General features: G+C 38.6%; 1 protein-coding gene and 2 long non-coding RNA genes across 9 annotated transcripts; 1 reads left to right on the top strand and 2 right to left on the bottom strand.

The window, feature by feature from the left end:
* Positions 1-15,725: 15,725 nt before the first annotated feature.
* On the bottom strand, positions 15,726-27,308 carry LOC137478139 (uncharacterized). The gene is made up of 3 exons (XR_011001422.1): positions 26,936-27,308; positions 19,505-19,529; positions 15,726-17,258 (listed from the first exon to the last, which is right to left on the bottom strand). It is a non-coding gene; the product is annotated as an uncharacterized lncRNA (long non-coding RNA).
* Positions 19,446-114,170, top strand: BLNK (B cell linker). Of its 6 annotated transcripts, none has more exons than XM_068197734.1 (25): positions 19,446-19,555; positions 26,941-27,003; positions 50,477-50,523; positions 84,584-84,649; positions 89,433-89,489; positions 91,497-91,546; positions 92,459-92,499; positions 93,312-93,468; positions 94,608-94,777; positions 95,220-95,301; positions 96,059-96,139; positions 97,576-97,601; positions 98,131-98,159; positions 98,498-98,593; positions 99,356-99,398; positions 102,301-102,328; positions 102,619-102,697; positions 103,271-103,301; positions 104,273-104,315; positions 105,275-105,353; positions 105,774-105,805; positions 108,729-108,808; positions 110,969-111,052; positions 112,048-112,203; positions 113,431-114,170. In XM_068197734.1, the coding sequence occupies exons 2-25, from the start codon at positions 26,947-26,949 to the stop codon at positions 113,548-113,550; spliced, it is 1,734 nt and encodes a 577-aa protein (XP_068053835.1). In that variant the 5' UTR covers positions 19,446-19,555; positions 26,941-26,946; the 3' UTR covers positions 113,551-114,170. The 6 variants fall into 6 exon arrangements, 5 of the variants coding, with proteins under 5 accessions (XP_068053835.1, XP_068053833.1, XP_068053834.1 ...); XR_011001418.1 differs by lacking the exon at positions 19,446-19,555 and adding an exon at positions 22,200-22,358 and having other exon boundaries at positions 110,943-111,052; XM_068197732.1 differs by lacking the exon at positions 19,446-19,555 and adding an exon at positions 22,201-22,358.
* Positions 51,401-66,961, bottom strand: LOC137478138 (uncharacterized). Of its 2 annotated transcripts, none has more exons than XR_011001421.1 (5): positions 66,099-66,961; positions 65,558-65,669; positions 58,983-59,033; positions 57,758-57,882; positions 51,401-54,468 (listed from the first exon to the last, which is right to left on the bottom strand). It is a non-coding gene; the product is annotated as an uncharacterized lncRNA (long non-coding RNA). The 2 variants fall into 2 exon arrangements; XR_011001420.1 differs by lacking the exon at positions 51,401-54,468 and adding an exon at positions 56,452-57,510.
* Positions 114,171-118,650: the final 4,480 nt, after the last annotated feature.

Here is a 118,650-nt window from a genome sequence, read left to right as displayed (position 1 = left end):
TGATCAACTTCAAAGGGAGGCTCTTTGAGAGGAAAAGTGCTGCAAAGTACAGCCCCTCTGAATTTCAGTATTCACATGTTATCACTGCACGTTCTTGATTATTGCTAGTCTTTCAGTACCCTGATGTCATGTGAGCTGCATTGTAAATATTTTATAAAGTAATACTTGTCCATTCATGTAGCTTTCATGAGGAGAATTGTGAAATTTGCCTTTAATACACAGCTACAATCTGCTAACCTTCAGAGAAAGCATCTCTCAAATACCAACAATAAAAATCAGAGAAGTGATTGGATGTTTTGATAATTCACATAGGCTTAACATCATCTCACAGTATTGTTTCATAGTGATTAATTTTCCCTAGCTTTTTCATTTAGAAATTTTTCTTCAGTAATTCAGTATTTTCCAATGAACCAATTCATGGAATTTTTTTAATGCTTCTCACTTTTTTTTTGTCTAGATATTCCATTACTACTCTTCTGCTTGAATTCTGGCTTTCTTGGCTGCAAAGCATTTCCTTTGTCATTTATACCTGTTATACCAATCTTTCAGTGTCTAAGAATCATACAGCAGGTGTTTTTCCTGGTTTAAAAATGAATTCCCCCAAACCCTTCTTACAGTCTCAAGCTGCAGCTGGGGAGATTCAGGTTAGACATTAGAAGGAATTTCTTCACAGAAAGGGTGATTAGTCATAGGAATGAGTGCACAGGGAGCTGGTGGAGTCACCGTCCGTGGGGGTGTTCAAGGAAAGACTGAGTGTGGCACTTGGTGTCATGTCTGGTTGACAAAGTGGTGTTCAGTCAAAGGTGGGACTCAATGTTAGCGGTATTTTCCAGCCTTATTGATTCTGTGATATTTTTATTCTTTGAATGACTAGAATATTTTTAGGGGGCAGTTCTGACAGTTCTGAGCTATAGGTGCTTGAATTATTCCCATCAAAGGTGATAAACTCCATAAGGAGCTATATGACCAAGAATTTTAAAAAACTTAAATAAATTATGGTATGATTTGAATGTGCTCGCTTGGCTGTATGATGCTATTTGGCATATAAAGTAAAGTTTACTTAGAGAGGACACAAAATTCTGCAGCTGTTGTCATCAAATGAACAATATTTCTGATATATATGGTCAAAAGTGCAGGTTATATATATTTTTTTTGGGGGGGTACCTAATTAAAAATGAAAATCTGAATAAAAAGAATTTATTTGGCAACATCTCTAAAATCATACCAAGAACTAACAGCTTGTTTAATTTACTGCATACACAGGTATTCTAAAAAGGTTAGGTTTTTTTCCTGAGCCCTTTCTGAAGAAACTAGGGAAGAGCAATATCATAGTTCTGAATAATTAATAGAGCAATAGGGTTCTCCCTTACAGAATAGGGGAAAAGTAATTGGTGACAAATCCTGGCAGGAGCTGTTTCCTACTCACATCAATATGCCTATATTCCCTGGAAACTATTATTTTCACTCATCCTTCAGTCTCTCTGTTCAGTAACAAGGTTTACAATTGTTCTCTTTAGTTACTCTGCCTATGGTAGCTGCTTCTCCTTGTTGTGATTGTTATTGGACTATTCTTTGATTTTTGTGCTGGTATATCAATGGTTTTCTTTATACTTTAGTCTCATGAGAGCCTTGTGAACCTTTAGCAACAAGCAGAGACATATCTGCATAATTCCATCACTATTCATGGCCAGGCAGCTCCTTTGACAGTTACACATCTCTTCCAAGAATAGTTTACAATGGTAAATCTGCCTAGATTTTGAGCAGCATTTACTTATCTGGTCCCATTTATCTCACTGCTAGTATTAAAGACATTTCCATTAACTAAGAAATAGCAAGCAACCTTCCAGAGATGAGGAACTACACAAACCGGGCTGCACAGTCTAAATTTAGGCAGCTGTGAATGTTACTTATCTCAGCAACGACTCAATATTGTTTCTGTGGACATTTCAGAAACTTCTTATATAACTGTATAAGACTAGAAATAAACACTGTTAAATTATAATAAAATTAAACCACTGTTATAATAAAAACTCCTATCATTCTTTATCTATAAAGAATATTTATGTCCTCTTCTGCTCCTCTAGTAGGACACGGCATATAAAACATCTAAATTGTCCATTTATCTTCTTTTATTTAGTTGCTGTAATAGTTACTAGGTGGTAGAATTGATTCACTTTGCAGTGACGCTGCAGCATTTCCAGACCTACTTACATTACAGAACATACAAACAACATGTGTGAGATTTATGCCTTCTACATTTACAGGTAGTAAAGCATGATGTATTTAATAAAGATAAATAGACCTAAACCAAAAATAATCACCTAAACTAAAAATAATGAAAACTGGGAAAAGGCTATTGCCATGATTCACAGTAATCTTTCAACTATACATTCAATTTTTAGTAGTAAAGCTCCCACACCATCAAGCTGAGGAGATAATCTGACCAATTAATATAAAAGAAAGTAAGAATGAGTACCATAGATAATGTTGCTGCAAAGGGAAGAAAAACTTATCAATATTATACAAAATTCCCCCTTCTTAAGAGCCTATGCAAGTCAAACCAAGATAAATTTTATCAGTTTTGGATGAGGAAAAGTAACAGGTAATACCTAACAGCACAGTGAGTCCTGACAGAGCTCCTTCTGCACACTCCACTGAAATAAGCTGCAGGAAAAAGTCAGAGCCAGCATCAGAAAAGCTGAAGGAATTGCTGATGAGGATTAGACACACCTTTGTGTTATCTACAGAGAGAAAACAAAACAGATGTTCATCCAAGTAATGTGTTGTGAATTTTGCAGGTGAAGGAAAAATCAATTAGAAGCCTTTTTTTTAATCCTAGAAATTTGAACTGAAGGAAGCTGAAAAGCAGAGTGGAATGGAGCAGAATTCTCACCTTTTTAATTTATTTAGGTGCAGTGTTCCACTAATGCAGAACTAATTACAGCAGAAGTAACCTAGCTGGGTAATTAATTCATAGCAGAAAATTTTAGAATCAGGCAGCAGGAATTTTTCAACACAAAACAGCTTTTGACACAGTTTCCACAAAAAGCACACTTTCCTTTTCTTACTGACTTCACCTAATAATTTGGCAGCTGCCTCGAGTATCACAAAATACTTATAGAGCTTTTATTTTGCTGTGTGGATTTGATGGCTCTACCTTTAATTACAAAGAAGGCTAATTTATTTCCAACTGCATAAAAAATATTTCTCCAAGCTATGAGCCATTCTACTTCCAGACTATCTCAAGGTTTGCTTCCATTGTTTCATCTTGCAGAAAACTCAATATTACTAAATCAATTCAAAGTTGCATTAAACCCTAGAAACTGTGCCCCAGTGTAGCACTGCATGTTTACTTAGCAGTGAACATGTGTTGGTCGATCTTTATTTAAAAAAAAAAAAAAACAACACACTGTCCATAGAACATTTTTGAAAATGCAGCCCTTAGAGTCATCTGACTCTTTAGATGATAGGTACAAGCCTCATGCCATTATTTTATCTTGCACACCTGCTTATTAGAAAATTCCATCACAAGCTTTGACACATTTCTTATACTTTTCAAAGACACACAGTACAGTTGCACCTAACTGAGGTAGTTAGGTTATGAGCTTTACCCCTCTTTCCTGTGTTTTCTGCTGCAGAGAGGATTCAGTTTTAAGAAACAGATTTTCTTCTACGTAAAAAGTCAGACTCAATACACTATTGCATAACTATTAATCAAGCTGGCAATTCAATTTTTAAGTTACAAATCAAAAGAACAAAACATCATAAGAATTTCACCAGAAAACTTCAATGTCTTTCTTCCTATAAGGTTTCCTATATCCTTCTGCTTTTTCTGCTCCTGCGCTAAACTAATTGTTATTATGCATTATGAAGCATGACAATAGGAAGGATATAAAGCAAGTAAACATATTTGAAAATGCTGCTCTGTTGCAATTTACTCAAATTTTACTAAAAACATGCTATTTTTAGTCACTTTGCACTTTGTGATGTTATTAAGGACACAATCCAATATCATAGCTTTCTTTTGCTGTTGGCAGATCATTATGATGCTTGCAGTGCACTAGAATTCAAAATGTCATCCATAAAAACGTGAAAAACAAAATAGGGGCTAAATTTGTCTGTGCAACTGTGTTATTTTACAAAGATGTAAATCAGGACTAGTTAGAGGAAAGAAAGGCCTAAATCCCAAGACTGTGCTGTGGTTATAGACAGCAGGTACCAGTAGAACCCAAAATTATTATATAGCCAAGAAATTATATTTTGACAAATTAAGTACATACACGCTTTCAAAAACCAGCCAGCTGATTTCCTGATACTCTGGGCTTGCTCTTCTGCAAGCTTGAGTCAAATACCAGAGAAGTCACACCAACCTACCACTCAAGCGTTCACTCTCCAAAGCAAATGAGTAAAAGAAGAGAATTTGGAGATAATTTCCTGTATATATTTAGGCCAAACCACCAAGTTACTTACATGAGGCACCAAGGAAAATAGTGCTTTTTCTCTCTTATGGCCTTACCCAACAGTCTGTGATCTACAGACTCATCACACAGAACACCTGAATGTCTCAACATAACATGCACAGCTACTGTACAATGACCTTCAAAGAACAAGGAAGCCATAACAATGTACCCAGACTACAGCTTTGACAGCTGTGAGTGAATGTATACCAAAATCATATCAAGAAGTCTGTGGAGGAAGATACTCAATTCTACTGAACTACTAAAATAATGATATAAGATGTAGTCATGCTTTTTAATGTATGGGAAAGTAATCTAAGATGTCTCTTCAGAGTAATGACATTTTATATAAACAAAATGGGACATGATATAGAAACTACACACAAGTTTAATTAAAGAACTGTAAGGGGGGTTATGTATGTAAGTATCATAATCACTGAACCATGCAGATAACACTGATAAAATTTTATTTTGCTAAAAGTATGGGTTTTTATCTACAGAAAATCTGACATTTCATTATCCTGTGTAGGCATCTAATAAAGTACAAAATGTGCCATACTGCACAACCTGCAGAGGGAAAAATCCATGCATATTTTCATACTTCAGTAAATCCAGAAAGTTGTCACAAGTAATTATATGTATGCTATACCTTTCCTTTTATACAGACTCCTGGCTCCTTATTTCACTTGTATACAGGTTGTGTAGTTAAAATGTCTTCTTGATCCTACACATTGTACAAGTGCTAAAAACAAGGAGAGATGGTCGAATGGGGGACAACCAGGTGGCTGGGGACAGAGAAGGCACACAATTGTGGGTAATTATGCTCAGCTTAGATGGCTGGATAAAAAAAAAGGTTCAGATCAACTTTTCAAGAGCCGTTACTGTTCAGTTGTAAACAGCATGGTGAAAGGAACCAAGCATAAATATTTTTTGATTAGTAATGGCAAAGAGAGGTTAAAGAAACTACCTAAATAAGACTGTAAGCGTGGATGTTTCTGAGAGGGGAAAAAACTCACATTTCATGGAGAAAGTATTAGAGGAAGTAATATTCTTCACTTTTAGCTACCATGTAGACATTCTCATCACTGCTTATTGGTCAAAATCATGAGACAACAAAACACAAACCCAGCAGCCTTTGTGGCATGATAGGAAGCCATCACACATGCTCCCTCTGCTTCACAGCAAACCACAACAGGATCACCTCATGTCACCTCCACAGCTGCACTACCCACATGGAGGTTACAGCACAAATACCAATGTAAACAAGCAGCAGCACAACACAAAAGGGTAAAAGTGAGGGGCAGAAATTAGGGAAAACTCTTTCAAAGGACTAAGCAGTAGACAATTGGCAATACTTCTTCAAACCAGTTCTACTTTATGTATTTGCATTCAGAATGTGTTCTCAAAGCAATGTTAAACAGCTTGGCACAGGAATATAGCATATTCATTAGGTAAAGTCATTAGGAAAATAATGAAAAAGCAAGTTGTAAAATGAAACTTCTAAATACACAGTACACAACAGGTGGAGTTACAATTTATTACTACCTTGTCAGTCACAGTACTGTAAATTTGACATCAAAACTTACAACTTAAAATGTCTTAGCCAAAGAAGTTGACTGCTGCACCCGACTCCATAAGCCATCCAGGAAAATTTGAAAAACCTTGCCCTTGCAAAGCCTGAGCAAACTGAGGATAGAAGATATATCTGAGAAGGCATTTCATATATAGTAGAGCAAATCACTTTATTAATCACTTTTAAAAAAGGCTGTAGAGCCTCCTCAATTATCTCCAGAGCAAGAAAGATTTTAGCAATGCATCAAAACAATGACCACTCATATTATTTTCTTGTCAAGTTTGAGACTATTTTTTCCTTGCAGTGATGACTGAAGATCTGTCCTGTTGCTGTATTTCCCAAGAAGCCATATTTAATTGACATCTATTTAAACAGATACATTAAAAACACACAACCTTGTTAAGATTGCTTCAGTACCTCAAATAAACCAGACACACCTGAACATCTATATGTCATTTTGCACCCCAATTCATGCTGAATATGCCTGAAAAGTAGTAAATACTCCCTCCTCACATTTCAAAATAGGCATATGTGTCAGCTTAAGCAGTGCACTTGGCGCTCTTCAGGCTTTTTATTTTCATAAGTGACTAGAAGCTCCAAACTTCTCCACCTTCCATTTAGATCACTGCTTTTCAATCTTCTTCTACTGTGTGACACAAGATACCCATATTAACAATTAGGTCAGGATAATCATTAGGTTCAAAGGAAACAAAGCTCACTTGCCTTCTTTGAGACTAAGCCTAGGAATGAGAAAATTGATTGAGTACAGATGTGAGCAAGGGTCTGAAACTGTGCTACGATTTTGGCTAAAAGGAATCATTTTTGAACATTAATGAACAAGATAAATCTTTAGAGCTCTGAGTTCACTAGTGCTAAGCATTGAATTCAATAGGATCCCATAGACCTAAAAGTACTACAGGGTCAGCAATTTCAGGCAAATGGACAATGTCAGCGTAGCAGGGGTCAGGATTGCTGGGATTGTAAACCCACTTTACGCAGTGTGTTTATGATCAATAAATTCCTGTGCAAGTAAAGAAACTTCCCTGCTCATAGAAGGGTGTTAGGTGTGGGGAGGCAACAGCTGTGTTTGGGCTGACAGTGTTCAACAGACTGGAGTCAGATCTGATTCAGAAGAAGCCACCTGGCTTGGTTTTGTGGTCATACAAGAAATAATTTCCCTCTGCAGAACTCTAAGCCCAGCTTTTGCATCTTTTTTTTTCTATTTAATCTCCTCTCTTCTCTTTATCCTGTAAAGTGATCATACAAGGACCCTAAGTGAATATAGTTCTTGGGCAAATGAGTGAATTCATGTGGGCAAGTGAGTGAATTCATGTGGGCGAGTGAGTGAATTCATGTGCTTTATACTGAATTCAGAGAAGCACATGGAGTAGGAGTGTGAGCAGGTAAACAAAGTGGGCTTGGTTCATTTGCTGAACAATTGTTGAAAGGAATACTTGTTTGATTGGAAAAGGCAGGAGACTGACCATAAAATGAAACCAAAATGTTTCTCTATGATTAAAAGTGTTCATTCAACCAAAAAGGAAACTCCTTGTATCAATTATCCAAAAATAACTCATATTCAGCTTAGGTTGAATAATGTGTTTTACTTGATGTGAAGCCAGGAAACATAAAGCAATTTCAAAATACTTATTGTTCTAATTCCTTATTTTATTTTAAGATTTAGGGCTATTTTTATTTTAAAATATCATTTTTAATGAGAAGTAAAAAGACAAAAAAAGACACCTTATTGCACTGGTGACATTTACTGGCTTATCTAAGTTCTGTAAACACTGAGTCCTATATGAGCAAAGGCAAAATGAATCCCAGAGCAATCAGTTTAATATCTTATATGTTGGATCTCTGGCTTTTGTTAGATTTTGGTAACAGAACTGAACAGTGTTTGGGGTGGGGATTGACTATGGTTTGGTTTTTTTTTTTAATATATGCTCTTGTTTAAATAAGTTGCAGGCATTCCTTTAACTATGATCTTGGTTTTTAATAGTCATATTTTGACACATCAGGACAAGTCCTAATGAGATATACTCAGAGTTAGATATATTTAGACTGATGTGATGCAATATGCAGCTATCTTGATGTATTCAAGCTCTCACCAGAAACACATGGCAAATGTGATTCATTCACCTTCATCAATTTCTATGCAGTTGACAGCAAATTTTTGAACACCAGAAACTCTTTATCAAAACTGAGTATTTTTATGAAGCATATTCTTTAGTTCAATCACAGTCACAGGATGTAAAACAGGCAGGTTTTCTTACATAAATCAATTTATGTTAAGCAAAAGGTCACACTCCATAATGACAGCTAGTCATTTCCAACCTTAACCCCTATGAATTTACAAATCTATTTGAAGACTTCATGAAAAAGAGGACCAAGAAGACTGCTGTGATTTCTACACTGAGTAGAAATAATTTCATTTTCATTCCCAGCTTAAGGCAAGCTTCTGGATTATTTCTGCTTCAGCTAGTATGACTGAAACCTGAATGGATGGTAAGGAAATACTTGTGTTTCAATAAGACACTCTTCTAAGGTTTTCAGAAGCCTAAATAAGTAAACAAGTGTTCAGTAGGATCTAGGGAAGAGTGGTGCCCTTTACAACTGGTGCAGAAGAAATGTGCTTTTAACTTGCATACTGGTGCATTCACACATATACACTTTTCACTTCTATGAATGTTAAAAACATTTTGTCTGTGTTGGGTAGGTCAAATGCTCAAAGTTGAAAACATTTATCATTCAGTTGGTATGACTTTATTGGAGACAGCAGTCATATATCAACAAAGATTCAGGACAGTGACTTTTCCTCAGGGATTCAGGGAGTGAGGGAGTACACTAACCAGAGGCACATTTTCTTGCTATTCAACTGCTTATTACTGTACCATCCAGGAGAGCACATTACACCATAATATTTTGCTTAATGGCTGAATTTGATACATGCCTTTTTAAGATACGACAAGTCAAGCCTTACTGCACATATGACCCTTATGACCCCTCACATAAACTTTAGTTCTATCCATCGAGGTTTAATTTCTTTCTTCATGTGACTTGTTCTAAATATAAATTCTTCTAACCTAATCTCATAAATTTAATTGAAACTTGTAAGCGGATAATACTGCCCATAAAATGGAAATTAATCATTTTTAAAGCCAGATTCCGATGTTACATCTAGCAATATTTTATCCAGAAATACTTGAACAGTAAACTGAAATGGAGAAATGATGCCTTAAGTTTTAGCTTTCATATTTTCCAGATTCTGTACTGCTATAGTATATAACTCTGAACTTCATATAAAGGGTTAGTGAGTTCTCTTCACAGTTTAGTCAGACACAACAATCCTTTTACAGCCAGAGAACCAAGGACACCATTGCAGCTTCAGGTCCAAAAAGTGTAAACAACAGGGAATTGAGGACAGCAGTCTGGGAGGATGGGAATTCATAAGCTGAAGCTGTAATTGGACAATTAACCCCAATATGTAAGTGTACCAAAACTTATGAAAGTGTGAAAACTCGTGACTCACAGTCCATCTTGGGTAAAGCCATGGCCAGGCTCTTGCACTGCCCAAGGCGTATCCTTTGAAGGCCTTTCTAATAAAAACCCACTTTATTCCTTTAACACTGTCTAGCCTCTGCTCTAGGTAGCCTCAGAAGGCATCAGAAAGAATTGTTCAGTGAACAATTTAGATTAATAACTTCAAAACAAAGGGATGATATTGCTACATGAGGACAATTCTATGCTAAGAACAGCTCAGCTAAAATTATTTTTTCTGTGGTCACTGTTTTTGCTGGGGAAGGGAAGGACCATCAAATACTCAAATAGTTCATCCGAGAAAGAAGTGGCAACTACTGTTCCAGACTGAGAACGCATTCCTTGTTTCCTCTAGACACAAACTTATTTCAGGTAAAACTAATCCTTTCAAAAAATGAAGCTATTATCTCTGGCTTATTAAGACAAATGTCATTATTTTTGTCCATTTTCAGAGATGGTGTGATAAAGATAAAGGTATTATTTCCAATTACTGTTGACATACTTCTTGAACTAGGCTTACTAAAGCATAAAACCATACATGAAATGTCTGTGTTCAATATCACTTATTTCCAAATGTCTAACTCAGAAATCACTGTTTAATCAATCCAAAAGTAGAGACAAAATCCATTAGGCTTACAATCAATGACTGTAGATCATCTTCAAATAAAGTCTTCACTAAAGAGCTCACTTCAAACTGAGCAAACATTAAGTCCTGAAGTTATATAATCAGCAAAGATCTATTCACCAGAAAGTGATCAGCCAGAACTTGGCATATCATAACACAGCCTTTATTTATAAGGTGATGTATGCTCATGGGGAATATCAGCCCTGGCAGACAAAAAAGAAGGTGAAACTTTAACACTTATCTCCCTTTCATATGCTAGTCACAATAAAAATGAATTTGAAAATGTTTTCTAGAGTTAGAACAATATTTTGCTTATGAAGGTTCAGTGAGAGGCTGCTGCAAACAGTACAGCGCAAAATTCTATTTGTTGTATTTTGTATTTGTTGTATTTTCACTGCTGACAAATAGGGAAACATTAAGAATTCTGTCTAACGTTGGTAATTATGACTTGCTTAGATTGTGTAAATTTAACAAGAACATGGAGATTCCCAAATAGAAGGCAAAGTATAGCATTTTCTTTCCAAAGCATGGCTTTGCTCTATTGCCTTGCACACAAAATTTTCCAGGATAAACTAATAGTCAACTGTCATGTTAAGCCCTCTTGATACCAAGTGTCAGTTATCAAAAAAAAAAAAAAAATCCTATATCTTGTCATTAATCTGCACTGGGTTTTATCCACAAATCTCAAAACAAGCCAATGAGCTGCCAACCCTGTCAGCTGCAAATGTCTCCTGCATGAACGAGTACTGTGGGCTAGATTCCTATCTCAGTTACAGCAGTAACAATAAAAGGTCTTTTTGTAAGCAACATCAACGTGAAAGAAGTACATCAATTATCTATGGTAAAATTACAGGTAGAATTTGCATGAATATGGGAAAGAAAATTAAACAGTAATTTTGTATGTGTAAATATTATAAATTTAACTCTTCATAAATTAACCATCCAGTCAAATAAATGAGGAAAATATTCCAAGGAACAAAAAAAAACCCACCCCTCCATTTCTGAAAATTAATTATACTGGTTCTGCATCAGTAAGACATCTGCTACTTGATTTTATGCTTACATGGGGTGAAAACTATTTTGAGTCTAAAGAGCTGCCAAACTCTTTTAAGATATTACTTTTCACTGTCAAGAGATCAACCACCTTGCATTAGATCTTCTTTCTCTGTTCCTGAACTGCAAGGATTCAATGCAGTTGAATACTCCCCCTTAAGGGCTGCTACAACGTGACATTATAGCACTCTGTATTTCTCTTAATTAAATGCTACCACCTCCTACATGCACTGTATGTATAGCAACAGAGTTAAGATAGGTCTAGAGTATTACAACCCATACAAACTCTTTCATTTCACTAAGTCTGTGACAGCAGATTTTTGCAACTGTGAATTGTCATTCTTTGTTTTGCTCATCATTACTAAATTTTAGAATAAATATATAGGAAAAAAATGATTCAGTCAGGAGCTTCTGTCTAGTGTTTTGTTCTTATTGGAATTTACCCTGGACAATAAATAAATCTAAGCATTTTTGTTAGGAGATTTGCCACTGCAATGACTTATTTGAAATCGTATTTGTTAATCCTGTAAGAACCAAATGTAGAACAGTGAAATAAAATCTAATTAAAATGGTATTCACTATATTTTCCTGAAGAAGTAGAAAAAACTGTACAGTATCTGTATGTGGCCCACTAGCACCTATTCTCTGCATATATTTGGTGAGAATAACTTTCACCTCCAAGTTCACTACTCGTTCTTCAAATCAAGCAGTCTATTTCAAAATGGATTTTCAACTTCATTGTGCTAATCTTTTAGAAGAAATCTTTACTAGTTAGACCTTATATAAGATCAGCTGCCCTAGATTATCAATCATTCAACTTAAAATGCCTTAAAACTCAGAAAGTCTTTCCTGGTTTCTGTTTTCACCCTATTACTGACTGAAAACACACAGGGTCTCTCACCTGCTATAACTGACTGTAACAGCTTATTCCTCAGGGCAGTTTGTGTTAGTGCACGTTCCCTCTTCTACCATGTCCTCATATGCTTGAGGAGGGGAAAGTGTGTTGATATTTTTAATCTGAAATATTATTCAAGCAGTAAAATGCATTGATCTTCTTCACTTCTTTTTAACACAAATTCATCCTCTCAAAATGTGCTGAAAAACATTAATTAACAGTGATATAATTTTACCTCCTTTGTGCTGTGTCTGTCCAGCAAAGTGCTCTGTTCTCTTGCAAAATCTTCAGAATTCAGCTGGTAACTTCAAAGAACAGCAAGCACTAACTTCCCCCAGCAGATCCTGTAACACTAAGCAAAGTACATTAAGGATTAAGATCCTCTCTGGAAATAAGCAGAACTTCATTTGATTCAAGTTCTTCTCCCTGAACTTTTACTGAGTGGTTCTGGGGTCATTCTAATAAAACAGTTCACTAAAAGGCACCCTTCCTGAAACTGCTTTTATCTGTGCTCATTCCGTTCATAAAAATGAATGGGTTTATCTGCAATGGATTTGCAATTTTGATATCTAAACAAAATAATCAGATCAACAGTTTTCTGCAGCATATTCTGTGGAAGTTAATGTAAAAAAATTTGTTTAGAACATTTATTGGAACACTCAAAGTGTGCAAACAATATAAAGGATAAAATCAACAATGGAACTTGGCAAAAACCTCCTAAAATCCCTTCAAAAAAATTAAGCTTCAATACTGAAACTCCATATAACATTTGACAAATAGTTCTCAGTACTATTTTCATCTCCTCTGTGAACAACAGGGGTGGTGTCATCTCCATTCAAGATTTGCTTTTTGATTTTGCTTTTCAAGTTTCCAAATAATGTTAAATTCAAAAACCAAAATTCCTCTATTAGGCAAAAATTTTACAATTAAGTCTTAAAGAAGGTGATACCTTCTGAAACAGGGAAGGTTATTCAACATTTCTCCTAAATTCTACTATTATGAAGCTATCAAATAGCACTGAGATTTTATATTAAATGCTAAATTTCAACTTTGCTCTTTCTGAGACTAGTTGTATTTGAATAGATGTTTGTAAGATTGTGTTTGTAAAGCAGTTGTTCTAGGACTCTTCTATATGCAGGTGCACGATTTAGTTTTGAGGTTTTAAAACTGGAGTTCACAGCTGGAACTAATTGTAAATGTATTTTCTTACTAGTTAGAGGCAGTACAGGTAAGGATATTTTTCTTAGAGAATTAAACACCATAAATTTGAAAGCTCTGTTTGAAAAACTTTCTAATCTGATTTGAAAACTTCTAATCTGCTATAAGCTATGGGCCATTCCAATTCATTCTGCTGATACAGGTGTATCAGGGCCAGTGTATGTTCCCATGGCTTTTGCACTCATATGTGACAATCACACACACAGCACAGCGTATGAAGCATCATGTATGCTGTATGTGCACACAGCACAGCTGACCAAGAGAGAGTTGCCAGGGAATTCAATTGTCTGCTGTAGTCTGCCAGCAATGGAGAGATGCAAAATTGCAAGCAGAAATAATAGATCATGTGCTGGACAGTGGAAAAGAGGTGACAAATGAGGCATGGGATGTTATGCAGAACATGTACATTCCAGAGGATGAAAGTCATCACTGCATCATCTGATTTCTAACTTCTGGCCTCAGTGGATAAGCATATCATAGTCAAATCTCATTGCTTTGAAGGTCACTGCTGGGGTTTTTATCAACCTAACATTTGTTGTCAACTTTTTTTTTTTAAGTTCTCATTTCATTTTAATAATAAAGGAATGAGGACATGAAGGTTATGCATAAAAAACTCCCACTGATTTTTCATAAAATACTTGAATCTAAACAGACTTCAATTTATCAGGAATGTAGGTAACATTACCAAGTCTTTATTCACATCATGCCTCCAATCAGCTTTTGAAAACAGGCATGGAATTCTAAGGTAGGACTGCTTTTGAGGTGCTCAAAATCCTAAAATAAGCATAAGAAAAAAACTACACTAGAGTGCAAATTTTTGAGTTAATTTATTCTCTTTCTCACTTCCTATGGTTTATGGTTCACTTCTCTAGAAATGAAGCCAATATTCACCAGTTCTAGAGAAAATAGTATTTCTAGAGAAGTGAAGCATTCATCACTGAGGGAAAACAGGAAGCTTCTATTTCTACTACTGTTCAGTTTATTGTCTTGCAAATGCAGGTATGCCCAATGCAGTGCAAGGGAAAACAAAAGTAAGGGGAAACCTGTTTAAAACCATAATTAAAACAGTTACTATCCACCCAAATAATAGCTTATCCTCCTTTATACTATTTGATAAAATAGCAGTGTTAAATACATCGAGATTAGGTAAATAATTTATACTGTACACTGAAGTGGGAATTTTACAATAAAAATTCTTCTTGCAAATGCAGTTTAGCCAGTGTGTTTATTCCCCACATTGCTTCAAAGTATATTCATCATTTGAGATATATCATTCCCATGACAAGGGGATCACAAGGAATCATGGTATAACAATGCTAGACCAAACAGACAGAATGTCAGCAGTGCCAAACCGGCAAATATATCATTTAACCAAAGATCAAAAGAGAAAATCTGAAGGTCAGAAAAGCAATATTTATAATGCTGTCAGCAGATGGATGCATACCAAACACCTCATATCCAGACCCCTAAAAAGCTTATCAGAAGAATGTTTACAACACACAAGAGAAGTGCTACTGGAGTATCCTCCGTTAGTTTCCAATGTGAATGAATACTTAGGCAAACATTTCCTAGTACGTTCCCCAGGAACGGCAAAAAGTCTTGAGATACACTTTCATGGTACCAACATAAGCAGCAGTCAACTACTACCCTCATTCCCACTAATTCCACCTGGTACAACAAAATCCCCCCCAGCATTTTTCCAATAAGTAACACATTTCCTTGGAAAGAAACCAACATGATTAGGATGGCTGCTGGCTTTAGAAAAGAGGACAGAACAAACAGAAACAACTTTGTATTGTCACTGCTTCATACAAGGCACTTTGGCACTGTGCAAAGAAAATACCTGCGAGAAAATTCATGGTTTTTCTTAAGTATCTCTGTGACAATGGAACTGGAGATGCTAAAGGTATGGGAGGAAGATTGACAAAAGCAAGTTCACAAGAAAAATGAAAAGAGAATTGACATAAGCACACCAAACTCTGGCTTTATTCAGCATATAACAATAGAAGATTGCTCCACATTTGGTGTGGGAAACAATCCATCACTGAGTGTTTTTTCCTTTCATACCTCTCCTGTAATCACAAGAGCATTTTACCTACATGTAATTTCACTTAATACCATGGTGATAGATGTTCGACAACATTACCATTACCTAAATGATAAACAAAACCAAGCTAATAAAAAGGATTTGAACAAAAGGTTATGAAATTACAGAGTTTAAGTTTTGTGAGTCAAATGAGAAAAATTCAAAAGCAGTTTGTCATTTTCTTCTTGATAGTTTTTTCATTTACAATTTATTAACGTAAACACAGTATCTCTTGAAATATCTTTTTGATATCTCCCCAAATACAGTCAGAATTTAAAAAAAATTGGATCTCTCAGTTTTCATGGTCCCTCTTATTGAGATTTTATCATATTCTCTGTTGACTGTCAAATAAACTCTGCTCATTAAATTTTATCTATGTCAGCAGGCTAAGGATATAAGAAATGTAAAAGCCCTATTTACGAATCCAAAAACCTTGAGAAACATTCTCTCTTTATACAGCTTGTTTCCTCTCTCCATTTCTTTACTTTTTGTACCCTTCCATTTCTAAATCTCTTCAATCTCTTCAATTCCTCTATCTTCTATTTCTCAATCTATCTTCAAGCTCCCCTCTTCTTTGGAATTCCTCCTTTTGTCTGCTTTTATATAACAGGCTTAGAACTTCATTTTCCCATCTTCATTTTCAGGGATCTGCTGACTGGAAGTGGAGGGGAGGTTTGCTTATTTTTGGTCCAAACAATATCTGGATGCTGGCCAGCTGACACGGACGCTCCACCCCCTCCCTCTTGAATAGTGAATAGCTTGCTTCCCTGAACCCTTTGGTCCACCCAAAACAATCACTTCTTACTCCTTTCCTTCCTTCCTTCCACATGCTCTCATTGTGACAATAAGCAATAAATACCTTGCCCAAACAACTTCATATTGCAGATTCTGTTCTCAGACTCTCCCTCCTCTCCATAATATTTAGCCAGTTTCCCTCAGAGCTCCTTCTGTCCTACAGAAAGGTCCTAGATTTTGCAGTGCCCTGTTCCCCCAGTCCTGTTATTTATCCTTTCCAGTTGTATCTCAGTTGTTCTAAATAAGCAGGAGAACTGAAGATCTGACCTTTGAGAATTCACCTGGTACAAGTTTTTGAAGGAAGCCTGCATGTCATAATCACAGACACATGATAATGCAGTACCATAACATACCATGGTACTGTACTATACAATATATATGCACCAACAGGGTCAACTTTGCTGAGATCTTCTGCTGTAAAATACCATGCAGTGATGCCCACTGAGAGCTGAGGTATTACTTTGCATGTTTCCATTTATTTCATAGCAAGAGTCATGGGCATGGTAAAATACTTTCTACATATATCAATGCTCAAGCCTCAAAAAGATCAATAGTGGTTGAACAAGAATTCATTATACTAAAAAATCCATCAGAAAATATTAAAAAAATTTAAAACAAGCATCAGCCACAGCATTTCAAATTTAACTTGCCTAGGAATTTTATTTAAATAAGGCAAGACACTAAAATAATACTGAATTTCTGTTTTTAAATTTACTCACTAGATTTTAGTGCATAAAAACGTTACCAGATGGAAAGCTGTTCATACACATTTTTCTATACTTTATCAAAGAGTTATCAAATCACAGATGAATTTCAAAAGAGACGTTTTATAAAGAAACTATATAAAGTCTAAGAGCAAACTATACAAGGCAGCACATGAATCTAGAGGAACAGACAGCAAGTTTTACCAATGTGTTCAAAAGAATAATAATCAAAAAATGTCTCAGTTAAACAGCAAAGAATACTGAGTACTCACAAAGGATATCACAACCAAGCACTACAGCATCAATTCCAGCCTTCAAAAAAATCAAAGAGAATTTCTAATGAACAATGTCACTTTTGTAGCAGGTTGTGGTTTTATTACTGTTATATTTTATGATACTAGTTAAAAACATGAATTTTGGAAAATATAAAGAAAACTGGGTGCAAAATCCAGGCTACAAACAAATGCCAATGAGAATAAGTATATTTTTAATGCATGGTTCGTTGTGGCAAAGCTCTCTAGACTAACAGCTGAATCTATTGCTAGATCCAAAGAGAAGGTCAAACTAACAACGAAAAGCCATATCAAAAGATTTCACAAGGCTGAGTGATAACACAAAGAACAACTGTCCTTGATACAATGGGGTTATGTCATGTATCCAGCCTCTCTGACAAAACATGCAAACAAAATCCCCCAGCATTCAGCAATAATTAAAATTCAGTTGAAACTACACGCCTCAGAAACTGATTAAAGAATTACTGAAATAAAGAAAGAGGGCATATTTATGCAGCAAATTGTATGTAGTGGAAGTGATTTAAAGGTGACAGGTTTCAAATCAGTGTATAGCCTTGGTGTAGCAATAGTACTAACCATTCTCAGCAAGTTTTTGGGGATCTGAGGTTTGTTTTCATATTTTTTCCATTTGAGGCTTCTTTGGCTCTCAGTCTTTTGTGATCCCAAGAAAGGCCACACACCAAAACTAGAACAACAGACATGGAAAAAACCCAGATGCCTATTTCATAACATGAAGATTTTCATAAGTTTTGCACAAACATGGATATATTATGTCCTCTGATTCTCCCTGCTACAGCACTGAATGCTCTCACAGAAACAAGGATGGAGGAAAACACTGTGACAGCAAACAAGGAGATTGGCAAAGATCCATGAAGTTCTTAGGCAGGTGTAGCTCTCTTGGGCCTCTGAAAAACTCCTTAACTGGCTTATCAAAATCATAAAAAACAATCTACTTCAGTCAAAAAGGAAACTCAAGACTCTGGAACTGGATTTTCATACCTCATATATCTACAGGGCAAAAATCCCCCCTTGAACATCATGGGGGAAGGAGGAGAGCAAACTAGAGAACAGTCAGCCCAACTTCAAATCTCACAAATATACAATGCAAGTGTTGGGTCTCAATATACCTATAAATTGTTTCTGCAGTAAAAACTGACTTTTCAGGAACAAACTGTGTCAAACCAGTCTCATTTCCTTCCTCATTATGACAGCTGCCCAGATAAGGGGCACAAAGTCCATATTATCACTGATGCTTTCATTAAGGTCCCACATAAAAATCATCACATACAAACTAGAGAAAAAGTGATTAAAGCACTGTTTTTTGTAAGGTTATCTGACTCTCATTGAGAACATATTCTGTGAATCAAAGCCAAACTCAAAGAGTATTTCAAGTAGAGTTCCACAGGGGCTTGCCCTGCTCTTAACTGTATTCAGGATTTTGTTAATAACATGGGTGCTGCATAGCAAGCATTCCTAAAGTCTATCAGGATATTACTGAGCCAGAAGTGGTTTCTGTGAGCTAAACAGTATACTGGGACCAGTTTAGCCACCTCATTTTTCAGAAAGATACAGCCAAATTGAAGAGTGTGCTGAAAGGGAAAAGACTTAAGAGTTTCCCAAACTACTACTTATGAACAAATGCTCCTGAAAATGGGATGGCTCCTTCAGAAACAGCAGGATGTCCTAGTCAAGCCCATCTGGTGCTTAGACAGGAATCATCCTTACAAACAGATATTTCCTTTTTCTCCCTCCAGCAGCAGAGCACAAAATTTATTCTAGATCTCCTTCTTGCTGTTCCATGTAAGGATGTGGTGAATCTGATGCATCCCCAACAACTCAGTTTAAAAAATGGGTTACTGAACTGTTTTCCAAGACTGATCCAATTTCCTCTAGTTGTGTTGATCCTGCCTCTCTGCTGAAGCCCTGCCAAGATCTCTCCAGGTCCCTTTCAGAGTCTGTGATTTCTGCTGATTATGTTCCTTTTTTTATTTCCTGTTAAATGAAAAAAAAATAAAAAAGACAAAACCAATTAGCAAGACTTTTATCAAACTTCTAGACAGATAGCTGCAAGCAAGACATCATTTTCCAATGTTCTTTTTATAGACTTATTTAGACAATGAGTATATTCCAGCTTTTTATTTTAAGAATGTTTTTCTCCCACCCACCATGAATGCCAAGCCTGTCAATCACACTAACAACAACAAGATACATATGGGACAGTTTAAGGAGGAAGACCAGACATGAGAAACTGCTCCTTTAACTTACTTGGAATCAACTCCAACATGTGTGCCTGGGAGAAAAAAAAATGAGTATGTGGTAAGTCATGTTACTTTCATTATTTTTGTATAAAATGGGAAAAAATGAACAGGGACAACAGTTCATATTTTCTGTACTGTAATACTTCATTGACCTATTTTGCTTAAGTATATTTTCCTGGGACAGTATTCCAATGTTACATCCAGTAAAACAAGTTGCTTGCTGTTGCTACGGGGTTTTGCAAAGCCAGACTTGACTGTGAAAGTTTTGAGATAAGTTTAACACATTTAGTGCTTATGTTCATGAAAATATACAGTATTTAGTAAGAAATGCCAGTGGTATGATCTAGGACACAGTTTTTATACTGCTTTTTAATTATGAAATCACAAATTGAGAACTTGATTTACAAAAAGCCAAGGAACAGTAGCCTGCAAAAACTTGTTATGTTGCTTGCACATTTCAGACTCTAGGAAATGAATTTTAGCCAATATATAGTGTAAAGATGTGTTAACTCTGCTTGATATACAGGTTCTGTATGGGAATGAATTTCTCTTTAGAGGACAAAATACCTGGTGTATAAAATGCACATATTTAGATTTCTCTGAAATTTGGTAGTTCTCAAGTACTAGATGTCCTTTTTCATTAGGGCTCAAAAATGAAATTTCTTAATATACAGAATCAGATTTCTACCTTTTTTTGGAGGAGTGAAATTGTAAAACAGTGCAGAATAAAATTGTTAATGTCTCCAGTAAGACACACATTTTTAAAATAGCAGATTACTATCTGCACACATACCAAATACATTTTTAAGCCTGCCAGAGTTCACAGCAGATCAGGAGGCTCCAGGGAATTTTCAAGAAGCAAGTGAGCCTGATCTGCCCTAGGCTAGTGCTGTTTCACATTCAAGTATCTAAATTCTGCTTCAAAATTTTATGTAAGCACCTGAAAGTTTGAAAAGAAACCATTTCTGTGGCCTGTCTTTATCTGGAGAACTCTGGAAGCCTCAGTATTCTGCTCAAGAACTCCTCCCACTACAGCCCTCACAGCCAACATGTGTCCAAGTGCACATATTTATTTGGGTTTATCACACTGTGGGAGGTGATTCATTACACAGAGGAACTAGAAGTATGAGGGTACTAAGTAGAATCAGTAATCAAATTTGGGGTTCCCCAGCCAACAATTCTTGAAATAATCCCCTTGAGGGTAATGGAAAGCAAGTGGAAGTGCATGACAATATTCTCCATTTCTGTCACACACACTTAAGGACAGAAAACTACAGCACTGATCAAGCCAAAGGCAACATCAGCATCAAGAGATGAGATGTAGGATCCCAGATGAGCCTCCCCAAGTCCCTGGTCTTTTTTCCCCCCACTTGTCATTATGTTTAATCTGACTACAACACTAATGGAAAAAAATATTGTGCAAGTCTTACAAGTCTCTTCAGTTGAACCACCTATGCTACAGCCCCTTTGGGAGCACAAAACTGAGCACGACCTTCCCAAACAGATCTGCCTCATTCAGTGGACAGAGGCAGACTGCATAAACACTGGCCTTTTAAGAGACTGTCCTAAGAGCCTAGAACACAAATTAAGGCAATGTCAACACAGAAGAACTAGCCACAAACTAGTGTTGAGGGAGAGCAGAGAGAAAGCGGGTAGCAGAAGGAGGATGCCTGGGCACAGCAAGGTGGGGCAGCTGGCAGGGCAGAGCTGCAGCTCACCCTGCAGCCCAGCAGTTAGTGCAGGAAGGTGACAGCAGCTGGCAGCCAGGAACAGTTCTCACACCTCAGTACTTCAAAAAATGCTCCTGGCCTGATGAGGAGGAGGAGGAGGAACAGGTACGGCTGGCAGAATGCACTGAACTGCAAAATTCTTAATGCACTATTTTTAATTTGCCTTTGAGATGTTCTGAACTAAGACTGCTAACACCTACTCAGTAAGCAAACAGCCTGTACCACATAAATATCTGCACTTCACATTATTCATGTTCCACACCTGATGCCATCTGTTATTTGGTAGTTTCCTGTAAGCAGCCATTAAACCTGTAACTCACACATCTCCTACCCAGCTGCTTCCCACCTTCACAATTCATGACAACTCTACAACAGACAAAATCACCCCCTGCACTCAAACTAGAAAAGCAAAACTTCTTGCAAGGAATATATGCATCTCTCTTCTGGTTCTGTACACAATGGAAAGAGTATTGCTGACTCCTGTCATCCAGGAAGATGGTGCCCTCCTTGGAAAAACTCACAGCCAACATTCTGAAACATTGAACAATACGAAGCACTAAGAAATTCAACATCATTTTATCATAATATGCCAGCCAAGCACTTGAAGGTTTTTCTGAGCAGGCCAAATTTAAGAAGCAAGACCTTCAATCTTATTTCTGAAACTCTAGGAGTGGAGTTTTGATAGACTCAGTATTCTGCCAAGTCAGAAAATAGCCAAAAGGTATTCACTGGCAACAACTGACCTGTCAGTCACTCTTACAGTAAAAATATGTGCAGGAAAATTTTGAGGATAGCAGATGAGACACTTCACCTTTTTCAGTAATGACAGGTATGTGCATATGTTGATATAACAACCAGTTTCCATATACTGGAGTCACTCACAAAAGAACATTGGTACTTCCTAAATTGCCCTTTATAAGCGTTCACTTTAAGTGACCAAACAGGAAAAAAGTTGCAAAAACTACTTCCTCCTCAGATTTCTACATCAATAAAAAGCAGTAAAGCAAGAGTTCAGTATTACTCATGCAGATCAAGTCTTTCTCCCTGGATAGAAGCATGACCACAAAACTACCATCTCAAGAGGAGTTTGAGAACTGGACAGCTTTTCAAGTTGCAGATCTCTTAAAACAGGTACTGAATCTGTATGTAAGGCTTTAGAGAGTTAAGTCTAAATTCAGCTAGCAGAAACACTTACTGGATTTATCCTTGAAAACCAGGTATCTTATCCCACATCTAGTACAAATATTTAAAAGTGATAAAAATAGTTTAGTCACCACTTATTAATATAACATGAGTTTTTTGGTACTCTTCTGTTTTCTATAGAAATCTAATTCATGGTAGAAGCTAAGATCTCCAACATTACAAACCATTAAAAAAATGTTTCTTCACAGGAATATTGCTTATAAGAGAAAAGGTATTTCATGCCCAAATTTATTTCCTGCTGGGAAAAAATAATAATTTCAGAGAAAGTATGTCTAGTTTTATATTTGAATATAGCTTTAAAATTTACAGCATGTCAATAAGAATCTACTGTTCATGTTTTCTTCTCAATGCATATACACACACAGTAGTTGCTAAATGTTGTTTGTTTAATGTACTTGAACTTTTGGGGGGGCTTTGAGTCATTCCTTTGTTGGCTTGTATATTTATTTGCTATACAAGGTCCTTACCAGTATATCTAAAATAACCTGAATTGCACAAAATATTCCAAGCTCATTTTAAGACATCTTTCACTATCTTACTAATCTCCTCTCAGATATATAAAATATATCCTCCATTATACAGCCTTTTTTAATCATGTTTTTCCTTTTAACTTACTGAATACTATGACTCAGGTTTTAGAGTTCTACCTGTAACTTCTAAAGTCCATTCCTGCAATTGGATATAAAATCTCATTTTATATCTCTTTTGTTTGTTTTTATGCAAGTTTCTCTATGTAATTTTGTATATAAGACTTTTTTTCCTTGTGTTTATTCTAATTCTAATTGTAAGAGCACCAATCTTTTCCAGTACCTCCTTTACACCAACAGTGAGAATTCGTGGTCATTAAGGTTTCTCATCGTTTTCAGCTAAAGGAGCATACAATTTTTTTCAAGACAAATAATAATGCTATAAAATCTTCCCACAGGAGTTCCTCTTTGTAGCCACATAAAAAGTAGGCCACGGTTTAAAATTGTCATTTTGTATTATTTTTTTCATTTTGCCTGTACGTAAATAGATATGCTTATTAATGTACAATAAAATGTGCATGCTCATTTGTACAATTCATTCAAAATAAATAAAAAGACAATAAAACTGCAAATAGGTTCACAGTGAAGATGTAGCACAGGTGGACCCCTGCTCCCACACTGAGAAAGCAAACCTCTTCCATGGAATTAATTCATGCCATAAAGGTAACAGATCTGCTAAGCTGTGAACTCAGTACTGTGAACAGCTACTCAGAGGATTCATTAGCTCAAAGCCTTTCAGCTTAAAGGAAAACAAGCTAATTTATAGAAGTTGGAATGGTTTTTAAGTACACTGCAATTCTATGCAGAATACAAGACAGAAAATTAATAACAGTTGTTCAACAGCTCAGAGGCTTTGAGGGACATTTCGGGTACACCATAACTACTGGCTCCATACTTTTTAACAGTGAGTCTTCCAACTTTATAAAAAGCTCTTAATGCCTATGCTTACACTCACAACACTGATTAAAGCAGCTAAATAAACCAATTACTATAATATATCCACATTAAGTGCTTGGCCATTCTGTGTATCAAAGACTGGCCCAGCCATTTGCCTGTGGCCACTGTGGACAGAGCTGTCAGCTCCCACTGCCAGCACTCCAGAGAGCCTCAGCACAGCTACTCCATCATTTCCATTGTAAGACTACATGCTGGGGGCTGTGCTGGATCTCCCCACCCTAACACTGGCCATACATGTGCATGAACCCTAAAAAAAGCTTTTAAGGAAACAGAAACAAGTACCAAAATGTGCTAGAACTAGGATTGCCTCCATAGCCTGAATTTCCCATTTTCACATATACATCGTGATAGCCTGTAACTGCTTCTTCATATGCTACCTTTTCTGTTCACAAAACCTGCCAATGCAGAGAAACCAGCAGGTTTCTGCATTATTCTACACCACTACAGAAATTGTTAGGTGCACAAGGCCAGGGCTGGCTGAAAACCAGAGAGCAAATACATAGTACTGTTGATTTAATTCTGCCTTGAAATATCCGATCCTGTTACTGCCCCAGCACAACACTTTTACCTGAAGATATGCAAGTCACCCAGAAAAACATGACATTTCCCAAATGTTTGACTTGCAGCAGTGGGAGGCAAGAACTACAACCACAGTGGCAGGCAGCTCTGCTCAGAAGGTAAAAATGGCAAAATATTTACTATGCAGATATACATTTATATCTCTTAAATCTAAAGACTTGTAGTACCCACTGGATACTATGTGAGTTTTATTTCTCATGCACCTCAACTCCCCTTACAAATGAAGTTTTCATGTCAGAGAGTGGTCTCAGAAAAAACAATTAGCAATTTTGAAGCACTTGGACAATACAGAGTGCTGTAGAACAGTTCAGATTTTTAAAAAATCATTCAGATTTTTTCAGGGTTCAGAGAAGATTTTGAGTACTGTGCAGGACAGGTACACAAGATCAACAAGCAGCGAGCACTGAACAGACAACAATACATCGACCTTCAGGAAAGTAATATCAGTTTCCATGTTCTGTGACTGAGGCTGGGTTTTCTAGAAGAGGTATACTCATGTTGATGCCACAATATATACATTAAATGGGTATGTACATATGTACCATGCAATTTTAGTATTTTCTGAAATTTAAAATCCTTAATGATACAGAATTTTTTCTGTGTCAAAAATACAGAAGTTCTTAACTAGCCATTCTGCAAAGTGTTTCCAGCCTCATGAAAGGCATTTTGTATAAATCAATACCTTAACTACTAAATAATAATTAACCACACAGATTTTGCATTTTTCCTCATAAATAAGTGAAGATAGTAATGGAGACTTGTTACCCATGTGGATGTACCTCACTGTCATCTTGCATCTATGCTGTAATGGCAACAACACTGAAATATGTCATGTTGTGTTCAGAGATTATCTACTTGGACTCTATTTGCCAAGTAGTCTGGTCCCTCTCCTAGCACTGATCTTAACATACTTGTAAGAAAAGTTAATGCACTCTCAAGAAAATTAAAGTTTCTATGGTCCTCACTAAACACCAGCAGCAAAACTCCCACTTGCCTGATGCATTAAACATGTAAAATGAACAAATTTTCCCTTACACAAAAGCTTGATTAATTGCATAAGGCAAAACTCAAAAAGCAGCTCATCAAGCCAATAAGCGGAGATATAGGTAGAAACTAGAAATAGATGGGCAACAGCCAAGAGAAGCAGAGAGTCCATAGCCTTGATTATTTGCCTCTCCACCAACACCAGCACAACCAACCGATGGCAAATTAATACAATCCAAAAACGACCACTGGTCCAACAACCACAGCAACCCTCTCCTTTGAATTGGGATCTATTCTGTATTGCAAGCAAACAAGACTCTCCCAATCATAGTAGAAAAAAAAATATATAAACACAGGCATATCAGCTAACACGCCAAAAAAAGACTATATATCTGAACAGGACATTTTCATATCAAAAAGTAGACAAAATGCACATTGAATATAGCATGATCAGTTTTACGTAGTCTAGAAAAACATAATTCTCTTAGGAAAGCCACATAACTATGTCTAGGAGAAGAACATATTGCATTAATATTTCTCTGTTAGCATCTGATTTGATCAGTACTGATACCAACATTTACATCTAAGCATTACAAAATCTAAAACTCATTTTGAGAGTGGTACATTCTTAAAGAAAAGATTCCTAAATTTTTTTCACCACTTTCTATGCATAATAGTTAATTTCCTTTAAAAGCCACACTAAGCCATCTAACACACCATGAGATTTTTAAGGACATCTTCAGCCTTGATCCATTCTTTTCCACTTTTTAATAGAAAATCCAATATGTCCGTTCTTTCCCAAATTACTATTCAGTAGTTAATTCTATTTCAAGATGTAATATTTCTGGGCATTCTGGTTTAATTTTAATTTATAATCAACATCAACTTTGTTAAAAAACACGATTACCACAACCAAGTTACAGAAAAAAATCCTGTTTCTGAACCTGAATTCTTTCCAGCAATGCCCATCATCATGGTTAAGTGCAAGACACAGCCCAAATATCTGGTGCTGAAGTCAAGCAGAGCAAAGAGAGGCTGGTAAACAGCCATGTGGGATGATGACATGGCTATTGCTGAACTTTTGCCTCAGGTTACCTTTTAACTTGTTTCTAATTCTGGCTTCTTATCCCACAGCAATCCATAGTATTTCTGTTGGGCTCCTTGCTCCACTTATATGACATTTGCTGCTTCAAAATTTCTTCATGTCTACTCCATTCACAATTTCATTAGCCTTTATCCCCTGTAATCTTTCTTCCTAAGAGGTAATACTGTGTCTTATCTCTTATGTGAAACTCATTGCCTAAGCATTACAGTTACCCAATATTCTTTTTCTAATTATCCTTGTCAAGTAGTACAACAATTCCCACAACCCTCGGTATTTGAGCATGGAAATATTAATTAGTTTGTTTACAAATGTCAAGTTCCACACTATTGTAATAATCTTGTCTTTTTTCTCACCTCAGTTTGGAATGCCTGAAGCTGCTGTGGTTGTAGAAAAACTGTGCATGAATGGATCTCATTTCTTGGTAAGCAAATATTCCATAAGAGCTCTCACTCAGGTGTATTTCAGCTTGAGGATTGTACTCCTTGCAGTGCCAGGAAATAATGTGAAATGTTTCCTTCTTTATACACACTTCATCAATTGCTTTGATTTTGCATTTTAGTGGGTTGATTTCCACCTCTGACTCCAGGAATCCCCCTACACAAAAGAAATCCCAGCCAGCCTTCCCCATCTCCAGAGAAAGGGCAGATATAATCAGCCATCAACACACAGGTGTGGCAGGGGACAGCTCATGAAATATGAGGAGGATGTGGGTTTTTTAACAATATAGATATTTTAAACCCATAATTTATGTAAAAGTTTTTCATAAAATTTGCATGATTAAGAACATTTCCCAGCACAGAACTGTACATAAATTTTATAGTAAAAGTTTAGAGAAACAATGCCTAAAAAATCTGATAATGTCCTTTCCTGACCTCTGTAGAATTTTTTGTATGAGTGTGTCTAATTGATGGCAACTAATTAGGAGAGAAGACTAAAGTAACTCCTTGAACTGCAGGAATTCCTCTACCAATAATACTATTTGTGTAGCTACTGAAGTAAAAGTTCCTTAAAATCTATTTTAAAGGTTAAATTATTGTTATGGCATATTTATGCACTGCAGAGATAATATGTTTGCTTGGCAATTCATTGCTCAACAGAACTGTTTCCTGGGTGCATCAGGAGTTAGACCTGCTGTTTATGCTAACAAGAGCTTCAGTGCTGCCAACATGATTCATGAGACTGCAGGCGCACCATGGCCACAGAGTCAAACTGGGTCTTACCAACAGTTCACACCAGTGTGTAGGGCTAACAAAGCTGTCAAGGACACACTGACTCCTGTCCCATTCATCCAGTACAAACTGGATCACTAAAGGTGCTGCAGTCTCCATCACTAGATGAGAGGCAGCGAAGTTAAAGCTAAAGGTGGATGTGGCAGCTTCCTGTGGTTCTGCAAATAAAAGCTGTAGAGCAGCAGTGGACTAAGAAGTAACTTCAGATGTTAGTGGTAACCTATTCAAAACACAAGTGAAAAAAGCAAGGAGAACAATGGATGACCTTTGGTAACAGTCTACAATAGAAAAATAGTATGATTAAAAATGAAAGCATTTGCTAGTATGTTCTCCAAAGTATGTAGTATCTTCAAAACACCTTTAAAGATTATTTTGCACTGCAGAAAACATGGCATTACACACAATAAGCAACATACATTTTTTATGTCATTATAGAAAAATCAGTGTGTGTGTCTCACACACTGATAGAAAGTTTCCTACAAATTTTATATATTAATAGAATTGCTTAGTAGCCTTGTCAACATGATAAATTTGCATGCTTGAAAAGGAATTTATTATGACAATACTAAAAAAAAAATCAAATACCTATATTTTGCTATCATTAATAGTCTTATTTGAGTAATTGTAAGATGCTGTTCTCCTGTGTACAACCTAACACATATATCAACTTAAAAGTAATTAAATCAACAGCCAAGTTTTTTATTCCAAGCTCCTAGCCCAATATACAAGAAATCTATACTATGCCAGAAATTAAATATTCTTTAACTGCTATAAGGTGTGTTTTACAAAGCACAGCTTTAGTAGAGCTACCTTAGCAGTATGCAGTGGAATAACCATATGTTGGACACTTCCACTCAGAAAATCTGAGTTTCTTTCTACATGGCATATGGCATGATTCCGTAACTGCATCTACTGCTGTGTGTAGAGACGTTCAGAATTCAAAAATCCCAAAAATCCTGAAGCTGTTATGTGCCTGTTAACTGTCTTTTGCAAGAACCTGAGGGTTTGCACTTCAGTTTATCCTCGAGTTATAAGATGAATATGATTTCCTTCTGCTCCTGTCTGCAAAGTCTAAACAGAAGCTCAATACCACCTTTAGATGTTAAGCTTAGAATCACTAGAGAAAAGCTAGCCATCTATCACTACACAGCAATGAACAAAAAAAAAAAACCTAAGCCCAAAACCCTTAAAACACTTGAACCAGCCTGATGACACCTACTAAATAGAAGTGACAGGTTTACATTTTTATAATAATTTTTAAAAAGCAAATACAAGTTTGCTGCTGTGTGTGCATAGAGACCCTGTGCACACATGTAGATCTCACAATACATGTGCAGTGTTTCTGTGTGTCTAGCAAAAGTTACATGAATATTTAGATATAGATATGGTTTTGCTATGAGATCTGTTAGGAATCACTTGAAAAGTAAAAATTCCTTCTAGCCTGGCAGGTAAAGAAGAAAGCAACACTGTGGTATCTGACATGAGAACACAGTGAGCTTTCCCCACTGCACATTCAGAGAGTCCCAAGTTGCTGTTTTACCTTTGCATCAGCTGAAAAATTGTCTTCCATCCCAGCTGCAGAAGGCACATCCGAGTGCCTGTGAAGGCAGGGAGGGCACCCCATCACCTACCCATCCCAGCCTTCATAATTCCCAAACAAGCCCTTCTTCTCACAGTGTGACTCCTCCAGCCTGCCCCAAACCCCTGCTATGGCACTGACCCTTAAGCACATGCAGTACAGGTGTTTTGTGCCACTGAGATATGCCAAAATCCAGAGGTAGTGAGAGCCCACTTCTAGGCAGCACTGGAGGGAAGCTTTCCTGGAAAGAAAGATCTGCAGCCAGCACACTGTACTTTTATCAAATACATAAACACCAACCCACCAGAGGTGTGCCTTTATTTCCTGGTTTTCCAGTGAGGACACTCATCTTTTTAATTTTTAATTGTTCCAAAGAGAAATGTTGGGAAAATGCTGCAGAAGGTAATTATCCTAAAGCCTGCCACTGAACTAACACAAAACTACTTAGGGAGCCATTCTGCACAAAATCCTTAATGTCAAATGCAATCTGCATTTTATTTGAAAGTGAATCAAACATTTATCAATAGTAAGGTCTTTTTGAAGTTTAAAGTATTCAGAGTCATGCAGGCATTATAGCCACAAAATCTGTAATAAGTTGGCCACAACACCTTAAATCAATTTGACTGCCTTCAGAATAGAAATAATCAACATTTATATGGTCATTTCTTTGAATATTTCTTGCCTTTGAGTGGCTAAAAAACAATCATTTTTATGGTAATATCATATTCTGTTTCATAAACACACTGAGCATCCAACTGAACTTTTATAGGAAACTAAATTACATGCATTTCATAAAAATTTAGAAGTAATAGCTCTTCTTTTACACTTCTGTAGAATCTAAAAACACAAAAGGTTAGTATATTACATCTGAAGTGTACCATGCAGTTTCATTTTTCATCAATAGTACCATACTTGTGATAGTTACTCAATATGCAGGTCACATCTGAGTGATGCTAATCTAGTCTTAATGTGCAAATCAGCATTAAGCCACAGCTGCATTGCACAGAGCATATTACATTCTCTCTTGCTTTTTAATGTCTGAACTTGCTGCACTGTGCTCCTGGCTTTTCAGTTCCCTCTAAGTGTAGGTTGTTTGTTTGATGTTTTTTTTAAAATCCTGTTTTGAATTCCCAGTGACAGATTTAAAAAATATATAAAAACAGTGAAGTTTTACTTGAACTTCAGAACTAAAAATAGGAGACTTTCTTATTAGATTTGTATATAGAAATTTACTAAAAGAAATCTAAACACAGCAAAAATGGTCAGGCATTGATTCTAAACCACTTTCATGTATTTCTGCTCTTTCTTGCTCTTTCAAAATGTGTTTTGAATTGCATGGCTGGAATAGGAATGCCCTGGAGAAAACCAGAGCCATGTTATTCACAAATACTCTACTGGGGATTTTTGAATAATATTTAAAAAATTGAACTGGTGTCTTCCTGTGGGAGATTCCTGACTCCCTGCCAGTGCAAAACACTGCCAGAGCTTGTCAGGTTCAACTCACCAAGCCTGTCCTTTGACATCCACTTCTGTCAGCATTGCTACTGAGAAAAAGCAGCTCTTGTGCAGAAAAAGCAAACCTTGTCTCACTTGGGTGCTCCCTCCCACCCCTGCAATGCAGAAGCAGCAGACAGGAAAGGACAGGAACCACATCTGCCTTCAATAGTGACCACAGCAACCAAACACACCACACCTAGAGCTCCTCTGTTTCTATTTGAAATAGCAACACCTTCCCCAGTTTCAGCTAAAAGGGTATTTCCCAAAGATGGGAGTGATATCTTCACATCATGAGATATAGGAATAGGTGGAAAGACATTAAAATTGATTTAGGTGGCTTGGCTAGCTGCTTGGAAAAAAGATAACCAGCATCAGGTTCTGTTCAGATTGATCTGACATCCACCCCTGTCTACTTAGTTTTACAAATAGAATTCAGGCCATGAATGCCTTGATTTTCCAGAGAGGGGAAAAAATTCTTTTCTAGGTCCTATATAAACAAAAGAAATTAAAGACTTAATAATACATTCTTCTAAGCTAATTCTTCTGGGAAAGAGCCAAAAGAGACTTGCAGAGTTTTCCCTGGGTGTCAAGCAAGCACAAAAAGCTTAGGTAAGGTCAGAGAAGCATGGTCCCAGTTGCAGGTACTGTTGAGTCCCACCTGTGGGCTCGCTGTTGACACCTCAATGCCCCAAGTGCATATCCAGGGTTTAATAATATACTGCATATCTCAGAAAGCCATAAAATCAGCTTTTTGCAATGACACAAAATTTTAATATTAATGTTTTGGCATACCCAATTGTTTTGGAAGTAGAAGTCATGGAGGCATTGTTTATCCTGCCTTTGGCAAGCTCACAAGGTTACCATGGCAAAAAAGGGATTGCTCACCACAAAAAATTGATGCTACAAAAATACACATCTTCAGCTACAAAACTAAATTAGGCTGTGTAACTGCATTAATTTAGTTGCATTTTTACACAATTTTTATTCTTCTGACGCTGCTTTCTCCTATTTATCATCTGCCACCTTCCCCCTTTGCATTTCACAGTGACTGCGCCCCTCTTCACCCACTCCCCTCTAAACCTCCTTGCCTTCAATGCCTTCCAACACCTAGTGCTTTGTTTCTGCTCCTCTTTTAGCCAGGCCCTCCTTCCCTTTGCTCCTTAATTAGTTTCTATTGGTCATGGATTGAGCTCTCTCCTACTGACATTCCTCATGACACTCCTTCAGGCTTGCTTCATTTCCATTCTTCACAGATGTACAGGTTTCCTCTCAGAGGCAGCAGGAGTGGCTTAGATATCAAAAGTATTTTTTTCAGAAAGACCTTAATTTCCAGGTACTTCTACAGGCTGTGCTCACTTTCTCAGTGAAGAGGGGATAGTAGTAGGAGCTGGGCACCTTCAGAGGTGGGTCTCTTTTGTGCAAAGAGAAGTGATCTTAGCACCTAGCCCTTTAGCAAGTACTTCACAGACTTTGAAAACACAGTTAAAATAAAGCTGTGTAAAATGAAAGTTTTCAGAGCAGGAAGAAACTGAAAATAGTTCCTTCTCCAGGGAGATAGATGCAAAGCATTAAAAGAGAAGGCAGAAAACGTAACAAAGAGTAGAGCACTGCAAGCTTTGCCCCCGAGCAGTTCTTGCAGGGATGCAGTGGGGTGCTGAGCAGAGGGCCAGGTAAGAACAGCTCCCTGGGTCCCCTGAACATCAGCAGCTGCCAAGTCCAGAAGGATTTAGTTCTGTTTCTTGCTGTTTCTAACCAAATAGGAAACTGTTTCTGAAAGCAGAATCAGTTACTCAGAGTCATTTCAAGAAGAAGAAAATGGTAAGAACATGTCTTAGAAAGGAGACAAATGTTGATTAACTTATCATGTAACTAGAAGCAAAGAGCCACCTTAAAGAGGCATGGGCTAAAAGAAAGATATTTTACAGCTAAGCACCTCTTCAATCAGGTCATAAGGTACAAGGCTACTACACATTCATGCATCATCAAAGCATAAGGCAATTATAAAGTAAAAGCAAAATTTGCATGTTTATCCTTATTCTCAAAAAAAAGGAAAGGAAATACAAAGCTGGATTACTGAATGTAGATATAATTTCTGAAATCTAGGGTACTGTGAAGATACACATCATTCTTGGCACACAAGAACACAAGTGATTTTAGCTATCAAGTTATTAGTTAAACATACATGAATATTAGCAAATAAAACACTCAAAATAAATTATTAGACTGGATACAAAGTCAAACATCATTATCACTGGATTACCATGATAGTTAGCTTAGAAACTGAATTTTATCCGATCATTTTGAATTATTTACCTGCCAAGTATTTTCAAATATCTCAAAAGCAACTTAATAAAACTGTCTAATGTCATAACCCAGCAATGGAATCCTGCAGTAAAAAAATCCTGAGCCCATGCAAAAGTATTTATTGCAGGAGTGGCCCCTTTTTTTTTTTTTTCTGTGACAGAAGAGTATTTCTATTCTTAGTCCAAATGCTGCTGCCAGAAATTATTTGAACTTTTTTTTTTGTTTGTTTTATGTACCAGTTGCAAAGGATGCAAAGTGTTTGTCTGCTTTCCAGTCTTTAAGCTCTAGCACACAACAATTCAATTGAATTCTAAATGTCATGATAGTCATAATTACATTAAATATGGATTAAAGGAATATCTTTGACACAGAATTCTTTGTTCTCAAAGTTTGGTGATAATTTTAAATGTTAAGTTTTGTGTACCTTTCAAGTTCAGGGAACATGAAAAAATGTGAGAAGTTGTGGAAATTAAGCCACTGTGTCATAGTTTCTAACGTGGACTTTGTAAGGCCTTCACTGATAAATAGGAAACCTCCACAGAGCCTTGGGCTTTGTAATTTTTAGTTTCCTCCTGTTTCTGTTTTGTTCAAGTATCCTAGTTATAAAAGTACACCCCTTCTTTTGAGAATTTGTGATTAGAAGGATCTTCATTTTGGTTGCTTTTGTACTTGTTCCTTCCTGAAAGATCAGGAAATTTTACAATGTATGTAAGTTGCTTCACAATACCAATGTCCAAAATCATTAGTAACATTTAAAAATCAAGCCATAAACTATAATCACTCCCCCATTGTTAAATACCAGATGCTAACCATTTCAGAAATCTTCTAGCATGCCTAATCAGAATTTAGTCCTTCTGCTTTCCCATTATCTGTTTCCAATACAAAGCTAAAAAATTCCTCATTCTCCATTCTTTACTTCACCCTTAAAGGGGTGGGTGAAGAGGAAAACCGTGGTGCTCTTAGCCTGAGAGATTATTTCCAAAGGCTTCTGGTAAAACACACTTTTCTGCAGTAAAGACTAAAGCCATCTGAATATTAGCAATTCTCGTGAGAAAGCATGAACAAAGTTAAAAATTGATGCTGTAGAGTAGTTTTTCTGAGAAAGGGCCGACTCTTAGGGCTCTGTTGGTTTTGAAAGGTGAACACATGTACAATTCCATGGAAAACAAGAAAGCCCTGTGAGAACCAGACAATACAGCAGGGAGAAGGGACTCCTTGGGAATAGGCTGAAGAGAGTCTGAAGTTTTAATTTGTCTGTTTCTACCAAGTTCAGAAAGGGAGAAATTCATCAGCCTTCTAAGTAAAAACAGGATTGTATTAAGTACAGCTGACTTTAGTCTAAGTTTCTATTGCAAACAGAGGGAACCTGGAAATGTCTTGAATATCAACATTTTATTTGAGGCAGTGGGTGATGTTAGTGCCAAAATGAGATATATTTCCAAGGAGATACATTTCAAGCTGCTATTCTTAATCAAAGAACTAACTGGAGTCCTAAGTGCAGAAATGAAAGATGGCTAGAAATTATTGAAAAAGAAATTAAAGGAACTTCCATTAAAAAAAAAAAAAAAGGCAGAGAAAGGAATACCCTTTTTTTTAAACCTGTCTGGATACTGCAACTACAAAGATACTGACTGTAAAGTGACATGAATGAAAGCAAAGAAAGTGCATTGTTACCCCCACAGGATATCCACAGGGGTGTTTTGTGAGGATGATTATGCCAGGACAGTTCTGCTGGTAGATTTTCACTTAGACACCCTTGTAGCCTAAGATTTAGATATAACCCACAATAACCTGAGCACTTTTTGCTAATCTTGACTGAGCTATTATGGCTGTATTAAAGCGCTTAGGGCACCTAAAATGAAAGCTCATGAAGTCTGCAATGCAAAGTTATAGAAACTAGAAGCATTGAGGAAGTTACCAAGAGTCAGGGAGTTTCCCTTAGTAAAATGAAGCCATCCTGGGTTTTTTGCAGGATGACATCTGCTCTGAATAAGCATGATGCTAAGGGGAAGGGGGAAAAAAAAGCCAACACAACAGGAACACCAAGCCTATAGATTGTTACTAATGTAGTGACTTCTGAATTTCAATGTAATATTGTCTATAATTTAAAATGATCAGCAGGTCTCGCACAACCTGTCAGTTTTCAGCATACTGCTAAGAGCAAAAGCTTCCAGCCATTCCTAGAATGGCTCAAAAGTCACTATTAAGTATTTATCAATCTTTCCATATCTAAAAACTCATGGAATTTGCCCACATTAAAAAATAAAAACAAAACACACACAAATGCAATTGCAGAGATCTTTCATAAGTTTTCCCAGTGCCAATTTTGTGCATAAGCTCAGACCTTACCATTAGGGAATCTGGCTTGGAGTTTGGGTTGGACTGCTGGGAAACCACATCACACACTAGTGCTCAGGAAGAGGCATGTTGGAAAGAATTTAGAATTCCCAGAGGTCCTACAAAACCCGTGCTTAGAAGAATAAGAATTTCAATCATTTCATGTATTTTAGGACCCTAGAATACTGAAGAGTAAATTCTATTCAAAATTCACATTAGTATGTCAAATGAAGAAACACAGATTCTATTTGTAAGGTATTTGATTTTCTCTAGGCAATCTTACCTGCAGTATTTGACTTCACATTAATAAGCAGATAGGCAGAAGATTCCTACAAAATATATTTTAAATTGTTTATTAATATTCTTTCAACCTGCTAGAGATTTTTATTTTGTTTCTTTGCTTTTCTATTTATTTCTTCCAATGTTCCTATGTAGCTGGGCTGTTTCCCTTAACAGTTAAACTATTTTGTCCCCTGCTATCTGAATGCAATTTACACTTTTAAAAGGTGTTATTATCTGCATCCATTGCAACAGAGCCCTTGAAAAGCATTAGACAGAAAATTATTAAAACCTTACAAATGCCATGGGGTTGATTTCTCACGGTGCAACCCTGACAGAGTAAAAAACTTTATTTTCTATCAAACTTACTTAAATGTCCCATTAGACATCTAGAACATCTAATCAGCATAATATGAGTAGGCAGAGTACTTAACCATCTGAATGTAGGATGAGGTACAAATAAAGTGAACAAGCCATACAGTTTTTTGGTTAAAAAAAAATACAGGCATTAGACTCAAACATATGTTATCTATTTAGAGCTGATGACCTATTTTACTCACTCAGAAATACTCAAGGCAAATGCTGACATTTGCCCTTAACCCCTAGTTTCCTGTGAAGGGGAAAATGCAACACTTCATTTGTGTTTTAGATTGTCTGGGCCCTGTAGTATATAAAAAGCAGATTAGAGAAATGTCTCTATGCACTAGTATTACACAGTAAGTGAAAGAGACTCTTCACTGGAACAAACAAACCAACCTCAAACCTCACTCTTTTACCTGAATGTTTTTGATTCAGGTGGTATCAGAGTATCTGAAATGCATCTGTACAAACACAGCACCAAATTTTGAAGAGGCAGTAGGAAAACAGGGAAAATAAATTCTGTAATAGTATCATCCCCAAAGCCTGGGGTTTATTTGGTCATATATACACTTTCCAAACAGAAAGCCCCCTACTGACAAAATTTCAGTGTTTTTTAGAACTGTACCATGCATTATTTATGGTGTTATAGTTTCTTTCTTTTCCCTGTCCAATTAAGTATTCTTGAACTTTACAGTGTAGAGCTACATTTTCTGTTGGGTCTTGAAGGACTTTTGTGACTGTGCTCATGAATAAATTCAAAAATATATAAAACTGACGAACTCAACAATTAGGTCATAGGAGGTTTTTTATGTTTTTCTGTTTTTCATCACAACACAAACCACCACATTCATTCCAAGTGTGATAAATATCCATTTGGTCAGCACAGATAAAACTGGTATCATTTCATCTTGGCAGACAATAGCTGAACTTCCACAACATAACATGAAGTATGGTTGCAACATCAAGTGCTTCTTGGATATGATTTTGCATTTGTTGAGCTTCAGCTTGAAGTAACTTCAACTCATGAATTTTAATCAGCTAAAGCCAAATAGAGCCACTTTTGTCATGTTAAACAGTACCCAGATTCACTGACACTCCACAAAAGCCTGGTTATCAGTCAGGTCAACAACTCTTCCAACCTCCAGCTCCTGATCGTGTGCACTCACACACTTCTGAATGAGCTGCAGATTCCCTCACACATGGATAATAGTGGGAAGCCGTAGTGTAGTCATTTTACAAACACATCAGAGTGGGAAATTCCAGGGTCTCTTACTTGCCAGTTAATGCAAAGAAGGGAAAATATAATTTGTTTTTCCTTATTTAAATGTTCTAGAAGACATCTGGTCATACCATGCAAGTATATTATTTGGCTGGCTAATTACAGTCACATGTAAAAAGCAGTAGAAAGTACTAAGTAAATAAAATTTACTTTTATTACTCAACGTTTTATTTTTCTGGACTAAAAATACAACATTTCTGTTTAGGTTTATGTAGGAGGTACACACCACTATGGGTTATTTCTTTAATTTATATGGACAAGTTTCTTAATTTATTTTGTTTTCTAAGTCTGCATGTCTGAAGTTTAAAATCTGCACTTTCTTCCCCTCCATGAAAAATAAGTTAATGAAAATACAGATTTAGCCAAAACACCCATCCATTTCATCACCATCTTACATTATTAGGGAGTTTAATTTTTTTTCATTTTTTACACTTTTATTGCACCAGAAATAGCTAAAAGTAGTTGGAACTTATAATTGAAGTAATATAGTCATGGCTAGCAGCTTTTGTGGAAAGCCATGCTAAAAATAGTACTTAGAGTATTTCTTGAACTATGAAGAAACTTAAGTAATCAAAATTGCCCAGTTTTATGCAAAAAAAGTTATTTTATTTAGTTCATGGTCAATTAAAAAAGAACTGGATTCACAGTGATATTGAACTCATTACAAACCATTTAACACAGTGAGGGATTAACTTCCAATAAACAAACAATTTGCCAGGAATTGATAATTGACATATCAAAATTCAAATATTCTCTCTTTTTGTTCTTTTCCCGTTTAACAAGTGTATATGCCCAATTGTAAGGATGGCTGTTATTTAATATGATCATCCATTATTGCCTCTTGACTTTCACAAATCATTTAGAGAGCAGCATATGTTTTTATATGAGTGTTCAGTGCTCATACAATTCCTAGTTTGCCTCTGCATGTAAACATCACTACATGATAGTCACTCTATCTAGTCACTATAAAATTTAAAACCTTTATTAAAATGTTTAAATGTAAAAAACGAAAATATCCACTCTAAGCTGAATTTCAGTATTAGTCAATGGTTTGAGGGTGCGAAAGGGAGAGACAAAATTAACCAACAGTGACTTTTTCCTAAAAAGAAACTACTCCCACACACAAGGAAACTGGGGTTAGGAGAGTTATTTGAAGTTAACATGTTGGTCACACTCATCTCAGCATAAATATCACTGGCTTCCAGATACCATTATAAGGACAGGCTAATATTAGAACTGTTCAAAAATATGTTTATTGTTTTCCTGGAACGAGCTTATTTTTGAAGCCATGTGAATCTTCAGAAATTACTAGGATGTGAAAGGACATTTGCATGCACAGTTTTGACCTCTTCTCTTGCTCTTTGCCTGTTAATATATCTCAGCTGGTTTGTCTTTTAACATTCCAAAACTTCCAGTAGCTTTCAAAGCACAGCTTTTCTCAAAGAAAACATGCTGCTTTTCCTTTCTCCCCACACTCTGAACTCTGCACAAAATTGGTAATAGATTTAGAGACATACTGCTCCAAAATGGTGCAATGGCAGCATCCTGAAACTCAAGTGCTGTTTTATGAACTGCCAGGAAAGGAAAAAGTGCCTGTATGTCAGTGGAAATTTGGAATTTCTTGTAAGCATTTAATCTTGGCTGTCAACAACATGTTGGGTCATTGACTTATAAAGCTTTGAAGTAAAAATATTTATTTTTAGGCACTTTAAATATATATTCTGGTATTTATTTCACTTCAAGAGCCATGCTTGCTAACTACTGCTAATTTAAATTTCAAAAATCGGTAGAAAAAGTTTTTTCTAATGGAGATTCATGTATATTTATATATAGTGTAAGAGTAATTTCAATGACATTTGGCATCATTTTTATAACCCACTCTAACCGCCTTGCTCTCAATTAACTTGGGTCACTTCAAGAATGGGCCAAAAGGAAGTCTATTCCACATGCATTCCTGAACAGTATCTAATGCTATAAAATCAGCACTGAGTATACTAGGAGCAAGACTATAAAATCTGAATACTTTGAAGGTTTGAGAACTTTAGATGTAGACAGACTTTACTGGCTACCATGAAGTGTCAAAGAGAAAAAGATTGATATTTACATTTATGAAGATTCATCATGCTGAAAGGGAAGGGAAAGATTCACATGCTGAATACCCCAGGACCTTGATTAAATATGCAGATCCAGCATGAAATCCAAATAAAAAAATGTTTATGTGTAAAGACCAAGCAACAATACAGAAGTATAAAACACAAATACTGTATCACTAACATACTGCTAGTCCGTAGAGCAATATAAATATGCACAGGAACACCAAAACTTTCATCTAATATGTTGAGTCCTGTATCCAAAACTAGTTCTCCTTTTTCCTATTAATATCATCTAACAGTCTAATGTCTATTAGATAGGTAGGAGTCACTTGACAAACAGGTCATTGTACTGTTAAATTTCCATGCAAAAACAAAGGAAGCGAAAAACTTTCAAAGCACCTTTTCCTTTGCTTCTTTCTAACTGACACTAACTGCTCAGGTCTTGACAGCTAAAGTAAAAGGAAATCAAACCGCTCAAATTAAGTTACTCTCTACCTTGACAGCTATCCCCACAACATCTATCATCCAGAAGCATCATTAGCAGCAGATGTGTTGCACTGACAGAAGACATTGTTAATTGCATTAAACCATAAAATACTTTCATTAAACCATTTAAACACACTAACAAATTTATTGGCATCCCAGAAAGACAGGGTATTGTGGTATGGGGGAGAGAATGTTCTGTCTTCAAATTTCCAAACTGAGAAAAATAAAGCACATGTTTAAATCAACACTTTGTAGCTGAGTGCTTACAGATAAAGTTTGCAAATCTCTTTCTGTCACTGGTACACATTGAGTAATACTGTACTAGCCTTTGGCTTTGCCCCTTCAAGATATGGATCTCAAAATCTGGGGCTGTCCTGGCCATAAACCACTAAGCAGCACCCTGCTCTCTATCACAGGCCAGGAGAGAGGTGACTACTCTGTGCTTTACCTGTCCTCCTCCCCACCTTAGAAGTCCTCATCCAGACTCACTGCTGTGATCCAACACAGATTTTGTTCATACTTAGAATGAAGATATTTACAGACACAAGCACATGTAGCTGTTTCTCTCCAGGGGCAGAAATAGTTTCTCCTGTTTGTGCCAGGACCACGTATGGCATGCACTTTTGGAGACAGTCTTTTCAACACATAACAGCTGAGAAGGCCGAGTTCTTGCAGCAACTTAGACCTGGCATGACTGCTTCACAGTAATAGGTCTTAATTGTGCTCAATCTGATACCTCTTCTGATTACCTAAATTATCACTATTTGTGGTGTTTTGTCCTACTTGCAATGACTGCCAGGCAGCACCTTAAGGTCTACCTTTTCACAAAGTTCTTTCAGCCATTGAAATGCAGCAGTTGTGATCTTGCTGTTGGAGTCAGTGATTACTCACTATTAATAATGTTGCTTGCTGTGGCTGAGGTAATGTGAATCAAGAAAATCAAGTTCTCATTTTCAATGCCTGCAGATATAAATACATGACATACTCGTGACTATGTGAATTAAAGAGTATCTGTACAGAATAGATTAACCATTGTAACCATTGAGATTATTGAAATCTAAACAGTGGAACTCAAGAACTACCTCAAAAACCTAAATCAGTATCAAAGGAGGTACAGCAAATCTATTCCACTATCTAGGGAGTATTTTCAAAGTCAAGTAGTTCATCACATTTCTGTGTGGGCATTTGAAATTCTTTCTTCAATGTAGATGCTCAAGGAGCTTATGAGGTGGTTTATTTCCAAAGAGAAGACAGCCAGCCATCAAAGTGTTTAGGGTAGACAGTCATGTACTAAGCCACATTTGGTTTCCTGATTCAGTAAGAGTATTTATTCTTGTAATTAAGATTTGCTACTTCTAGCTCCCTTGATGAAATGTAATGTGCTTATAATTATGCAGATGTTCTTTCTTAATCTTTCAAGGATATATAGGTTTTGCTTTTAAGACTGCTGTTATAGCTTAACTGTTGCTGACAGCTTCTGCCATAGTATTTGCTCTGAGAGATAGGATGATTCTCATGCTCTTTCTCTACAGCTTTTTTAGTCTCAGCTGTTTCCCAGCACTTCTTGTTGTAATTGATTTTGTCTAGATGCAGGAAAGCAGAAGGCAGCTGATTCTGCAGGCAGTGTCAGCAGGGTGCACATCTGCACAGTTCCCAAGCCCCTGGCCAGCTGGGGACAGCTGAAGGTCCAATGTCACCCACTTTCTGGGATTCTCCAAGATTGATCCCACTGCTCCCAGGCTGCTCCTGACAGCCTGACACACCTGGGGAGCACCGTACTTCATTACTTGGCTTGTACAGGAGCAGTTAACTAAGATTATGACTTAACTTTCCCCAGGAAAGAAGAGTCCTTGCCAGTCTCAGCCACCAGTGACCTGAGAATTTATTCCTAACAGGCTATTTCCTGTTGTCATATTTCCAGTGTCTCTCATGAGAGCAAGATGGAAACAGTCAGCACCCAGAAAACTGAGTTTTGTATTTCAGTGCAAGGCACAGAGCATCTTCCACCAACTCAGCCTCAGCTTTTGTTTACAGACATTACTCTTCCTACTAACTCAATATTCAAATACTGAAAACACCACCACCACAGCCACTTTAGCTCTTGCCTCCTTCCATTCCCTTAGTAAGAAATTAGATGAACTAAGGGGGCTTTTTCATACATGCAGAAATGTCTGCTCATTTAAGGAAGGTCCAAATAGCAAAAGCAGATTGTTCCAATAGGAAAGATGAACTAGAAAGAAACTGTGCATAATCACACAGCTAAGGGATAGCCTTTGTTTTCAGGGTATAAACCACACACAGAAGGGCACCACTTGACTCAAATCACCTGCATGCAGTTACTGGAACAGCACTCAGGGGGCTGGAAGCAGCAGCTGGCCTCAGACCTGGTTCAGCCCTGACAAAGGCAAGGTTATTAACAGAAGCTGACAGTGTCAATTCTGCTGTGTGCCACCATTAAACTGGATTAACAGCTTACTGCGCCCACCTTGGGCTGAGTCCTGAGGAAAAGTCAGTTCTTAAAGCACCAGGTCTGCTTCTAGCAGGACTCCCCATACTGAGGACATTCCTGCAGCATGTCCTGTTCTCAGGTGACAGGCATTTTGACTACAGACTAGAAATGTTTTCCAGGCCTTAATTCTTAGATGTGGACAAAAATGGAACTTTTGGCACTTCAGTATTTCCTTTTGCTCTGATTCAGAAGGAATAGTTGCAAACTTCCCATAATAGTAAAAATAAAGTGCTTTGGAACCACTAAGTCAATAATGCTTACATGTCTCATTTGGGTCTTTTACCTTATATTAAAAAATATGAAAATTAATTGATTCAACTTTACCAAATTTTTATAGAGTCTTAATCATCAATGAAGTAAAATAAACCCTGAAAAATAACTTGTTTTAATTGATGAAGCATTTTAGACATAAATGGTTCTACTAGAAGAATTTCAGCTGGCCCTTTTGAATTCTCTTTCCTCATAAAAAGAAATCAGACTTGCTAATCTTGCAGCCTACATCAGCAGAGGCTCTGCTGCTTTTTTGCTGAGGCTAAATTTCTGGTGGTCACAGTTATTTCTATATGTGGTAACTTCCTTCCTCTTTCAAACACTAAAACTTAATTTGCTTTTGCATATATTGGTGCATTGCTGCAAAGATTTGGGAAGTGGTTTTATTTTCTGTGTTCCAGTAAATGTCCTTTCAACAAGGACATGCAAATACAAACAGAGCTTGGCCCACAGAACATTACACAGTCAGTGAGGAAGATAGTATAATTTTTGAAAGAACCTTGGAAACCTCTCATCTCTCAAAAAGTCTTGGACAGTCAAGTCTGAGCAAACAGCTTCTGGGGTATACATTAGGTTGGAAACCGTAGGTCATACACAAATAAATCATAGGTGAACCCACTCATAGCACATATAAGAACAAAGGGTCAACTAGTTTAAGGTTTCACTGAGCTCTGAATGTGAGCTGGTACTATTGCAATAGTACCAGAACAACAGTATCAGAACAATGCAAATCACAGGGGTTCAGAGAGCTACTATTGAAAGAAAACATCTTTCATTTGAGCAAAAACAGGTTTCTACCATCTCAACAGCTAAAAATATGTGGTAGATGAGGCAGTACAGAATCCTCAGAACCACACAGCTCAATGCATAATTACACTTCACCAAATAATTCCAAAAACCCCTTGGTTTTAATTTGAAGTGTTAGAGCAGCAATAGTACAGACACTTCTCCATCAATGTAATAAAGTAATTCCAGCTGCCCTAAAGAATGTAGAGTACTCTACTGTTCCTTCCAGTAAGGGAAACATCTAGATCTCAACTCCCATTACATGTTGAACACAGCTCTTAGTAACACAATATTAGATTGGCAGTTTTTTAACTAAAAGCATGCCTGAGGAGAAAATAACAGCAGCATTCCATGAGGGATGACAAATCCACAGCAGACCAAGAAATCCAACCCCAGCAGTCCTATTTACAACAAGCATGTCCTGAATATTTTCCCTTGCTACCACCACTGCCAGCAACACAAATCCATTTGTACTATGCAAGGTTTTATATAAGCCAAACACAGAGGCAGCTGCTCTGAAATCTTAGAGATCTCATGTATATTAACAATTCTGGTGCTACTAGCATGCTTCCACGACTTTGGAAAGGCATCAGTGTCCAAGAGGTAAGAAGCCCCAGGGAATGCAGACAAAGTCCGAGTGACATTGCACATAGCAATTGGCCTCATGTCATTGCAACAGCTCCCACTCAGACCCAAAAGGTCAAAAGCTTATTAGAGCTGTTAAGCACCTGCAGTGGATTACCAGGTTCAGGACAGACAAGATTGCATCTCCCAGCTCTGGCTGGCACAAGTGTTAACAACCAATCTCGTCCTTAGAGAGGAGCTCTGCAGCAAATAGGATTGCTTCTCAGCTCTGCTTTCCCACTAAAGCTCCAGGCTCGCCTATCTGAAATGACAGCTGCTGTTTCTTATACCACTTCTATAACTGTGACTCAAGTCTCATTGCAGAATGTCAACATTGGTGTTCAACAAATATGATTCACCATGTTTTGAAAGTAACAGAAATGGAATGTAGAGGCAGCATATGATTCACCCCAGCCTCGAAACTGCACAACTGCACAAACACACATTGAATTAGAATTATGCTACCAACATTTTTTATCTCTGAAATATTTGCAACAGTTATTATGAAATGAGAAAACTGTAAAATAAACACTTTCAACCAGAAATAGATCAATATAGTTTGACAATTCTTGCCACAAACTGCTAACCCAGAAAAAATAATCTAAGGTTTTCTTTTCCCCCTGCTTCTAATTACACTTTCACTGAAGCACACTTCCTTCTTCCTTCAGATTTGCTTTTGTCTTCACCCTTGTCTTTCATTTTATGATCTAGAAGATAGACTTGAATTATGCTTTTGTGTTTTTCCATGTTCATTTTAAATTGCACCATTTGACTGTAGGTATGATGCCCCTAAGCCATGTTTAAAAAAAAAAATTTAAATAATTGATACTTCATTTTTGCATATCTTTGCTTCTGATTAGTAATTTAGATATTATATATACACATAATGTATAAATTTATACATTATGGAGGCAAAGATAAATTAAAGTCTTAGTGGGGCAGGCATGCAGAGTTTTAGCAAGGGATTTTTTCCTTCAAAGACACTAAAACATAAGCTAGACTAAAGAGAAAAGAAAAATATTTTTAAATGCCCTTTGAACAAAAATGTGAATTAGAAATGAATATATTAACCATGATTCAGCAAATGAAAATAAGAATTATTTAGGCACATGCCTATATGCTTTATTGATTCAGAGCCCACATATCTTGCCTGAATTCATGCGAGATCTCAGTTTTGGCCATAAAGTCCTGCTGCCTCTCCCAGAGGAGCTTACACTCGTGAGTAATGCCACACCTGAGAAACACATCAGAGCTCTGAGGCTGGACTTCTCCTGTCCGTTCATAGGAGGTGTAAGATTGGTATCTGCCAAACAGTTTCCCAATTGACCCTGAAGTTCTGTAACTCTTTGCATCACCCTTTTTTTAACCCTCATGCCCCTTTCAACCTTTTCTCCTCTAATGAAACTGTTCATCACTTCTCTAGCATGAGGCCATGCATACAGAAAGATGACCCACAACCAGACATTATATAAGTGAGATACTAAAAGAAGCAAGATAAATTTGAAATGCTCTGTAACACCCAGCTACAGTACAGAGAACTGCAATTTTAGTATGTAATATAGTTACAATCTGTTCATATGCTCTGCAAACTGGTCTCACTGTAAAGCCAGTGTGCACACAAAGTGCTATTGCTACCACTAGATGTCAGTTTTACACACTTAAAAATGGCCAATTCCCTTAAAAATAGCAATTCTCCATTCACAATAGAAAAAGCATTCTATTCTTATTACAATTCTCATTCTTTCTGAACTGACCTTTAATTTGAAGTAACTCACATTTTATTTACATTCTCTCCACTTCTTCCCCAGCCCCTCAGGGCATAGCTCTCCTTTATTAAAGGAAAAAAAATTCCACTATGCATTTATTCCATTATTTACTCAGTCTGAGACACTGGCAGTTTTTGCCAGATATCACTGACAAAACTCTATATCTCAGGTTGTGTCTCTAGAGGCCAGCACTGAAATCTTACTTTTATTCCCCACAGATATTTTTATATCCCATAAGGACATTTCTAGTAAGAAATGCCATTACATTTTTTGACTAAGAAATTCCAAAGTAATTACACATAGGCTGCCATGCCAGTTAATAAGGAATATCATCTATATGGCTTATTGCAATTTTATGATTTTTCAGATTTTTACTTATATTGACTGCCTAAATGCAGATTAGTTTTTATTTTTACTTCAAATCTCTGTCTCTCAAGAGTTAAAAATGTAGCTATACATTCCTCCTAATCTCCTACAAGGGCTCTTTACAGGTGTTTTTCTTAAGAACAGTTTTCATTAGCTAATCTTAACCTAAACTTGGTCATATTGAATACAGAACTTCTATATTATGCATTTACTTTATCACAAAATGGAATTGCTTTTTGTCAAGTAAATCTGTCTTTACTTTGACCCCTGAAGAAAAATCACTGAAGAAAATTGGGATGAAGTTAAATTCATTATACGTTATTGCAATCAAATATATGTATACTCCATAAAAAGCAACAAACATCTCCAAAGCTGTCCATGCTCAGAACTGGCAAAGTTACAGAATGTAGCTCTGATTTTTTATAAAGTAATGACAAGACTGTCACCTTACATGAAGCTATACTGCCCAGATATTGACATTTTTGGCTAGCAACATACTATGCTTGTTTATTATAATGTCAAAGGAACCCCTCACCTTCGTTCACATCAAAATCTGACATTTTCAAGCTCCTACTGATCCTTCACAGCTCTCCTGGTTTGCTCAAGGTATTCTTTGCACCTGCAGCCATAAATCTCATATAAGTTCTTGCCTACCAGAAAGGGATGGAAAGCAAGGAGGGGGAAAGATGTACTTCAGTGAACTTCAAAACAGAGTTGAAAACACTGTATCATGCAATCAATTCTACCAACAACCTTCTCCAAAGACATCCAAAAACCCTTTTTTTAGGCAGCAACTCCATTGAAACCATCCCTTTGCACAATCTCAGCAACCACAAAAGCATGGAAAAAAACCTCCAAGGCAAACAAGGAATCCAAAACCCATCCAGTCCCATGGCTGCTGACAGCAATGTTTGTGACTTCCTTAGAGAAGTGCCATGTCTGGGGCAGACGAGGATGTCATATATGCTACATATTGTGTTGCAACATTTTGCTCCATTCCCTTTGCCTTCCTTCCACACACTCCCTATTCCCTTATCCACCTACCAGGCATCCCCAGGACTGCAAAATGCCCTAAATCCCACCCAGCCACGGCACATTAGCCAGCCACACCCTCACTGCCCCCTCCACAGAAGCAGAGCACCTCAGACATGCCAAACTGCTCTGCATGCACTGCACAGTCCATGGGTATGAGCCAGTCTAAAGCTCTCCAGATGAAAATTCACAAAACCCACTTGTGCGCCCCCAGCTCCAGATTCTCCAGATCGTACCTGCCCTCTGCTTTTGATGCAAGGCATCTCCCTTGTCAGCACCCATGGTGGCAGGCAGCTACAGCTCAGGTCCAAGACATGCTTCTGCGAGTAAAGGAGCAAAGACACACCTCAAACACTTGCACTACTACAGCATTTCTCTCGCTCCAGGATGCTATCTGCAGAACAAAGCTGGTTGGCTTGATCTGCAAGCTAGGAATTTTGGTTACTCTGAGCTACTGAACTGAGTGAGTTAGTAAGAAAGTTGATGTTGGGTGAATGAAGCAGCCAATAGAAATGAGGAAATCAACAGCAGGCTAGAAGAGAACAGATTTTTCTATATGCTTTCTAAATTGTGCTCTAACATAAAACTGTAAACATAAAAAACAAAACAAACTTACAAAACAACAAACCAAACACACACAAAAAAACCAACCAAATACAAAACAAAAAAAAACCCTTAAGAACAATCTGTCCCTTTATTTCTTCATTTTATATTTGGCAACTCAAATTCCTCCAGGAAAGAAACTATTTTAACTTCTTCTTTATCACACATACTCATTTGCAACTTATTCCATTCATGCCAATATGAATCACTAACAATGTATATCATAAGCAACAACAGAAGCAATGGTTAATTAAAACCTGGAAGCATTAGTCATCTTCCTACAGAAGTTACCATGTAATTTCAAAAGTGTAGGGTTTGCAAGATATTTTTGTACTCTTTCCTAGGACCAGAATTCTGCTGCTAAAGAGCAGCAGCAGCAGATCTTAGTTTCAATCAATCGTGCATTTTACTGAAGAAGAAGGGAAAAAAAAAACTTTCAGCTGGACCCATAGATAGGAATCATCTCAAAGCTCAGTGAGACACATAGCTTGATCCCCTGATTGAAGATTACCCCGTGGAGGAGAAATTGGTTAAAACTCTCTCAATAAAATATTCCCCAATAAAGGAATCACTTAGATCCATAGCTTCCTTGCCTACCAAGCTCCACTGCAAGTTTAAAAAGTTCCTGATCTGACCATACACACAGCACTTGCCTGTGTGGAACGGCAGCTGTGCTTAGGCAGCACTTTACAGCAAGCAGCATCTCGGAAGGACTGAAAGTTACACAAGATACTTCTCTGAAGTCACCCAGCCATTACACCGGGGCAATCTTTATATGAACAAGTAAAGGATTAAATACTTTATTTTGCAAAGAAAAGGGAGTGAACAAGAATCAAACACTTGCAACAAAAAGCATAGCCTCCTCCTCTTCTTAAAAAGTGCAAGCAGAGGCGAGGAAATGGCCCTACTCCTGCTGGTCATTGATATGCAGAGGCAATTTGGTGAGTCACCACTGCAGCTGATGAAGCCAAAGGAGCCCAGATGGGCCTGTGTGGCAATCACACGGTTCAATGCAGTTTTAAATTTCCTCAGGAATTTGGTGATTTCTAGATCTGCTGGATCGTCTGCTAATTACCATGCCCACTGCATGTAGATATGCAGCTGCTTTTTGTTACAGTATAATTACAGGCTAAATATTAAATGTAGGGGCTTCTCTACTGTCTGAAATGGCATATTTTCACAACAAATATGTCAAAGAAATGCAGAGATTCACTGGGATTGAAATATAGACTGAGGAAATATGTTTTCTCTGAGAATGTGTATGTCTTCCACTTGATCTTTTCTCATACACTTATTAGTGTCTCCATTTGCATACCTGATACAAATCCATCTATCATGCTGATGAGATGGTGAGAAAAGGCAAAACAGTTTGGTTTGGGACTGATGGCTGGGACATTATTCAGAAAAAACAGATCTGGGCAAACATCAGTCATACCACAGTGAACTCAGTATCACTGTGTTCACTGGAATGTATCTATTTCAGAGATTTCACATCCGCTATAGATACACCTAGGAAGTGTCAGGAAATACACAAGTTAATTTGTGTATTCCCAACACAAAAATGGATGGAGGGTTGGAATTGCATCTACTAAATGGACATGTTTTGAGCCTGACCTATCCTCTACTGAAATCTATGCTGAAAAAGGGGGCATTTTAGCACTAGAAGGTTTCTGAACTGAAAACATGCAATCCCACACTTGGTCTTAGTACACTCCAGAGACTGTGCTGGAAATTTTGCACTAAAGAAAACCCATACATAAAAAAAGGTTTTATTTAGACTAACTTAAAACTCTGACTTAGGAAGTTTGCCTGCAAGCTGTACACTAGTTTGAACATCAAAAGTACTGCATGAACTCCTTGTTCACATTGAGGTGAAAGGTATATAGAGCTACACAAACTATTGAAATTATTTGAGGAAACTCTTTCCAGTACCTGCATAGCTTGTTCAGCACTAGAATGGGCACTTTATGTGCCAAGGTAGCACACTACAAATTCTATTTATTTTTCATCACCAGCATTTCATAGGTTGAGAAGTCATGCAGAACTTTAGAACAAGAACAGAGCAAACATGAAGTTAATAATATCCCAGCCATTGTTAAAGTATCTTCTACTCAGCCATTGTTACACTAATCTGCTGATTTGAGTGAAAAAAATACAAAGAAATTCTGTGGTGAAGAGACCATATTAAATGGCTTGCTTATCACTTCTTGAATGATTCATTAACCAGCATAATTTAATCTGCCACATGCCTGGTAAAATTCCAGTTTAGCAATATAATGTGTGCTACCAGCTTTCTAGAAATATTGCAACAGGCTATTAACAAAAAGTTAAGCATTAACCAAGATGAGACAAGCATGTAGCTACAAAACTAAAAACTGTTTTTTCAGGTCTTTCCTTTGTTCACTTTTTAAAATGTCATGTATTTCACTTGTTGAATTGCTCTTGATTAAAATGATCTTCATTTAAACTATAAAACCTGTTTTCTCTCTTTTCAGAATGCATCAGAATATGAGCTGAGCAGATTCAAAACAATGCACCAGCCGTAAGTGTCTCATTATTTTCCATTTCCCCACTGAATGACTAATACACTTCTACTCTGACAGTTGCTCTGTTAAAAAATCAGGAAAAATAAGAATTGAAAGCTCCTGCTCACATGAACTTTAAGATTAATTGGTGGAGGTGGGACTTCCTCAGGATTAGGATCCTGGAATGTTTACAAGAGCTGTGGTTCAGATCAGCTGACAGGAAAGTCTCTTCTGCACCAGATGCTGGGTGTTACTCTTCCTCAGAGCAGAAAGGGACAACTGTAATATTCATAAAAGTACAAGTTCAACCTATTCCAGAACATAAAGGCTCTTTGCTTTTATTGTATCTGAGGTCAAATTTTCAGAATTGGTTCATCTGCTACTCAGGGATTTATTTAAGTGATCAGTTTAATGAAGTGCTATGTTGAAAGTAATCTAAATAGAATTTAAATACAGTACTGAATAAGCAAATATAGATAGAACAGTTGAGAAATGCCTTCACATAACTTGTGACAAATCAAGTTCATTTCAAAGATATCCTTAATGTTCAAATATATTATTTCTCTTCTAGTACTACACCAAAATAATATTAGGGAAATTTCTCTATGAGCCAATGAAACCAAGAAGACATCAGTTTAATATAGTGTGTTGCTGTTCTTCACCTAATGGTTGTTACTATTCCATGTAGCTTTCCCCTCTATCACTATCTGGGAAAACATTGATCTATTTGCAAATAGTTTTCTGAATTCCACTCTATTGGTAAGAAAGTGGATAAACTTGATGGCGTTTTTTTACCCAATAAATTCCTATTCCTATTGATAGGAATTCATTGGGAGCATAGGTAAATATTCTTCTGGGTTTAATTTAATAATTAACCAGATAAGTAAAAAATGAATTAACTTTCTTGCAAAGCACTTTAGTCTAATGGGACATCACTTTGAGAGAAAATGTAGAGAGAATTAATATAAAGTCAACCAAGGATACATTTTCTGTTTCTGATATACATGAAGCTGATCTGCTACAATATTGGGGCAAACAAATATATTGAACTTAGGCCAAGAGTTGCACTTCTACTGATGTGAGCATTCAAGCCTTGAATCCTCAAATTGTATATTGGAATAATAAAAGTGTTTTGCCATATGAATTCCATTGTCCAAAGCATTAAAATTCCTTAAATTCACAGTGTAGATGTCATATCCTTAGTACCAATACCAATCTAAAATCTGTCACTCTTACATCACACTACTTGCTATTGCAAAAACTGCCTGAGTTTCTAGCACTCACAGTTTAACTGGAGACAGTCTATATTGATCCACCTAAGACAGATCAGCTGGCCTGTTCAAGCTTGTTCATACAGCAGGTAATTCCCAATGGACCAAAACACTGAGGACAGATAAACAGAAAATTAATAATTGCCAGACATAGTGAGACTTGAAATCCTGTGTTTCTCCTGGCAGTGGCCAGGGCTTCAGGTCTCTGCCTTTATCAAAGTTTCTTCACGAGGCTTCATGAGGCAGGAGTTAAGCTCTCTGACCACCAGCAAAAGCTCTTTGCCTTTCCCATTCTAGTTCAACACTTGGTATTCTTGTTTTCAACAAGATTTTGAGTCCACAAGGCTGTAAGTGCTCTTTGAGCTAAAACACATAGTTATTCCCCATTCTACTGGGACATCTCATGACAGGGGTACCAGGAGCAATCTGCAAAGCAATCTGCAGCCATACTTGGGTGTGCTTCCCTGCCCTCTGACCCAAACACCTCCACTAACTTAATGCAAGGCTCTTTTCCCTCTAGCCAGTACCATGCTTGTTCTCTAAGGGGAAAAAATTGGGCAAAAAAGACAAAATGGTTTATCTGGAAAGAGTTTATCATAGTAATTCTGTTTTGATACCCTTAAGTTACCTTTTTTTACACTACACTTCTCATGAAGTCTCTTACCATATTCTTTTGGATTTACTATGTTGCTGTTGGCTTTGACAGCCTAATGACAGCCCCATATAAACTAGTTCCCACCTTCTCTTGAAGCCACAGGTCTACCTAGATTGCTACTGAGCAACTACTGGATGTTAAGGTGAAATTACCAAGGTGCAGTCTCTACTAGTGTCTTGCCCTACCTCTGAAATGCAGTAATGAAAGATTTTCTTCCCCACTTGCTAAACAGTATCGGAAGAGAAGTGCTGCTTTAAAACACAGGACAGCAGAGTACTGAGTCACAAGTCCAAACCCTCTCTGGAGCTGCCAGGGTTGTGCAACAAACTGCTCTCACAGGTTTACATGTTTGCAGCAATCCCAACAGCATGCTGAAATCTCAAGCTTTGCTTAAAGCCTTTCCTCCTGCACAAGCACCATTGTAATTTTCACTCCACAGAACAGATTCAGTTAATAAACTCTCACCCTGAAAGCCTGAGATCACCCAAAACACTGAACTACTTCACTCTCAAGAATGCTAGTAGAACTGCACTGTCCAGATACTTCCCCTGAGAGCATTTTCAAACATCCCACTGATTCCAGTCATGGGCTCCTTTAGTCATTGCTAACATTTATGCCAGGGAGAGCACTGTATAGAACATCAAGCTACATTCAGGAGCACTTTTTAAGCGAGTGTAGGTACCATATAAACCTCATACCACAGATACGCAAGAATACTGGAGCTTAAGGCCTTTCCAAACATTCTGTCTTGCTGTGCAAATAAGATTGGTATTTATAACTGTATCCAGCAAAACCCGGCATATAGGATATAACTCAATTACAAACATCCAAAATTTGGAAGCATATCTCAAGAAAGAAATGTAATTACAGCTCCATCACCTCAGTGTCGACATTCCAAGACTTACAGTATCAGATGTTTATGCAGAAGTTCTTTCATAAGGCTTTCAGCTTACCCAAGTTTCATTTTCCCAGGGACTGTGAAATTAAAAGGCTGCCTTTATAGCTAATGTGATTAGAAATTCATCCCAGATCAAACTCAGAATAAATTTTGCTCTCAGCTCGGGAGCTCTGGGGGCAACTTTACAAAATCAGGATTGAAATCTTTCATCACAAAATCAGTACTTTCTATCACATGCTAATTCAGAAGCCTGTTCTGGCTGTGACAGATTGCCAGGTAAATGAGAAATCCTCACCTGTAAATCAGGTCTGAAGTGTCAAGTCTTGAGTTTACCATTTGTATATAGCAACATGCAGTTATAGAAGATCCTGGGTAATAAGTGAGCTGAGTTGCAGAACACATAATTACAAGTTCTGTTTAATTATGGTGTGGGCAGCATTTGATCTTCTTTGTTTGAAATAAACATCTATCAATTTTCACTTCTATGAAAAATGTTAATACTTTATTCCACCAGGAAATTATAGCATATGCAGAAAAATTAGCTATTCTTAAATCATTTAAGTATTCTGTAATTGATTTCTAGATGAGTTTCTAACATCTTTTTTTTTTAATTTGATCATAATTTTTAAGAACTCCAAACCGAAATTTTCCATCCTTGCCTTCCAAGAATAAGCAAGGTCTTTTCCTGAATCATATGAATAAATTCTCTATTGTAAGAGCTGTTACATACCAGGAAAGTACCTCTGTAATGCTGAGGTGTTCCACTTGAGATGTCTGAACTTGCATAGTTCAAACTACAAGAACTAGAAATGTTACACATTAACATCTTTTTCTGTTCTCTCCTCTCCACTCATATTTTTTCTTTTATTTCTTTATTAGCAAGGAAAACAATTTAATGTGGAAAATTCACTTTTCAGCTTTTACACAGACATCAACACTTACATACACTTAACCAAAGACAATTCCTAACAAAAATACTAATAAAATTAATGAGATTTTTATGACAACTAGTGTGTTTCCTTAAAAAAATAATAAAGAGCTTTTGCTGTCTCTTTAAGCAAGGTGCAGCAGTACAGACATCTTGTCTTGTTCAGACAATCTGCATTTGGACTTTCCCCACTCCACAGAAAGCTTTGAACTGAAAAAGAAAGGCAGTAGATGACTTCTATTCCAATACTTAGTAAGCAGGAAAGATTTTCCCCTATCCTTGGGATATACTATAATGTTTTCTTATTATGCTATATCCTTCAAATACCAGTCCTGACTCAGGCTGAATGTTTATGCCTAAATATATAGATTTGGTTCTTGCTTTAATTAAGTTTTGTTGTAGTTTAAATGCCATTAAAAAAACCTCCACTTATCCCAAAACTGGAAAAGGCTAGGGCTGGAAATTCAGAAAATACCTCTTTATACAGCAAGACCTCCCAATAAAAAATGATACCTAAAAGGCACCAGAACAGGTTTCCAGTATATAATTCTAGTGTCACATACTATAAACATACTATAGGACACTATAAACATTCCAAAGGGAAAAAAAGTACCTGAATTTTACCTTAAATCCCATTTTTATGCATTATCTATAGTCATTTTTAGTGTAGAACGTCTATGAGAAAAGTCTACCCAGGCATCAAATACTTACAGAAGTATCCATTGCCTGAAGATTAGAATGAATTCTGGATATTCTCCTGTTCACAGGAGGATCTAGGATATTTTTGTTCAGCAAAGCAATGCCATCCTGCCCTCTTTTACAGCAGCAGAAAATATTATACTTCTGCAGCAGAAAGGAGGCAACAGACACTTGAATTGCAGCAGTGCCTCTTCCATCCTGCCATGAGAAATGGAGACCTTTGCAATGATACCAGTTACTCAAGGATGAGGAGAGGCCCCCTCACAACTAAGGAGCATAAAGAGTAAGCTAGAAACTACATTTGGCAGAGCTTATGGAGAGAAAACAGGTGTCTGTATACAAGAATCATTGGAATTCACTGGAGAATGTAATTCAGTCTTTGAAAAAGATTCTAGAAATAGTAGCAAAACAATTCTCTCAAAAGCTTAAAATATATAAAAATACACAAAGTTTTTATTCTCTGATCAAGTCCTGACATGCAGGTACTTGATGGGATCTTCCTACTTTTCAAAGAGCAGAGGAGGCAGTTCAGTTGTTACTGTGCTACTGTACTGCAGTGTGGTTAAAGTGGGAATGAACCTAACAGTGTTTAATTCCTGTGGTTCTGTGTACTACATTCCTGCCCCTGGGCTGAGCAGAAAGAATATATAACAAAAGGTTTTCTTCGTGCACGTACCACTGTTAGACTGAATTATCACTACTGTAATTTTGAGGAAGGCCTCAGGGTTAAGATATATTGTCAGCATTGGAGGGATTCTTCCATTTTCTTGAAAATTGCATCAGGCAACACCAATGAAATAAATTAATTTTGTCCCTTCTTATTGAAAATAATCCTGTTCTCAAATGGGGGATATTATCTGGACATCACCAAAGAACTGATAAAATATGAAGATGTCAAAGAAAATCCCAAATTATCTTCCCAAAACCCTTGATGCCATGATGGAAACCAGTTTCAAGCTGTCTGAATATCTTCTTGGCACATTTTGTCCTCCCTATCCCAGTTAGGAAAGCACAGAGGCACAGATGCTGCAGCTTCAGCTGGATTATGTACATCCATATATATAACATATATATCAGTACAAGCCTAGAAGTGTCTCCAGAGTCTCCTCTTATTCAGCTCCACGATTTTCCATTACACATTAAAATTAATGTTTGGGACAATTTATAAATTAGAAAATTATAGAATTAGTGAACCTTGCCCAATCACTTTTCATGCTACCCTACCATGCTCAGCGATCTATGGAATGTCATTAGAGGGGATGAGGGTGATAGTTATAAGTGATTCTTTAATTTTGAAACTATGCTCATTTTTAGGGACCTTCAGCAAGATAGATCAGAGATACACTTTAATAATAGTGAGACGGACTAGAGATCTATCAGCCCTCTTTGAAGAGCAAGAGTGGCTCAGCCTCTGAGAACAAAGCCCATGCTGGTCCAGGTGGAGGGACTGTAAGGTCCAGCTTCATCTCACTAAGTTTTTGTAAAAGGAGAAATCTTTCCCTTTGTTAGTACTCTAGACCAGCCTAAATAGCAACGGAATATCAGTCACATAGCAACTCAATTTGGGTACCAAAAATCAAAGAAATGGGTCATCTGTTTGGGACATGTAGGCAAATGACCTGCTTAGGTTTCTACACAAAGCCAGAAGCAAAGACCAGAAATGGAAGCTGTTGCCCAAATCACAAACCACTTCTTCACCAACATCATATTTCTGGACAGGATCCCTTTCCTCCACCCTGTCAGTTGGTGTGCTTTCCTTTTCTCTATTATATGTCTGTACTCACACCGTAGAGAAGAGGTTGTTGTAGTTTCAAATCATTGGTCTTTCTTCCCTTTTAGAGAATCACATTTGTTAGTCAGAAAGTGCTGCACCTGGGACTCAAAACCAGAAGAAAATAACTTCTGGCTCATTCAAGCAATGAAGTGTGAAGGGCCATTAATTTATAATCTCATTTTAGCAGAATTCCACATGTGCCCCAGCTCAAGTACACACTGGGCAGAAAACAGAACAGATGTCTGGGCTCATTTTGCTCCAAGTGCCCAAACCGGAGTCCTCTTAGTTTTTGGAAGAAATACAATATTTAATTTACAGCGTGTTATCAACATATATTTATGCTCTCTGCAGGAGGGACATTTCATTCTTCTTACTTTAGACTAGCCTCAGTGAAAATGAGTGAAAACATAACTTCTTTTTGCTTTTGTACAAGTATGTGGAGAGCTTCGTTCATTAGTTCATATGTTTATGCTGTGATGTCAGGTGGTCTACGCACTATTTCTGAGATAGTGGAGGAAAGTATTAAACCAAATCATGTAAACCTTTTTCAGTTCAGAAATGAGAAAATAACAGGTTGAGATGATACCAAACAATGAAAACTGCAATACTTAAAAATGGGGTCATAAGACAAGCAAAGTCAAGAAGTTACAAGACAAGCTGCAAGGAGAAGTTAAGGGACCATAGCAGGAGGGTCAGATGCAGCTGCAAGCCAGACAGTTGGGGCTGCAGCAACCAGACACTTGAAACAGCTTCAGAGGAGGCTGCTCAGTGCAGCTGGGCTGGAAAAGATGAAGTGCACTTGGTAGGAATGCCACAGAAGCCCCTGGTGCAACAGAATTCAAGACCTGAAACCCAACTGTCTGAAACCCATAGAATTAACAGCTTTGCCAAAAATACATATTTCATAGATTTGCCCCCCAAAAAATGCAGAAATTGTGTTCAGCATGCAAATAAATACCTTTTTACTGGCACCTTCTTTATAAAGTCCCTTTCCAAGAGCAAACAACGGGAGGAATGTAGGGTTACCTTAGTAACACCACAGACACTGACATGGCAGCACTTGTGCATAACTGCATGCAGATCCCTTGACCCTCATCAACACATGACTCAGGGCATCAGAGAGCCTCTCTGGATAGATCACCTGCAGCCACCTAAATACAGACAGTATCATAATGTACATATTTACCCAGTTATGAGTCACGAGCACCTTCATGCTGGCCTTCACATTTTCAGTGCTTCAGAGCACCTGTATGCTTGCAGTGGGTGCAGTGTTGGGTCTGAGGAGTTACCATCAAGCACAGGAGCTGCTCAGCTGCCAGAAGCAGGAACACTGCTCAAATGGATGCTGCACATCACCAGAAATGTCGTGCTTCAAGGTGTAGCTCTGCCACATCTTGTTCTAGAGACTGCTCAGTTGTCACCAGCTCCAGCACCATGCTCCCCCACAAATACAGTATAAACACAATTTGACTTAGAGTCTTGATGTCTATTTGTAATTCTTAGAAAATAAAATTCAGATATGCTCTGAATTCTTGAAGAGGGGAGCTGTTTCCAGAACAGACTATGGCCAGTCTTTTGCCACACTAACAGCAGCTTTCCTGCAGAATGCTGCAGCTCAGAACTACTCAGACCATGTCTTACAGGTTATTTTATCAAGCTCCTGGAGGAGAGAGGGATTAAAGAACATTCTCCATAGAAGGGAGATAGGACAGTCTCCCTGTCCAAATCTGTTTTGGTCTGGACAGAGACTGCTACTAAAAATGATAATGGAACAGTATTACCTAATCTGTCTTTAAAAATATTTTACTTTATTCTTCCACAAGCCATGCCTAATTTTTCAAACCCTGACAATCTTCTGTTTCTAATAGCCAAGAATTCTGGGAAGAAAAACAAAAGGAGATTCCATGTATTTTACAGTTCTTATACTAGCTTTTCTGTTTTCCATTCTCCTCTACCTACTGCCACTGCACATTTTAGGTACTCTCCAATGATATCCTTGACAGAGCATTAGGTCTCACTTTCTTCTTCACAATTCTGGCACTGAGTTTGGCAGACACCTGCTACCACAGCTCTGTCATTTCTCCTATTTAGTTCCTCACTGCACAGTTTCATGGCTTTTTATTATTTTACCAAGCTCTCAGAATACAGACTATAAGCTAAAAATATATTACCATTTCAGTTAACATACCTTACCATGCATTTCTTAAGTTTAATCAATCCTTTCCTAAATCTGGCTGATATCATTAATTACCTTTATCAGTATATTAGTTCCTTATTTCATTCCTCTGGCTCAGGGAATAATCTGAAGAAATACATGAGAATATTAGACATATCCATTGTGTAGCTTTAATTAATATATACTACAGTTCAAGAACACAGAAGTAAAAGAATTATTTGTATTGCTTGGAATGTCAACATGAATTACCAGCTATATTCCTTTTATATTACTGGTACAAATATTGTTCACATATAGCCCACAAATAGATTTAAATACACTCTGAAGAAGTCAATTATTTCTTAGTATTATTTTTTATTTTTAAAGAAGTAGAAGTATGATTCACATGTATAGTCTTAGCAGTATTCTCTGCTAGATTGTCCCTTTCCAGGGATTTATTCAAAATTACAGATAAACCAAAAAATTTCAACAATTTCAGCTTTTAACCAAAAGCAGTACTATTTATGTATCATATACCTCCATGCATTAGTATTTTATTCGGTTTTCCCTTAAAAACAAAAAAAAAGCAGCAAAGTAAACACTGAAAAATAACAAATGTAGTTCATTTCTGATCACAGACCTTACAGATGATGTCTTTCCAGCAACACTTTTCTATCATCATCAAGATGACTATAGCTTCAGATCCTCTGTTAATCACGATGAATAATGGGAATAAATTAATCAGGATTAACCCCAAATTAGCCTAAGACAAAACCAACATATCTGTATACATCTATACCTGCCATGTACCTTGCAGAGTCCACAGGATGGAGCACCTGTTTCTGGGAAAGCACCACTTTCTGCACAGATTTGAAGTGTTGTTCATTCACAACCAATGCCCCAAGAACATTCTGAAGCACAGCCCCATGGCATAGCTCCAGCAGACTCCCAGGCTTTGGCTTAGAACCCATTCTACACCAAGTTCAAAATGCCATTCCTTTATCAGCATTTCTTTCTACTCTGACATCCTTGTGCATCAACTTGCTTAAAGCAAAGCAGTTCTGGGCCAGCTCAAAGGTCTGTGTCAGGTGACAGTTGTGACAGTAGCCTGCACCTGATGCTCAAGGAAGAAAAGAATGAGTGGATGGGTAGGGGTAGGTGCCACCATGCCGTGTGTGAACAGTACGTCACTGCTGGGCTGGAGTGACACCCCCACAGACCACCTGAAACAAACGAAATTACACGGTGCACTTCAACTCAGGTAGTATCAGTTCCACCAGGAATGAGAATAATAACAGAAATCTATAATTTCTTTAGAAGCCTCATGATACTCTGAGTAGTTTTTTTCATAAAAGGAGCAATTCTCCTATGAATAGAATGATGAACATTAACCGACCTCAAGGAAAAGTTAAGCTTGAAAGGATGCCTAAGGAAAATACACCTTAAAAACCAATAACTTCTCTCTGGAAGTCTCTACTGTATCGGTATTGTGTTCCTATTTGCTAACTAATACAAACATTTTCTAGCAAAAGCTATACAAATAACATACACCTTGTGAGTAGTTTCAAAATACAAACAGTATTTTGAAATACTAGTCAGCACTTATCAATCTGTTTATAAACACAATCCTGACTAACACCATTATGACAAAACAAACAGGACTGTTTCAATTGTATCACAACCTCAGATAGCTACAATGCAGAGAAAGGTGTTAAATATCTAAATCCATGCTGCAAATGTTGGTAAAATTCACTAATAGCCAGTAATTAAAAATCTTGTACAGCTATCACCTATACATATTATTCCTAAACTAACAGTCAGAAGCTTTCTTCAACCACAAAATAATTTAGATTGTAATTTCCTCAATGCAGTGACCTTCTTGTTCTCTATTATAACACTATATAAAAAATGAAAGATTTTTTATAAATAATACAATGGAGTATAATGGATATTCAAATTTACATATATATGTTTCTTTATGTGTCATATTTTCTTTCTTCTTTCCTTTCTGACTTTTGTATTTTCCCTTTGTATTTTAAAACTGAAGGGAAGTTATTCTGAAATCCAGTGTTTGACAGTAAATATAGACTTTTTGTCCCAATATCTTCTGGGAGTGGAAAGATGCAGGATCATTTGACCACAAACTTGTAAAGTAACTCTTTTAAATTATGTACTACAGCAATAAATGCTTCACATTATGATCTATAAAAATAATAACCCTCTCTGATATAGTGTTGGACTCCAATTCATCTGCTACAGTTTTGTGGTCTTAATGCAATTAAAGTTACCAACTGTGTAAACATATCCTTAGCAACAATCCACAAAATTTGCAGCTGTAGACAACAGAAAATTTTCATGGCTGTAGTTACAAGTCTGAACAATTTTTCTCCACAGAAGAGAGTATTCCATTAAAGTGTTTATCTTTGGTCGTAAAATGTTCTCTTGCTATTATTTCAAATTGTAGTTTGATATTTATTAAGACAATAATTTCTTTCTTTAGAAAGTCTCCCATCTTCCTGATCATTTTACTAGGGTTTATTTAGGATTTTTTTTTTTTTAGAAGGTGGTATTTCAAATCCACTACATTTTTGTGTGAAAAAAACTTTTGAAACTTTTTCTGTTCAGTGACATCTCTGCTTCCAGAACACAGTGGCAGGCAATTCCAATTATCCAGAAAACAGGAGAGAGCAGTCTTAAGCAGGTGGAAACACATGAGAATAGAAAAGACTACAGATAAAATGATTTTTCCTGTTCCTAGGCAGGAATAGGAAAATGCTCAGACAGCATAATTATGGTCAGTGACATGCAGATTACCAAACTGTGCCAGAGAATACACCCACCAACCCTTTCCCTTTGGCTGTATGTATTACAGGCCAGTGCAGGAAAGAAGTAGTTTATAAAATGTTAGTTTTTAAGCATTTTTCAAATACTGAAGGCATCATAGTATGTGTAACAGCACTATACAAAAATTACCTTATTTCAAGACATCCCTTTCACTTTGAAATTTTAAAAATTTGTGCATCCTTTTATCTGTGTGAGCAATTTCATCATCAGGGACAGAAACATATTCAGACCATTCACCATCCATGCCTGAATGCTGACTGTTGCTTGTAGGCACCTGCTGAAAGGAAGGACACAAACCTCTGCTTCTCCCTGCTCCTTCCCTGTGCTAAGCCTCATTCCCAATGCCAGGGCCCAGTACCCCAAGCAGCCCCAATAAAGGCCTCCTGGGTACCCCTCAGGGTAAATCCACACCCCAGCCAGGAGGGTGGATGGGAAAGCAGAATTGTCCAATTCAATTGTACTGCAGCAAGGGGTGAGGAGGGGCAGCAGGGTATACAAGCTCTGCAGAGGAGTCAGAAACAAGCGTGACTTGCCAGGCTGCAAAGAACCCTGTGTCCCTACACCCTCCCTTCCGTGGTTAGGCTCACAGTGGGATAAGCTGGCCACTTAGGGGCATCTCCATTGCATCACTCTTGACTGCTGGAAGGGGATCAGGTTTGCAGCACAAGCAGAGCTCTTCCCAAGAGTCACTGTGGGTGCCAGCTGGCTCCAACACAGGTCACTGCCTCTGAGACAATCTGATTTCAAATGCTTTGAGTTTGACATTAAATAATTAGTGTGTCGGTAGGAGCAAATTTTTTGGTTCTGTATGCACATGAAACAGATGACAGTAAAACTGAAAAGCAGAAGTGCAGCTTCTTGCACATTCCCCAGAGAAAGAAAACATATTCTCAGCAGGTGCTAAAATGTGTTTGCTCAGAAGACTCTTCATGAGAAAATCCTACTAAATTTACTGTTTTCACACCTTTGCCTGCAGTACATACCAACGTGTATGACCTGTTTCCTTCAGTGAGCCTAACAACAAACCCAAATCCCATTCAATAAAATTTAGAGTTGCATTTTCAAATGCATGTCCTATTACTAGCACTGTAAGACCAGCTTTGAGTATTCCATTTGGTATCCAAAATGATAAAGGATTAAAGTTTTAAGATTTCTAGGGCAGTTGATAGGAATCTTCCAAAATCAACACTGTGGCATTAAGCCATTTGACCCACAGTGAGAAGATCAAAACTCACGTATTATGTAAAAAACACTTGGGACAGAAATGTACCCTCTTCTCATCTGCTAAGACACAGCTACAAGCCACATGTAACTTTTCCTGTACAAGAAGTGTTTCCTAGTTTAAAATGGCTTATAAGCATCCTGGGAAAGGAAAAAAAAATCCATTGAACTAGATACGCCGGAAAAAAACAGAGATATATTATTTCAAATAAAAAGCGGAACTGTTTCATCTGTTAGTAGCAATCAGTAAGTAGCAAATATAGAGAATGCCATGAGAAATCATGTTCCATAAACTCATGCTTTCCAAATACCACCTATGGGATACAGAATAGTAAGTTACGTAGGCAGTGTGTTGACCGAAAGAGAAATTGAGGGGGCAAAAAACTATGCCTAAATTGACATCGTTTTAAACAATAGCATTTTAGTACATTTCTGGCCTGGTATGACATACCACAAATTTGCATTCAGATCCATATGATCAAGCACAAAACCCTCACAGGCAGCATGTGACTGTCTACTGCAAATTTTCTGTTTCCCCTCCACTCTTCACCACCACAGCCCATTGCTGGCACATCTTCCTATGGATATTCTGAAAGCAGAAGAAATCAAATGCATACAAAATACTATCAAACAGCACATTCTGTTAGGAAAAAAATTGAGCTTGCAGCACGACTACAGATTTCAGTTCAGATTCACATGGTTTGTACTTGGGCTGTCTTCTGATGCAGATGTAGATGGCACCTGTTTGGGCTATTTTCACTCCACAGCCGTGAAAAAGAGAACTGTGGCAATCGTTTCCTAACTTTCATGTGAACACAGAATGATCAAGCCAAATTCCTGTTACTGACCAGTTATATTTACATTCACATTAATGTGCTTCTATGGCTGGAGCTCTCTCTTTAGTGCTAATCCAGTAGCTCAGAGCTCAAGCAGTAGATACCTCTTTTAAATAGAGTCCTTCATGTTTGAATGCATATAGTCTTTGAAGCAATTATCAATCTGAGATTAAAGACAGCCTGTAGATATGGGCAGGGAGAAGTACCTCTGAGCTTGGTGAAACACCATGACCACAAGACAGTAAAATCAGGCAGATATTTAGAAGTGAATTATCAATCATTTTATGTATTGCTCTGGAGAGCTTATAGTGCTGCTCTACTGTCAGGATTTCCTAAAGGAAAAGCCAAGGAAAAGCTCACAAAGCTGTCTTTTAAAGAGCAAATTGTGTAATATCCTGTGATTCTCCACATTCCCCAAAAGTAGGGATGTCAAAATCAAAGAACATACTTGGCAAGAGAAGGTTGTACATTAAATTCTCTACATTAATTCTTTCCTATAAAGAACAGTTGCATCCTTCACTCCTGAGTATGTCTAAGAAAAAAAAAAAAAATTGGCCCAATCACCTCTAATAATGTTGGAGAGAAAACTTTAATAGAGAAAGGGTTAAGAAATGGGTTTCCTAACATTACTGAGAGAAAAAAAGTCTTATATGGTCATGTCATGAATAAAAATGAAACCTGGTAATCAAATTGACTACTTACTCCAAATCAGGCTTCTTGGCAATTTTATATACATTGAAGGCACTAGACTGTATCTATGAGCATTAATATATTCTGTAAAAAGGAGCTTCCTCTTGAATAGTCATGCATAGATTGAGATCCTTTGATGCAGCACTGTCTCCTCAAAGCATGAAAAATAAGCATTAAAAAGATTCACTGTAAATTGTTTTAATCTACTTGCAGTTCTTTTTATTCAGCTTCTCATTGTAAAACATGAGTTTACAATTGTTTACTTTTATCTAAATTGTATGAAACCCTAGAGGTTCAGAAATGGTGACTGAGAGCCAAGGCTGCACCTGTACTCTGGCTTGGACTTTTCACACTTTCCTGCAGCTTGATTGCCCATCTCTCCCGTGTGCCAGAGCTCCTGCCTGGGACACGTTCCTAGGGCTTCTTGCCATGCAGAGGTTGCTAAGAGTGGATGCTGCTGCACCACTGAGCCTCACCCCACCAGCAGTCAGGATGTGGCTTCAGACATCAACCCAGAGCAAGAGCTCAAACAGGCCCCTGGATTCCCTAGACTAATATATCACACTGTCATAATCTGTGACTTGCATTAAGACAATGGCAAAAACGGTCTCCATAAAAAGCTGTTAGCATCAAAACTTATGAATCTTAAAGGAAGATATGTATAGTTGATATATTATACTTTAATAGCTTCAGCAGGAACCCCTGACAAACCCAAAATCAGCATACAAACCATGTACTAGAAGGTATTAAACTAGGGAGCGTTAATTTCAGTGGAAATAAGAAAAGGCAGTGATCAAAGGAGTCAGAGAAAAACCTTCAGGCAAGAAAATACACCCGTCTTGTCAGTGATAGCAGCCAAACCCTGGATTTTGCTTATTTATCTACAATTGGCTGTCTATGAAGATGCTTTTTCTGATCTAGGGACATCACTTAATAAGAACTAAAATGCTTTAGGCAAGTCATCTGATCCTTTGCTTCTATGCTACAGGAGTTTTTTTATCTACTCAGAAATTCGAAGTAAAACAAAAAATTATCCTAACAATAGGATATAGAAAACTGGAGCCCTGAAACAGGACATACCTGGCAATTGATAGCAAATTTTGACCAAATGAAGGTAGGATGCTCACAGTCTGTGTGACACAGTTTGTTTCAGCAAGTCTGGTTTTGACCATGCCTCAGTGGTCTCACAGCTCTGAAACAGAAACCAGAACATGCCACCAGAATGGGGCAGCATGTGGAAGGAAAGAGCTGGTTGGAAATAAACAGCAGAAAATAGCAGAGAGGATAAAAACCAGGTTCTGTTTCTGAACATCTTTATCAACATTCTTTATCAGATAATAAAGAAATTGCTTTTTAAAAATCTATTTATGAGCATAAATGGAAAATTACACAGTCATATGGGAGAGGATGAGAGAAACCAAGCCAGACTGAGCCACAGCACTTGCAGGGAAGAGAAAATCATGTTGCAACAGACAGTAGCATTTAGAAAATCTATTCAAGCATTTAGAAGGCCTTTTTCAAAATTACAATGGCACTTTGAGCATCAAAAATTTAAAACAGAAATGTATGTACATTCTGTTAGCCATCCTACTAAGGGACTTAACTGGCAACTCCTGCATACCTGCATTAGGTAATGGTGCCAGGAATTCATCCCCTATCCTTTTCAGCCATATAAAGGAAAATAAAGTTAGTGCCTATCTACATAACCACAAAAGTGGCAGTCTGTGTGGATGCAGGTACATAAAATATTAGATAAGAAAATACAGTTTAGGTAAAAGGCTTCAGTGATGTTGCTCCAGAGAAGCAGTACTGTGGGAACACCTCTGCAAAATGCCTCATCCAAGACTTCAAGACACATTCTTCTGGGACACCATTATGCCCCACACCCGTGTCCCTCAGTTGGGCAGGCTGGCCCAGGCTTCCAGGCCATGTCTCAGCAGGCAACAGCACAATCCCCTCTGGCCCCAGATGTGCTAGGGAGCAGGGAGGTGACACAGGCATCCCTCAAAACAAATGCACATCTACCTAAAATAGTCCCTGTGCCTGGGGAGAAGAGTTTCTTGTTAACCATCACTATGGTCAAGATGCCACCCACGTGGTAAAAAAATCCCAGTTCCTCTTTGGCGTTATCCAAATGAGCATATTATGTCAAAAAGGGAGAGTTGCTTTGGTTGCAACTACAGAAAAAGCATGACATTGTTTGCTGCGTGGCTCAAACCTACCACCACCTCCAGGCTCTCCCAGGGCTCCTGAAGAGGAAGGCAGGGTGTTTCCTGCAGCGGGGGTCAGTCAGGCCCTGCCCCCACCTCCAGCCTGGGCCCCAGAGACACTGTTTTGTGGTGATAAATAAGGCTGGAGGGATGGAGAAACTCCTGTTCCTTGTCCTGTCTCTGGTGCAGGTCTGCAGGGCCACCCTGCCAGCTGGCCCCTGTGACATGTCCCAGTCCATATGGGCTGTACAAGTCCACTTGACCACAGGCAGGATCAGTCCCAACACGGGCTAGCTGTGCAAACACCTGCTGGGCAAAAAGGAAAGGCCCAGGGGTGTTTGGAGGGGCTTGGCCATGCCCTTCTTTATTTCAGCTTTTTCTCTAGTGGTTTTCCTATGGTGTTGCACCCAAATCAGTACTGGGGCAGATAGCCCCAGGCTGATTTGGACACATACCAGAAAGGGCTAAGCAGGTGCCACAGAATCTCATGAACAAGTCTTGTGAAATGAAGACTTTTTTAGGAGTAACTTCTTGGCAGCAGTACCAGTCTAAGAAGTCACATGCCCTATTCTGCTCATCCTATGCTGCACCCTCACAAACATCTGTGCACCAAATCAAACCAAAGAACTGATGCAGCTAAAAACCCCTATTGTTGTGACTTTTTGCTCAATTGTTTGTAGTGGACTCCTTCCCCAGTCCATGTCACTGCTACACAAACACAGAGGCCAGCAGACGACCAGGATGAGAAATCCTGTGTGAGTCAAACTGTCACCAAGCCCTAGCGCACGGGACCGGGGAACTGCCCTGAGCATGACACATCAGCAGCCACCCCTTCCCGGGACCAGGGAGCTGACAACACTGCAAGGACAGGCGAGAAAACCTCGGCACTGGGCACTGCAGAGTTTCAAACCCATAGCTTTGGTTGAGTCTGGAAGAAACGAGGTTAAACCAGCACAGTATTGCAGGTGACAGATCCCAAAGAAAAACAGCCCGGGATTTCTGCGACAGCCAGGCAAGAGGCAGTTGTTGTGTAAGGGAGACCACTGCAGGAGCCTACTGAGCAAATCTCTTATTCTGATGTGTTCAGATAAGTGGGAAGATTATATAAGCAAAAGTGAAACAGCAATTTATTAATATCTACTTCTTCACGCTGTCAGTGTGAATTTTAACTAATTCAAAATTAATTTAATTTTCAAAATCACTTTTAGGGAGTAAAATTGCAAAGTTGACCGGTCCACAACCAGATACAATGCAAGGTGGAATTCCAGTTTCGTGTATTACATGACATTCGACATTATATTATTCCTTAAAGCCCACAAACTTTATAAGATACCCCAAAAAAAGCAATTTGTACACTAATGGCCCAGCCTAAAAATTACTGTATTCAAACATCAAGCAATTCCTATGCTGAAAGCTCAGAGACCAAAAACATCAGCCTGCCAAGATCACAAGGATACTGTTATCAAAGACAAAAATCTCATGGCAGGCTGTTTCCCCAGAGTCACCTGCACTAACCAGGAAAGTCTGTTTTGCTCCTTCAGTTTCACAAGAAAAAACTTCACTCAGTACAATCTGGGGAGAAGAATTCCATGGGAAAAGCTAGCCAAGTGGGAATAAGAATCCCACCAAGAAATACCTTTGTGCGTCCCCAAAGCATATTGTGACTTATCAAACATATTAACATGATGCAGATGTACACTTTAAAAAAAATTACTAGGTTTCTTTCCTATAACAGCCTTAGGCTATAAACTAAGCTGCAGAGAGGCCTAAGATACAGAAGGCAAGCAACAAAAGTCATCCTTCAAAGGTGCAGAATTCAAATGAATCAGCCCTTCAGGAGAAAGGCTGGATGTGAACAACTGCCTACATTGCCCCTCAAAAGCAACTAGCTGCCTCCAAAGTTCATCTTTATAGAGGAAAATATGGTTGAGCTTAAGACTGAGCAAAAAGTGCCAAGCTCAGAGATATTAGAGCCATAAAACACACTCAGCTGCCTGCACCTTGGGTGGGAACGGCCTTGCTGTGTCTCTGGAAGGATCAGGGGTTTCTCCTGCCTTAGTTTAAAAACAGGGTAAGATTTTTTTTTTTTCTATACAGTTACATTCAAAGAAATGGGGATAAGATGGTAGTTTTCTGTCGCCTTTACTGGGGAACCTCGGGAAAGGAAAAGTTCCCATGCAGCATGTTCCCACCTGGCACAAATTCACCAGGAGTGTAGAGGAGCGGGGAGGTGGAGAACCAGGCCCTGCATCTCTCCCCGCAGCCAGCGAAGTCCCCTGGGTTGGGCAGGTGACAGCGAGCGGGTCACCGGCCCCGGCACGGCCCGCTGGGCTCGCCGCTATGCGCCCGCTGCACGGCCGGGCCGCCCGAGCCGCTCCTCAGCCCCCGCCGAGCCGCTCCTCAGTCCCCCCGAGCCGCTCCTCAGCCTCCCCCGAGCCGCTCCTCAGCCCCGCCGAGCCGCTCCTCAGTCCCCCCGAGCCGCTCCTCAGCCCCCGCCGAGCCGCTCCTCAGTCCCCCCGAGCCGCTCCTCAGCCCCCCCGAGCCGCTCCTCAGCCCCGCCGAGCCGCTCCTCAGCCCCCCCCCGAGCCGCTCCTCAGTCCCCCCGAGCCGCTCCTCAGCCCCCCCGAGCCGCTCCTCAGCCCCGCCGAGCCGCTCCTCAGCCCCCCCCCGAGCCGCTCCTCAGTCCCCCCGAGCCGCTCCTCAGTCCCCCCCCGAGCCGCTCCTCAGTCCCCCCCGAGCCGCTCCTCAGTCCCCCCCCGAGCCGCTCCTCAGTCCCCCCCCGCGCCGCTCCTCAGTCCCCCCCGAGCCGCTCCTCAGTCCCCCCCGAGCCGCTCCTCAGTCCCCCCCCGAGCCGCTCCTCAGTCCCCCCGAGCCGCTCCTCAGTCCCCCCCCGAGCCGCTCCTCAGTCCCCCCGAGCCGCTCCTCAGCCTCCCCCGAGCCGCTCCTCAGTCCCCCCCGAGCCGCTCCTCAGTCCCCCCGAGCCGCTCCTCAGTCCACCCCCGAGCCGCTCCTCAGCCCCCCCCCGAGCCGCTCCTCAGTCCCCCCGAGCCGCTCCTCAGTCCCCCCCGAGCCGCTCCTCAGTCCCCCCGAGCCGCTCCTCAGTCCACCCCCGAGCCGCTCCTCAGCCCCCCCCCGAGCCGCTCCTCAGCCCCCGCCGAGCCGCTCCTCAGCCCCACCCCGAGCCGCTCCTCAGCCCCGCCGAGCCGCTCCTCAGTCCCCCCGAGCCGCTCCTCAGCCCCCCCGAGCCGCTCCTCAGCCCCGCCGAGCCGCTCCTCAGCCCCCCCCCGAGCCGCTCCTCAGTCCCCCCGAGCCGCTCCTCAGCCCCCCCGAGCCGCTCCTCAGCCCCGCCGAGCCGCTCCTCAGCCCCCCCCCGAGCCGCTCCTCAGTCCCCCCCCGCGCCGCTCCTCAGTCCCCCCCGAGCCGCTCCTCAGTCCCCCCCCGAGCCGCTCCTCAGTCCCCCCGAGCCGCTCCTCAGTCCCCCCGAGCCGCTCCTCAGTCCCCCCCCGAGCCGCTCCTCAGTCCCCCCGAGCCGCTCCTCAGCCTCCCCCGAGCCGCTCCTCAGTCCCCCCCGAGCCGCTCCTCAGTCCCCCCGAGCCGCTCCTCAGTCCACCCCCGAGCCGCTCCTCAGCCCCCCCCCGAGCCGCTCCTCAGTCCCCCCGAGCCGCTCCTCAGTCCCCCCCGAGCCGCTCCTCAGTCCCCCCGAGCCGCTCCTCAGCCCCACCCCGAGCCGCTCCTCAGCCCCCCCAAAGCCAGCGCGGCCCGGCAGCTCCGGCGGCTCCAGCGGCAGGGGCGGATCAGCGTCCCCCGCGCCCCCGTTCCCAAAGGCTCCTCCTCGGCTCCCGGCTCCGCAGCCACCTGTGCGCGCCCCGGGCGGGGCGGGGCCGGGCCGAGGCCCGGGTCCCTCCTCCGCCGGTGCCTGCGGGCGGGACGGGACGGGACGGGGAGAGGCTCCGGCAGCGCGGCGGGAGAGCCCGGCCCGGGGGAGCGGCGGCAGCGGCAGGTGCCGGGCCGAGGGCAGCGCGTCCCGGCGGGGCAGCGCTCACGGGCATGGACAAGCTCAACAGGCTGACGGTGCCGGCCGGGGAGAAGTTCAGGTAGGGGCTGGTCCGCGCCGGGAACGGGGCTGCTGCGGGAAGGCAGCGGTGGGACGAGCCGCTTCCCGCAGCGGAGCGCGGCGGCACTGGGGGGCGCCGAGGCACGAGGAAGCTGGCAGAAGTTTTGGAGTAAAAGGGAGCTTTACCCGTTTTGACCCGGTGGCCCGGGCGCTGCAAGGAAGTGCGGGAGGTAAACACGGGTCTGGAGAGGATAACGCAGATTTCAAAGCAATATATGTGTCGGCTTCACCTGCAGCGCAAAGAGGAATATTTTCAAAGTGTCTGTTTTCAAAGCTGTAAGGAAATAGTGTGTGGCTCATTATGATGTATGAGTCTTATGCAAATTTAAAAAACATAATTGCTTAATGCCTTAATGTCTTATGAAGATGGCTTTTGCAGTTATGTTTTGTAATATTTCCTAATCTTCGAAAGAACTGGTGGAGTAGAGGGAACTGGAAAACGGGAAATGTTCCTAAGTGAAGAAGAGCAATGTTAAATACAGGGTTTGAGAGGAAAAAAGCAGAAGCTGGCCATTACTGATCTATTTTTAGTGTGTCTCGATTCATGTGGTGCTACAGTTGGCACCTCAAGGCTCATCATGACTTTTTGTATTCCTGAATAGTTAAAAGAAGTTCTGTTTCAGATTAAGGTAACATGGAATTCTTTTCCTCCTCTGAAAAAATAAGAATGAAATACTGAAAAATATTTTTTCCTAAAATAAGTCATACTTATGCACTCAGTACTAACTTATAAACCCTCTCAAGTCTCTCTCCCTCTCCCCAGAAACCTTTATGCAAACTGGAACAATCCCTTGTAAAGCTAATTTTCATGGAATGCAGTTTATTGATATCTACTCTTTCCATACTGTGGCAATATTGTTGTGGGGGGTGTGTACTTGCAGAGAGCTGCAGTGACACTTAGCTCATCAGCAAGACACACCTAATGAAAGCCAAGCAGGCTGCATCCTAAGCCCAGCCAAGGACTCTGTGGAAGGTTCGGTGGACGGGGGAAGAACACAGGGAATTTCCTCATTGTCTGCAATTTACCACCTTAAGTAGTCTGAACTGGTTTAAATGGTGTCAGAGCTCAGCGTTGGTCTAAACTAGCAATCTTTAACAAGTTGAGAAACAAGATGGAAAGCTTGTTTCCATTCATTACTGGTACATAAAAAAATAAATTACACACCCTCTGCTGTCAAAATTGTATCTGGGATTCTCCTTCTGCACTTTTGCAAACAATTAAAGCGGGGTTGCCTTCAAGTATCTAAAGTGGGTCAATGTGTGAGGGTTATAACAGCCCACAACTTTTTGTGAACTGATTCAAAAGCCCTAAACCCAAAAGGCAGCACCACCCCTCTGCTGCATCTTCACATAGATCACACTCTCCATCTCATCTGAGGTTTTAATGTTGTTGTAAAATAGGGAAGAGAAAGAAGTAGCTCTGCTTTCCTGTATTAACCTTGAAGTATTATAAGTTACTTTTTCTCTCCTCCTCATGGCCAATCCAGCCTATTTGTGCAGGGAATGTAGGAGCACCCATGTTTCAAGTGTGTGAGCATTCTCACCACACACAATGGACATGCGTGCTTCAACTTGAGCATGTTGAAATACTCCTTAGAAACCTGGATATGTGGCTACAAAATCTTACTGTGGTATCAGAATTTTAAAACCTGAAGGCAGAGCTTTCCATGAGTAGATATTCACAGGATAAATTTAAGAGAGATATGCAAACACAGGAAGAGATCAGCATAAGGAGGCGGGAGCCTTTTCCTCCATCTTTGAAACACCTGGAAGCACCTCGTGCTCTGTGACCACCTGTTGACAGTGCCGTTGACTTCCTAATACCACACCTGTCTGCATGGAGCACACATAGGTGGTTCAGAGTTTGTACTAAATGGTGATGTCAAAGACATACTTTTCTTCATATGTTAAGATGCAATGCCAAGAAATGTTCCTGCCAAACATAGTTTCAATTTATGTGATTATATTTTGCATTTTTAAAGACGGCTTTTTTAAAATTTCTGCTTTGTAGCAGTAAAAATTAAAAAAACACTACTGTTGAGTCTGAGAGAGGATTTTTTGATTTTTTTTAAGTGTAGACCTGAAAAACTAGATATTATGTGGTTTTGCTATTCTCAACTATTCTCCATGGGTATAGTTGAGCCTACCAGACATAGCTTTTTGTTGCATTAGTAAATCTTACATCATATCTGAATTCTTAACATGTTCCATTTGTTAAGTTTATTGCAACAATAAGAACGATAAAAGTTCTTATATGACTGTCTGCCTAACATGTTGTGGTATGTACATTGTTTGCAGTTAAGCCACTCGACTAAATTCAGTAATAGTTAGACAGGAATGTTGGAACTTCATGGAATATTAATTGAATATTAATTTCTATATAGTATTTCTTATAAGGCATGCACAGTATTATACAAATATTCCCTCAGAGTACATTGTGTGTTCTAACTGCTTCCTTATAGTCAGGAAAAATTAATTCAAAGGCTTGGTTATTTATTGTGAGACAAACTGATCCATGGTGCATGCAAGTAACTTGGTACTTTGAATTGTTTACCAAAGAGTGGAATGAATACATGAGCAATAGCCATACTGCCATGGCAAGCTCTAGTGTGCCTGGATTTCAGACTGAACTTCAGGGAAAAAAAATTATGCTGCAAACATACAGAAATAGATGCACTCATGATCAGGGACAGTAGGCAGCATGGGTAATGGGAAGTTAGCAGCTCAAAAGAAAAGTTTGCACTAACCTTGCAAACTCTTTTGTGGTTTAACTTCCGTAGACTATAAGCCTATGATTTCTGGTATTTAAATAATTTCTAGCTACTGTATGTGACTGTGTCACAGCATCTCTTCAGACTTGCTGCATTTTTTTATTACAACACAAACCTTAATGATGACCCTCTGCCCATAGCTGGCTTTGCTGCGTGGCACAAAGTCCTTTTGAAGGCATCATCACCACTGTGGCAAAGGGCAAACCATGGCACAAACCAAAGTGTGCCACATGCTTTCACTTGCCTAAGGTCATGCAGCCAGGAAGTTCCAGAAGATTGCAAACAGCCTTTTCCAAGAGCACAGTTTCATGATAATTTCATGTGACTTCATTAATTTGCAGCAGTCCGTCTCTGCCCCCAGCAAAAACAAAGGCTTAAAATCCCTGTCTCCAAGCATAATGCCCATTTAAATGGAAGTGGAAATAAACGGGCAATTTACTTTTCTCAGGTTGAACAAGTGTGTCTGGGTTTTTTTGCAGGATTTTGTATTAGTCCCACTTGTTAAACAGAAGGGTTTAAGTCCTAATTCTATGAAAATCAGGAGGGGTTTCCTTAAGGCCTTAATGTCTGTTGTCTATCAAACCTGGAGGTGTTTATAGTCATCAGTAATTTTCTACTGGTAGCTTGGCTGTAACTGCTAGACCTTTTTCTTTAACAGAGGATCTTCTGATAATGTGTCTTCTTGAAAGTGTATAGTAGAAAAAAAATTCATTTGGGATTGAAATTTTATTTATTATCTGAAATTTCATCCTATGTATAGGATGCTTTACCATAGGGAGCATTTACTTTTGGAGAAAATGTTTGGGGAATATCTGAATATTAGTTTTGTGCTGTAAGAAAATATTTTATTATAGTACTTCTACTAATTCCTTTTAGTGGTAGCAAACAGTCTTAGAAACTTAATCTGTTTTTTTTCAAGGCAAATTTTAACTTAGTGTATTGCCTCAATGAACTTGAACAGGACAAAAGAACAAAAATAAACTCAAGCAAGAAATTAACTGGAGTTTCAAGGTAACATACAGAATATTCCCCATAACAAAATTAGGCATCAAAGCCCACATCCGACTTCAACATCTCAACCTCTCATTAGTTACAGAGTCCAGAGGAGAGGCTATGCAAACGATGGAATCTTTCAGTAGTCTGGGTTGAAAGGGACCATCCTGTTCCCATCCCTCTGCCATGGGCAGGAAAACCTTGCACTAGATCAGGTTGCTCAAAGCCCCATCCAACCTGGCCTTGAACACTTCCAGGGATGCGACAGCCACAAGTTCTCAAGCCAGCCTGTTCCAGTGCCTCACCACCTTCACAGTAAAGAATTTCTTCCTGATATCCAAACTGGTCTCGGTTTGATGCCATTCCCCCTTGTCCTATTTCTACCTACCCTCGTAATCAGTTCCTCTCCAGCTTTCTTGTAGGCCTCCTGCAGTTACTAAAAGGCTGCAATAAGATCACCCCAGAGCTTTGCCTTTTCCAGGCTGAACAATCCCAATTCTCTCAGCCTCACTTCAGCTCTTCTACCTGCTCTGGTGTTCTCCTCTTTCTAACAAAAGTCTAATCTGCCCTGAGGACATAATAGCTGTGAAGGTCTTCTGGTCTTCACTACCCATTGTCACCCACAGCCACCTCCTGTCTCAGCTTCCAGTGTCTCCTGACAACTTCCCGCTGCACCGTACCGCTCTGTGGTGACAGCAGCTTTTGTGGCACACCCATGGGTAAGCCCAGCAAAGTGTAGCCTGAACATAAGGTCACATGAAATCCCAGTTCAGCGATTTGCAGTCTTCAAAGCTGAGCTTCACAGGCACAGGGAAAGGAGGCCACCAGCTGCATTTGCCGTGCTGATGAACACAAACACAAGTTTTTTCTGTAGGATTGTTAGGTCCTGTTTGCCATACAAAGCACAGGATTTTGATTAAAAGATAAAGTTTTATAATCTCTGTTTCCTCTAGTTTTCTTAAATAGTTCATGAATCTCTCTCTCATCTCTGGACTTTGGAATGAAATGATATAGGAAATGCAAACTTCCCCAAATACCACTGCAAAAATCCATTATTTTACTCAGTGTGACTTCTCCAGTCAAATCCTATTTCTTCTCCCTCTGACCTTGCCTCAGCACAGCATAGCCTCCATCCCATCTACATTTGTCCTTTATTCCCTTCTCTATGCACAACCACTTCACTCTACCAAACCCTTTAAAGCTTATTTTCTTCTTTACAGCTATGTCATCCAACCTGGACTAATCCTCAGGCTAAAAAACCAACCAGCCAACCAACCAAAACAACCAAACCTGAAACACACTAATTTTTACAAGACAAAAAAAAAAAAAAAAAAAAAAAAAAAAAAAAAAAAAAAAACCCACCCACAAACTGAAGAGGGGAAAAACCAAACTAAACCACCACATAGGATTTATTCTCACACAGAATTTCCTGCCTATAATGCTGTTTATAGAAAAGTATGTTTAAGTGTTACTGTGATCTATGTGTGTTTTAAGCAAAAATATGGCAATGTGGACATAATGATGCAGTATAATATTGAAACTGTCAAGAGATGCCCTGCATAAGTCTCTGCAGGTAGACAGCAGTGTAAGGGTGTAATCTGTTCACAAGATCAGCTATGCTTATGTAGTACCTACAGCTGCATACTACTTGTGCTGGCAAAATTACTAAGTCATTGGCAAATAAAATATGTTCCAAATGAATAATTTATTTGGAACAAATAAATGTTCCAAATAAAATAAGGCCTTGTAGTGACACTGTAGTTCTGCTAAAATAACTGTCCAGAGTAGGAGCATTTGTCAACCATAGCAATGACAAGTGACACTGTCCTTGGCCTGCAACTGTCAGTTACTCAGCAGAAGCAAGTAATTTAGATTTGATCTAATGACATAGAGGTTTTTTTTTGTTTTTTAGTAAAATAATAAATTATCAAGAGCCAAGAAAATAACCCAGTAAATTAATTTTCATGCCCATGGGAAAAAACCCAGAATTCCAGCAAACGTGGCAAAACTCTTTTTTTACCATTAGTTTATAAATGTATCCCACACAGCTGTGTAGAGTGCTAGATATTCAATCATAATACAATATTGCAGGTACCCAGTGATATGTTGATTCCAGAACAAAACAGTTTTGTGTTTTACAGGATAATTCAAAATCTATGTATTGCACAGGACATTAAAATGTGATGGTGCTTTGCTTTTGGAAGGCAAATATGACAATCATAAATTGTTGCAAAAAAGCCCCACTGGGAAACCATATTAGTTTATATGCTCAGCAGACAAGAGAATTGAAAAATTGATGGAAAACAGTGGCTAAAAGGGACGGTATTTTCCCATTTGGCTCTAGGGCATCATCTTAGATTTTTGGTAAACTGTAAGAGGCAATGTAAATATGTTTGGTTTGTGCCAGCCATAATAAATTACTGAGGAGTAAGAGAAGCTTGAAAACTCTATTAGTATCTTTATCCTAATTGGTTAGTGTATACATTTTGAACAAGTTTATTTTCCACACATAAGCAAAGCCAGATGTGCAATGCTACGAGTTTATGACCTCAACATAAATTACTACACAGTAAATACTTTAGAAACAATTGAAATAATGTAGTTTTATGTAAATGTAAAATGTAAATTATAATGAGTACATAATGTACTCATATGTATTATTGGGCAATAATATGAAAAACATGAGTACATGTTTTTCAAGCTTAATTCAAGGGGAAACCAAGCTTAATTCCAAGGGGAATTCAAGGTGAAGTAAGCTATTAATAGAAGAGGCTATACCATGTGTCTAAATGTTTCCTTCCTACCTTAAAATATGGATGCTGTAGGCATCTCTGCAAGAAGCACAGAGGCAACAAAGTGCTGCTGAAGCTGTAACTACATGGCCAGTTGAATTTGGCATAAGTCTGAGCTGCTGCCAAAAGAGCAGGTCCCTTTCTCCCACCCTCCCAAGGCCCCTGCCCCTCTCTGCCCTCTCACTGGCACTAGGGTTCCAATGACCACGTGACAGAGCTGGGTCTGATCCTGCTGATGTCTAAATTGGCAAAAGAAAAAAGAAGTTAGTTTCCCAGCTGGAAGTCCCACGATTCATCACAGCTGGGGAAGCACCGAGGGCAGAGAGGAGCGGAATTTCCCCTTTCAGTGGCAGCCCATATGGGCTCCATTAAAGTGGCATAGGGACCAGCCAGGGAGTTTCTCCAGAGTTTTAACAAAATTTCATTGGCTTCAGAACAAAACAAACAAAACTGATCCATGAGTAGCCTCCATTAGATCCCTGTCAGTGCCACCCCACATCTGTGATGGGTATAATGCTTCTGTAGCTTGAGCAAGAACACTTTCAGCCCAAGTACAGCAGTGTTTGTCAATGGGAATATTCTGGGTCCATACCAGATCCTGTCTTTATTCATTTCCCTACAATGCCTCTCTACTTCCTCTTCGTGTTGAAATATAAAAGCCACTTAAGTCTTTTAAATTTCTGCCCTTGTTCTCCTTCGGTGACCAGGCTGTAGGTTACTAATCCTTCAGGGAGCTACAGCACTCAGTTTTAACTGAAACTGTATTTTAGAGTAGCCTAATGGGTTGAACTTCCCCTGCTGCTTGAAAACCTTCCAGAAAAGTGGAGTAAGTCTTGTGAATGTGGTTTCTGTGTGTAGTTTTGGGGTTTTTTTGGTTGGGGTGTGGTGTTTTTTTTTTTTGGGGGGGGGGGGGGGGGGTTTGTGTGTTTTTTAATGCATTAACTTACATCCAGAGAGCTGGTACAAAAAAGAGATCAGTAAACAAAAAAAAAGGCTCAAAACAGAACCGATCAGTTACAGAACAGAAAACATAGCTTACCTTTTTATGTCGAGAAGTGACATGTAATAGTCACATATACCTAATTATTTTCTGTATTCCCTACAGTGTCACTGTTACCCATTTGGGATAAAGGGGAGAGCAATCTGCATAAGAGGGAAGAGGTGTCCCAACCTTGGAATTTTTGTTTGTTTGTTTGTTTCCAGGCAAATTCAAATGCTTGGAAACCTAGAATGGGTTCTTTCAATCAGCAGAACTCCCAATCACCCCAAAGTACTTATACTTTTTATTTTCATGTTAGGCATGATTTCTGTCAAGAATGTATTATTCCTTTACATGCTACATTTTTTATTAGCTCAGTGAATATTAGTACTTACCAGTACAAGGAGGACTGACAGCTTTTTTGTAAAGATTACGTAGAGGACAAATGAAGATGAAAAATACAATCAATATTTAGCCTGTGTCTCTGTGTGTACCATGTAAACACACACCTGCTCTAACTACGGGGTTTACCTTTAGGCAAAATAGTGGATAATTCAAACATGAGCAGAACAGGATGTTTCTGAGACTTTAAAAAATCAACACTCTTGTCAAAATGAATATAAACTATTGTCATTTCCCCTTGTGCATCTCCCAAACATGGGTGAGAACAATTCCTTGTTTCTTCTTCCTCTCAGATAGCTGTAATTGACTTCTCCCAATAAGCAAACCTCTTTGAACTTTTCTTCACAGCTTTGAGATAGCTTTACAGATAAAGATCAAAGGCTCAGTGCCTTGAATGGATGGTTTGGTGCCACAGGTTACCACCTCCAGTTCCAAACTTCCTCTTCTCCCAACAAGAAAGCCATTGCAGGGGGTGGATAAAACCCCAGAGTGGGTGGGGGCTGTAAGGCCCTACCTTGGAGCAGTAGCTACTGAAGTGGTTTATCGGACTGCACCTCAAGGATTCAGCTGTCTCTCTTACACATTTTTATGCATCTTACACATATCTCAGCCATTGAAAACACTAACTCTGACCCAGGTGGCTGATTCCACATGGCATTTCCTTGAAAAGGACTCCTACTCTTGCTCTTCCAGGTAGAATATGATATAAGGGTGTGTGCGTGTAGAGATCTGAAGCACCTGAAGGAGGTCTAATGAGGAATTAGATGCTTTCTGTATTTGGTATTACTTTTTGCTTTCTACTGAGAAATTAGAAGTGAAGTCAAAGGGGGTAGAGTTGTTTTATAACATTTAATTGCATTGTCTTTGAGGCACAAAAGTGGCAAGTAATATGAAAATACATCTTAGGAAGACACCCAGTTCACCAAAATCCATGTTCTTCCACCAAGACCATGGTAGAAGCATTGCTTTCTTGGAAGCCTGGCATAGGAAAGGTGGTCTTTTCTAGTTTGTTAATTCAGTTTGAAAGATATTTCAACATAAGAGCTTTGTGCTTTTCAAAATCTCAAGTGGTAGTTTTACAAATCCCCTTCTAGGTAAGCAGGTTCTCCCTGCAAAAGGAAGCAGGAGTCTTCCCTTTGTCCAGAAACAATAACTTTCTTTCTTCATTTGGTCACCTGCATAGCTATTTATAAAACTGAAGGATAACAGAAACACAAAACAAAGATCAGCTGGGAAGGAGGTGGTGGTGCTGTGAGAAGCCATAAAGGAGAGGTCTGGACATGCTGTTCTTTCTTTAGTTCATGTTTTAATGTGGGGTTTTTTTAATTAACAGAAGTAGCTGTAATAATTTTTAGCTTTCTGCTTTTTGAGTTTTGGTTTGTATCTTCTAATAACTTAGCTTTTATTCTCCAAATTTCATTATAATCTTCCTTGCTTTCTATTTGTGGTTCTTTCCTGTAAAACCTTATAGCTGAGGCAAGTGGGTATTTTTTGAGATTTTTTGTTTTAAGTCTAAATTTGCACTTACTAAATCCCATTCTAGGTTTCTAATGCCAAGTATTTAAATATGCCTGAAAAAGAACCCAAACAAAAACACCTCTGAAAAACATTCTTTTGTTTTAATGTGATGTGCCTTTCTTAAGCCAAAAGTGAATACTACACCTACCCTCAGTCTTACTTAAAGTGAATGGACATAGTAATCTTCAGAAATTGTGACTTTCTGGGCACAGAACTACAGGCTGTCCTGTCAGTGAGAAACAGATATACCCAAAAAGGTATAAGAACTTGCAATTGGCATGCAAATTGTTTGATTCACAGTGTGTTTATTTTTTTAATTATTTTTACTATTTTAAAACCAATTCAACTTCATCAGTTAAAGACCTAACTGATGTGAGGAGGAGGAGAAGGAATATACAGGTCCCTTAATGCTGAATGTGTCAATATTGCTTGTAAAGTTGCCCTAGCCAACTTGTTGACATATCACGTGCAAAATTGTGCTCTTCCTTAACTAAAGAAGCTGGTTTGTGAGTACTGATGGGGATTTTCTAGAGGCAAAACAGGTAATTCAGACAGTCCTGTAAACACCAGAAATGTAAGAAGGTATAATTTTCATGCCCCAGATAAACAGAAATAGGTATGCTTGTAATACAGAAAATTTCCTGTAAATAATTTAAAATTAGTTTTTGTTTTGCTACCACTCCTCACTGATGCTGCTGTCAGCCCTGTTTCCAAAAACATTAGCAGGACCCCTCTCAGCTACAAGTGCTCACAGTCAGACACCCTGAAGCAATTGTGTCCCCTGCCTACTCCAGAGACCCTGCAGAATCCTCCTGCAGTGGGCTGTGGCTCCCCAGGACAGTAAAACACTGCCAGCCAGCATGTGCCCTGGGGCTGCAAAGCTCTGGGTTCACTGAGGAAGATCACAAGTGGGTGAGCTGTGCTGCTCATGCACACAGGGATCCCTCCCTGTGTGCAGGAGCAGGGACAGGTCAAGACCACTGGAGAGCCACTCATGCTGACTGCTGTGAGCTTTAATACACGTACCTACAGCATACATACTGGTAAATGTCTTCACAGATTTATAATACCCATAAATACAATTTCTCAAAAACTAGTCTAAATGGTGGCAGAATTCCATATTACACAAATCTGTCTGAAATGAAGACATACTTTTCTTTCTCAAGTCTAGGGACTCTGTACCTCATCTCACATCTGAGTTAAAAACTTGTTACACACTTTATTCTTCTTCATTTTTTCTCTTTAAAAACTATTTTGCCTTTGGAAAGCTTTTGTAGGATAGTGTGCATGCAAAAGAGCCAAAGGCTTCCAGGTGGTGTTTGAAGGTGGGGATGTGTCACAGGCCAGCCTACCCATCATCCTCACTTCATCATCACATATTCCTCATAAGCTGAGCTGTGACCAGATCAAAGAGAGGGTGGGTTTGTTTCATTTTGTTTTATCTCGAGGCAGCTCTACCAGTCCTGAATGCAGCAAGGTATTTTGTCACACAACAAATCCTTCTTTGAGGATGGTATGATATTTACAATGGTAAAACTTTCCACCTTCCTTCACATACATATCACAGCTACTGAGCCCCTTGTCAATAAATCTGATAATTTTGAATTACTGGAGTTTTTAGCTACAAAAATAGCAACACAGGGCTACAATGTGTTTTGTTTTAGGTTTCTGTCTTTTTTTCTTACTCCTTCCAACATGTAGAATTTCTAATGTATTTGTAAGAAACCTAAAACTTTTTGGAAACACCTACAGCCAAGACTTCCAAACTTATTATCTGCAGAACTTTGAAAATCTATTGTGTGCCATGAGATCCTGATCAAAGGGTCCCATCCAGTCTATGCAAGTTACAATTAAAATGGATCTCAAAATATCTGTTGCTGGAATGCGTTTTCAAAGATTAGCAGTAACACACACTGCACCTTTATCTGCAAACCTGATTTTGCATAAAAAGATCCCAAACAGGTTTAATGAAGAGTTGGAGCTTGTAGTTAAAGAAGCAACTTTAAGTTTTACCTCTTGATTATCTTTAATTATATGCAATGCAAAGTAAGACAAACATTACTCATTATTTTTATTTACAGTACTGGCTGATGGAGGTCCTTGAGTATTTTTAGTGTCTGCTCATCCCAAGAGAACACCAGAGAATAAACATTAGTTGGTGACGAGGTCCTGACTCAGAGTGTTGTAGTTCTGAAGGCAAGGGCTGCCTGCACTGGGCCATGGCAGCCCCCATTTCCTGGGTCCTCTCAGGGCTGCTGCTCTGCTAAGGTCCCCTCTCATCAAACCCCTTTACTTGGAGTACAGTCTCAAGTATTTGAGAGCCATACAACATGTATTTTAGTACTAGTCAGATACATAGATTCAGTCTAAACTTTAGGTGTATAAATGCCCTTCTGTGCTTCACTTTCCTCATTGCTCTGGAATGGCCTTTGGGACTGGGATTGAGTGCTTTAAGATTTGGAGAATCCTCTTGCCATAGACCTTTCTGTCTGACTCTTATCTTTTCTTCTGTCTCTCTAAGATCACAAATCAGACAGACAGCTCTTTCTAAAACTTTTCAGTTGTTGCATTTCATATGGCCTGGCACTTCAAGAAATTTCAGCCTCCAGCTAACTGGACAGACTGGTTTTTGCAGCTCATTCAATGCCATGGGTGGAAGGGGATTCCACTTGAACAGATCAGCTGTGCTTGATGACTTCCTACACTTCCCACTTAGTGCAGTGGTTATCTGCTTACTCTCACAGGCTTCAGACAAGTTAAATTCACCAGAGGCAACAAACAAGTAATTTAACAACTCCTACAAGAGCTATATTATTTTAAAAGGTGAAAAAATTCACACTAATGCATATTAGGTACCTCTCTAATTTATCAAAGTTGTAATTAGAAATCTAAATGCCTCCATAAAAAGAATAAGGAATAAGAGACACAGATTTTTAAGAAAATTGACTACGCAAAAAATGGGAATGTTTTCATTTCAGCTCATCTGCTTGGAAAAAATATCATAACAGCACCAGTGCCTATGATTTCCTAATTTAAATGCACCATTTTAAGGTAGAAATATGTAATAAAATTATCTTTTAAACTATAGCCTCATTCAAGACTCAGGAAACATCCATGGTGCTCTAATCAATTCACCTAAATATGATCAAATGAAAAGCAAACTAATTCAGGTACTTGTACTTACCAATTTTGTGTTGGATCTTATTTGCATGCCTGTGTGAAGATTTTTTAAATGACAATTTTGAATAAAAACAGTAATGTGAAAAAGCCCACCTTTTTTAAAATAAAGTAATAATTTTGCTAATATAAAGATATTAGTGTCAGTGATGAGCAATAAGCAATATTCATTTAGAAATCTACAATTAGATTTTTGTTGGTGAGTTCTATCTCTGACAAACAACACAGGAAATGTAACTGGTGCTGACATCCATCCCTAATTGAAGTCTGGCAAGCCTTTTTGAAAGAAACACAAACACTTACAACCATTCTCCCCGAACTAGAACTAAACCATTTAGATATCCTCTCGTTCTTTTCATTCCTCATTACTTTTCATTTATAGACACTGCCAGGTGCCAGCTGGGGCACAGCACAGAAACAGCAAACTGCAGATGATGGCTATTTCTGATGTTTCAAGCAGAACAAGCTGAATCTGTTAAGAAAAAAACCCCAACAAATACAGCAGAAAAGCAGAAGTTCTTCTGAGCTTTTCACCTGAGATTTAATGTATCTGGTTAGTTGAGATAATAATCCAAGCTGCTCTTATAGGTGTAGTACATTGTTGTTGGAATTCTTGGAGCATTCATATACTTGTGAGAAACAGGTGTATATGTTTCTCATAACTATAAGTAATTAATTTCTTTATATTAGCAGGTAACACTAAATCATTTTGCTGTAAATTAGTCGTTTGAGTTTTCAACAGGAGTTAAAGATGTGCTTGTGAATTATTTGTCCATTATTCTCATTACATTTAAGTGTCCCATGTATGGCCAGAAATCAGAGGGCATCACCGTTATAGCCTTGTAGTGTTGTAAAGTCAGTTCTAGATAAAATGTTAACATTTAAATATTTTAAACTATTAATTTAGGCAATGATTTATTTTTTTCCTGATGCACTTACTCTTAAATTGATTGTTTATACCATATATAATTGTATTTAGAAGGATAACACAAACAATGCTAAAGAGGTCTTTAAAAGGAAGGGAAACTTCATGCACAAATGATTTAACAATTAAACTGCTTATTGGAGATATAGTGAGCATATTTTTCTTGATTTATATTGATGTTCAACCACTTGGTAATTTATGCTGGCTTTGTTTAATGTCTTACAGGAAGCTTCAAAAGATGGTGCATGACATCAAGAAAAATGAAAGTGGGATAATAAACAAGTTCAAAAAGTAAGTTTGCAATGCCAATCCCTAGTTTCATCACTGTGGGGAAGTTTGGATTATGAGCATAGTGGTGTGTGGTACTTTAGTGATGGGACCATGTCATTCCACAGGGATGCACTTCAGTAGATATACTGAACAACATGCAGATTGTGTCACGTGCATGAAAGTATTATAAAATATTCATATGTACTTATACATAGAAAGAAATTCCAGTAATTTTGCATCCTTGTCAAATGAATACATTATTCAGTGTTTCCAGACAAACATCTATTTAAAGCAATTAGCTATTTAGCACACTTTTCTCAATGCAACAGCTCATTTGCATTGAAATTCCATTTGGATGCAGTTTTCTTATTCAGATGTGTTTCTTTACATGGGTCATTGGCAACAAAAGTATTAAGTACTTTTAAAAGTTAATTACAATGCCTATCTACAGCATTTCCAGGACAACCATGTTAAATTCTAGAAATACAGCTCTTTTACATAAAAGACACGTGGAAGCATTGTTTTAAATTGTTTTTAAAGAGGGACCATGATGGCTCAGTTCAAGGGAAACAGCTCGGTGTATCTGCAGTGATCAGTCAGCTGCTGGCAGCAGCAGTAGGGCCCTGCGTGGTTTGGCTATGCAGGAGCTCTGGAGAGCCAGGCTGGCTCAGCTCTTGGCCCTGCTGCCAGCCCAGGCAGGGCTGGAGCTGCCAGAGGAGGAGGATGCACTCCCAGGAGCAGCAGGACTGCCCAGCTCTCCTGTTCCCCAGGCAGGAGGAGTAATCTTGGCCTGCAAGCCCTCCTTTGTGCTCTCATTTCCACAGCTGTGTTTCTGCCCACAGACCTTGAGCAGGCTCTGATGGTAAAACACCTGATCTATCAGATTTTTGAGACAATTTTTTTCCTTTACTCATTCTCTTTCACTCTAAGATTGCTGCAGTTCACAGTTTATCACAGCCACTTGCTATATTCACTTATTTCCATGCAAGCACAAATGAGTGTTTCCCATAAAATGGCCCTCTTTTAACTACTTGTGGTTTTAAGTTAATTTGTGGTTTTGTTTTTAACACAGTGACCACTGTGTTCACCACCCATCTACAAAAAAAACTAATTTTCACCTGGGACCTGCTCACCGGGAAGAGGTGCTAGGCTGTCCAAGGCTTTTGGGGGGTTTGGAGGGGAGGGGGTTAGAGGTTTTCTTATAGCTGTTGCTTTTTAATAAAGGGTGGCTTCCCACTTCACAATAGTTGTTTAACTGTAATTAATAATGTTCCAGTGGACTCAGTTCAAAAGCCTCAGAGAGGAAAGATGACAGAAACAGAAGCATCTAAGTTTATAATTTGAGGCTACAAAGTGTCTCCCATAGTACTATAAATTCTGTTGGTAATCAGTTGCTCTGATTGTGTGTCCTTCCTAAAGAGGAAGAAGGGAAGTAACATGGACCAAATGTAGCAGAAGCTGGGAAGGTCATCATTAAGTGTCAAAGATTGCTGCTATAGAACTGTAATTCTTTGATTCACTCAAGAAAAAAAAATATATATATAAATATAAAAGAGCAAACTCATAAAAACTCAAAGTATGATTGCAGCACAAAGCTCACATGTCAACTCTCCCAGTTATAAGAACAAAAACTGAGGTATAAAATAATCTTTCAGATGTTACTATGATTCATCTGAGTCATAATAATCTTTTCTGCAGTTATGAAGATCAGAAATTTAGTATTCTAAAATTGAAGAATATCTAATGTTTGACTGCACATGGCTTCAGAGTTCAAGTCTTGAACACAGCACATAATGAGACTTGCAATAAGAGCATGAGTTCACAACAGATCTGATTTCCTATATCCTGTAAGGATATGTACAAGAGGTGCTAAGCTTTACAGAATTAGAGCTGGCTGTGTTCCTCACTATGCAATCTTCGGGGGCTTTTTGTTTGATTGTAGATGCTTTCTCTAAAACATGGTTATCCAGATGATAACTACTTCCTTTTCAGTTAAAGGATTATTTTATTAAATGTCAAGGTTCTAAACATAAGTGTAGCAGGAAAGATTTTATTTTAAATGGACTTTGTGTAGCATAGATTCATCCATATGCTGGGCAAGAAAATTAAAATGAAACCTATTATAAGTAGAAATAATTTTAGAGAATTCAAATAGTGTACTTGCATATCTGAAGCCTAAAGTTATCACCCAGATGTATGCTGTAAGCCTCTGCTATACAAATTAAAAGAATTACCAAATAGTCATGAAATTAATTAGACTTATTAGCAGTATTTGTTAAAACATTTCTAAAGTCTGGATTGGCACTTGGTTATGCAGAAATGTAAAAGGTCTTGCATCAGCACTTCTGCTCTCCAGTCTAGTTTGTCTGTGGTGTACAAGTGGGGAGGAATTAATCTACTATCCATGTGTGTCTTAAAGGTCTGTGGAAAGCAGACTGAGCAGTCCTGGTAACAGGAAAGAAATAGAAAGGTTGTTTTTTCATTGCTTAAAAGTTCCTGTTTGTTCTGGCAGTAAAAATATTGGCCACTGCAGGATAGCTGTCACCTGTTTGCCCTTAATCACATACAAAGCTGTTTACAGCCCTGAATCCCAGCTGCTGTGCAGATCACAGCGTCAAGGAGGATTATGTACTCAGGTGTAGCAGCAATGAGTGTAGCCAGCATTGGATAAACAATGAGAGCTGGGGGCATTTTTTTCACACTCACACCCTTGGTAATACAGAACAGGGAAGCAGAGAAATCATAGGTTTCAGGATGTAGGATGGTTGCCTATGTGTGAAACACGCTGTAAAGACAGCACTCATCTGTACATCACAAGCTTTAAGCTTCTGGGCTTTGTTCAGTGGAATCCTGGCTCCACTGAAGTTGGCATTAAAAGTCACACTGCATACACAGCAAAGGCAGGACTTCACCTAAAGTTTTGTACATGCTGAACTACTGTGCTGAATAAGAAACAAGAAGTTCAGTTTATTCTCCTTGTTGTAATATCACATCCTTCACAGAGCCATCAGAAATCATGCACTTGTGCTCATGTTTTTGACTGCACACTAGCCAAATGTGTCCATTTCTTGAACATTTGCCATGTGACCTGGAAAATGGAAAAAAGATGCTTTACCCAGCTGTTTAGTTGGGTAAGTCTCTACTTCAGATTTTTATGGCCCATTTTTCTATACCATTTATAATTTAGGCAGTAACTTTGGGCAGAAAAATAGCTGTGTCACTAAATGTCTCTTCAACCTGCATAGCTACAACTAAGAGACATTCATGATCAAACCCTTGGCAGAGGGAAAAGCAGTATTTTATTAAACAAACAGTAAGAGAAAGTACCAAAATCAAGCTGTACCACACTTAGTAAAATAAAACAGGAAAAAGTATAATTCCTAATTTTAACTGTTATGCTGAAGAACATGAAAATTACTGTGTAGCTGAATAGAATGTTTTGAGTGTCAGGATTTTTATTACTATAACTGCCATAGCACATTGTAAGAACATGTGTGAAAAAGTAATAATAACAATTAAAAAAAAAATCCCTTTCAGTTTCATTTTATCTTGTACAATTGCTGCATAATTCCAAATGTGTAACAAACTATTCTACTAGGAATACACAGTTCAGGAAATCAGATCTGTTTGCATAACACCTTTTGGAGCTCTGAAAATGTTTCTGGCAAAGTTCAATTAATTTATTGTGTAATCACAAGTGTGATGTTCTAGTGCATGTAAAGCTACTACATACTATAAATACTCAACTCAGAAAAGATATCAATATAATTTTTGTAAAAACTATTATGTTAAAATGTTCCTAACAAGGGTGTGGACTTTGCATAGAATGAACAATACAAAAAGCAAAAGACTTTTGAAAACAAAGAGTTTTCAGGCATATCTTAAATGCTGGGGGAGTGAGCAGAAACACCAGTAGGGAAATGCACCTGTGGAAAAATTGAAGTGCTACATGTAAAGGTCTACTAATATGTATGTTTGGTTCCTTTTCTGGGTGTAGCCTATAAAAACAAGTGCTGCTAGAGCAAAACACCCCGACCTCTGTTGCAGTTTATTTTAAAATTTTTCACTTAATGCAGGAAAACAAAAATGTGATACAAATTCTAAGTAATATTTGCAGCTCCTACAGAACCATATATGTTAGAAAAGTTAAGTACAAGCCTAAATGTTTTGTTGGATCAAGCTCTGCATATTATAAGGGGAAATCTTGGAATACATTGCTTTAAAATGGAATAATTTATTCTCTTAAAAATTGATCTGAATTTATGTACTCTGCATTCTGTTCTTATGTGAGAAGCATCTACAACCCATTATATGAAATGTCTCAAGTGCTACCTGGTTATTTGTTGAAGCTCTAATATATGTACTAGGATTAAATACATTTAAATATGCACGGTCAGTTGGATGGTATTTGATTCTTCCAGTCCCTTCTCATTAACTTCAGGGAACAGGACAGAGTCAATTGCCATTCTGCAAGGATCTGTGTGGACAATGAGGTCAGAGTCTGCAATAACTGGGTAACCACGCCTTGGCATAGGGTTGTGTCTTTTGAGCTTGTGTTGTGGTTTGCACATTGGGTAGAGTTCTGGCTCCTGTAAAGGGAAGCTCCAGCTGACTTCAAAAGAGCCTGGATTCCAGTTCTGGCAGTCAGAAAATCATACCAGTACTTTGAAAACTTCTTTTTAAGTGGATTTGAATTTTAGAATAAATAACATATTTGAAAATATTCTAGCAAATATAGATGTGGCCGTGAACTGTTTCAGCTCTGTGACAGAAACATTATTTCTTTTCTTCTATCGATATTCAGGTTCCAAAATGAGCAAGTGGCCTTAATTTGCAAAACTGGGAAAGATACTTGGGATCGGTATGCTATTCCATAGCTGCACCATGGCATGATAGGCTGCTTAGACACAGACCTCTGTTCTTACCTCGTGTGCTTTCGTTATAACGTATTTACATTTTCTGCCAGGGCCACTGCCAGGATTTACAGGGCCTGGTACCAGGTGTGGAAGATTTCTTCTTAGCAGCTTAGAATTATGTTGTATTGTTTAAGCCTTGTACTTTACACCATGACCCAGACAGCCTCTTACTGTTGCCTCAGTTCCACTATTTTCCAAGTCTCCACCATTTCCGAACAACTCATGGCAGACATTGCAAAATACATCAAGAGATCTTAGTCTCCCCTTCCTAAGATGTGAGATGAGCCCTGGCAGTGGCCCTGGGATTTTCTTTCTAACATGGCTGTGCTAACCTGGACAGAAGACCAGAGCAGAGCTGTTGAGAATGCTTTTTAATTTATTGTTTGTACACTAAGTTATATTATGCTTCAGGAAGTTAAAAGCTCTGAGGAGACAGCTATCCATCATTAGTGTTGTTAGCCATGAAAAAAAGCAGACTAACATTGCAAAAATCATCTTCCTAGTTTGGTTTTTGTTTGGTTTGGGGGGTTGGTCTTTTTTGAGTTTTTGCAATGCCCACACCATTTATTCATTGATTCATGCATGAGGTGTTTTTGGTGACTGTCTGAACAGAATTCCATTAATTCAAATCAGAAGTAGTCAAAGCATTTCTCAAAACAGGAAAATTTGTAAGTTGATGTGGTAGTGCCAGCATGCCACCACCCTGAGTAAAAGTAGTACCTGAACAATGATTACCTAGGCAGCAAGCTCAGGACCTGAGTCCTGAGTGTCAAATTCTTGTGGTAAAGCAACATTTGTAAACACTATTGCTCAGAGATCCCAAAATTTTTTTAAATTCTTTGGGAATGTGTTTTTTTAAAATTATTTGCTGATTTTTGCAAATGAATTTGTTAGGACCTGACTGAAGAATGAGTGAAGTCATCAGTTTAGTAGACAAAGCTTCAGGTCCATGGTGAGATCTCATCAGTGCTACAACAAAGCTGGCAGACAATGTTCAAAAGTCACTTTAAAGAATTATTTTAATGTCAATCATTATCTTAATGTTTTATCTGGCTACTAAAAACAAAGAGTTGTTGTTTTTCCCCTCTGCAGAGGCATCAGTCTGGCCTGCGATGTCACACATGCAGTGTTCATCTTAACTTTAAACCCAAATTCTTCTCTTTCATTACAGGGTAGTGAAATAATTCAACTGACTGTAATGCAATGTCTTCTTTGGACAGCTGCAATTTAGTAAGGAGGAGTATACATGAATACACATATACATATAAATATATATATATATATGTGTGTGTGTGCGTTTACACATATGTGTACTTCTGCTTGCTAGATATATAAATGTGCACATACTTAGGAACCTACTTGCATTGCCAAAAAGATCTTTTCAGTATTTCTACAAATTATCTTTTGATTCACTTGGTATGTGATGCCATTGTAACAGTTTTTACCAAAAAAGGGACGAAAGTAGAATCTTTCACTGAGAGACCTGGTATACATTTAAATATTAAGCATCAAATAAAGTGCATGCAAAATTATATAGTTCTAAAAATACAAATGGAGAGTGCTACGCTACTTTCTTATGCCATAGTCTTAATAAAGCCTCTGTGAACCTGAACAGATTTTCATCTACTGATAGATCATCATTTATTTCTGCCCCCTATCTTATCTCTTTCTGGAAATGAAGAAGACATGGTGTGAGAAAGGAAGCTGTCCTTTCAACTTATGTTCTTAGTGAAAAAAATGTATTAAATTCTCAGATTCTATTTTATTATTTTATCAGTTTCTACCTTTTGAAAGCATTCTTCTACAGCTATTTGCTAAGCATCTGTGATGGTAATCTGTATTTCTTTAGCTGCAGGTATCTTTAGTTATCAGCTTTTTTATGTGTCTGGCTAATGTTCCTTTCTAGTAAATGTTACTTATGAGATCATAAATGTAATAATTATAATTTACAGCCTTAAAAAAAAGCCACCACCAAGTCTGCCACAAAGGGATTATGCTTCAGGTAAGGCTGTATTAATGTAAATTTAAAACTGCATTTCTGTGTTAATTTGTTATCTATATGCCTAACAGTATTTCAGTTACACAGTACCTCGTAATTTGTTTTTAATGAGAGGACAAGATACCATTATCAACAACTCTGAATCTAGTTCACACCTCTGAAATGAAAGGCAAGAAAAAATGTGCCAGCATGAAGAGTAGCAAGTAACCACTCTTTCAAAATCAGTCTTAATCAGAGTTCTGTATCTAGGCTGCTGTAAAAATGGAAGGGAATTTGCATGCAGTCCCTCCTTACAGAAACTGTGAAAGTAAATATGGAAGAAATTGAATAAATGCATCATTACAGATTTAAAATCTTAATACTTTTAATGTAATGATGACATCACAAATTATCTTAAAGATAGACCTTTACTTGCTTGTCATATAGCCCACAAACTAGTTCATGGCTATTTTTACAAGTTAACAGCCATCTTGTTACGATAAGAATAGAAGAAAGCAGGACAGAGTTTGGAACTTCTCAGGTAACTGTTCCCTGTTTAATATAAACACTTAACCAACTTTAACCAGGGCCCAGAGGTCAGAAAGAGTTCTATTATCTAGAAATTGTGACCCCTACTTAAAAATGAGATGCATTAGCAGGACACTGTGGGTAAAGTGCATGCTCTGCTGTTCAGACCATGCACAGTTTCTCATTTTCTAATGTTTTTCCAACAGTTATGAAATAATTTGTCAAAAATAAGGAAGAAGGTATTTAATTTACTATTCTGTCTAAACAGATGTGTTGCTCAGAACTGTTTGGAAATTTTGCTCACTCTTTTTTAACTGAATATGATAAGTATAGATTGAAAAATGAATCTAAGACAAACATTTATATTCACTATTACATCTCCTTAAATAACTCTAATGTTTGGTTTAGAACACGCAGACAATGAAGAGGAACAATGGTCAGATGATTTTGTAAGTACATATTTTGGGCTAGTAGGAGGTTACTGTGGCAACAAGTTAGCACATGAAATAATTAAAGTTTCTTTTTAAATAATCTAATTGTGGTTGAACTAAATACTATTGAAATGTTACAGGTTTTTTTACATCAGTTTAATTCACAAGTAGCCACTGATTTTTAGCAGCCTCAATTTTTTTACATTCAACTTAGAAGTACTTTCAGAAGCGCGGTCAATGGTAGCCACAAACGCTAAGGTTTTTGGATAAGTAAGTACATGGCATCAATTTGAGGGACTTCCTAAAATGAACAATAATTTTGAAATCAGTAAGAGGTTTTATTTGGGGCAGGAAGGGTGGGAAGGGTGAGGAGAGGAAAGCCACTTCTTACTAAAACTGAAAACTTCTGCTAAGATTTTAGAAAACATAGAATGAAGCAATTCATGGCTGACAGCCATCTAAGTAATGGTGCAATTGTCAGCCTGAAGTGACCCGTTTCCTTCTTGAATACCCTTTCGACTGGAAAGAGAGAGGAAGTGACAACACACACCAAGATCCATCAAGCTGGATCTAGAAAGGAGCTGTCCTGGGAAAGGAAACAAGCTATTGGTCCATAATTTGAAGACTGAGCTCTTGAGGTGAAAGGACTCCTTGGAGACAGCAAGAAGACAGGGAGCTCCTGGGAGGAGGAGAAGGGGAAGAGGCAGGAGTGCCTCTTTGCAAGAGGAAGCACTAAAAAGGAACATGATGTGTCCAATCAAGGGTACATTGTTGTAATTTTGTGTTATAGATTGCTATGAGATGAGAAATGGGGAGTTCTGTCTTTCTAGGACAGTGATTATGAAAATCCAGATGACCACTCTGACTCTGAGATGTATGTGGTCCCCAGTGAAGAGAATCCTGATGACAGCTATGAGCCACCTCCAAGTGAGAAGGAGAAAAAGAAGATTCCCTCTGCATTCCCTATTTCTAGGGGTGAATATGCAGGTAGTTATGGAATAGTTAACTATGTCACATTGATAATTGCTTTTTAATCAGTACCAGAAGAGAAGAGGCCCCAAATGCACTAATCTGTCATTTCTGCAAGTTTGCTTTTAATTCTGATACTCAGGTCTTAAGCATTCAGGGGTATGTTTTTTGTTTTTGTTTTTTTTTTTTTTTAATTACAGCATGAAACAGGTTAATATTGCTGGTAGTGATGTTTATAATTTTAATATAATGTGTCCTAGAGACTTTGATAGACATCTACTAATGACAAAATCCAAGCAAAGGTATGGGAGATACTATTAACTTGCGGCTCCAAATTAATCCACATATATTGATGCAGCAAATATTATTAAAGATGAGGCACGTAAGACTAGCCAGGTCCCTTTTTAAACTTCTTTGTTTCTCCAATCATTATTCCCAAAGCAGTAAAACAGTAGTCCAAATATCCACTCCTTCAAAATTGGTACTAAGGATGATAAATATCCTGAAAAACAGGACGGGATCGAGATTTTATTTACATCAGTTCAGTATAAAGGGATTTTTTTCTTTCTGATTTGATTCTTTTCAACCATGAATAGGTTGCATTGAAGTGAATGAAAATTAGCTTCAGTTACATGAAGATTTGAGACATGGAGAAAAGAAACATTGACATGATGCCTGGTTTCATTATTGTATGATACCAGAATGTTACTGGTTGTAGAATATTCATCAATGTGTTAAAATACCACATATGTACTTACAGAAATTTATCAGCCCTTCACCTGTGTGTTCTTTGAAAAGGGAAGGACTTGACACCCCAGAGAACCTGGCACAATTCGTGTTCCAGTCCCACCCAGTGTCGTTTTTCTCATGTCTCATAGGCACTACACCACCCAGCCACCACCTTTTCCCCAAGGAGTTAAACAGTTGTTCATACAGCAGTCAGTGTCTAGGCACCCGCTGCACCTGATGCAGAGGGCTAGGCTGCTGTCCTGAGCAATGAAACAGGACCTGTTTACACACAGATCTCAACATCAGGTCCAGCTGTGCTCACGTCTGCCTGCTGCAGCCACAGCAAAGACTTCTGCACAAGCAGTAGGAGAAAGTGCAGAGACTAATGTGTATTTTACTAAAATTGTTGTTTTCTACCAAATTAAAAGACAATCGCACCAGTCACCAGAAGCTTCCTCCCATCAACAAACCTCTCCCAAGTACACCCAGTCCAGCCATGTCCAGACCAAAGAAACCATGTGTGCCATCCATGCCATTGCCATCTCCTGCTGCAAAACCAAAAGTGCCACCAAAGCCTAAGGAGTGCAGTGATGATGAGGTAAAGTTTACAGATATATTTGTTATAACTGTGTAAATGTCATAGCAGTGCCATGGTCTGGTCTCTTTCTTAGCTTTTGTAGTACAAATCATTTTGTACATCACTAATAGTGACCTGCAAGTACCATACTGATTCCTAGGGGATATCTGCCTGCTTTGAGTATCAAGGAGGCTCTTTAGACCATGGAATGTTACATGTCCTGATCACCCATAAAAAGCTGCAGGCAGTGGGGAGAGAGTAACCTCAAAGGCTACTCCAGGACAAGAGGGAAGGGAGGGTTTGCAATCTTTGGGATTCCCTTCCACATAGGATGATAAATGGCTGAAATAGGAGTCACTGGGAAACAGCAAATATTGTAAACTGTTGCCAGGGCTCCAATCCAGACAGTTTGATAACATGATGGAGGTTTAACGGAGAGATTTTTGTCCTACATTTCTCACAGGATAACTACATTGTGCCAGTGGACAATGATGATGATAACTATATTGAACCCACAGAAGGCAGCATGTCACTTCCTACAAAATGTGAGTTTTAGTAATTTAAGCTTATAATAATGGCTTTATTAGGAATAATAGTGAAAAAAATGGGTCAAACTAATGTCTGTTTCTGGGGTCCAAAGAGTGGAGATGCAGCTATTAAAAAGATTACAGACTGCAAAAATGCAGTTGGCTCCTTTGGTTTATGACAAGGCCAAGGAAAATTATTTTTAACTTTATTGGAAGACATGTTTAATTTCTGCCTCTCAGCTATTTCAAAGTCCAGCCCTTGTACAACCAGGAGGCTTCTCATGACATATGACCTGCCTTCTCATCCAAGGGAACAGTAGCATTAAAATTCTCTCTTTGCTGAAGTGCTTCAGGAAAAGAACAAGCATTTTTAGATATTTAGTAGATAAAGACAGACTTTGCTTTTACTTTTTTTAATCTCACTTATATATATAAGTATATTTAGCTAGAGAATGAAACTACTACAGCCCAAAGGTGAAAAGTAAACAAAGAAGAGCATGTAGTTCTGCTCTCTGACATTACTGACAGTATCAAACCTCTTCAGAAAGGCTGGAATACTGAACAATGCTTCTCTTTTAAAATGAGAGCTGCTTTCTGACTCAGTTGATTTATTCAAGGTCACACAAAAGGTTGTCATTTGGACCTACTTAACATTCATTCCTATTGTATAAATGTTACATTGTTAGTTTGTAAACAGATGTATATAGATTAAAATATGTATATATATACACATGCACAAATATATATATGTACATGAATAAACTATGTTTTTTAGCACCTGTGAACAGATTTATGAAGACAACAAAGCCAGCCCCCCCTATTTCTCCAAAGCCTTCTCTTACTTCTGTTATGCAAGGTATGTGAAGCTTGCATTGCTGTTAGAATAAAATAATGTAAGACTGTGAAATATTAAATTATGCCTGATGTATTCACCCCACTAACCCTATGACATACTAAAGTAAAACAAAAATATGTTCCCCTTTAGCTTTTCTATGTTGTAGCAGTTGCTTTGTCTAGCTTGAACAGTAAATCCATGTTACGCATGAATAAAACTAGAACAGGTTATTTGCCCCAAATTAATTTATATTTAGTCTTTTGCTCTAGTGGAGGAACACAAATGGATCAATACAGCAAAAAGAATTATAGGACTCGGTATGTCAGTAATCCCATTTCACCATAGGAATCAAGACCCAATACTTTAGAGCATTAGACTTAGCCATACAGAAATTCTGTACAGGCTGATGTATTGCACGGCTTTTTAGAACATTGAGGTTCTATAAAGAGCAGTATATTTGGAAAAAGAAACAAAAGCAGAAGTAAATAAGAGTAATCCTATTTGCTTTCGTAAATTCAGATATTCTTGCTTAATCTCTCTTCCAGCTTAGAGTTGTTTTGCATCCTCACTCTCATTAATTGCTTGGATGTAACCTTTCCAGACATGACACAGTTCTTTAAAAAGCTTTGCATATTCATTACCAATGTGTTTAGCTTTAAAGTCACAAACTACAAGTCATAAACTAACATTTGTTATTAATCATTTGAGATTTCACGAGTTATTTTCCAGACATTTTAAAATGCCCTTTTTCAATCTCAGCCTTTCTGTAAATCAGTGTCGAGCAACAACCAGCTCCTGACAGATGTTACTAAAGGATAAAACGTCTCCCCCTGGTGGGAGCTGGGACACTGGAGTGCAGTAAAGTGATGAAACCTGACGTGAAATGTACTGGAATAGGATTCTATTTGCACTGAAGAAACTGGGCATAGATAAAGATGCTGCTGGCTTTTTCTTTTAAGATCTATGAATTAAAGTATACTTGTGGGTCAGAACTCAGGGAGGGATGTTGGCCATGCAAATGAGCCAGCTTGTATTTATGACTGACCTGATTTCTTCCTCCCTGAGTCAAGGAAAGGCTAAATGTTACTACAGGTGTGATAACACATTTTTTTCCAAACTGACCCAGGTTTGCACAACACAAACATTCATCTTGCTTGCAGGGGGGAGGGAATGAAAAGAAAAACAAAACAATAAAAAGGTTTTGTGATGGGAGGAAACTTGAATACAGTGACTGTACATCAGAGTTCCTGTGACTTCATCTGAAGCTCCCATTAGAAGACAGTGGGTGTTGCTGCTCCGGGGTTTTGGTGGCAGATTCAAATTCTGAGCAGATTCCCCAAGTTATTTTTCCAGAGTCAGAAGTATGACAGATACAAATTCAGATCAGCTTTTATGGTAACATGCAGTCTGCTTTTGCTACACTAAAGAATGTTTTTTATTTCTTCCCTGTCCTGTAGAAGTCTACGAGGTTCCTGAAGAAGAGGTGAGGCCTTTCTACAGTATGACTCCCATTGCCCTCAGGCAGGGTACAAATGTGATTGTGAGAAAAGATTATCAATCTTTCAAAAAGGGAAAACCTGGAACATATCTCTTCCTGCACTTAAAGATTCCTGACACTCCCTTTTCAGAAAAGCTGGCAAACCATTTCAAAAGAGTAAATGGGTAGGGGAAATCTCTCAGTCCTCTATGACAGTGATCCAGTCTGGGAAGCAGCAGCCTAAGGGAATGTTTTACAGAAGCAGAAGTGTAGCAGAAGAGCAGTGACAGTTCTGACCCAGTAATTTTTTCCCCATTTGCTGGTACTGACAAAACATATGGCCAAAGCAGATTTACTGATGTTGAGTTCTTGCCTCTCCCATCCTAATGTAGATTACCAGACAGAGCTCTAGTAGAAATCTGTATCACAATACAAATATAATATCTGGATGTGGTAACATAAATAGGATCATATAAATCTATTTTATGGAATTAGAAAGTGACCAAAAAACAATTCAGTGCATTTTCTCTTACAGGAAAAACCATCACCACCACCAGTAACCAGGTAACCCATTGCTGTGAATGTTTGTGCATTATTTAAAACTGTCAGAAAATATTTTTTCTCATCTAGATACTACATGTCTGGTAATTCTTTCTCTAGAAGAAATACAGTAACAGAAGTAAGAAATACTTACAGCAAATATCTCTTTAGATTATCTACACAAATATTATCAACCATTTCTATGTTGATTTCAATAACCCAAATGTAATACATATTAAAAAGAAATACTCTTAAGGTTACTTATTAGAATTTTGAGGGGGTAGGGGAGAAGAAAGAGGCTTTGTTTGCATTCACTGTTGTTAAATGTGATTTTCCTTTCTTAATTCATGTTTCATTACTAGGTTCACTAAGCCACTCATGTTCATGCCTGCTCAGAATACAGAGCACTCCCAGATGCACAGCGTGACCAGAGAGTCACCTAAGCAGGATACTTCCAGGTAAGTTAAGAGCAGCTTAGATCAATAGGAAATGTTAGCAGAGAAAAAATTTTCTTCTCTCTAATGTGTAGACTTCAGACAATAAACAATTGTCGGGACACTCAAATAGCTAGGGATGCCAGGACAAGGTGAGAACCAAAAGCTCTCATTGCTTTGTGAACTTCTGTGTTCAAGCCAGTTTGCTATATGGATAGGATTTTCTGAAATATCCCTTTAGGCATCCAGTACAGGGACAAAATATCTCTGCCAGCCAGTTTAAGGTCCTATTAGCCATCTCTGCACCCTTGCAAATTAGATGTTTTTGCAGTTGTACAAGATTGCTTGTAAAGAAACTGGGCTCAGTAAATCCATAGTTTATATCCCAAGTCTCTGGAGGAAAAGGGAAAAATGATACTTGAGTATGCAGCCTACTTCACTCCTGTGTCCCCAGAAGCATAGAAAGCTGCATCATAACCCCTGTCTCCTCTCTAGGTCATTATTCTACGAAATATGTTATGTGGCCCCAGAAGGAGGCATCCACAATATGTGTGAGGGTGTTTGGTGAGGTCCTGTGCAGTCACAGGGGACCCAAAGTCTAGGACAGGAGCTGTTCTAGAGTAGTTCCACCAAGGGCACAGCATCACCACAAGCACTGTAGCTGTGCAGAGCTGAAATCAACTCCATTTACTGCAGACCTCCTTCTGTCTAGATCTTAAAAAGCCTATCTGAGCCAATTAAATAAATAAATGCTATTCATCATCACTTACTATGTGTATTTTTCAGAAATATTTTGCCTCTCCCCAGAAGTCGTCTTCATCCAAAAACAGTGAGTAGTTAATGGGCCACTCTAAAAGAACATAGTAAACTTAGCCCTGTGTTTTACATATAAATAGATGGATTATCTATTTATTATCTGGATTAAATAACAGAAACAGATGACCAAATATCAGATTCATCTAATATTGTGATTGTTGCTATTAATCCTTTGGGCAAAAGAGCACTGGACATCTGTATTGATCCAAGAAAAAGTTCAAATGTTTTTTGGGATATAAGGGATATATGTCTCTGTCCACAAAAATAATTTCTTGTACTAAAAAATACCAGTTGTTTTTCAGGAACCTTACTTTAAGTAGCAAAGAATGATTTTGCCCAATTTGAAGCACTTTTCCTTGAGCTTCATTCCTCTCAGATGATGAATGATTAATGCTTTCTGAAAATGGAAACCTTCTAAAATGTCAGACTGGGTAGTCTGAGTAACCAGTATCACTAGAAAATGCAGTCCTTGAAGGACTAATTACGAGCCTTGGGTCCTAAGGCTGTGTTTCAGCCAGTCTTCTTCTTCCTCTGCTCTTATCCCGTCTGTCCCTTCCACTGTGCTGGGTTTTTTAAAGAAAACTATTTGGAAACTTGTCCAGCTGCAGAAATGAGCAAAATCAAATCATAAAAGATTCTTTTTCAGCCAGATTAGCTCCATAAATTGATCTACACTATAGCTCTACTCACAGCTGTGCCAGCTTGAGAGGGTCTGCATGAGGAGCCAGCTATCCAGAACAGAGCAACGTGTCAACTGTGTCAGCGTCTGTGCCAAAAGCTGCATGCTCAGACCCTGTCCCAGCCCTGTGCTCTGAATTGTCCCTAGGAGATAATCAGTCTACCAATAACTATATAGAGAAATTAAGACTTAAATGACTTTAAAATACTTAAAACCAGGAATTTGGGGTCATATAATAGGATTAGATGTTATGGTAATAGTGCAGGTGGTATATGAGCACCTTATAGTCTTCAGTCTTTAAATTTCTAGATGTACCGAGCAGTTTGTATGTACAACAACATTTTAGTTTCCCTTCCACCTCATCACAAAGTTTTTCCCATTTAGATCTGTATCCTGTGGGATTCTGAACAAATCCTAAACAGTGCCAAATTTGGGATTTCTCTTTTATGAAATAGTTTGATTTCTCAGATTTTCTTACCAATACAAGATAAGAAACAAAAATATTACATCTCAAGGGAGATTGTTGGACAGAAATTCCACTGTCTGATCAGCACTAATACTCCTGCTTCAGAACAGACTTGAGTGCCATCCTGCAGCTGTGACCTCTCCATTAATGCATTTTCAAAGCTTGCATTTGAGATGGATATCATCCCAGCTTTGCAGAGAATAAAGAGATTATCCTTTAGCTGGAGCCACACACTGAGTGAGTTACACCTCCAAGATGAAGCTCCCAAACAAACACTCATCTGTACCATGGGTGTGTTCAGCTCCTGGGTGCTTGCAGCTCACCAGTTTGTCACAAGAGTCAGCCTAGGAAAGAGTTACCCAGCGCAGCCCAGATTTTGGGGTCTTTGCTTGTCTTGTAAGTGGCAGCCTTTACAATTTTAAACAGATACATAGTAATGAGCATGATGTTTGTCCAGTGCTCTGTTGTTCCTTTCCATCTCTGGCTACAGCACATTGACAAATCCCAAACAAAAACTGAAACATCTGTTAGCACTAACCAGCACTGATCATGTGCACAGAACTGTAACCCTTCTTTCTCTCAAAGGCCTGAGCTGACTGGGAGAAAAATTTTGCCATGTCTCATTTCCCCAACTGCTGGGTGATGGATTACACCTCTCCAGCCAGAGAATGGAGGCATTTGTCACTAACATTAGTGAAAAGCCATTAGCTGGGTAGATGAAGACAGACAAATTAATAACTGGTTCCTCTTTGAAAGATACTTATCAGATGGGAGTCTTGATTCCCTAAAAGTCAAGAAATGGGAGCCAAAATTAAGCATCTCCCAAAGAAGCCAGGAAATTAGGTGGATTGCTTCAATTCTAGCATGGTGACAAGAGGGTCTACTCAGTTTCCTCCATTCAGTGGAAGATGTATTTTTAATATATTCAAATCTGCTGCAAAATTTCTGTCTTCCAGGTCAGAAATTAAACATGAACCAAAAGGTCTCACTGCAAAACTAAGGCCAAATTTTCTCAATACTTACTATAAGCAATCTCAAGATTATTAGAAAGTTCCAAATTTGATGGTTGCTTAAAATTTTTCAGATGACATCATGAAAGTATTCTGACACTACATCATGAAGTATTCTGGACACTATATAAGTCCACTATATAAGAAAGTCTTCTGTACAAGTATTTCTTTAAAAATTGCTACAGATACCAAAACCATATTGATTATTCATGCAGCTCTCATTTAATAATCAAAGAATCATTCAGGCTGAGAAAGACCTCTAAAATCAAGTTCCAACTGTTAATCCAGCACCACCATGTTCACCACTAAACCATGTCCATAAGTGCCACATCCACGTGGCTTTTGAACACTTCCAAGGATGGTGATTCCACCACTTCCCTGGGCAGCCCATTCCATGCATGACCACCCTTTCAGTGAAAAAAGTTTTTCTAATATCTAATCTAAACCTCTCCTGGTGCAGCATAAGGCCATTTCCTCTTGTCCTGTCACTTGTTACCTGGGAGAAAAGACTGATACCCTCCTTTCAGGTACTTGTAGAGAGCAGTAAGGCCCCCCTGAGCCTCCTTTTCTCCAGGATAAGCATGCCCAGCTCCCTCAGACACTCCACACAGGACTTGTGCTTCAGTCCCTTCACCAGCTTTGTTGCCCTTCTCTGCTGCATCACCTCTATGTCCTTCTGGTAGTGAAGGACTTAAAACTGAACACAGTAATTCCTTCTTTAATTCCTTCATATCAAATCTAACCTATTTTTCTATTACAGGACCATGAAGCAAACAATAATGATGAAAGTAAGTATTCAGATGAAAACACAGCAATATGAGAGGGACTAATATGGCACCAGTTAGCAGAATGCAGCATGCAATGTAGTGCATCAGTGTAAACTTTATCTGTACAGTCAGCAATAAGCAAGAAGTGTTACTGAACTGTTCTCTTCTGTAATCAGACTGAAAACATGTTAAGAAAAAAAATTAAACCAATTTTTTACCTTTATTATATTAACACTAAAATGGCAATGAGGAAAGTCCACTGTTCAGATACAGGTCACATTGCATACTAAATATATTGCTTACATCTCTAGGTCAGAGGTTCAATAACACACAAGAATCCAGATTTCCCACTGGAGCAGCTCCAGCTCCATCTCCGTTACCAAGAGGCCTGTGAGTAAAAAATTATAAAAGTACTTCTTTGATGGGGATGGGTTTAATAGGTGTATTAGGAGCTAACTCCTATCCTTGCCTATAGCAATTTGAATTCAGAAATATTTATTCCTGTTTATGAAAGATATCCTGACTAGGTAAAGGCAAGCTGTTATTTTGTTATTGAGGAATACTGTTTTGTGTGCCAAGTGGCCTTGCCCTTCACTGCCTGCCACTGATGGCAGATGCTGGCTGCCTTGTCAGATGTAGTCCCATACTGCAGCACAAGCACCTGCAAGCCTGGAGGTGCAGAAAGCTTTCTCTAAGCTCTCCTGCCCCACCCAAGTCATGTTAAGTATTGGACACAGTTGAAGCTTCCTTGTGAAAGTACCTTTACTGAGTGCACACATTGCATCTGATACCCTTACTCCTTTTTTATTCTTCTTTGTTTCTAACCACTACAAGTATCCAATGAGTCTCATGTTAGACAGAAATATCCTGAGAACCAATGAAACTGATGCTTAGATGCTAAATGAATCCATGTATCTGCTAAATAACCATATTCTTTATTTTTCATTTTCCTCCATACTTCAGCAAGAAAACTTCTAATGCAGTAATTTCACCAGTAAGTTGATTTGTAATTGCATACTCACCCAAAAATTGTATTAAATTTTTAATTTATTGTAAAACTTAATTTTATCATGGGTTTTGGTACAAGATAAATGCAAAAATACTAGGGGAAAGAGTTATAAAGACAGGAAATATTTGGGTGCTTATTACATGAATGAAGATCAGTGATCTTTCTGCTCAAGCAGAAAAATATTTTGTTCAAAGGAACATTTGAATTCAATGTCCTGGGATGTAGCAATAAACACAGAGCATGAACTGAATAAATGAGAAATAAATGGGAACACATGAAATTCAGAAGTATTCCCAGAATGTACAGGGCTGCCTATGGGGAATATGAGTTCATTGCAAGTGAGAGCTCAAGAAATATGCAGGATTTTACCAGAATTTGTCTGAGGTTTTTCAGTAATTCGAAAAATATCCCAGAACGTCTTGTGGCAGAAAGTAAGAGGACTGCTTGAAATTTTCAAAGAAATTAATTTGAAAAATGTTTCAAAACTGGCCGTTTATTATCATTGTTTCAAAATGAAAGTAAAAAGGAATTAAAAGTGGAAGATTGGTTCCAGTTTTACTGTGAGCTAAACTGACAGTTTAGCTTCCAGTAAACAGAAGAAAATGTGTTCAGATATTTGTGTGCCTAGCTCAATATGGGTGAAAATCCAATTTTCATTTTCAAGTATTTGGGATAGACTTTTCATTTTTGGGCCTGAGATAAGAATGAACCATCTACATTTGACTTTTTCTACATCTATTTATACCCACAAACTGGGATTCTTTCCAAATCTCCTTTGAAAGATCCCATACTTCAAGGTCATACAACTACAGACTTTCCACAGAATGGCTATGTCCTTGCCTCCTAATTCTTCCAGGATGTTGTCAATTCTACACTGTTTCACAAAAAGTATAAATTATAAACATTTGCTATGCAAGTGCCAGTTAATACTTGTTTGTCCTTCTCTTTTACTGCAGAAACCGTGTTTACCTTCCAGAGAGACCTTAATTGCAAATGAAGGTAAATTATAGCCAGTACTGTGAAAAGTTGACATTTATCTGATTTTTTTTTTTAATATACTAAAAACATGAAACAAACAACACCACATTCAAGTTACTGGAGGTTTTTGAGGGGTGTTTGGTTTTAGCAGTTTCAAACTGGATCTGGGCAGCCTGAGTTGCAGTGAGTGCCATTGTTCTCCAGAAGCAGTCACAGTAAAGCTGCTGAGGTTCCTGGCGGGGAAATGTGGCACAGTAATGGCCCAGCAGTGTGCCCGTGTAGCCCTGGAAGTGGAGAAGGGGAAGGGAGGGACGGGCTCTGGACTCGGCCAGAACCGTCTCTCACGGAGCCGGCTCCTGGCAGAGGCAGTCCCTGGCGCAGGCAGGGAATCCATCCCTCCCTGGCCCTGGCCCTGGCCCTGGCCCTGGCCCTGGCCCTGACTCTGGCCCCTGGCCCTGGCTCTGGCCCTGGCCCTGGCCCTGGCCCTGGCCCTGACTCTGGCCCCTGGCCCTGGCCCTGGCCCTGGCCCTGGCCCTGGCCCTGGCCCTGACCCTGACCCCGGCCCTGGCTCTGGCCCTGGCCCCAGGACCCGGCTCTGGCCCCGGCCCCGGCCCCGGCCCTGGCTCTGGCCCTGGCCCCGGCCCTGGCCCTGGCCCTGGCCCTGGCCCCGTCCCTGGCTCTGGCTGCGTGAGGCGGCTCCAGCAGGAGCTGCTGCCTCACTCCAGGCTGGCCGCCCGGCCGGCCCCAGCGCCCTCCCCCCGTGTCGCAGAGTCCCACCGAGCCCTGCAGGCAGCCCTAGCACAGATATTTGCCTAGAATTAGTTAACAAAAAAAAGCAGCGCGATGGCAGGCTGCCATGTCAGAAAAAACCCCAAATTCATAATAAAAGAAACCCTCCCTCACCTCCTGGGACTCGCTAATCTGGGATAAGACATTTCTGAAGAAATCTTGATTCTACTGTTTGTTTTCCCAAACTACAGAAAAACCTATGGCACCAGAACGGCGGCGCAATTCCAACCAGGAACTTCCACTTCCCCCCCTTCCAAGTGGTGCCCAAAAGTAAGATCCCTTTCCATCCTCTTTGGAATATTGTGGTGCACCAGCTGTGAGAGGCTCAAAGAGGAGCACTCTTTCCACTGGAGCCTCCTTGTTGCTTTTTCAGAGCTGAAATTTCTGAAACCTTACAGTACCTCACAGTAGCAAAAAAACTAAAACATGGCAAATGAATGCATACAAATACTATAACTATCACCAAAAAGCATATAACCTGTAATTAGGGGATGGAGATTTAAAACATATGTTTAAATTCCTACTAGTGGGATATAATTTTTTAAAAATACCTGTATCAGACCCATGTTTCTCGATGAACAAATGGATGAGATGGAACACATTCTACCACTGCATATTTTCAATTTTCATATTATCAGGACTGGGTACATCACCTCAGACCTTTTTGTAATCTCTCGACATTTATTTCAGGCCTCTGCTCCTAAAGCCCTCAATTCTGCCAAGTAAGTATAATTCAGTTTTTGAATTAAAGTGTGATTAACTTGTAATTTCAAATCAATCTTTGAATTTAAAAATATTTCAAAATACCTTGCATATTAATTCATTTGGAATTAATGTGTCTGTAATGCATACAAAGAGGAGGTCAAGTATCCGAGATCTTAGCTCAGCTAGTAAAATTAAGGTAGTATCTCAGGATTATTGACGGAAAATGGGTGCTTCATTTATATTTATGAATACTGGAAATCTCTAGCAAAGGCAATTTGGGTCATTTCCCATCATAATAAAGATTCCATCAATCTTCCTTGTCACAGAAGAATCCTAAGTATGACATTTCTGGGCTGCTCCAGGCTTCTGTTGCCTAGAAGACAGACAGATTATTAATGCATTCAATTTATTCTTTTTCTACAGAAGGAAAAAATAAGGTACTTTTATAATAGCAATTGCTAAAGCTCTTTTCTAAGTAGTGCTTTCCAAGATGGACTTCATTTCAGCTCACAGCTAAAAATGAATTAGGTAATATGAATATAAACCCTCTTTGTACAGAAGTGTAAATTAGATTTAACATTTTTCTAGTTGCTTGTTAGCAGACACTTGTCTGACCTTCCAGTAAGCCCTTTACTGTACATATTCAGTCTGAACATATCTTTCACATTGTAAACAGATGGTGAGAATGGCGCATAGAAATCTACATTTGGTGTAGCTTAAACTGACATGCTGTTATTAGTGTATCTCTTTGCTGGAAACATTTGCTTGATGCATATTGCAATTATATCTCCTGTGCTAAGGAAGTTCACATTAATGCTCATGACTAATGCACTTAAGTTTGTCTGCTCCTGTCACACAACTGATGTGCTTCAACTTGAAACATAAATTCTTACTACTCCTGGAACTGCAACTATTCTTCAAGACCATCTGGTGCTGAATGGTGCTCTTATTAGTAAACTTTCTTTAGCATAATCTTATTCTGTGCCAGGTCCAATAACAACTTTATAATACATACCACTGGTCCCACAGTCACTGATGTCCCTTGAACATAACCTGCCATCTCTTCTTTGTCCCCATACAAGCCTAGAGCTAGCTTTTATCTTCATAATTAAAAGCACTTATTTCCCATATGGCACAGTGTCAAATGCTCCTCTGAAGTCCAGATTAAGTACACTGCCACATCCCCTCTTTGTAGAACTGTTATTCTATGAAAGAGCTGTAACATTTTATCTGCTTGGCTAAGATTCAGATTTTCTCTTGCTAGTTGTACCGTTACTTCCAAATCTTGATGTTATTTCCTTCAAATTCTCTCCCAGTGCTTTGTGTTCTGTGGAATCAGACAAAAAGCCCTATAGATGCTCAAGTCACCTTTTCCACTTTAGGTATAGCAATTATGTTTGGTATTCTTTAATCATTTGGTACCATCCTGACTTGAAAACTATGTTACCACCCCTGAATTTCATGTGCCAGTTTTTAAAATTTCATAGGGCCCCTCAGTTCAATTGAACTAAAGTTATTTAAACTCTGCTTCCAATTTGATTGTGGAAATTTCCATTTCTGTGCCAGAACTACTATTTGTTTAGTACCAGGATTATCTTTAAAATCAGTAAAATTCTTATTGCATAAGGCCCCATCTCTCTTTACTTTTTTACACACAGCCAAGGCATCTTTCATTCCTTATTTTAATATCCTTTTGTGAAGTCTAATTCACTAATCTGACTGACTTCTGGCAGTTCTTATTTTATTCATACAATCTACTTTCAGCTGTAGCTTTAACACCCGGTCAGTCAAAATTTTACAGAAAAACAGAAACCCATAATATCAAATAGCCTTTTTCAGGTGATTATTTCATTGAAAGCTGGAACTGCTCCCTACAATGTCTCCCCTCCACTTGGGATGCAGCTTCCAGACAGTTGCATCTTTACTGCAAAAGAAGTTCCAAACATACTTCACACAATTGTCTTCGAGCGCTCCAGTCCAACTGCATTTTTTAGTTCTGGTCACTGTATGGTCTTCTCTATAACATTCTTACTGCTTTCTAAACCAATATCTAAATCAGAATTTTATTAGTGAAGATTTAACAATTCTGTCTGCAGAGCACCATATCCAGAAAGGGTAGCATTTATTTTCCCTGGTAAGTAAAGCACACAGGAAAAAAACCCTCCCATAATAACAAAATTAGTATCACTCAACTTTCTACAATGATCTTCTCTAGTATATTGATTTGCATCCAGCTGTGTTCACAAGTATCTATAGCAGACACCTACACTCTTGGGCCAAATTATTTTTTACCAGAAAGCAATAAACCGTACTTCTTTCATCATATCATTACTATGCAACACTACTCAAACATTTCACTTCTGATTTCTTAAACTCTTACATCTGTATTTCAGCCCTAGTAACTATTTTCAACTATGCTTTGTTATTCCAATTAAGCATCATAATGCTTTCTATTAATTCTGCTTCTCCATTTTGCTGCCTGGACTTCTTGCACATGTATATAAACAATTCAGATAGTCTAAACTGGTGAAAAATTATCCCTGAAATAAGTTCATTTTCCTAACTTGCTCACCTGTAAGACTACTTCTCACACTGGGCTGAGAATTACTTGCATCGAGTTCCTGCATTTTCTTATCTATTGCTACATTCATTCACTTTGGTGGTGGAAGAGGTTTTTTTCCTGTACTCTGAATTTAGTTCTGACTAATAACCAAATTGTTATCCAAACTGGGTTTTCCTTCACAAGCAAGACTACCCTTTGGGCAGGCAAGTGTCCCAGCACTTCTATAGGCCCCATGCATTTCCAGTAGAAAGCTTTCCTGACTGATATCAAAGGTCAAGTGTTTCCAGATCTTCCAAAGTCCTTGTAACAATTCAGTTTCTTACATCATAACAAACATACTTTGAAAACTTCTACAAGTTGTTCTTTCTCTTTTCTAGAAGTGCCAGAAGCTGCAAACCGTTCTTTGGGTGCTTCCCCTCCCCACAGCACTTCATCTATTTCAAGTTCTGCAGACCAGGTATAATATTAGCTAAATTCATATTACAGAAATCTCCTTATCCTTTATTTTAAAATTGTATTTCCACCCCTATCCCCTTTCAATAGAAAATTACACTCCTGGAGGGCTTCTATACCCCCTTTTGCAATGAGGCTTTTCTGTAGCACAAATAATCTGAATGTTAGCTTTCATTAAATCATGCTCAGAACACATAGCATAGGAGAGGTTTAACAAACTGTAGAAAAATATGTGAATAGTATTATATTAAATCTTGGCACTCTACCAATCATGAAAAGCTTTAGTTTCATGTCTTCCTGACTCTCCAATTCATACTTTCAACATCATAGAAACAAGGAAATCTGTGATGATGTACTTAAGTCTAGTCTTTGATACAGATTGCTATAAAGAGTTTTAAATCACCTCTGATGCTGTGATACCTCCCTTACGTGTTTTAGTCTCTCCCAAGTCCGGCTCCTTTCTGTTCCTTTAAACAGATCTCTTCACATGGCAGTTAATGCTGTCAGTTTTATGGCCAATTCTTTTTTTATGTTTTGTTGCAACATTAAGCTTTGAATGATCTAAGCAAATGCAAGGTTATTTTCATTTCAGTGCTATTCCCCTTACTCTCATTTTGGATGAAGGAAGACTACAAAATGCAAAAAGCCATTCTTATAAGCCTAGTAGACACAAACAAGGTAAAAATAGTTCTGTTGAGTGTAAACCAAAGGCTCTATCATGCAGAGCCAGTAAGTGTTCTAAAGTCTCACATGACAAAGATAATACAACAGTGAAGAACACAAAGGATTTTAAGTCCTGGAAAATTTTTATCTGTATGTAATAATAGATACTTATTATAAAAATTGCTTTCAAATAAGCAATCCAGAAGACTCTACATAAACAGCTTGTAGCGATTACATTTGCAGTTTTTATGTAACAGCCGTGGGCAGAAACAGAACTTGATAAAATATGCATTTGTTAAAAATTAGCTGTGTTATTTTCCCAGCAATTATATACAGTGGTATCATTTGCTGTAGCATCCTGCACAATTCAGGTGCTCACAGATGTCATTCATTCCCATGACATGCACTCTTTGCTTGGTTCCCATCCAAACTTGTGCAGCAGCTCTCTGCTTCTACGTTATAGGCCACAGATAGTGGTAGAAGAAAGCTCTGGGGGCCATTGATTCCTTCTTTTGTTGAACAAAGATCTGTTCACTGGGCTCATTCTCTGTGTGGGCAAGTACCTTTCATATTTGCAGTTCCTCTCAGCCTTTCTTTTTCCAATGAATAGTGTGACTAAAGAAATACATGGAAAATTTCTGAAGGTAAAATTTAATGTTATGGCTTGAGCCAGTCTAAGAATTTAGTGCAATGCCCCCAAAATTGAGGCTCTGCTCTCTCCTCACTGTCAGCTCCCCTCCCAGCTTCTGTGGTGTTCCTTCCTGATCCTGCAGTGGGTTGAGCCAAGTCATTAAACTGACAGAAAATCAGCTTGGCAGTCAAACACAAAAACTGGCAAAACAAAAAAGGAAAGTTTTTTGGGTTTTTTTCTGCAAGTTAATAAAGTGAATTATCTCACCATGGGATCAGAAGAGCAACAAAATGAGCACAAAGGAGAAGCCAAGACATTCCCTTTCTGGCAGCAATAAGTCAGCTAGACCAGCTCAGTTATAATGTGCAAACTTTAATCTGTTTTGTACAGAGGTGACAAAGCTTGTGTGAAAATTAATTTTATGATTAAGCTTGTTACTGTAAAGCTGGAGCAAAACTTATCCAACCATCATGCTGTCCATGTGGAGACAATCATGATTGTGTTCATAAATAGCGTTATTCCTCAACATTCCTTGACATTTATTCCTCTTTAAATTCTACTGGAATAACTTCCGACTTTAGAATGATCCTACAGTTGAGCCTGACTGCTTTCCTCAGGGCATCTCTCTTTTGTCATTTATCAGCCTTCTATCACAAATCTGTTACCACTGTTTTGACACTCCCAGTTTTTCTTTGTCCTTCCTCTATTCAACTAAAACTGAACTCCTGGCAAAGACTTTTTTAAACTCTGTGTTTTCTGCATTTTACTCCTTCATAACTGTCACTATTTAGCAGTAACTCCTGTACAGGCCATATTCTTTATTATTATCATTATTATTTTACAGGTGAAACACTGTTCCTCTCTTTTTAGGATGCTGGTGTTCACAGTAAAGCATGGTATGCCGCTACCTGTGATAGGAAAATGGCAGAAGATGCATTGTACCGATCAAACAAGGTAGATCACTTTTAAATAATGTCTATTTTATGGGAAAAACATCAAATTAAAAAAAATTTCAAAAGACAACCAGAAGTATTCAAAGAGCATCAGTTGCTTTCTGAAGAGATCAGAACTACTGTGCCATACAAGTACTGTCAAACCTGGAATTATTGTGGTAACATTAGTTAATGCTGGCTTTCATTGCAACACAAAGTTGCATTAGTGCAACTCAAAGACCAAAGCACTGCAGAGAAAGCTATTAGAGACTAAAGAGCTGAGGAAGATCTTACAGCTCATGCACACTTAAAAGAAAAGCAAAGCCCAGTGGCTTTTAAGTGGTCTCCACCACTGTCCAATGGCTCATGTGACAACAGCTATTTGGAAAGGCTAGTGTTGCTATGCATTTTGAAATAGCAACACTGTGCATTTAGGTATTTGGAGAATTTGAATTCTCTCAACTATTCTTTGTACAAAATCTAGTGTCACAGGAGGGAAGAGGAGCATGTAGAATTGCATCGGCAGCATCGCATACCTTTCCACTCTTGCCAAGTCCACAGAGAAGGATATAGGGGCAGAGCATGGGGGCTATCACCAGGTGAAGGTTACTGTGAGTTAGTGAGCACATGGTCAGGAGTGCAGGTGCTTGACTGTGGTGAGCTCCTTTTTACAGCTCTGGAGAAATGGTGTCTCCACCTCTCCCTGCTTTCTTCCCTACCTCCTGCCACTGATAGGAACTATTCCCTAACAATCTGTGAACCCCAACAGATGCCTGTTTATTTCATCATTTTCTCTCTGGTTGAGAAAGAGAACAGGCAGCAGCAAAGGTGATTCTTAAATTACACCTTTGCAAGCTGCTGTTAGCAGGAATACATGCTACTTCTCATCTGCTGCCATTATTTTTCTAATGGGAGAGAAGACTTTAATGCTAATATAAATCAAAATACTAAGCCAAAACCAGACTAAGTTATTGGAAAGAAATGAGCCAAATACAATGACTACTTTTCTCTCTTTAGGATGGATCTTTTCTAATAAGGAAGAGTTCTGGACAGGACTCACGGCAACCATATACACTGGTTGTGTTTTACAACAGAAGAGTGTACAACATCCCTATACGCTTTATTGAATCAACAAGGCAATATGCACTGGGCAGAGAAAAAAGTGGTGAAGAGGTGAGATTATGTGGGGGCATTTTTCCTAACAGTTTTCAATTATATACCTTTAATAAGCAAGGACTAAGACATATTGCACTATGACCACAAAGATGCTTCATGTATGAAGATAAAAATATACCCTTTATAACGACCAGTATTGTAACAGCTCCTGTACACTGTAACTAAAACCACAGATCAAATTTAAAACATACTCACAGAGATGTTTAAATGAAGTTAAAAGGATAAGAGCTGCAGCCACTAGATAAATTTTCTGACTGCTTATGATTCTCCATTTACCTTCTATCTAAAACTCTAGTTATGTTTCTTGGAAAATTGCAAAGGAAGAACAGCCATGCTCAAAAAAAAACCCCACCAACACTATCAAAAATGAGAATGACATTACTGTTAATACTGTTTTCACATAAAGAAAATATTAAACTTTAACTCTGGAGTGAAAAGATCACTGGTTATCTACTCTGCTATGGAGATAATTACTCTGATAGCAAAACAGAAACTTGGAACACAAATACCAATGAAAACAGTTTATCACTGCACAGAATAGGCTTTTCAGCAATGTGAAAGTAGGCTTGACTTAGCTTAATTATCTGCCTCCTATGCACCACTTCTGAGATTAGAGAAAATAGCCTGGAACTCACCTGGTCTTCAACAAAGGATGATAAATTACCTCAGGATAAACAAATAGTGCAATGTCTTTATTTGACCAAAGTCCAAAAGGAAAACCAACAGACCTAGCAGACTGATGGATACTAATTTACAGTGACAAACATTAAAACTGTGTAACTAGAACAGTTCTCATAGATGGCTGCCTGTACCTGTTACTCCTGGACATAGCCTTCCCTCTGAGGTAGCTGAACCACATCTGCCACAGCTAGTAGCCAGTCTGCAGCCTACTATACATGAAGGCAAAATGAAATGTCAGTTCACCACGGCCCACAGCAAACTCAGTGGCTCAGCTTGTGCAGGTGGCAATCACAAATGGAAAGGAGGAGACAGCTGGTGCCTGTAATATCTTCTGTTGTCTAAATCTAATCTGTTTATGACTAAAATCAGAACTAAGAGAAGGTTCACTGCTCTCTCTAAAAGGCAAAGCATCTAACTTGGTAACAAGTAGCTTAACTGTCTTCAATTACTTGAGAAGCAAAGATAAAAAGATGCAGTGATTACTGTCAATACTATAGCATTAAAGGAAGCCAGCACTAGTTATTTTTTGTTTTCTTTATCCAGCGCTTCGACAGTGTTGCTGAAATAGTAGAGAATCATCAGCGCACCTCCCTGGTTCTAATTGACAGCCAAAACAACACAAAAGACTCAACAAAACTGAAATATATTGTAAGAGTTTCTTAATCAAACTGAACTGCTGAAATGAAGACCTCTTTAATAATTTCTTTCAACATACCGAGACATGGACAAGGTATTAAAAGAAGAAAATCCAAAATGATGGGAAACACTCTTCAAGAGCACCTACAGAGTGGTAAGAAATGCATTTCATAGAGTTCAACCCCACATCACTTTTAGCAGGAAAGTTTTAACACAAGAAGCCAAAGCAGATACACTGTCATCTGTGACAACATGGGTATCCAAAGTCACAGGAAGAACAACTGCATAGCACAGCCTGGTCCTCTGTCTGCTGTTTGAAGATAGATTTCTTGAAGGACATTTTCATTTTAAAAATGAGAATACCCACAGTGATCTACTCTTTCAATTTATGTTTATCACATATCACTGCTTTCAGCAATTTCTTTGTAAAGTGCACAGCCCCAGAAATTAGAGCAACTTGACCTAATGTACCACTGTGCACAAGTTGAAAATAGGACTGTACTTTGTGATTAGTGGCAATAAATCCACCTGAATGTTTTAGATTTATGGACATGTGTTGTACTTTCCCTCAGCTTCACTCTCTTTCACTGATATTTTTGTTTGTATTTTCAAATGTACAAATAAAATTTAAAAATACTGTAAACTCAGTAGTGTATGGAGACTTTGCTGGACTGCATTTCTGGCACCCTTCCAGCAAGAAAGCATCAGTTCACTAGCGTTGATGTTTTAATGTATATATTTGTATGTGCTCCTTCACAATGTTTTTTATGAAAAATCATAAAATCATTTATCTCATATATACATTACACACACACATAATTGGCTTAATGACTCTCAAATCTTTTTTCTTCAAATTGCCTACTGCTGATGACCCGGGTGCACTGCATCATTGCTAAACTAATTACCCACTCACTTCTTGCTGAATTACTGTTTATGGAGACACACAGAAAAAACCCACTTTTTTATGTGATAGCCTGTTCTATTAGTGGTTTACTTACTATAATATTGTGAACAAAGTAAATTTCCACAAATATTCAAGTGGTAAAAATTAATTTGATGAATGTATAAATTGTACTAATGAAAAACTTTTAGGAGCAATTGTTAACTAGTTCTAGCAGTGTTGATTTCACTGGACCTGAAGACTCATCCATCTTAAAGGTATTTTCCAAAACTGACACTTCATTATATATACTTCGTTTGTTCTTTTTGTTCCAAATTAGGCAGTGTTCTCTAGGATTATATTCAAGGCATTAAAGGCAAGACTGAGTCAAGACCTGCAAAGTCTCAGCAAGTCACTTAGGGCCACAGGGTGACTGAATTCTGCAAATACGATTTTGTGCTTTTGATCAGTATCTTCTAGAAGTCATGCACCTGTCTTCTAGAAAGAACTGTATGCCAAGAGGATGCTCAACACATGGCAACCTACATACCTTGAGGCAGGTCAGCTTCTTCCCTCTGCAACACAGGCAACACTTACCCAAATGTGATGTGGTAACACACTGGCAAGCAAGAAAATGTATACAGACTACAAGCCTACCTATGACAGACCTCACAGCACTACGTAAGGACTATGTTTAGTATATTGCTCAGTTAGTATCAGTTTTATATCAATACTGTGCTTAATACTACTGAAATGAATAGAACACCAAGATTGCCAAGTCAAGGTGTAAAATTAACACAGAAGTTAGTAGTGTCTGCAAGCTTTATTTACTCTTTCTATATGTGTATTATTGTATTATTTAGCTATTTTAAGCATCACTTCAGAAGCTATTTCAAGCAATACTCACAATGGAAGTACTCTGATAAAGTAGCCACTGAGTATTTAACTTCCTTTGCATTCATGTAGTCCTTGCCTTCCACTCATATACTGCACAGTACTTAAACTTGGTACTAATTGTCTGTCTGCTAACCTTTCTGTTTTGCTCCTCAAAATCTCTAGATTCTTCAAATATTCTTTCCAAGTTAAGTGTGCAGTATCTCCATCATTCTAGAACTGAGGAGGAAAAATAGTGTGAACAAGGGAAATTCAAGTGTATATATTTCATACAAGAGACTAGGTATCACTTTTTTAAGGTAATTAGCACAGAGCACTTTAAAGCACTGCTGCTCCTGCCCCTCAGCTCTAAGTGCTCAGCCACTACATGTAATGTTGTGGCTGACCTACAAGTAACAAATATGCTCTAGATAAAGGCACCAGTTACCTTCCTCCTCAAACCTTACTTTACTTTTTATCCATGTTCTACATGATTATAGGGCTACCTTACAGTTTTGACAACAAAACAAGGCAGGGAGCTGATAGGTAGCACAATCTTCCACAAAATAATCCAATCAGCCTGAAATGAGAAATTCTTAGGCACAAAATAAGGCTCCCTGGGGGGACAATCCTCCCCCTTGCCTCCAACAAACACACCAGTATGTTATCACCTACTTTACTACACTTGTTTTGTACAGGAACAAAGGCAGCAGACTAGTTAACTCTGCTTTCCATACCCAAGCTGGATCTGTTATAGCTTGGCAGGACTATGGTGCAGATGTATTTTGAAACAGTTTTGTCTGGAGAAGGTTTAAGCAAGTTTCAGGTATAGGATTGTACCAAGTTACCAGTTCCTACACTCTGGATGTAAAATAAATTTGAGCTCAGGATGAAGCCTGCTGCATTAAAATCCCAGTGCTGTGGACTGAAAAGCCATTACAGAATGCAGGAAATGGTGACTTGGTGTGGCTGTTGCAGTGCCAGCAGTCATCTTAATGCCACCACCATGCTCCAGGTGACACGTATATCAAATCTGACCTGACAGACACAGCAACACACCTCTCCCCTCATCCTTCTTTGATACTGTGATATTGTTAGCTAATTCCCCTTCCATATAATTGTCATTCACTGAATAGCTAAAACAACACAACAAAAAATAACACCAAAAAACCACACACAAAAAAACCCTAAACCTAGAACTAAAAATGAATTAATTATTTTGTCTGAGAACTCAGAGCAAAGTGTCATATTTAACAATGTAGAAAGGAGAAGTGGTGTCTGCCTACCTGATACAGAGAGTACAGTGAGTACTGCATATCATTCCATTGCTCCATGAAAGGAGTGAGAACTTGCATTCTCAAAAATCCAAGTGTTCAGACACACAAGGTACAGAACTACATTCTTCCTTCAATCAAAAGCACCAGGAGCAAGAGATTATTAGGAAGCACTGTTAAGAAAAAAAAACTGTCTCACATAACAATAGCTCTGTACAAATTTTTGTTAAAAACGCTGGAATTACTGAGGAAGGGCACCATGACTTACTAATGAATACACATCCTGCCAAGAACACATAATGGGATAGCTTTTAGGCCTCTTCAAGGTCATAGAAACGGTTGATGACCTTGTGCTTGTACCTCTCTTTGTATGTTCCAAAACAACATAATCAATTTTTATCTTGCTATTTGCAGTGTTACAAACTATTTCAAAATGGTTGCATAGTCAAGCACTCAAAATCAAGATACTTCAAGTTACCTGTGCAACCCTGCCATATCAGCTATATCCATTACAATACAAGCATTATATATACAATCATTGAATATTTTTCCACAAAGCTTTATGTGTTTCACGTGGTTCATGCAATACTTCAGGGACAAATTGTAGCTGTATAATAAAAAACTGTGGTTTGTAGGATACCTTTCCCCATTTACAAAAAATGCTGAGAAATTCACCAACATTGCAGAAGTCAGCCAGTAAAAAGGTGGTTTCAGTTAAAGTAGTTGTACTGAAGAACTGAACATATTTTCCCTGCATCTTCTAGTGGACCATCTACTGCAACACAGGTCAGATCACTTCAAGCAAATTGTCTCCTGATGGTAATTAATTGTGATCTTAATTTCAGTGAATTCCCACTTGAGATTTTCTGAAACCTGATCTGCAGAAATGCCAAACTCTAAGGACCTCAAACAATGCACTGAAAAAGGTCGTAAGAATAAAATTATATATTTAGAACAGTACTTGAGCAACCTGCACTAAATAATATGAGGACCTAATTAAGGGTGGGGAAACAAAATACTGAATCGCTACCCAGGAGGAAGCAAAAATTCTCTGCACTGAATGAGATGGATGTCCATGGAAAAAAGTGACACATGCCAATTAAGATTGTATAAAGCAACCTTACTTCAACATTTTCTAGCTTTACAATGTTCTCACAGTACCATCTAAGGTCAATTCATATGAAAATAAACGAATTAGAAAAAAATTATAGTGACAGTTGTCATTCTCATGATTCATCAATACAGAGAAAATCCCCTAATGCTACAGCAGATCCTCCACCTCAATGCTAAGTAATTGTTAATAAAAACTGGTCAGCCTTGCTGAAATTGCACCAAGTAGGTGTAGAAACAAACTTCACATACATTTTTTGCAAAGAAGGCAAAGCCAATGTCCAAAATTCACAGTTTACAGAAAAGCAAGCTGAGGCAGACAATAGATCCTTCTAGTCAAAAAAACTTAACATGTTTTTGTCCTTTCCTAATGCTGTTTCTTTCCAACCTGCTTCCTCACCACTACACTGGTCTTCTTCAAAGTTCCTAGCTAAATTAACATCAGAGCTCAAGTCCATTGTGCAGCACAAAATGATCCAGTTTAGATACACAACACATACCAACTGTGTATTAATTCACCCAAACTACGCTGCCTTGATTGCTTCAGTTGTCTTCCATACACAACTTACCAGCTGCAAGGCTAGCGTGCATCTTCCTGCCAACACATATCAAGAAAGAAAAAAAAATATCTAATCACTGAAGCAATGGTTTTTAAGTAATTTTAACACTATTTAAAACCTAAGTCGAATTCAGGTTAGTGGTGACATGCCTGTGGCATCCATGACTTCTTACCGTTTCATTGGTAGCAAGCAATCTTCATTTTCACCTTAAGGAACCAGTAACAGAAACCTACTTGGGCTTGCATACAATCTAAACCCCACAATTTAAATGCCCCAGTCCTCTCCAAGCCTACTGTTCAATTTTGACAGCTTTTCCATCAATACTTTGGGATGGTGGCTTACACCTTCATACATGGGGAAAAGGTGCCAGCCATATGGTAAGAGCAATCCCACATAAGACTGAAACTTCTAGCCTACAGAGGTTAAGAAT

The sequence above is a fragment of the Anomalospiza imberbis genome, chromosome 8, assembly GCF_031753505.1.
Source record: "Anomalospiza imberbis isolate Cuckoo-Finch-1a 21T00152 chromosome 8, ASM3175350v1, whole genome shotgun sequence".
NCBI lineage: Eukaryota > Metazoa > Chordata > Aves > Passeriformes > Viduidae > Anomalospiza > Anomalospiza imberbis.
The sequence above is the reverse complement of the archived record's forward strand: the minus strand, read 5'-3'. Positions and strand labels throughout refer to the sequence as shown.

What these genes read in the sequence shown, in the direction of transcription:
- BLNK (XM_068197732.1), top strand. Translation starts at nt 22,251, where the DNA reads ATGCAGATCAAGTCTTTCTCCCTGGATAGAAGCATGACCACAAAACTA. An exon ending in TTGCAGATCTCTTAAAACAG is followed by an intron (nt 22,359 to 26,940) that starts GTACTGAATCTG and finishes TTCTCACCTCAG; the next exon opens with TTTGGAATGCCTGAAGCTGC. An exon ending in TTCTAGGGGTGAATATGCAG is followed by an intron (nt 93,469 to 94,607) that starts GTAGTTATGGAA and finishes CCAAATTAAAAG; the next exon opens with ACAATCGCACCAGTCACCAG.